This window comes from Canis lupus, chromosome 29 (genome assembly GCF_011100685.1).
Source record: "Canis lupus familiaris isolate Mischka breed German Shepherd chromosome 29, alternate assembly UU_Cfam_GSD_1.0, whole genome shotgun sequence".
NCBI lineage: Eukaryota > Metazoa > Chordata > Mammalia > Carnivora > Canidae > Canis > Canis lupus.
This window is the reverse complement of record NC_049250.1, coordinates 41,377,997-41,518,834: the sequence shown is the minus strand read 5'-3', so window position 1 is coordinate 41,518,834 and position 140,838 is coordinate 41,377,997. Positions and strand designations below refer to the sequence as shown.

Below are 140,838 nucleotides of genomic sequence, written 5' to 3'. Positions count from 1 at the left end.
GAAGGCTACCAAGGGAAGCCTTAAATCCTTACATAGTACATATGACGTAAATCCCCCGAAGCGTGGATCTTAGCCTTTTTGTTATATAAAAACAGGTTGTCCTGCTGAGGCCGTGGGCACATACACCTCACAGGTGCCTTCCTTCCTGCTCGCCACGCCCACCCACCCACAGTCACTGTTAACTGACTACTTTCTCCTTCTTGCTAATTCTCAATGTTCCCTTCCGACCTAGAGCAAGTGCACACCTCGCAAGAGGCGGACAGTCCCAGAATCTATTAACCAGGAGAGATGTAGCCCCTCATGTCAGAATCTGGAAACTTAGAGAGTGAATTTCGACACCACGAGACAGATCTCCTGTCTCTCCCTCACACCGAGGGTCTGTCCTGAGAAGCGTAGCCATGTCGGAGTATGCCAGGCGGGAAGGAAAAGATGTGGAGATAATCCAGGAGCTGAGCAGGGAGACCCTGGAGAAGAATGCAAGCTGGAGGAATGAGCACGTTACACTTTGCGGGCCCCATTCCTCAGCCAGGACTAGCTTTCTGGGCCCGTTTTCTCTTTTGCCATCCCTGAGCCGTAAGCAAAATTCATTCGCCCAACAAACCTATTTTGAGCATCTCTCCCGTGGCAGTCACTCAGCTCTGATCTATAATATGGGGATGAATGACTCAGACACAGTCTAGGGAGGGCAGACCTATGACAGCCACTGGTTCTCATAGGGTTCAAATGGCCGTCTATGCCGTTGGACTGGGGAAATGCTGATGCTGCGGGAGCACACAGTAGAGGAGCCTGGGATCCCTGGCGTCTAAGTGCTCTCGTTAAGGATTGTCTGTTCTCCAGCAAGCTCCCTTGGGATGGCCTGGACGCAGAGAGCAGACTCATGGACAGGGTTTGGGCAGGACGTTCGAAGCGGCAGCCATTCCCTGGGAATTGGGGCCATGAAGCACCTTATCCACACGGAGGATCTCCTTCCACTGCCAACCTTGGAGGAGTGGGTATGATCTTAAGAGCGGTTTTATTTTTATAAATAAAAAATTTACAGAAAAATAAATATAAAAATATATTTATAAAAATATTAAATAAATAATAATAAATAATAGTAAATAAAACATTTATATTTTTATAAATAATAAATTTATAAATAATAAATTTATAGGAAATTTATTTTTTATAGGATGTGATGGGAGCTGAATCCTTGGCAAAGAGCAATGTATGATCTGCCATTATTTCTATGCCTTTCTAGTTCCTCTCAAAGGTGATTCCTAGAAACCTCTACTCTGAAGGCCTCTTCTTTCAACCAAGCGTCCAGCACATCCTCACAACTCCCTAGGAACACTCAGAAGCCACTCCTCTCACTGTCGACAACACCACCAAAGCTCCTGAATGTGAGGCAGGAGGCTGCAAGGCTGGGTCTTCACGGTGAGGAGGTGGAGCAGATAGTACTCAGAGGCAGACAGGGTTGGGATTGAAAGGAACTCCCAGCTGGCTATTATAAATGGAGATACAACAGGTATGAACAAGCATCCTTGGCCAGAAGAGGGGAGGAAGGAGGGCTCCAGAACAGAATGCTGAGAGTGGATGCCCAGGCTGTGGAGTGACATAGAAGGGACTCAGAGAAGGCTTCAGGAGAAGATTCGAAAGGAAGGTAAGGAGTTCAGTCTTTGGCAGTTGGGTGTGTGGTGGGGGTTGGTGGTGGTGATGGATGGGATTGGGCAACTTGAACCCTGGGATGCCAGTTTGTGTTCTTGGAATGACTTCCTGGGGCCTTCACATCTAACAAATGTTAGCACTTATTGATTAAACAAATACTCCTCTGTCCCTGGATGAGCTGGGACTGGAGTGCCATGCCCCCCACCCTCATCACCAAGACAGCTCAATCCCTGCCCTCAAGGCTATCACCATCCAGACCAAGAAGTGCCCTGAGAGCCTGGAAGGATCACTCTGGTGCACAGACTTGGTTTCCAGGAGTCCTGAGTGGCCCTGAGTGGCCCTGAGTGACCAGGGCTCCTGCTTCCCATAAATCTGCGGTTAAGCACAGGCAAGCAAGGAGAGGGGACGGGTTTTCTAATATTGAGGTAAGTGGGAGCAAGGAGAAGAGAAGTCCCAGAGAGACAGATTTAATTACAAGGAATAACAGTAAAGCAATACCCTGGCTGAACCACATTTAGTTCAGTTCAATTCAGCAAGTACATACTGAACACCCCCCCCTCCCCGCCCCATGTTCCTCCGCTGAGCTGGTCCTCTTGAGAGAACCACCACGAGAAGAAATGAGCAGTTTGGGTGAACGGCAGACATGTGAAAGAGGAGGTCTCTCTTCAAGCTCTAAGCTCTGTCCTACAGATGCTGCCCTTGCAGTGGGGGCTCCCTGATAATCACATAATTCGCAGGAGGCAAGGGGGCATGGCCATGAAAGGACAAAAGGAAGACGTCAGCGTGGTGATGGAAATGTTCTGTAGCTTGACTGCCTCAACGTCCAGACCTTAGTCGTGATTTGTAGTAAAGCTCGGCAACATGTTACCATCGAGGGAAACTTGGTAAAGGGCGCACAGGGTCTCTCTGTATTGTCTCTGACAGTTGCAAATGAATCACCAATTATCTCAAAATTAAAGGTTTAGCTTTAAAAATTTAAGTAAAAACTACATTTCTCATGGTCTCACAGCTCTGTAGGTCAGAAGTCCAGGCTTGGCGCAACTGGGTCTTCTGCTCAGGGCTCACCCCAGGCTGACATTAAAGTGCCAGCCAGGGCTGTGGTCTCATCTGAAGCTTAGGGTCTTCTTTCAAGTTCAGTTCAGTGTTGGCTGAATTCAGTCCTTTGGCTGTAGGACTGCGCTCCCATTTCCTGGCTGGCTATCCACCAGGGACCATGCTTGCCTTTCTAGAGACTGCCTGCTGCTTCCTGCCATGTGCCCCCCCCCCCCCGCCCCATATTCCCACTCATGCTTTGAATCTCACTTTCTGGAAGACCACAGGCTTGTTTAGGGGATCATCTGATTAGGTCAGGCCCACCCAGATAATCTCTCTTTTGATTAACTCCATCCAAGTCAACCTCTTAGTAACCTAATCACGAGTGCGATATCCCATCACATCTACAGTTTCTGCCTACGCTGAAAGTAAAGGAGTTTCACAGGGCGTGTACACCAGAGGGCAGGGATCGTGCGGCTATCTTAGAATTCCACCCACCACAGACTATCAGCCTCAACATTCCCTGTGGGATAGACTGAGGCTTTTGTTAGGACTGCATAGCACTGCAGTCCTTCCCTCTGCCACTCCTGCTCCCTGTATTCCCCACGGACGATAATCTCGAGATTACCAATAAATTTTCTGAGCACGAAGATGGAGATCTGTGCAAGTTTCCCAAGGAACCTGGCCTAAAACATTAGTGCTACTGCACCACTGGCCTAGAGGCTGTAGAGAAGGGATTTGTAACATTTGGAAAAGCTCTGAGCCAGTTACACTTGTGATTCTACTTACAAGGCTGTTGACCGAGCTGCGGGCTCAGGAGCAGCACACACGTAATCCCCGACAGCCACATCGCTCAGTGGTCTTCCTCCCCTTTCCACTTGTTTGAAAGCTGGATCCTCCTTTGTCGTCATCGTTGCTCCGACATCATAGTTACTTCCACCGAGAGCTCGCTCTGTGTCAGAAACCATGCAAAACCTTCCACTGGCCACCTACTGAGCCATCACAGCAGAGGAGTTAAGGGTACCGGGGGTCAGACCACTCACTGGATGCCAGCCTCTCCATTTGATTGCAATATGGCTCCAGGGACTTAGCTTTCCTGGGCCTGTTTCCTCATAAAATAAGCCTCAGCTTCCTCTGTTTGATAGAATAACCCTTCCTGTAGAACTTTTAATGTACTCTTGGCACAGAGCAAGCATTCTGCAAGTTCCAGTGACTGCATAGCCTCAATTTAAGTCTTAGGACAACCCTGCAGGAGGGCTTAGAGCTGAATGAGTGAGGTTCAGAGAGGTTAAGCAGCTTCCTGGTATCCAACTAACAGCCAAAGAGCGCCGGAGGTAGGATTTTAACCACGTTTCTCCCGTCCACAAGTCTTAGCCCTTAGCTGTGATTCTGTCTTAGTTCACCACAGTGGGTATCAACAGGAGCAATGAAGCCAACACTGCCTTCAGCACAACGCAGAAAGGAAGAGAAAATGAAAAGACACACACGGAGTCTTAAAATCTCTGGGAAGAAGATGCAGGTGCGAATGGGTTGGCACAGGTTCATCTGGAGAGAACCAGGATTCCGAGCCTGAAATTGTGCGCTGGTTCTTGATTTCCTAAATGGGGGAGTGGAAATCAAACTTTTTCTTCTTAAGATAGTGACACTAGGCAATAGTCCCTCGGGGGGGGATGTTATCACAGGTCCGGGATCAGCTCCTGAGTTCCCTGTCTAAAGCCTGAAACATTCTGAATTTTGGATGAAGGCTTTGGAGCCTTTTAAAATCATCTCTGATTTTTTTTTTTTTTTTTTTTTTTTTTGCTACTTACCAGAGCAAAGAAGACAGACACACCAGATTTCATTCGCAGAATGACCTTCGTTGAAAGAAACTTTATCCAAGAGCTCTTCAGAGGATTCCTTGCTCCCCGCAGCAAGCCCCAGGCCATACTCACCTGTCCAGCTCCACCTGAAGGCAGGCCCAGGGATCCTTAGCAGCTGCTACCCAGTCTTTTTCCTAGAACTATGGCTTTCAACTTTATGTTGTAGAATTCTCTTGCATTGTTTTCCATGCCGAGCCCGGTGTGATTTTACGACATTGTGGTATTTTATAAGGTTAAGAGGGTTGAGGGTTGGCGGGAATGTTGGGGCTGTGGATATAGATGCAGAAGAGAAACAGATCCCTTGTCGGCCTCCAGTTCCTTTCCTGGAACCTCAGGGGACAGCAATCATTCACTGGGAATATTTTCCACATAATCCCCAAACATAAACTCCACGTATTTTGAATGCATGAATTCCACATCACCCTCTTTCCTTCACTATTTATTTAAGTGAGATGAAATGCCCAATGAGATATGGGTCTGGTCTTATTTAAAATGACAGATTCAGAGCTGCAAAAGGAAAAATATCTCCAAATACATGACCTGTGTCTCCAAATTTTCGTTAAGTCTATATTCTAACACTAAATCCCTATTTAGCCACTTCGATGTGGGGCTGGATACGTGAGCATCATTTTACCACCATTTGTTTAGCTGTACTTTGGCAAATGTCAAGCCCGAGTCTGTGTATTTGGTGGACAAAATGAAGTCAGCGGCCTCCCAGTGGGCTGTCTGTCTGGCTGACAGCCCCTCACTGACCTTTACTCCATGAGGAATTGCATGACCCATAGGGAAGCATCAAATGAATAAGGCCTCTGGTCACTTTCTTTTCCTCAAGATAAATATCAGCGATCAGTCAACACAGGAGACTTTTGCCGCTACTCCAGCTCCCTGAGAGCAAACCAGTGAACACGTGGAACATTTAAAGTGAAAACAAATTTAAAATGTTTCTATGTTTGGTCACTTCCAAATTATTCTCAGATTTGTGAGCTATCTAGGGCAGTGTCCCATTCAGCCCCTTCTCGATGGCTGTCCTCCTCTGGTCAACAAATAATCTTTGGTGATTCCTTTGCCAGTACATGGATGGAAAACAAGGAGGAAAGAAAACCAAACTGGTTTCCTCTTTTGAGTTAAATTCAATTTTACAAACAAACAAGCATCTACTAACCACCAGGTATTCTGCTGGCATTACAGAGAAAGGGACTGGGAATTCCCGTCAAGTGAAAGGGACAGACTGGCTGATTGACTTCCAATGACAAGAAGTTAGCACAAGATGCTATAAAGATGCAGAAGACAAGGGATAGTCACTCAACTTGGCCTTGATGGGGATAGTAGAGGATCCGGGAAGGCTTCCTAAAGGAGGTGACAGCTATTCCAAATCCTGAAGATGGAACAAGAGTCAATGAGGCAAATGTGTGAGAAAGGGGTAAAGACACTGCGCACAGAGAACAGCTTATGAAAAGTTTCCGAGGCGAGCATGTGGTATGAGTTACATATATCTGTACATTATTTTACCATTTATTTATTTATTGTATTTATAGACCAAAAGATGTATATGTTGGTTCTAACCTATATCCTAGGAGCATTGTCTTAATGTTCAAAGTGCCCTCATCAGCACTACACATTCCAGAATGTTTTGTAATCTTTTCTTTTTTTTAATTTTTATTTATTTATGATAGTCATCACAGAGAGAGAGAGAGAGAGAGAGGCAGAGACACAGGCAGAGGGAGGAGCAGGCTCCATGCACTGGGAGCCTGACGTGGGATTCGATCCCGGGTCTCCAGGATCGCGCCCTGGGCCAAAGACAGGCACTAAACCGCTGCGCCACCCAGGGATCCCTGTTTTGTAATCTTTGAGAGACTTTAATTGGAAAAATCTACACTCAAGGGTAGCTCCTACAAGAGCTTTGGTGACTCCCCCAGCCACCCCCAGTGTTACTGGGATATTACTAACTTATATGCAAATTTAAGATGTACAATATAATGATTTGATAAACATCTCCATGGTACTATGGTTACCACAATAAAGTCAGTTAACATCCCCTCACATAATTACCACTTTTTTGTGATGATAAAATTTTTTTTTTGTGATGATAAAATTTATGATCTACTCTATCAACAACTTCCAAGTATATAACACAGTATTGTTGATTACGGTCACCACGCTGTACATTAGATCCCCAGAACTCATTCATCTCATAACTGGGAGTTTGTACCCTTTGACCAACATCTCTCATTTCGCCCACCCCGCAGCCTCTGGCAACCATGATTCTAGTCTCTATTTCTCTGAGTTCTGCGAGTGACTTATTTCACTTAGCATAACGCCCCCATGGCCCATCTATTTGTCCCAAAGACAAAATTTCTTTCTTTTTTTTGTGGCTGAATAATAAATTCAACTGCACATATATACCATATTTTCCTTACCTATTCACAAATACTCATTTTCTCTGCCTGTTCAACTTAGGTTGTTTCCACGTCTTGGCTATTGTGAATAATGCTGCAATGAACATGGGATTACAAATATCTCTCCCAGATAGTGATTTCATTTCCTGCAGATATGCACCCAGAAGGGAGATTGCTGGATCATACTGTAGTTCTATTTTTATTTTTTTGAGGAAATTCCATGTTGTTTTCCATAGTGGCTATATAAATTTGCATTCCCACCAACAGCATATACGGGTTCCCTTTTCTCCACTTCCTCACCAACCCTTGTTATCTTTTGTGTTTTTGATGATAGCCATTCTAACAGGTGTGTGGTTTGATTTGCAAGTGTCTGATGATTAGTGACGTTGAGCATCTGTTTGTGGACCCCTTGGCCAGTTGTAGGTCTTCTTTGGAAAAATGTTTCAAGTCCTTTGCCAACTTTTAATTGAATTTTTTGTATTTTCTTGCTACTGAGTTGTATGACTTCCTTATATATTTTGGATACTAAGACCTTATCATAGAGATGATTTGCAAATATATTTTTCCCATTTGGTAGGTTGCCTTTTTATTGTGCTGTTGTTTCTTTGCTGTGCAAAAGCTTTTTAGTCTGGTATAGTCCCACATGTTTATTTTTGCTTTTATCATTTGTGCTTAGTGTTCCTAGCTGAAAAAATCTTTGCCAAGACCAGTGTCAAGGAGCTTTTCCCCTATGTTTTCTTCTAGCAGTTCTACATTTTTGTATCTTACATTTAAGCGTTTAATTCACTTTGAGTTAATTTTTGTGAGTGGTCTTAGATAGGGATCCAATTTTAGTCTTCGGCATGTGGTTATCTGGTTTTTCCAAAACCATTTATTGTAAAGACTATCCTTTCCGCATTGAGTCTCCTTAGCTTCCTTGTCAAGTATTAGTTGACTACACACGCATGGGTTTATTCCTGAGTAGAACCTTAGCAATCTTTATCTTCCATCAGCAGTGGAGGGTCTGCTCACTGCATAATGGGTTTAGAAATGACTTTTTGTTGGTGGAATAAATGCTGCAGGAGATATGTGGATGGCCAGAAATACAATACAAGATAGGTCCTCCATGCTTACATGAACACAGTGTAAGGACTTTTCAAGTTCAACGGCGTAAACCCTTCACAACGGCCTGTCAAGCCACTGGCTCCACCTTATCTGTGTGCTGCAATGAACAGATGAGGCTGTTGCCTGATTTTGACTAGAATTCCGCCACTAGCACATTATCTCATCGTGCAAAGCATATGTCAGAGAGCAGAGATTTCATCAAACTTAGAAAAAAAAAAGATTGTGCATTATCGTAATGCCTGCTTATTAATAAATGTCAGCACGTATAACAGGATCTGGATTTGGTCTAGCTCTTGCTTTCGGTGCAACCTGGCCATACGCCTTAGTCGGGCAGTCTTAGCGGAGAAGATCTACAATGCTCCTCATCATTAGCCACGGTAGGCTACAGATGCCCGGCACAGAACCTAATAATTATAAGCAGCCAAACTGGCTGGCGTCAGATTTCCACAGCAGGATCCTGCTGTTTGTTTTTAACAGTGCTAGCCATCCATCCCCACCACTCCAGGGAGCGAGTTGTCCGACGTGGCTCGATTCAGCTGAGCAGCAGGAAGGACAGATTTCCATGGAAAGGAGCCTCCGTTCTACCAGGAAGACAATGCCAGTTCTGACAAATCTGCAGGTGACGCAAGGACAAAATGAGGCCACCTGGCAACTGGGAGAGCTGAAAGCAGGATGGAAAGAGGTGTGAGGCACAGGTCAGGGTGAGTGACTCAGGACCAAGGCTGTGACCAGCAGGTGATTGCCAGAACACACCTTCGTCACTGGCGCCAAAACCCATTGTGTCAGCTTAAAGGAGCCCCACACAGCTGAACTTGCGTCAAGTACCACGGCCAAGCGTGTTACCTATTGCTTCTCCGCTTACCTCCTCTGAGTCGGCTGTGCCTCCTATGCTTTTTTGTTCAGCTAATGGTATCGCCATCTACTTGAGAACCATCCTGGGTACCTCCTGTATCGTCTCCCTAATTTTAATCAATTTGCCAAATCAGAGCACTTCTCCCAAGTTGACTCCATCCCCAACTGCCTTGGTTCCAGCCCTCATCATCTCTCTGTGGGGCCACTGATGCTGCTCACACAGCAAGCGGCTCCTTGTTTGTCGTCCTGCTTACAGTGTCCCCTCCCCACTCCTCCTTCTCTCCAGTGCACATTAAAGCCCTTGAGAAGCTCTGCATCGTCCTTAGTAGACCAAATTCCAGTGCAAGGTGTTTTAGTGTGGTTTTATCACAAGTGATAGAAACTGAAGTAGGATTATTTGGGGTGAAAAGGGGAAATTCACTTGCTTACATAGCTGAATTGTGGGAAATACAAGGGTGTACCCCAGAAATTTGAATCAGGAGCTCAAATGCCATTGGAATTTTTCCCTTTCTCTGTATATTATCAAGCATTATCTTTTTACCCTTCTCCACAAGCCAGACCACAGCCTATGGCCACTTAGAGTTCTTATCTATCTTGTTGCACTCCTGGAGTAGAAAAGGCTCCTCTTGTCTTCAATTCCAGTTGGAAAATTCCTAGGGAAGACCTCCCGTTGTTCTGGCTGGGATATTGGGCACATCCCTAATCTAATGAATATGGCTTGGATGGGGAAGGGAAGCTATGATTATTGTATATGCCCCTGATCAGAGGCCAAGAGCATGACGCATCATCCATATGGTTGAAAATAGGTGTCCTTAGATAATCTAGCTGGGTCCTGGCCAGACCATTCCCCTTCTGGCCTGCTAACCCCTAGCGGTATGGCAGAGGAGTTTAGCCTTTAGGCTCTGGAGCCAGAGAGACGTAGGTTCAAGTCCCAGCTCTCCTAATTACATTAGTTGTGTAGGGTTGGGCGATGGGCATAACCCCGGTGAGCCTCAGTTTCCTGATCTGTAAAACAGGGAGGGAAGTAAAATAATGCCTATGTAAAAATTTGAGACCGGTTTCAAGAGCACTTAGAAATGAGCCTGGATCATGGTGTGAGCTCAGTCAGCTCTTCCTGTTCCCAGTACCCCTGGCATGAGTGGGCAGCCTTCAGAAGGCAGCAGGGCCTCAGGCTACTGCCTGCTGCCAACAGAATGAGATCAGGGTTAATCAGAGGAACAGACTGACCTGATTCACAGCACTCCAGTGAAGTGACCCATCTGACACCCCGAAGAAGACAGCGCCAGGAAGATGAGTTCCTTGGCAAATGCTATTCTCCAAAAGCAACAAAGAAGGGTCCTTCCAAAGCACCTTGTCTCCTTGCCAGGAGAGGACAACATCTGGGAGGAGGCACTTCTCCAGCTCCACAGTTATGATCCTGCCAGCCTTTTGGGTCACAGCCTAGAATCATCTCTTTATTAACTAATAATTAGGAGGTCCCTGTAAAGGGAATCTGGGTATAATTACCTGACTCAGGAAGCTACCCAGTTGAAACTGGGAGGCTGTTTTACTCCTGTGGCAGCCCTCCTAGGCAATTTTTGTGGTTCTGGAAGCAGCAAGTGGAGCCTCACGTTTGTGAGGGGCTCAGACTCAAAGTTGCGTGTTTAAGTGTACACATCCCGCAGGAAGTCTCCAGCCTAGACTCCAATTCAAATGGCGAGTCCTCCCCTTTCCTACTCAGCAAGATTGGTCTTGGAACAGAGAACACAAGGAAGGGCCAAGGGACCAGCTGGGCGAACAGTCAGCTCATTAGTAGCCTCCACGGAGGTGTTGAAATGAAGCAAGTTAAAAGCATATTAGTTTAAATGAGAGTTTTCATCAATGACGGGGAGTGTCTAGATAGGAAGCAAATGCAATCATTTTGTGATAGAGCATAATTTAATAATTAATGAGAAAGTTGTCAGCATAATCTCCGTGAAGTCCCAGGAAACGAAGAAATCTTTCTTAAGGAGAACCCAAGAGAAAGTTATTGGAATGCAGAGCACTCACCAGTGAGGTCCTGGCAGCAAGTCCTTATTAGATGCATGAGTTGGGACAGGCTTTCTCTCCTATCTGTGTTTCATCTTGATTTGCCCAGACCCATTGCCTCTTTTAATGGAAATGCAGAGAAGATTGGAAGACGATGCTGGGGGTTGTGAAGCAAGCACGGGTTTTCTTTCTGCTTCTCAGAACGACCAGCCAGCGCCTCTGCTATGCTTCTCGGGAATGGCAGGGAAAGACAAGCCACACCGGCTCCCTGGTGGCTCAGCCATGTCCCTGCTGCCCTAAGACCCACCAGGTCCATGCAGACTCCCCAAGGGCCAGAAAGGGAATCCTAGGGAGAGATCTACAGGGGCACCTATTGCACAGTGGTTAAGGCAGGGTTCTGGAGCCAGAACACCCGGGTTCAGCTTTCTATTCACGGACACGATGGGGTGTGACCTCAGGCAAGCTACTCAAGCTTTCTGGGCTTCGGTTTCTTCATGTGTGACAGGGGCAATAATTGTGCCAATCTCATAGGGCTGTTATGAGGATTAAATGAGTCATTCCGTGTGAAGGATGCACAACAGTGGTTGGCACTTAAAGCCTACTCAGCATTGTTCTACTGTGATTATTTTATAATCTAGACCTTGGCTGTCCAGGACAGTAACCACTAACCACGTGTGGCTGTTGAACACCAGAAAGGTGTCCAGTCTGGGTTGACAGGTGCTATAGGTATAAAATACACAGATTTCAAAGACCTTAAGAAAAAGAATATATAATATCTCATCAATAGTCATTATATTGATTATAGGTTGTGGTGATAGTATTTTGGACATGTTAGATGAAATAAATATATAGTATTAACATTAAGTTCACATGCTCCTTTTGAAAAAACTTGGTTAAAAAATACATAACACAAATTTCTCATCTTAACCGTTTTTAAGTGGACAATTCAGTGGTGTTAAGTATATTCACTTTGTGTGATACAGATCTCAAGGACTTTGTCATCTTATCGATATGGAGCTTTATACCCATTAAGTAACTCTCCTCTTACCCCTCTCCCCGAACTCCTGGCAACCACTACTGTATTTTCTAAGAATTTGACTACTTTAGATGCCTCATATAAGTGGAATCATGCAGTATTTGTCTTCTTGTGACTGGCTTATTTCACTTAGCACGATATCCTCAAGTTTCATCCATGCTATAGCATGTGACAGGATTCCTTTCCTTTTAAAGGCTGCATTGTAATAGTCCATCCTCTTAATTTAAGGTGGCTACTAGAAAACCTAAAATTTTATTTGTGGTTTGCATTATATTTCTAGAGGATGGCGCTAGTCTAGAGCCAGTAGCCCTCCACTCCATTAGCCTCTACCCTCCCTTACAATGATCAACTTGTAACACCCCCTTCACTCTCCTGAGATGAAAGTTGGCCCAACCATAATGTGAAGGGTAAATGAAAGGAAAGGGATCCATAGGAAAAATGTATTTTAACTTTTGGTGAGATTATGAGTACTTGAAGACAAAATAATCGTGCTTGAAGGCATATGCAAAATCATCATTAGTGGGGTAGGTACTAATGCAGAGTAATAACGCAGATTCTAGGAATGATATTACCAGCAGAGATGTGATCTTCTGAAATTCGACAGCTCAGTCAAGTTCCAATAAATCCGAGTACAATTTTTTGTTTACATGGTTCCATTCTTACGGAACAGTATAAATTTAAGTGGAGCATAATATACATGTATATACGGAAACTTAGAGTCTACGCTGAGAGTCTTATAAAGCGTTTTCACCTAAATGAATGTCCAATGGGGTATTTAGAAATCATGAGGACCCCAGGGTGACTTTTCACTGTGCATTGTAGGACTTCTTCTGTCCCTGTGCACCCCATATGCCTACTGAAGACCAGTGGCACCCTCCAACCACTGGGACAACCAAAGCAACACCCACCCCCCATTTTTCAATGTTCTGCATCAGGGGTAGCAGCGTCCCCACTGAGAAGTCGAGGCATCGTGTCATGAGAAAACACAGTGTGGTGGTCCCAGAGGTTCAGGGTGCGGTGCGCTGCTCTGTTTCCTTGCCTGGCGTCCGTCTGTGGCCTTCGGGACATCTACCCAAGCCTAGTTCTCCAGTCCAGCCCTGATCACTCTCCAGCACAGACCAGAAACCTAGACCGCAGTTCTTCCAGAACCTCAAACACAACAGCTCAGCATGGTTCCCTTCAAACCCATGCCCTCCCAGGTTTTAGTGTCACCAATGCTTTTTTAGGACCAGAAACTGTTCTCCCTCCAAACCCATGCCCAACCGTCAAATGTGGCAGCCACTAAGTGTCCTGTTTCTAGCTCCCTGACCCCTTCCCTTTATCCTCAGGAGGTCTCCCGGTGGCTCCTCATTGCTCTTCCTGACTCTGATCTTCATCCAACCACCTCCTCCCCTGCTGCCCATCTATCCTAACCTTATATTGGGTTTGTGCGCAAGCTTCACTCCTTGTTAGCTGCCTACGGGCAAGCGTGTTAGCCTCCCCTACTAAATGAGATCACAGGGCCTGCCTTAGCGCTGAGATGGAGAATAAATAAGAGCACGTTTGTATGATACCAAGCACTAGCCTGGAACACACAAGAAAACAAACAATGCTGGTTCCCTGGACCTTATTTTCTCTTAATCTTATTCCTTTTCTCTATGAGCCACATATTGGCCCACAGCTCGTATCATCCCAGGCAGGCAGTTGTCCAAGAGCAGTCCATAAGGGTTGCTAAGGCAAAGGGATGGTACAGGCGCAGAGATCTGTGTTTACTAGAACGCAGGGAGCGTTCAACGCCTGCAAGATTCCCAAGGGCATGAACAGTCAGTCACGGCCCATGGTCCCCCACAGGTCAGGAGCCGACCGCGTGGCTTGGGTTTGCTGGGGGTGGGGGGTGCGGGGCAGAGTGGAACGGCAGGGGGCACAGACACAGTGATCCCGCCACCTCCGGGCCTGCGCGCCTTACACGGTCACTCCTGTTTCTCTTCCAAGAAACATTGAGCAGATATTTTTAACACATCAGTTGGAAGGAGTGTCCGACTGGGGCCGGCCCGGCAGCTGGCATCTCCATCGGGTATGGCCACATCCGCACTGGGAAGCCTCTGCTGCTCTGTCCTCGGCCCTCCTTCCCTTCTTGGCGGTCCTGGAGTGCCCCCAAGCGCATCCCTGCTAGACTTCCCACTCGGATTACTTGTCTCCCAAGGGTGAACCCCTCAGGGACAGAGGCTGTACCCCTGGCTGTACCCCCACTGGAGGAAGGGGTGAGGGAGCTCTGTGGGGCTCTGATGTTATTCCCGAGACTCCACACTCACGACCTAACCACATCCCGGAGCCACACCTCCCAACACCATTGCCTTGGGGATTAAGATTTCAACGTTTCAATTTAGTGAGGGCGGACCCGGCAAGAGTAGAGCTGATGTGATCGGCCCAATGGAGCGAACACGGAGTTTGAGGGAAAGTCAAGAAAATGACTTCTTGTCTGGAGGGTTCATGAGTTGAATCTCCGTAAGATACCCCAGAACAGCGCCTCCTCCTTCTTCCCCTCCCTCCATCCTGGGACACAGCTATCCTAAGAGACGCACGATAAAATGTGACATGAATGAAGCATAAAGATAAAGGTTAGCAAATTAAGAAAAAGTTTTGGGGTGGGAGAGGAGAGGGGCTAGGAGTCGACACTCTGCGGGGGCTTGGGATGGTCCCCATCCAGGACAGGGGAGGTGGCCAGCCCCAGGGCTCCACGGACCCCTTTCATCAAGGGAGCTTCGTTCTTTCCAACATACATCTTGGGAATCTCAGGAGGATGCATCTTGCCTTCGGTAGATTTTTGCCTCAAATAATCAGATAGAGGTAAAAATCAGCTGTGGTTTCTCCTGACTGAAAGCTGAAGACCGCCTAGGAAGGCGTCCAGGAGCCGGGCTCTCTCCATCGGCGGTGCCCACCAGCAACACCTGAGGAGCAAATCGTTTGGGCATGAAAGTCCGAGCACCCATTCGGAGGCCCCGCCTAAAAAATTTTTTAAAAAGAAAAAGAGCTCATTCCGAAAGTTTCTTCCCAATATAGAACCTCCCTGAAACAAAGCTCAACCTTTCTGGGGTTCAAGTTCATTTGTTCTTTGCATATAACAACTTTAGCAGCTTCTTTATTTCTAAGAACAAAGGCTTGTTAAAAAGAAAGAAAAGGCTCTCAAGTCTCCTTGGACATCAAATGGCTCCTCAGAGGAAACGCTTTGATGAGTTAAGTGTAAATGAGCAAGAAACACATGGATCACATTTCTCACATAACACACAGGGATTTAAGAATTAAGAGGGGAAGTCTTCTTGGAAAATATGGTCTGCATTTGGTTCTGCCTCCGTACAGAGCCGACCTGGCTGAGGAATATGGATTTCCTGGGGCCTGGCTCTGCACCTTGGGCCTCCGGCGTGTGCCACCAGCCTCCGGAGCGGCGGCCGGCCAGGGGCCCCGGGGTGGGGGCGGCCCCGCGTCCCTGCCACGGACCCTCTGCCCGCGGCCGCTCTCAGCGCCTCGTCCAGACGCATCTGCCTGCCGCCCAGAGCCACTCGCCAGAGGGACCCGAGGCCCGACTGCGGGCCTGGCTGCATCGCGAGGAGGCCCCGCCTGGCCTGGGCCGCGGGCTGGGCCAGTGGCGGCCTCGAGGGCCCGTGGGGCCTGCCCCCCAGCTGCACCCCGCCGAGCCTGCATCACTCCTGCTTGTGCCCACGCCCGGGGGCCACGCGGGATGGGGGGGGCTCGGCATGTGCTGCCTGCGCAGACCTCGGCTGGCACGGAGGGGCCGTGCTGCGCGACCAGTGGTCCAGACACAAAGGGCTCTCTGCAACGGGGGGCGGCGGGGGGACAGGCCGCATGGGGGGGACAGTGGGGGGACAGGCCTCACGGGGGACGATGAGGGGACAGGCTGCATGGGGGATGGCTGGGGGACAGGCCACATGGGGGGGACAGGCCACAGGGGACAGGCTGCACGGGGGACAACAAGGGGACAGGCCGCACGGGGGATGGCAGGGGGACAGGCCGCACGGGGGGGGACAGTGGGGGGACAGGCCGCACGGGGGGAGAGGTCACAGGGGGACAGGCCGCATGGGGGATGGTGGGGGGACAGGCCGTATGGGGGACGGCAGGGGGGACAGGCCACACCGGGGGGATACAGGCTTCACGGGGGAGATGGCGGGGGGGGATAGGCTGCACGGGGGGACGGCGGGGGACAGGCCACACGGGGGGACGACGGGGGGACAGGCCACATGGAGGGGGACAGGCTGCATGGGGGGATGGTGGGGGGACAGGCCGCACGGGGGACAGCAGGGGTACAGGCCGCACGGGGGGATACGGTGGGGGACAGGCCACACGGGGGGACGACGGGGGGACAGGCCGCATGGAGGGGGACAGGCTGCACGGGGGCGGATGGTGGGGGACAGGCCGCACGGGGGGAGACAATGGGGGGACAGGCTGCATGGGGGATGGCCGGGGGGAACAGGCCACCCCAGGGGGGTACAGGCTGCACAGGGGGGACGGCGGGGGACAGGCCACATGGGACAGTGGGGGACAGGCCACATGGGGGGACAGCGGGGGGATAGGCCGCAGGGGGGGACGGCAGGGGGACAGGCCGCAGGGGGGGACGGCGGGGGACAGGCCGCACCCCGGCCCCCGGGGTCTCTCTCTGTCTCTCAAGCGTTCCTGAGCCGCATCCACGGACCGCAGGAGTGACCCGCTGGCAGAGCGCCGCCGGGACTTTCATGCATTGGCCGGCACCCGCCACCGCCGTCCCAGGCAGTTTTAGGTTTTGGTCACTCAGAGAGAGCCCCACCCCTAGGTGTCACCACCCCCCCCCGCCCCGTCCTAGGCAGCCACCGGTCCTCGTGTCTGCACACTTCCCCGTCCTGCGCTGACACAAGGATGGAATCAAAGAGCTGTGGGGTTGGGGACTGACTGCTTCCAATTGGCAGTTTTCTCACGTTTATCCACGTTGCACCCCGTGGGGGCCCCTCCCTCCCCAGGCGCGCAGTAGCCCCTGGTGGGCACCGCCACTCGCCCGTCCGTTCATCTGTCGGCGACACTCGGGCGGCCTCCCTCCGGCCCGTGGACAACTAGGGGCGCCCGTGTGCCGGGGTGGCCGCCAGGCCCTCCTCTCCACGTCCCTGGTCTGGGCGCGGGCCACCAGCCGGGAGATTCGTCCCCACCCTCCCGCCTCCCTGTCCCCCTCTCGCACCCACCCTCCACCCCACTCCCAGGAGGATATTCTAGAAACGACAACCCGCTATTGCCGCCCCCCCATACAGGTCAGTGGTTTCCATCGCAGCAGAACCGAGTCAGTGCGCGGCCAGCGAGGCCCTGTGGGATCTGCGCCCGCCGCGACACTGTCCCTCGCTCACCTCCCCGCTCCCGCCTTTCCCTACTCGTCAAACCACATCTCTGCCACCTCCTGTCCCTCCAGCCCCGCCTCCAGCAGCCAGGGACAGCTGGGATGAGGTCAGGCCCCTCCCCGCCCCCCGCCTCCCCGGCCCGGCTTCCTCACGGCCTTTGCTTTGTTCTTCACACAATTTACAGAATTTGGAATTTCTTGTTTATGTGGTTGCTCGTTACTCCTCTTCCCAGTGTAAAGTCGGTTTTATTTACACCGATCCTCAAATCCTACAATAGCGGCGTCTGCGGGTGAGAGAACAACGGCGAGTTCTGAGAGATGCAGAGAGGAGCTTGGTTTTTAACTGCAGTTTCCGGTCCGGCCCCTCCTGAGGCCCCACCTTGGGACCATGAGCCACCCCGATGTCCGTGATAAGCACTTCTCTGCTCTTCAACTAGTACGAGCGGGCTCCGTTTCTCACAACTCAGCAACCCTTGCCTAATGACTTTTTTGCCAACTGCTCACAGGTATTCTTTCAAAATTGCCATTGGTGGGCATGACCTGCTTTTGGAGTCTGTCCCTACAAATTTATTTTCCTAAATCCCCTCCTACCGGGATCCCTGGGTGGCGCAGTGGTTTGGCGCCTGCCTTTGGCCCAGGGCGCGATCCCGGAGACCCGGGATCGAATCCCACGTCGGGCTCCCGGTGCATGGAGCCTGCTTCTCCCTCTGCCTGTGTCTCTGCCTCTCTCTCTTTCTCTCTCTGTGACTATCATAAATAAATAAAAATTAAAAAAAAAATCCCCTCCTACCTTCCCCAAACCTTGACTTCTGTGTTCCTTTAAAAGCATGTCAGCATTTGCGCAGTCACGCTCGTGGCAGCGTCATTTACAAGAGCCAAGAGGTGGAAGCACCCGAGTGACCACCACCGGGCGACTGGGCAAACAAGATGTGATCACCTGCTCTCTACCTACCTACCTGCCCTCTATCTCGGTCTTCAGTGGAGTATTATTCATCCCTAAGAAGGAAGTCCTGTCACATGCTACAGGACATTACGCTAATTAAAATAAGCCAGTCACGAAAAGACATATACTGTATGACCACTTACACGGAATAGCTAAAGTAGTTAAATTCATAGAAACAAAAAGTAGAGGGGTGGCTGCCAGGAGCTGGAGTGAGCAGTAAATGGGAGTTGTTTAGTGAGTCTTAGTTTTGCAAGATGAAAAAATTTTGGAGATCTGTCGTACAACAATGTGAATATACAACAATGTGAGTTACAAAACTGTACGCTTAAAAATGGTTACGATGTTAAGTTTTGTTTTTCTTTGTACTACAATTAAAAACATTTTTTAGGGGATCCCTGGATGGCGCAGCGGTTTGGCGCCTGCCTTTGGCCCGGGGCGCGATCCTGGAGACCCGGGATCGAGTCCCACATCGGGCTCCTGGTGTATGGAGCCTGCTTCTCCCTCTGCCTGTGTCTCTGCCTCTCTTTCTGTGTGTGTGACTATCATAAATAAATAAAAATAAAAAAAAAAAACATTTTTTAAAGTTTTTATTTTTTTGAGAGAGGGAGAGAGAGAGAGAGAGAGCACAAGCAAGGGGAGCAGCAGGCAGGGAGAGGGAGAAGCAGGTTCCGCACTGAGCAGGGAGCCAGACGTGACCCTGGGATCATGACCCGAGCCAAAGGCAGATGCTTAACCAACTAAGCCACCAGGCACCCCCCAAAATTTCCTTTAAAAACCATCTCTACATCATTCTCTTTCTTTTCCTTCCTCCTTCGGTCCCTCCCTCCCTTCCTGGGCAAATATCTCTAGGTCCAGGCCATGGTCTGTGCTGGGCTAGGCACTAACCAAGGTGCAGGCTCTGTCCGGAGATGCTCACAGTCCCCTCGGCACCTCCCGGTGAACACCCCCTCTTCTGAAGAGCACATCCACAAAAGGCAGGGCCACAGCCAGAGGCTAGCTTAGTCTCCAGCACGGACTGACTGCATGCCAGGCATTCCCCAGGAGACTGGCCTTGTCATAGATTTTCTGGCCAAGGCTAAATTGCCCCCACTTCAGTGTTTCCACTTTCGCTTATTTCCAGTTGATTCCTCTTTGTCCCAATTGTGAATGCCGCAGGAACTAGGGTAATAGACTTAAGTGGGCTTTGGGGCATGATAACCAAGAACACTCTGTAAGAGAAAATATTTGGTCCAGGAAAGATGGCACAGGAAGGACAAATTCATCCCTAAGACTCTTACTGTGTAGTCAGGAAACTCCTGTAGATTTAATTTCACTGACAGCAACTACAAAGATAATGATCTCTAACATTTATTGTAAACGCACTATTTTTCTAAGGACTTAAAATATCCTATTCATTTTATCTCATAAAATGTTAGCTCTGTCTCTATGTCACAGATGGGGAACGGAGGCCCAAAGAGCAACTTGCCCAAGGTCACATGGCCAACGTGTAGAGCCAGGATTTGAACAAATGAACATTTATCAAGTCCCCGTTGAAAACAAATCCCTGAAGTAGGCTGTCATGGAGCCCTAACATTGGAGAGAAAGCACCAATAACTAGGAAATGGCCAAAGAACAATTTAAAGAAAGTACATCTAAGTATCTCCTCAATATAAATGAGTGGGCGTTGAACATATAGGAGTTGACCACATGTGGAAAAGAATGATCAACAGCCTAGCTGACCGAATCTTTGAGTCCGAGCCCTCGAATCACAGAATCTCAGAATTGGAAGAGAGCTAGGGGCCATCTAATGCCACCTCCTACCCAAAGCAGAGATCTCTTCTACAGAATCTGGTAGTTCCACTGTCAACTTAAAGGCAACGAAGCCAGTTCCTTTGTTGTCCAAGGTTCGATTCCCCCAAAGTTTCTATTTTTCATCAGCCAAGTGTGCCTTCCTTAGGGGAATTCTCCTGTTGGTCCGAGGGGATCTACATTAACTAAATCCCCTTCCTGATTGCTAGGATTGCCCTTCTTTGCACAGAGAAAGGAAAGAGCAGCACACACTGACCTCTACTCTGCTCCAGGACATCACGGTAACCCCATTAAATAGGGATGATGATTTCTTATCTGTGGGCTTGGAAGGTAAGAGATGTTAAGAACTGGTCCAAGGACACACAAGCCTAGAAGCACCCGAGAGCAGAGGTCTGAGCCCATACTCACCTCTTCTCTACTACCTTGCCTCCCCAAGTCAGTTATCAACATGCTCCTTAGCTCTTCTACAGACCACCTAAATGTCCTTGCTTTCTTCAGACTTTCCTCCTTAGAGCACACGTTCTCCAGAACTTTCCTGATGGCGGTCATTCTCCAAATGTGCTCCCATTTGTCAATGTCCCTCTCAAAATGCAACATAAGACTGGAATGCCATTCCCAGAGTGGCCAGACCATCCTGCCTGCCTCGCTTGCACGGCAAGCCACCTTACCTGTCAGGGTGGCTGCACTGACTTCAGAAGCACGGTAGCCCCATCACACACCTGCCTGATGTAGCTACAACCCTGTGTCTTTCATATGAGCTGGTTCCACGTCAGAGTTCATGTATCCTTTACTTATACTATTGATTCTAACAAATTTTGATGGCTTCTGTTGGATTCCTCTCCTGGTTTGTTTTGAGATAGTATTTCAATACGTTACCTAGCGTATTAGCCGCCCCTCTCATTTTAGGTTATTGGAAATTTCTTAAAGTAGGCCTGGTCTTCAATGTCGTGATACAAGTCACTGTAAGAATGTTGAAAATGCCAAGACCAAGGGCAAAGCCTCAAGACATTCTTCTAGAGACCTCCCATAGAAGGGCTACCCTCCTTGACTAGACAGTTGTCTATCCAGTTGTGATTCCAATGAGCTATTTTTAACTCTTCACCTCCTTCACAGTCTATGTAATAAAAGACTTTGTAAAAAGCCTTGCTGAAATTTGCCCAAGCCGTCCTTCCTGCAAGTGTGTTCTGTGAAACATTTGCTCAGTGGAGTATTTTAAATAGGTTTCTTTGCTTCGGGACTTCTCAGAACCTTTAATGTGCTAATATGCACCATGACTAGGAAGAGGTATACTAGCATAGTGGGGTTCTCAAAGTTGAGGTGGGTTTTTTTTTTTAAAGATTCTATTTATTTATTCATGAAGGACACACGGAGAGAGAGAGAGAGAGAGAGAGAGAGAGAGATGCAGAGACAGGCAGAGGGAGAAGCAGGCTCCATGCAGAGAGCCCGACATGGGACTCGATCCCAGATCTCCAGGATCAGGCCCTGGACTGAAGGCAGCGCTAAACCGCTGAGCCACCCGAGCTGCCCGGGTTGTTTTTTTTTTTAATAATATAATTTTTTAGCTTAGATGGGATTTGTACTCAAAAGATTTGATCTCCCAGTCTGGTAATCCTGTGAAAAAGGACACATTAGCCTTGCATGGTTTGTTCCTAGTGAACCTCTGCTAATGCTCAGTGATTAATGCTTTATATAAGGATGGTTACAGACCACCTAATAACTTGTTCTGGAATTTTACTGTGGATTAATACCAAGCATGATGATCTGTAGTTTTCAAAATCTACCTCTTTCCTCCTCTCTCCTGATGACACTTTCCTGTTTCTTAGGGTTTAACCAACAACAGCTCTAGAATTCAGCACCATGTCGACCCTATGTTTACCTGGAGTTGACATCTTTCATACAGTTAGGTGCTATCTTGGGCTCCGATTCCCTTCTACCAAAGCATGTCCTGCCTTTTTCTGGGTTGTATAGCATATACTATTGATGGGAAACACATAAAGGAAATCTTTAAAATAACTCACTTGCGCTCAAGGCAGGGTCCTCACTGACTGAGTCGGACTTGCTTGTTCCTCCCACTGCTTCCCATGGATGTCATACCTCCTCTTTGCTAATTCATGTTCATTTCCTTCTAGAACCAGCTGGACAATGGTCTTGGAGTCCATAATCTGGCAGAGAAGACAGATGTCGCACAGGAACTGAGAGTTACAGCGGGCGGTGGATGGTGCTGTGGGGGTGGTAAGCTAGTCTGGGTGTTGATGAAGGTCTTCCTACCAAAACGGTGATCTCATTGAGAATGAAAGGATGTGGAGAGTTTACTAGGGAATAGTGAGGGCAGGATGTGATGGGAAAGGCCCTGGCAGATATTTAACCAATAAAAGCAGGCCCGGATGGCTGGAGTACAGGGATGGGGGCGGGAGACGGTATACAGGAGGCCCAGAACTTGACTCATGGGCCACAGTAAAGAGCAAAGAGAAATCACAGAAGGATCTGCAGAAGGGAAATACTACATAATAAAATGTAATCAGATTGAACGCTTCTTTTCAAATCGTGGACACCAATCTTTTGTTTTCCTTTCTTGTCCTGTGTGTGACTTGCAGAAACTCTCCCTACCTCCTTTCAACAACTTGTCCTTAGCACTTTCCAAATACCACGCAGGGTTTGGCCACTTCTGAAACTCTACTTTTACATGGGTTTTGTCCCTCTTTTATGAGCATCCTTAGCTATGTGCTTTCTGTTTTTGTGGATGCCTTTTAACATTCTGAACTTGTTAGTGATAGAGGCTTCTGAGCTTGGAACCGCTTCTGAAAGTGAGAAATATATGGTGCTGACTGGGGGGGGGGGGGAGAAATTTGGTTGAAAGGATGAATACCTTACATGCAGGAAGCCTTGGCAGCGGCACAAGCAACACACAGGTCGTTTACTACAGGAGCCTTAGGAGGACGCAGTGGACCAGGGCACGAGTGGGGATCCGGGATCAGGCAAAGCCCTCGCTCTGGTGCGGCTTGCTGGGTGACTCTGGCCAAGTATGTGACTACTCTGGGCCTCTGTGTCTTTTCTTCTTTCTTCTTCTTTTTCTTTCTTTCTTTCTTTCTTTCTTTCTTTCTTTCTTTCTTTCTTTCTTTCTTTCTTCTTTCTTTTTCTTTCTTTTCTTCTTTCCTTTCTTCCTTCCTTCCTTCCTTTCCTTCCTCTTTCTTCCTTTCTTCTTTCTTCCTTTCCTTTCCTTTCCTTCTTTTTTTCCCAATTTCTTTGTAATTGTAAAACATACATAAAACACTTTAACCATTTTAAGTGTGCAGTGGTTTTAAATATATTCATGATGCTGTCCCATCGTCATCCCCATCCATCTCCAGGACTCTTTTTACCTTGTAAAACTTAAACTCTGTGCCCATTCAATAACATCTCTCCATTTCCCCCTTCTCCGCGGCAGCAACCACCAGTATGCGTGTGTCTGTGCTTCCGACCAGTCTAAGTGCTTCCTATCCGTGGAATCTTGGAGTATTTGTCCTTCTCCGACTGGCTGATTTCACTCAGCATGACGTCCTCGAGGTTCTTCCATGTCGCAGCACACTGCAGAATTTTCTTCCTCTTGTACGGCTGAACCGTATTCCGCTGTGCACATGCACCACAGTTTCTTTATCCAGTCTTCTATCCGTAGACGCTTGGGTTGCTTCCATGTCTCAGCTACTGGGGATAGTGCTGCTGGGAACACGGGTGTACAAATATCTCTTCAAGACTCGGCTTTCGATTCTTTTGGATGTAGACCTGGAAGTGGGATTCCTGGATCATCTGGTAGCTCTATTTTTAATTTTTTGAAGAACCACCTACTGTTTTCCACAGAGGTGACCCCATTGCATGCTCCCATCAACGTCACACAAGGCTTCCAATTTCTCCACCTCCTGGCTGACACGTGCTATTGTTTGCTGTTCTGGATGGTGGCCACCCTGATGGGGGAGGGGCACCCTGGTTTCTTGACCGACCTGTGAACCACAGGGGTTTCACCACAGGCTGACTCTGAGCCCCTTCTCCAAAGGTCTCCTGGTTTCCTCGGTCCGCATGTGTGTGCGTCACAACATGAAGGTTCGGTCACACGGGCTCTTTGCCATCCACAACCTCCCTGAACAGCCTGGAGTCGGAGTTGGACTGCAGAAACAGCATCTGGGAGCAACTCTCTTTGGATTGGGAAGGAGGTGAAAATGTGCTATTCTGTGTCATTTCCTCAGCCATCCTTTACGCAGCCCAGTCTTCTGGCTTCAATCAGCAGGAGGGCTCGGTAGGCTGATTAGGGGATTGTAACCCTGCAGAATGGCAGGCCGGCGCTCCCTGCAGCCAAGGGAATGATTTATTTTTGGCTCTGTTAACCCCAGAGAGAAGTCCGATTCGCAGAGACACTTGCTCGGAAGAGCACATGGCTTTCGTGAGGAAACACGTAAGTGCTTGATCCAGGGGATAAAGCATTTTACTCAATGGTCTGTCATTGCCTGTTTGGAAAGCTTGTGGTAAGCAGATGCAGAGAGGAAGAACATTTGCGTTCAAAAGCAAAAATAATTCCCCAAACTAAACCAGTCACAGCAGGATGAAGTTAGCAGGATGAAAGAGAATTATTTCACTTTGGGGAGAACCACCAATGGAAGCGCCTTTCCTTTGGGGCTCTTTTCTCACCAAAGCAGTAACCAGACCTTCCAAGATATGGAAAGAACGTCTTCCCTGGGCTCCCGGCGGACACAGCGCCTGTCAGCCCAGCCCCTGTGGCTCTGGAACGAGCCCCCAAGAACACTGCTGTCACCATCTGAAAACCAGAGGGGCTGTAGGTCTCGTCAGGAAGGAAGCGGCTTACGGGGGAGCAGGAACTCCTCTGTAAACTGTCAGATCCAATGAAGCACATCCAAGCCAGCTCCTTATAGGGAGAGAAGCAGAACACTAGGAAATAAGGAAGCTGTGGCAGCAGGACGTTGCCTGCTGGTTTTGTGACGTGGCACCCACTTGCAGCACGTGCCGTCGGCAAGCTGTCCCGGGCAGGTGACAGAGAGCCTGGGGGGGTAAAGCTTCACTCTGCCCTTTTGGCGTCATGCTTATGGGAGTCTCCTGGATGGATTAGCTGGTCCCCGGCAGCGATGGATACTGAGGCCCCAAAGGGAGACCCGTCCTGAAGGCAGGAGGTGCCTGGCTGGTGATCTGAGCTTTACCCGGATTTTCTCATTTCCCCTGAGAAGGTTAAGTTACAAACCCCACTCCAAGTACAAGGCTGCCTGTATCAGTCAAGGTCCTGCGGAGAAACAGGCCAACGGAGCGCCTAGGTCTAGGTCTGCGCCTACGTCTGTAGCCGTATCTACCCAATATCCGGATCTGCACCTGCACCTGCACCTATAGATACCTGTATGCTTATAGCTCACTGTGCCTCTATACCTGAAACTGTACCTACCCCAGTACCTGTGCCTACACCTGTGTCTGTGTCTATATCTGTACCCGTATCTCTATCTATGAGACGTACCAGGAATTGCTAACGAGGGTCTGCAGGCAGACAGGTCCCAAGGCCCACTACTGAAGGCTGGAGAGCCAGAGCGCTAGTGAGTGGAGTGGCCCGGCCCAGGAAGAGGCTTGGGGTTAAGCGTGAGGGGGAGAGGCCGGCCTGGGTAGAGGCCTGAGGTGGGGCAAGTGGGAGACCCCGGCCCGGGAAGAGACCTGAGGTGGAGGGTGTGTGGGAGAGCCCAGCATGGATAGAGGCCTGAGGTGGAGAGTGTGTAGTAGAGTCCAGCCCGAATAGAGACCTGTGGTGTGGCGTGTGTGGGAGAGAACGGCCTGGATAGAGGCCTGAGTTAGAGGGTGTGTGGGGGATCCCGGCCTGAGTAGAGGAATGAGGTGGAGGGTGTGTGGGACAGCCCAGCCCGGGGTAGAGGCCTGAGGTGGGGCTTGTGTGGGAGAGCCTGGCTCGGGTAGAGGCCTGAGGTGGAGGGTGTGTGGGACAGGCCACTGGGTAGAGGCCTGAGGTGGAGGGTGTTTGGGAGAGCCCGGCCCGAGTAGAGGCCTAAGGTGAGGTGTGTGGGGGAGAGCCCGTCCTGGGTAGAGGCCTGAGGTGGTGGGTGTGTGGGAGAACTCGGCCCGGGTAGAGGCCTGAGGTGGAGGGTTTGGGAGAGACCATCCCAGGCAGAGCTCTGAGGTGCAGTGTGTGTGGGAAAACCCGGTCCGGGTAAAGCCTAAGGTGAAGGGTGTGAGGGAGAGCCCGGCCCGGGTAGAGGCTGAGGTGTAGGGTGTGTGGGAGAGCCCGGCCCAGGTAGAGGCCTGAAGAGGGGCATGTGTGGGAGAGCCTGGCACGGGTAGAGGCTTGAGGTGGAGGGTGTGTGGGAGAGCCCCACCCGGGTAGAGGCCTGAGGTGGGGCGTATGTGGGAGAGGACTGGGTTGAATCCTGTGTGGGCGATACTGGCCCAGTAGAGGTCTGAGGTGGAGGGTATGTGGGAAAGCCCAGCCCAGATAAAGGCCTAGGGTAGAGGGTGTGTGGGAGAGCCCAACACGGGTAGAGGTCTGAGGTGGGGCAGGTGAGGGACAGCCCGGCCCGTGTAGAGGCCTGAGGTGGATGGTGTGTTGGGGACCCTGGTCCGGGAGTGGCCTGAGGTGGAGGGAGTGTGGGAGTGCCCGGCCAGGGTAGAGGCCTGAGGTGGGGCGTGTGTGGGAGAGCCTGGCCCAAGTAGAGGCCTGAGGTGGAGGGTGTGTGGGAGAGCCTGGCCCGGGTAGAGGCATAAGGTGGAGGGTGTGTGGAGAGCCTGTCCCGGTAGAGGTCTGAGGTGGGGCATATGTGGGAGAGACTGGCCCGGTGGCGTGAGGTGGAGGGTTTGTGGGAGAGCCCGGCCCCAGTAGAGGCCACAGGTGGGGAGTGTGTGGGAGATTCCGACCCAGGTAGAGACCTCAGTTGGAGTGTGTGTGGGAGAGCCCAGCCCGTGTAGAGGCCTGAGGTGGTGGTTGTGTGGGAGAGTCCAGCCGGGGTAGAGGCCTGAGGTGGAGCATGTGTAGAAGAACCAGGCCCGGGTAGAGGCCTGGGGTGAAGCTTTGTAGGAGAGCCAGGCCCAGGTAGAGGCCTGAGGTGGAAGGTGTGTGGGAGACCTCGGCCCGGGAAGAGGGCTGAGGTGGGGTGTTTGTGGGACAGCCTGGCCCGGGGTAGAGCCCTGAGGTGGAGGGTGTATGGGAGAGCCCGGCCCAAGCAGAGGCCTGAGGTGGAGGGTGTGTGGGAGAGCCTGACCCGGGTAGAGGTTTGAGGTGGGGTGTGTGTGGGAGAGCCCGGCCCGGGGAGAGGCCTGAGGTGGCAGGTGTGTGGGGGACCCCGGGCCAGGTAGAGGCCTGAGGTGGAGGGTGTGTAGGAGAGCCTGGCCCAGGTAGAGGCCTTAGGTGGGGCGGGTGTGGGAGAGCCCGGTTTGGGTAGAGGCCTGGGTTTAATCATGTGTGGGCGAGACCGGCCCGGTAGAGGTCTGAGGTGGAGGGTATTTGGGAGAGCCCGGGCTGGATAGAGGCCTGAGGTGGAGGGTGGGTGGGAGTACCCAGCCCGGGTAGAGGCCTGAGGTGGAGGTTTTTTGGGAGAGCCTGGACCAAGTAGAGGCTTGAGGTGGTGGGTGTGTAGGAGAGCATGGCCCGGGTAGAGGCCTGAGGTGGAGAGTGTGAGGGAGAGCCTGGTCCGGGTAGAAGCCTAAGGTGGAGGGCGTGAGGGAAAGGCCAGCTCGGGGAGAGGCCTGAGGTGGAGGGTGTGTGGGAGAGCCCAACCCAGGTAGAGGCCTTAGGTGGGGCCAGTGAGGCAGAGCCCAGTTTGGGTAGAGACCTGGGTTTAATCGTGTGTGGGCGAGACCGGCCCAGTAGAGGCCTGTGGTGGGCATGTGTGGGAGAACCCGGCCTGGGAAGAGGCCTGAGGTGGAGGGTCTGTGGGAGAGCCTGGCCCGGGCAGAGCCCTAAGGTGGAGGGAGTGAGGGAGAGCCCAGCCTGAGGAGAGGCCTGAGGTGGAGGGAGTGTGGGAGAGCCCGGCACGGTTAGAGGGCTGAGGTGGGGCATGTGTGGGGGAGCCTGCCCTGGGTAGAGGCCTGAGGTGGAGCGTGTGGCTCGGTCAGGGTTGTCACAGGGTTGGCGTGAAAGCTCCAGGACTAGGAACCATAAGGTGGGAGAAGATGGCTCTGGGCTCTATCGGGGAGAGCGAAGTCGCCCTTCCTTCTCCTTTTCGTCCCTCAGGCCCCTACCCGGGCCGGGCTCTCCGTCCCTCACCGTCTGGGCTCCCCCACCGACATGGACGTGTCCTCTGGCCGGCGCTGTGGGCCTTGCCTGTTTCCGTGGAGGGTACTTGAGTTCCGTACACAGACCTGGTGTGTGGCCCGTGCGGAGCTCATCTGCGTGGCCAGCACGTCCACTGCAGCCCCAGCCCGGGTGCTGTCCCACTAGCCCCCCACTCGCGCCGAGCCTGGCCTGGTGTGAATCACAGGGGTCAACACCTCACGGGGGTGATGAACGGGCCCGTGGGGACCCACATGGGGTGTCTGCGCCGCCCCCTCCCGCGCTGCCCCTGACGTGGGCCTGCCCACCAGACGTGGAGACGCAGCCCCTGGGCGGCCACAGAGCTGGGGCACCTGGGCCGTGGGGGACGGCGGCTGGCTGTGCGCTCAGCCTCGCCATCCCTGTGGGCTGCGCCGACGCCGGCTTCGGGGGACGTGCTGACCAGCCTCACGGCCGTCCCCAGTGTCACAGGCCGCGTCCCGAGGTCACACGGCCTGGTTCCCTGTCGCCAGCATGGAGCAGGGCCGTGTCCACCCGGCCGGGGAACCTGAGCAGGGGCCGACCCACCTCCGGAAGGAACACTCGCACCCAGGGCGCTGCTGGGCGCTGTGCCTGCTTGTGGCCGCAGCGCAGAGGCCGTCCCCGTCGGGGCGCTCAGCCTGGCCAGCCGAGGAGCGGGCAGGGAACCCCTCCTGGGTGAAGGCTGGGGCGGCGTGGGCTCGCGGAGACACCAGGGCTCGTGGGTGGGGAGGCCTGGTCAGCAGGACGGCCGTGGCCGTGTGGCCGTCACCTACGATCCCGCCCCTCTGAGCAACGGCCGGCCGGTGGTCTCTCGTTCACATCTCAGCGGAGTTTCACTGCTATCTGCCCCCCGGCAATACGGTGGCGGCGGCAGGGGGCCCGGGCCCTCAGAAATTAAAGCCATATGTATACCATAGTTTTAAAAAAGCCATAAAAACAAACCCAAACAAAACCCAGGCCACTCCGTTATTGCTGACCGTAGGAATTCGGTATTTATAATTTACATTCTTTCCCATACTTCGCTGTTTTTCAGAAGTGAAGAGCAGAGGTTTCTGGCCTCCCCAGACCATAAATCAGATTCCTGAGGGCAGAGGGAAGCTGCTGCCGGCTGAGGCACGGCCTTCGGGCCGTTTGCAGGAGGCGTCCAAGCATCAGGAAAAGAACCCGATCGGACGTGGGCCCGCTTCACGGACCGACCCTGGACTCACCCGGGGCCGCAGAACAACGGGCTGATGAGGCCGCCGGCCCCGCCTCGGGCGTGCAGCCCGTCCGGGGCACGGGAGCCAGCTGTGCAGCCAGGCCTTGGACTTCGGGCCTCGCTGGCGGCGGGCACCTGACGGGGTCGGGCTGCCGCCCTCAGGGTGCCGTGGGCAGGCTTCTCGCTGTCCTAACCTCCGCCACCACCGCGGGCGGGAAGCAAGGCGGGGACTCTGGTCTGGCCACGGGCGCTGGAGCTGCGCGTCAGGGAGCCCGGAGGCGAAGACAGAGCCTGAGGCCCTGGGGTGAGTCGACTCACCCTCCCCAAGCTTGACCCCAGGGAGTGCGGGTAAAGCCACCAAACTCGCGAGACCCGGAGCACATGCATGACACACACACAGTGCTGGACCTGTGGGGCGGGTGGTGGTGGCGGCAGGGATGCCCCCTCCCCTGGAATGGAAGATGCCACCCGGGTGCTAGGCCCCTACGCGCGGACTGCTGTTAGGCGCAGTGGGGACACGGGGTCCCCAGGGCCACCCGGAGGTCTCCCAGGGTTCTCAGTGCTCTGGGAGCTGGTCTGTGGATGTTGGCGGTGGCGCATGGAGTCCGCGCCCCGCTCCTGGCCCGGGTTCCGTCCGCTCCAAAAGGGAGAGGACTCTAGACAGGGAGCTGGGGATCCTCCTTCCCGGGGCTGCGACCGTGAGACACGTGCTCGCTCCAGGACGCCTGCAGTCCCGTGGATGGCAGCAGCCGAAGCGGCCCGGGTGCGGCGCGGGGGCAGTCAGGGTTCGCAGCCCGACGCTCCCCTGGATGGCCAGAACCCTGCCTGAGGTCTGACCCCGGGATTAAGGCTCTTCCCTGTGTTTTCCAGGCGTGGAAAGGCAACCTTTTAGTCTCAGATGCTTCTACTTGTCTTTCAAAGGCAAACAGACCTTACTTCCTGTGGTTTGTAAAACTGCAAAGTCACTGTTCCTGAGCGTCCAGGTTCCTGAGTGTCCAGGACGGGACACAGCCTACGTAGGAGCAGGAGGGCCGGCAACTGCGCGCTGGGGAGACCGCAGGGGCCGGGGGCGGGACGCCGGGCAGACGCCAGACACCGTGGGGCACCATCGGTGCCCACCACTCGCAGGCCCTCTGCATGTGTCTTCAGAGCCTTCCAGTAACAAAGAAAAAATAATCAACCTCCCGGGGAGAGCGGCTGGAGCGAGCGCCCAGGACGGCTGTGGAGGCCGGTGGCGGGCTGCACCAGCCCTGCAGGCTAAACCCGTGGGCACGTGCTGTTCTCTCGCACGAAATTGCTGTCCTCGCTGCGTTTATGACAAGGGGACGGGTCTGCCAATACTCTTCACCTTGCTTCAGCGGGACGAGGATGCGGGGACTTGGGAGTCTGGTTTGCCAGCCCGGCGGCAGGAAGCCTGCCTTCCCCGTCCCTCCGGCCAGCCAGGCGGGCTCTACGCACACGCCAGTTCTCAGCCAGAGTCCCGGGACACATCACAGGAACCAAGCTTAGCTGTGGGAGGCCTTGGAGCTGCTTGGACCTGTTACAGACCCTTCACGGGGTGAGACTGTAACCACCAATATTTTCTTACAGAGCAAGCGGCTTCCAAATCTACCCGACAGAGCTGCAAGGAAGGGATGTCAGGACAAAGTCACTGATGGATTTCTGAAATGGACTAAAGGCAGCCTTCCGTAAACACAGGAGATGAGGGAGATTGTTACGAGTCAGCATTCTGACAAACCAAAAATATAAATAAATAAAAAAAATCACCTGCAACCATTTTCCTCCTTCGCAGGCAGACCTTAATAATTCCTCTGAATTCACAGAAGATAAGAAAGTGAAAAAAAACTGTATTTATTGCATCAAAAATAATATCAAAGTTCCACCTGACATTTTTGGTGACCTTCACCTGTGATAGTCCTAGCATCAGGTGTAGAATGAAACGCAACCTAGAGAAATATCGTAAAAAGTGAATCGTTATGGGCTAGCAAATGCGACCGTGCAGCCCACTGGTCTGAGCCATTACTCAAGCCGACCCTTGCGAGGAACCAAATCTCAAGGATGAGCCTTGCCAGCGCACATGCACGTACAACGGGAAGACATGCATTTACGGCGAAACGCTCAGCGACGGACCGAAGTCTCGCATCTTGATTTCGATCCTGTATGTGGGACGTATATTGAGGATTGCGATGGCCTGCCTAGGAGCCCTGGTGCCCCCGACAATTGGGACGCCGTAGATGAAGCCAACCTGGCGAGCATCGCGGCGGGCCCAGCGAATCCGCAGGACGTGCGGAGCACGTGAATCAAGCCCCCTGTGCGCAAGGTCTGGTTTTCCACAGTGAATGGGTGCTTCCATTCTACTGGGCATTTAGCCTCTCCCACCCCGTATGGCCCTGACCAAGTGCGCTCTTAGAAACACGTCAAACAATCCAGTGTCCACTTCCAGAGGGAGACCCCTGACAAAAAGACCTGTCACTTTGGGATGCAGCTTCGGAGGGGCCGACCAACAGGGCCGAGCCTGCCGAGTTTGGTGAAGAATTTTATTTTTCCTGGGTGAGAACTCACAAGCTCACCAAAGAAGAGGTGCTAGTGAAAATAAGGTTGGCTTTTATGGGATGTCTTTTATCATCAACATGCTTCACAGGTCAACGAAATGTCCTAGCATCGCGGCGGGAGCGGTTTGGCCACGGCTTCTGCAAGTGGTGAAAGCAGACGTGAGGCAAGCCGGGGAAGGCCATGGCAAGACCAAGAATGACATGAAGGGAAAAGTGCCCAACACTCGGTACCACGCTACTTACGGAGAAAGACCCATGAAACATTCCTCGTGCGTTATGTCCCAAACAGTGGTGTCTGCTAGCGGGGCAGTCTGCAAATGGCACATGTGAGATGATTGGCAATCAAATCATTTCTGGTATGAAATGAGGCCTCTGGTCTATTTCCATCAACGCGAGGTCCATTTCCATAGAAACGGGCGGAAAAGTAGGGCAAACCCAGCAGTATGGCTTCCAGGAGGAATGGCGGCCGAGGCTCAGCCAGTCACCGAAAGTGCTGGTTTTCTGACTACTGTGTCAAGAGCTTTTACTGGGAGGGGAAAAAAGAAAGTTCCGACTCAAAGAGCAGGCACAGACAGTGTCTGGGGACTTTGCTGGGATGTCACACAAAGGCATGGAGGAAAAACGGTCTCCTGTGCACGGTGCTTTTCGAATGCCCCCCAGGAAAGTCGGCCGCCTTGTGTGCAACGGGGCCTCCATCTATGCCAGCCTTGCAGCAAGGAACAAGCGGAGTCAGAGGCACGGTCAAGAGCTTGGAAACGCTCGATGGTGTGGGCCAGGCCCAGGAAGGAGCGTCGAGGTAGACCATGGACGTGATCCCGTGACACACTCAGGACTCAGTGCACAGAGAAGCAGAATGCAGCGGGGGACGAAACAAGTGCACCTGCTTGCAGAGGTTCTCGCTGTGCCCGGGCCTACAAACTGCCTCTCTGCTCCTCCGGCGGCAGCAATGCGCCCGGCTGCTGGAGCAGGTCTGCACGAGGCTCTGAACCCAGCGGTCAGAGCAGGCCCAGGGGTGCAGCGTGTGACCCCAGCTCTGCAGGATTCATTTAACCCCTTTACCCCGGAATTCCTATGCAGGAAAAGAAAAACATGACAGTCCTAGGTGAAAGGTGTTGTTTTGGGGGGAAAGACATGGAGAACTCTGCTCTGTGAAGGAACAAGAGGATCTCCTTCAGCCAGTTTCTGTCCGTCTGCTAATCAGCTGAGTACTGGCCGTTTGTAGGAGGGGAAAATCCCACTGGGTTCATGCAGCCACGTGAAAACACAAGGACGATCTTGTTCGCCTCCTACTGGTCACTCGGGGAGCTGAGGAAATAGGGCGCGCGTCCGTGAGCCCCCTGAAATACCTGCCTCCCTCCTTCTTGCCTCATAAAGCATGTAGGCATGCGGATTACCCTGAGGTCACCTGAACAGGACAGTGACTGCTGACAGGTGGTGGAAAGTACCAGTAAGATGCAAAGAAATGAGCATTCTGCAGAGACTCATCTTTGATGGACTTTAACGTGAGTTATTTTATTTAAAACAGGAATCCATCCGAGGTGGTGAACTACCAGGGCAAAGGTTCTAGAGCATGGCACACGTGAAAGGTAATACTCACCAGCACCTGACATGGGACTAAAGGACAATGTCAGCCACACACCAGGAAGGAAAACAGAATGTCAAAGGCACCTGGCTGGGAGAGGAGCCATGGCGGGCGCTGCCTCTGCAGCAGGTTCACTTCTGCGCGCTGTGGACACGTCGGGACAAACGACATTTGGAACGGACGAGAAAGGTTCTGATCTGAAGCCTGGGGTCCTGGGTGGGGGGCTGACTTGTCCTCACATGGGTTTCCACCCACCGCGTCCTAAGGAGGGGGGCATGTGCTGGAGGGAACACACTCTCCCCGTCTCATCTGCAGGCGAGGGGCGCGCCCTCCCCAGTGCAGCTTCAGCAGTGGCCTCTCACTTAAAACCAAAGAAGCACGACGATAACACGAGACAGAACAGCAGCCTGACCCGAAACCAATCCGCGGGATGGGAGAGGCAGGTCCCTAACAACAAAAACCCGTCACCAGCTTGAACATTGGAAGGAAGGTGTGCCGACGACCCGCAACCACAGGACACCCACGCACGCTGTGGGCCGGACAGCTGGGCGCCAGGGCCGTCCCTTCCCGCGGAGCTCTGCGCCCCTACCAGGGACCACATGCCAAGTGCCGAAGCTGGACGAGACCCCGCATTGGCAAAGGATCCCAGGCGAGGACCTGCCGGGCGTGACCAGGTCTGCGGGAAACAAGACTCACGCTGTCCAGTGATGACCCCAGGCCCCTGTGCTCGTCCGGATGGCACCACCTCTTTGCCCTCGGCACAGGGAGGGCCACACCACCTGTCCACCCTCCCAGTTCTAGGCACTCTCCGGGACGTCCACGTGAACCAGGCTCCTTCATTTCTTTCCAAGTCCGTTGGTGACTTTCGACTTGGAATGCCGATTCCTTCTTCTGGAAGAGTGGCTCTCGTGGTTGCCTGGGTGCTTGGGTGGGCTGTCTTCAGAACCTGGCGGAGGAAGGAAGGAGAACACGCCGTCAGGGCTGCAGGGCCTGTGGGCTGGGCCTCAGATGGCCTCTCTCCGCCCAGGCCGCCCGCCGCTGATCCTTGCACTCCATCTAGTGGCTCGTGGCGGCTGGTGGAGGCACCAGGGCCGGCTGCAAACCCCGCAGGCAAGCAGGGCAGGCAGCCGCTCACCCCGGGAAGGGCGAGGGGAGGGGCGTCCTGAAGAACTTGCATGCCCTAGGCCCTCACCGGTGGGGGTGGGAGGGTGGGGGTGGGAGGCCTTATGCTCCCTGTGCTGGGGCGGGGGTGGGGGGTGGGGGGAACACATCAAATCCTGGCATGAGGCAGAATGATGAAGCCGCCGGGCGTCTAGGGGCCTCTCCCAACCAAGGAGGCATCACCCGAGGTCCCGCCTTGACCCGCAAGCCCCAGGGTCTCTACCTCCCTACACTGGAAGGTTCTGGACTTCACAGGACTAAAGATCTCCTGCCCTCTATCGGGGCCCAGAGCACACTTTGAAAAGTGGGCCTCTTACTGCTCAGGGCAGCCCCGGAGCCTCCCACGGGGGATGCCACCCCCCAGGATGCTCAGTCCCCGGGGCATCGCCGGTCACACTGTGGTGGGCCGAGAGCTCGCAGGACAGGCCTCCCAGGACAGGGGGTGGGGGAGCGCGCGGGGGGCCGGGGACGCGAGTGGGTCTGCGGACAGGGTTCTCTGCACCGGGGCTCAGGCCTGGGCCCACCCCAGGGCCGCCGCTACGGGAACCCCAGAGAAGCACGAGCTCTGGTCTCGGGGGCAGGGCACCAGCTGCAGGGCTATTTCTGTAACTGCTACGCCTCCCTGTCACAGGGACGCGTGTGCGGCACTGCCTGCTCGTCGCCGCCTCTTGGGGAGCAGGGCTCGGCGGGCCAGGAGCCAGGGCCGCCCTGCATGGGACCCCCGCCCACCTGCACCGGCCTGCAAACAGGTGTCCACCCGCCCCTGGCCCAGGTCTCGCGGGGCGCCCCCCGCAGGAAGAAGCGTGAATCGCGCGGCCCAGGGAAGCCTGGACAGCCGCCCGCAGGCCTACCCCTCCGTGGCCTCACGGCCTCCTGCGCTGCCACTGTCCCCTCGGTCCAGCCCCCGGGTGGCTCTGAGAGCCTGCGGGGGGCGACTGCACAGGGGCACCTCCCTGGCATCGGGCCCGAGCCTGCCCGCCGATGCCGCCAGGCCCACAGCTCCCCAAGGCCCTGCAGAGGCCAGTGGAGACCCCGGCTACGGCCAGCAGCTCTCCTCCCCGCACGTCGCTCCTGGGCCTTGGCAGTCAGGACGGCCCTCAGGATGCTACAGGCTCCAGGCCCCCGACATCCTCCCGTCACAAGGCGCAGACCCACGGGGCGCCTCTCCTCAGGAAGCCAGGTCCCCGCGGGGTCCGGCCACGACTGTGCAGGCCCCGGGGGCGCGTAGTGAGGACGCGACGGGCAGTCTGGGGCCTCGGGCGAACGCTTGCCAACACCAGGGGATGAACCCGGATCCGGATCTCCGCGCTGGGCCTCGAGACGAGCAGGGCCCAGCAGGGGGCTCAACACGGGCTGAGAAGGACATACCTTTTGAACCTTTCGCATGAGACCAGGAGATTTCCGGGCCGTAGGTGCCATCGTCGCATTCTGAGTACGTCTAAGGGAGACAGAGGCACAGGTCAGGACAGGTGCCAGGCACTGGGTGGCCGCCCAGCAGGTGAGGCTGCATCACCCGCGTCCCCCACATGGGACCCAGCCTCCTTGCTACAAGCCCACGGGGTCTCCCGGGGACGGGACTCGTGTTCTAGACGGGGCCACCAGCCCCTCGGGCGTGGGGTGAGTCAGGACGAGGGCCGTGGTCACCTAGCCATGATGCTGTGCGGCAACCACGAAGGCAGGTGGCCAGCCCGTTCCCATCCACCCCTGCACGTCCCACGAGGGGCCCAGGTGGACTCAGGGGGCAGGGAGGCCCAGCCTCGTGAACCCGGCCCGGGGCTCTCCAGGCAGTTTCACTTGTAAACAGACACACAATTGGGTTTCGAACCCCTTCCAGAGGGTGGAGCTCGGGGCTCCGAGGGGGCAGCTGGGGGGCGAGTCTGGGGTGGCCACGGCGCTCCAGGGGCCCCGCCAAAGCTGCCAGCAGGACGCGGCCCCGTCCGCCCCCGCCCCTACCTTCTCCCGGTGGCCGTAGTGCTCTGCGTACCACACCATGCCGTACAGACACAGGAAGGTGGTGAAGGCCTGGAAGACACAAGCCCCCACGCTCCATCAGCGACAGGCACTGAATCCCCTTCCCCGGCTCCAGCAGGACGGCGCCCACGAGGGCTCGGCGCAGTGTAGCCCTGTGTCCCAGGCACCGTTACAGAGGACAGACATGGGCCTGGGGGTGTGAGCCGGGCGCCCCCCGCCCCCGCACTCTGCATGAGCGTCACCAGGAGGCCCGAAGCGCCACGTGGGACGCCGACAGTCGGCAGGCAAGGGCACTTTAGATGGAGTGTAAGGGGGACGTGTTCCCAGCATGGCCCTGCCGGTGCTCCCTGGGAGGACACCCCGGACGTTGGATGCTCCGAGTCTGGCTCTCATGGCCGCCCCGCTGCCCCCACCTCTGGGACGTCACGGGGACGTGACATCAGCTTCTGTGGGAAGAGGAGTCTTGGCTGAGAAAGAGGCTTCGTCCCTGGGGTCATAGGGGCCTGACGCCCAGTGTCAGCCCCACCCCGGCCCACTTCTGGCTGCCTGTTTCCCTTCTGTAAGTGGACGGGAGCCTACAGAGGACGGTGCTGTCAGCGGGCCCCTGCGCAGCACAGGAAGGCTGCGGTCCGCACGGCCAGGGTAACCCCACGTCCTCCTCCCCACGCCCTGGGTGACACGCTAAGCATGGAAGGGCACCTACAGGGATCCCATGCTTCAGGCACGCCAGGGCCCAAGCATCATGCAGCTTTCTGGTGGCCTTGCCGTAGCCCTAAGGGACGCAGCGGGAGTGGGGACGGGGGAGTCCCCGCCAGGCCCCGCAGCCCGGCCTGACCGTCCGACTGTGACCGAATCACCAAAGCAAAGCCGAGCCCAACGCCCGTCCTGTGTCCAGGATTCCTTGCCCCAGGGGCTCGCTGATGCCCAAGCGCTGGCACGTCCGGTGAGACCTTGTCACCTTGAACCACCGCCCGCGCAGCTGTGAGGTCGTCGTGGAAACTCTTCTTGAACGATTGTAATTCTTTCCAAGAGTCCTAACTTTACACCCAAAAGGGTGGCCTCAAGCATCCTCCCAGTCCTCACGTCACAGACAGGAACGAACATGCGGAGGGCATGGCCCCGGCGGCACCTGGCCAGCACGTGGCAACGGGGCCTGGACCCAGCTCTCCCGATGTTGTAAGGGTGGCTGTGGACGTGGAGAAGTACAGGTGCCTTGTCTCCAGGTCCACGTACTTCCACCCTTCCATCCACTCACCCACCCCTGGAGGAAGACGGGCCTCCCGGGAACAGCCCTGACTGCAGGGAGGAGCCACGGCTGCGGGAAGAGGGGCTGGCACAGGGCGCTCTGGCCCACGTCTCGGCCATCACCACCGTCCACTGATACGCCCTGCAGGTGCTCCGCACCACCTCCGTGCGCTCAGGGCAGGAGCCCGTGCTCGGCGGCCGTCTCCGACGTCAGTGAAGGGGGGCGCGGCACGTGGAGACAACACGAGATACAGCAGCCACCGGTTCACTTGATTCTAAAGCCGCACGCAAGCTGATGAGGGGCTGGGGACGAGCTCAGGCCCCCCCGCCCCCCGTCGAAGTCACACCGTGAATGGATGTGTTACGATTGTGACACGGAAACAACCTCTGGCCCTTCACACGCGTGTCCTAGGACTCACTCCGGTTCCCATCATGCACGCCCACCAGGGGCTGCTTCCACGGCGTGGGGCCCTGGGAGGGCGGGTGGGGGCGGCGGGGGCGCTCTGCGGGCAGCCGGGGCACAGTGGGCCCTGCAACCTGCAGCAGGCGCTGGCAGGCGGCAGCGACAGGTGCTCGTCACAGCATCACCACACACAGGCCTGCGTGGGGCCAAAGTCACCCCTTCCCTGGGAACTGAGGGCCCGGGTCGCGGGCATCCCAGGGGACAAAGGCTTGTAGGCCACAGGTTGGCAATCACACTGGGAAAATCTAGACGCGTATCCCTCTAAAACGTCAAGGCCTGGACTTAGCAGGGGTACAGACAGCGTTGAGGGAGAGGGAGGAGACGCGCAGGGAGACCGAGGCAGCGCAGCACAGGGCCGTGGGCAGCGGGGTGCACGACTGGAGGGCCTCCAGGTGAGCGACAGCCCATCAGACAGCGGCTGAGGGCCAACCGCGAGCAGCCCAGGCATCTGCGCCTCGGCACCAGTCTCGGGGTGGGGGGCGTCCGGCGACCGGGTCAGGGGTGGTCAGGGCCCTCAACTGCACCAGCAGGGAGGGGCCGGGCCATGCTGCCTTGCTGGATGATGCTCTCCTCCCTGACTGAGGTCGATCCCGAGGTCATGAGCACGGGCAGGGGGGCACCTCAGCATCCCGGCCAGCGGCCTCCCTTCAGCCCAGGCCCTCCGGCACCCACATGACGGCCCTCCCCAGAGCGTCCTGCTGCGCTCCAGGCCTGCGCTCTGGGGGCCGCGTCTCCGGCCCCGCCTCCTTGAGCACGCAGCTGCTCCGAGAGGTCCACGCTCCACCCTTCCCCACTGCTGATGCAGTGGCCCTCAACCCTCCCAGCTGCACAGCTGGCCGAGCGTTCCAGCGTCACTGGGCGGACTGGAGCTCCCAGAGGTACAGCACGTCCTCCCCTGGGAGCTCTAAGGGCCCTCAAGCCCTGACGCCCTAATCAGGAGCGGCTCCTTTCCCTCAATGGGCTTCCCTTCAGAGAAACCACCAACAGCCACCCAGGGGCACAAACTAGAAACCCTGCAGTCGCCTGCCTGCCCGCCATCACCGGGGTGGTGTCCTGCTGGGCCGACCCCACGCTGCCTCGGCAGCCCGAGAGAGCACCTCTCCCCTCCAGACTGCTCCACCCCGTGCAGCCCTGCCTGTGAACCGGGTCCCCAGGGCAGCCGTCCTCGGCTCTCCACCTGCAGACACACAAGGGTCCTTCCGACGCAGCCGCTCCCTGTCCCCCACCTTGGCAGCAGGCTGCCGTCCTCCTGAGACGCTGGGCATTGAAGCACCTGTCTCCACCGCCCAGGGGTCCCCTGGCCTCCGGCTCTTCTACTGACTCCTTTATTCTCCTGCATTTGCTGCCTGAGTCCCACACATCAGGGGCTGTGTTCGCCTCGGGGGGGACAAAAGGACAACAAACGTCCTCGTGAGCAAGAGGTACAACGTGGAGGAGACAGGTGTGCACACATCACCTGTTTCGCTGTGCTGAGGTTACCGGAACTCAGGAATGCATGCTAGGGGCGAGCAGCCCCCTGGGGACTTAACTAGCCTGCCTGGTGGGTCAGGGCCGGAATCCAGTTTGGTCTTGATGTTGAGTCACTCGGTGGAAAGAGCAGGGGAAGGCATTTGGATGTGGCAGGGAGAGCACCCTAGGTGACGACAGGGGACGTGTGGAGGGAGCGCTGGCTGAGTGACTGAGACGAGCACGGGGCAGGCAGAGAATGAAGTCCCGGAGGGTGGGCGCGGCGGGCGCTACAGACACTGACCGTCCTCACACACAAGCCAGAGGTCACAGGTGGGCCTGGTGGCAGGACCCGTCTTCCTTGTGGATCCTTTCTCCCGCAGGACGGAGCTTTGCTGGTGTGGTGCCCCCACTCCCCTGCAGCCCTCATTCCTGTCCCTAGAGAGGTGTTGTCTCCTCACCCCTGGTGAGCCCGACGTAAGAAGCTGGACGGTTCCTGTCCTTTGGGCGCCGAGGCCCGTGTCTGGGGGTGGAGGCAGGTCGCGTGCTGGGCCTCAGCCTTCAGGAGCCCTTGGTGCGCTCCTTCTAGAGCTGACGCCGCCAAGTGTGCATCCCCAGAAGAGAGGCGATGCTACCTCCGCATCCTCCTTTCACCTTCTGCTCGGACTCTTCTGCACCGAGAAGCGGGGCATTATTGGGCCCATCCAGGCCCAACGACAGGGAATGGTTCCGAGCAGGGACGGAGAGAGAGACCTGAGTCCTGGAGGACAGTCTGGCAGCCGTGTAGACAGTGGCCCGAGGAGCAGAGCACCCACCGCCGCCCTTAAAAATCCTACCCACAGGTCACGTCCAGGCAGACTTGGGCGGCTCCCAGTGCGTGGGGTGCCCTCTAGTGCCCCCGGCTCTGCGTGCGCCCCTCATGATGTCTACCACATGGGCGTGACCAGTGCAGGGGCGACCCCCACCTGCGCCTGGAGATCCCGGGCAGAGGGCACCTGCGCAGGCCCACAGAAGCTCCCGTGCCAGGCTATCTGGGCGCAGGCCCTCGCTCTCTGCTGTGTGGCCTTGGGCCGCGCAGTGAACCTTCTGTGCCTGCATCTCATCTACAGAAGAGGGCTGAGGAAGTCCCCCTCAAAGTAATCCTCAGACATTCATGAGGACCGCTGAGCCTAGCGCCTGGCCCCTGGTAAGCACCCCGAGCCCCGCCATCACCGTCACCTATCTGAGCACGTCCAGCGTCCGGGGCCGCTTTAATGAACACTCAGTGGGCGTTGTGTGAACAGACGACAGACCTACAGGGACCACGGCAGGTGGAGGAGAAGCCAGCGCTGGGCAAGAAGTGGCTCACGTGCTCCACGAGGTGACGACACAAGGCACCAGGGCAGGCCAGACATCACCCACGTAGGGGAGCGTGTGTAAGCGTCAAATAAGCACAACAGAGAAAGGTCTCTGAAACTTCAAGAGGCTGGAGGAGCTGCTGCAGGACCGGCGACCAGAGAGGGCTTCCTGGACGCGGCCTCGGGAAGACCCTTCTAGCCACTGATACTCCAGGCTGGGGCGTCTGCAGGCATGTGGAGAAGGGATGCTGCCTCCCACCTCAGCCTCTCTGCGTCCCCAGGGCCCAGGCACCAGGCGAGGGCAGCACCCACTCTGCCCGCCCTCTGCAGCCGGCCATGCTACAGTTCACATACCTGGTGCACGTGCAGAGACACGTGATAAGCACACGGTTAAAGTCTCCAGGAGCATCTGACGCGCTCCCCTAACCAATTCTTACCTCTGGTCCCCCTGGGATGGAAAAAATACACTTGAACATTAGTTCTGGAGAACGGGTACAAAGGAGATCATTATTCCCTTTCATTGTTCACCGTGAAACAGGACAGAACAGGCTCAAGGTGCTCTGGCACAGTTCAGATGTCTAACAAGTAACCCTAAAAATACATGCTGTGAAAGGCAATAAAAAAAAAAAAAAAAAAAAAAAACCTTAAAAATACAAAGATTAGTCTTGCTAAAAAAAAAAAAAAAAAAAAAAAAAAGATTTAGACCTGAATCTGATTAAGCCTCTAGATTCACCTCCCAATTTGCAGAAAAAAATAGAGGACAAAGACCTCTATTAAAGTAGGGTACTCTATAAAACCAGTAAAATCCAGACTGTGGGAAAACCTACAGGACAAAAAAGCTGGGTCCTTCAACAAATAAATCGTGAAGGACAGAGAGCTATAAACACAGGGAAAACTATACAGTAAGAGACTTAAAAGGCATGCCAACCAATCGCAACAGGTAGATATTGATTCAAATAAAGTGTTAAAAAATACTAGGTTTTAAAAAATATTAGAAGTCTGAACATCAATTAGATATTTGCTAGTATTACAAAATCATTTGTTTGCAGATGTGATAATTGGACGGTGGTTGTATTAAAAAAAAAGCATTCTTCTTTTCGAGACGCATGCAGGACTCTTAAAGGTAGATCCGTTTCAAAATAATTCAGCATGGGGATGGGAGGTAGAGAATATAAGGGAACTGGATGCCCGTGAGGTGGTCGCTGTGGACACTGGATAATGTGTGGGGACACGAGGGGTCGTCTACCCTACTTCCAAATTAGTTTGAAATGTTTTATGATTATAGGGCAGCCTCAGTGGCTCAGCGGCTTAGCTCCGCCTTTGGCCCAGGGCGTGATCCTGGAGACCCGGGATCGAGTCCTGCCTCGGGCTCCCAGCATGAAGCCTGCTTCTCCCTCTGCCTGGGTCTCTGCCTCTCTCTCTCTCTCTCTGTGTCTCTCATGAATAAATAAATCTTAAAAAAAAAAAAAAAAAAAGAAAAAAAGAAATGTTCTATGATTATAAAACAAACCTGAGTCAATTTTCTGGACCAAGTAAGTAAAAGTGGAGAATCTTAAGCTTAAATATAAAGTAAGACTTTTCTCCAAAATAATAAAACGAATTAAAAAGGAAAGACATAGAATAGTAGGTTAAGATCTTCATTTTTTTAAAGATTTAAATTCAATTGACATAGAGTGTATTATTAGTTCCCAAGGTAGAGGCCAGTGATTGATCAGTTGCGTACAACACCCAGTGCTCAGCCCATCACGTGCTCTCCTTGATGCCCGTCACCCAGGTACCCCACCTCCCACCCGCTCCTCCGCAGCGACCCTGTTTGTTTCCTAGAGCTCATCACCTCTTATGGTTTGTCTCTCTCTCTGATTTAATCTTTTCTTTTCCCCTCCCTTCCCCTTTCAGAGAAAGACAATTATCATACGATCTCATTCATAGGTGGAATTTAAGAAATGAGGTGGAGGACCACAAGGGAAGATCTTACTTCACTGAAGGAAGCGAGGAAGTCCGAGGACAGTGGAGCTAGAGGCCCCCAAGGGCTCTTCCCTTCAGAGGGGAAGCTCATCTCATCGGGCCTGGGCCCGTGAAGTCGGCCTGTGGGGCGGAAGCTGGTCTGATTACCTTCAAGAACATCTCACCTGACCTACAGACCACAGTCCGTCATTCCGTACACAAACCGTGTGCGCACCGCGGTCCATACGCTACAGGGCACAGTAACTGTCCTCATCCCTTCAGGGGCGTGAATTCCCAGAAGTGAAATAAGCGCACATATGGTGCACCTGCTGAGCGCATGTGCCCAGAACCCGCCACGGTGACCCAGTCTGGATGCTGGGTGGTCTCACGTGTTTAACCTCGACCTTCACAGACTACTGGCCAGTTTGGGGTTATTACAAGTACAAGGTCCTGTCTACAAATTTCTAAGAGAACTTGGTGCACAGCAGTTTTGTTGTTCTGTTTTTCTTAAGAGCGGCCGGGGTGGTGGGGGGAGTTCTGCTAACACTTTTGGGTAAAAAAGTGATGACTCACCACACAGAGAAGCCAAAGCACAACATAGAGAATTTGGGTCTTAGAGAAGAGATCTTGTCCGAATTTTATGCACACGATAGCCTCCAGGAAACCGATGACCCTAGTTAGACAGAACGAGAGATCAAATATTAATTCTCATCCAAGCACATACGTTACCAGGAATATGCAGGACTCCATCCTCCATCACTATACCCTGGTAACAGGTTCCCCACAAAATGTTCCACTTGTTCTGTTCCACTGCAGCTTCTTCAGAAATAACACCTATATTTAGGTGTTTATTTAGAGTTTAACACTAAGTTTATTTTGCTGTTATTTTTCCTAAGACTTGATTTTTTTTTTTAGAGCAGTTTCGAGTTCACGGCCAACTGTGGACAAGGATACAGAGATGTCCCGCAGAGCTCCCTGCTCGTTGCTGTCTCCCTAGAGCGCTCCATGTGTTACACCTGATGAAGCTACAGGACACACCATCAGGGCCCAGGGACCAGAGCTCACGTGACAATTCCTTTGGAGCTGTACACTCTGTGGGTCTGGACTAACGGACGGGGATGTGCATCTGCCCTTACGGGATCATGCAGAATGGTTCGCTACACTGCCCCGAGAAGCCCGTGTTCTGCCTATCAGTCTCTCCACAGCCTCCCAGAAATAATAAAGCATTGTTCACTTTTTCTTTCTCCCGGATCAAGACCTCAACTCATACATTTTAACCGCTGGAAGCCTCCAAGTCAGCTTGTTACCCTCGGGGTGAACTGTCATCACCTCTGCTGGAGCCCACTTACTCTGTCACTCAGTCTCGTTAGCTGTTGGCAAGCCTTCCTCGTCTCGGGCTGGCATCGGCCTCTCTCTGCCCGTGGACCCTAACCCCGTCCTCTAGTCCTACAGTTGAGTTGAAGCCTTTCTTTTTTTTTTTATTTTATTTTATTTTTTTTTTAATTTTTATTTATTTATGATAGTCACACAGAGAGAGAGAGAGAGAGAGAGAGAGGCAGAGACATAGGCAGAGGGAGAAGCAGGCTCCATGCACCAGGAGCCTGATGTGGGATTCGATCCCGGGTCTCCAGGATCACGCCCTGGGCCAAAGGCAGGCGCTAAACCTGCTGCACCACCCAGGGATCCCTGAGTTGAAGCCTTTCATACAAGTCTTTCAATAACCTGAAGGCAGCAGTCCCATTCCCTCCCAGACTTCTAAGCACTTCCACGTTCAATATCCCCTGTTCCCCGTTCTTGCTGACCATAGAAATAATCCTTTATTTTCTAAATATAAAAGAGTCAAAACAAATTTCATTTTACTCTTTTGTTAAAAATAAAGGAGTAAAGAAAAAAAAAACCCACTCTTGTTCTGCATCTTCATTTATGATCAGACCTTATAAAGACCAGACCTTTACGAAGGTTCAGAACTTGGTGGCAAGAACGGATGACCTGAGGACAGAGCCGGCCGTGCGATCCCAAGACTATGCCAGAATGCGGACTTCAGACAGCTCCACAGTGTTCCTTACTCAAGGTGGAGGGGCGTCAGTCAGGGGTTGGTGTAGCTGCACAGACACTCTCTCAAAAGGAGAGAAGGGACCCAGGAGGCGTCAGTCCCCATACTCCTGAGCAGACGCAAGGTCCCTGCCATCCACAGGGGTACAGAGGGTTCTAGGCTGTTAACAACTCAACACCTTGAACCTGAACCAAAGAGCAAAATTTCCTTAATGTATTGTTAGAGAGTTTGGGGCTCTTTCCCACCCAGTCCCAACCAGGTAAGGCTGAGGAGTGGCTGGCCTGAGTCTCTGAGGATCACCCCAGCGCTCTCCATCCCAGGAAAGCACACTAACCACCCCCGGGGCTCTCCATCCTAGAGAAGCACACTAACCACCCCTGGGGCTCTCCGTCCTAGAGAAGCGCACTAGGCCCAGGATCTCTCCCTGCACTTTGCCTTCCTTGATCACTCTGGACGTGGTGGGGATGTTCCGCAGCCCTGTGTTTTTTTCCATTCCATCCCTCTTTATCTTTCCATTTCTCCTAGCACCTTGGATTGTACTTTTGCTGTTTGAGGAGAAACCATTTCTTGGTGACAGTACCTCTGTCTCTGATTGGCCTTCCTTTTCCCCCAACGGGTCAACGGAGGTGGTTATGTGGAGAGTATGTCCACCTGCAGTGGAGTAAGACTCTAGCAAGGACTTCTGCACATGGAGAGCAGACTACGTGGACTCCCATTCACCAGGGAGGAGGACTCAACCGCTCTGTGGACATGGAGATGCAAAACCCATGGCTTTCACGCTCCTTGGGCAGGACAGGAAATAGAGTCCTCCTACCTCCTTTTCATGACTCAACAACTGTGCTCTCTCTCACCCGGCCTCTGCTCAATCTGTAGTTCTGTCTCCCGTTAGATCACTCAACAATGGAAAGCTAATCCATGTGATCACCCATTAAGCTACTCTGGGTATGCCAGTCAGCTTACATCACAGAATGTTTGAGAAATAAGGACAATGACCCTGTGTGTTCTAGGAGGTGAAAAGGCTTATCCCTTAGCTACTCTACTGTCCAACCATATCCCTCCCCTTAGACTGCACTTCATAAGGTAACCTGGGTAACCCCTCAGACTCTAAGAGCTGGACACGTGTACACACACATATACACACAGAAAAATGTTTAGAAGGAATAACAGAAATGTTAACAGCGATCATCTCTGACCAGGTGACTTCTCTGGATGTTCTTTAGTTTCTTCTTTTGCCACTTTTTAAATCTACACATATGTATTACTTTTTTTTTTTTTTTTTAAAGATTTTATTTATTCATGACAGACACAGAGAGAGAGAGAGAGAATGAGAGAGAGAGAGGCAGGCAGAGATACAGGCAGAGGGAGGAGCAGGCTCCACACAGGGAGCCTGACTTGGGACTCGATCCCAGGACCCCAGGATCACACCTCAGGGCGAAGGCGGCACTAAACCTCTGGGCCACCAGGACTGCCCTGTATTACCTTTTTAACCGGGAAAAATAAACTGTTTTAACTGTTTAAAAATCTGTTGATAGTAGTAACTTCTTCCCACCTATGGGTTTCATCAAATTTTCTTTATGCCATCACACTCCACCTAGAACCTAGATTAGGTCTTGAATCTAACTGCCTCAGGGACTGAAGGTCACACACAGATGTGTGGGACATCTCTGGACCCTTGCCTGCTAAACAGAATGGTAAACTGTTGGTGATCTTTAAGCCAAAGAATCACTTACCTGAGACACTGAAGATGGTCTCACATTGAACCCTGTGGGGTTAAACTATATAGCTTATGGTTTCTCTCAGATATTTATTTTTTATTATTTTTTTTCTTACAAGATTTTCTTTAAATTCAAGTTAATTACGATATAGTGTAGTAGTAGTTTCAGGCACAGAGTTTAGTATTCATCAGTTGCACAGAACACCCAGTGCTCATTAAAACATGTGCCCTCCTTAAAGCCCATCACCCACGTACTCCATCCTGCCCCCCAGCTCCCTTCCAGCGACCCTACGCTTGCTTCCTAGAGTTAAGAGTCTCTTACAGTCTTTCAAAGCATTTAAATAATAATATATTAAGATTGCATTGATATATATAACAAGACCATGAATTGTGACCATTTGTGTTAGTTCTCTTTGGAACAATAAAGTTATACCTTGGTAGGTAGCAAGCAACTGTTTTGAGGGCCCTTTTGGATGTGAAAGTAACAAGCAAGCATTGGTAAACCTATCATAAAATGATGTCACAAACTTGTCACTGAATTTAGAGGGAATTTGAATAATCCATTGTCTTGATTTCATAAAATAAGGTCTCCCAAGTTCTGTGCAGGAAAGATCTTTCGATTTCCTTTTTTGTTTTTTGTTTTTTTTAAAGCAGTTTATATAATATCATCTTTCTATAATTTGCCAATCAACTACAATATTCTAAACTTCAATCAGAAAGTGTTAAAAATGAAAAGACATATGAGAAAACAGCAGTGAGCCTTCACAGGCAAATTGTACCAAAAGGCTGACCCTTACTTTAGGGTCAAGAAATAACCAAGGAGATTTAAAGGCTTAAGTGGTTCTGAAGTGTCCACAGAAACAGATTACTCACCCGAACACCCAGCACTGTGTTCCTACGCGTTTGCACTGTGTGTCAGTGAGGTAAGCATAGTACTGCCTGAAAGAACAAAGGCGGAATTCACTGAGAGCTTCTGGAAGACCAAGGGGTCAGTATAGCATTAAATCACTTTGACAGAGTAAATACAAAAGATGTTCGGCCTGGATCTACATACTCTGGCTGCCTGGTCTACTGCTAGTCAAGGGGGTAGGAAGCCGGGGCCTCCTGCAGAAACATTCCTGCAAAGGTTAAGAGTTCGGGCTGGGTTTGGAAGGAGGAGAGCATGGTTTAAAGCACCGATTATTTGCAAAGGCGGTTTTGGTTTGGGGACAGAGTGGGTGCTTCAAGCCTCTGTGCATGGAAGTGACTCTGGAGGTCACGTACACTGTCATCAACGGTCCCCTCTGGCACTCTCCAGGACAAAGGTTGCTGATTGTAACCAGGCAGGACGGACACACATTCCTGGCTCTCGGGAACTGGAATGGGGCCCTGGCTACCGTCCACTGTTCACTGAATACCAATGACTTTGAATGTTACTGACAAGATAGGAAAAAAACAGGCGATGGTATGGGGTTGAAAGGCTTAGAGCAGCATCGTCCTCATAGGTATATAACACAAGCCACAGGTGCAATGTAAAATCTTCCAGTGGCCATGTTAAAGAAGTAAAAGAAGTCTACATAGGTGTGTATTTTACACGTGTAGCACATTTTAACGCAAACCAGTCACATCTCCAGTGCTCGACCACCACCAGGGGTGAGTGGCCGCTGTTTAGGACAGCGCAAGCTTAGACCCTCTTAACTACCCCCCCAAACTCAATATATCCCTTCAGAAGTAGCACCTGAAGCAGGAGTCATCATCTTTTTGGGGTCACAGACTCCTTTGAGGATTTAATGACACCTATGATAAATGCACACGAACACACACGCTATAAACTTTGCATTAAGCCTCAGGGGATTCGTGGATACCTGAAGGTCATCCACAAACTACCACCTCACCTGCAAAGGCCTGAGTGGAGAATTCTAGTCATGAAGATTTCAGGTCCATCTCTCACTTTATATTTTTATGACCTAATATGCTTTTACCAGCTTAGCTACTCTACTGTCCAACCATTCCCTCCCCTTAGACTGCACTTCATATTATCAGATGAGAAGAATGTTCAAACATCCTCTCCAAGCAAGAGAGGCGAATCAAAAAGGAAGAAAATGGAGATGTGGTCTGTATGGTTCAACCCGAAGCCTGTAAGCTTTCTCTCCTTTTAGGGCCTGGCACTTGCTAGCTGGAGTGGCTGTGCTAAAACCCACTAGAGCTCTTCCATCCTTCCAAGCAGCCTGTGAAAGCATCTTCTTACATAGGAAATGCCTCAGGTTGGTATAAAAGCATAGAAAAAAATGGCTGAGTTTTAAACAAGAAAGAATCACGTAAAAATCCATACATAGGATTTGGCAAAAATGTTAAGCTCTCAAAACTCAAAACGGGACAGTCTCCAGTTTTTGCTTTGAAATGTTTATTTAATGAAACTGGAATTTCACAATCAGATGTGATTTGCGATTCTGTTTTATGAGAGTTCTTTCCCTGCTGACTGATTTTGTTGATCATTTCTAATTTTATGAAGAAGCTGTGCTAATCTTTCTTGAAGATAACTGTGAGCCTCAAATTAAATTAAATTTGAAATAAGAGAAGAAGGTTCCAATCCACTAAGGAAAATGGCATATTTACAAGAAAACTACTTCAGCAGACCACTGGTCTGTGACGGGTTAGGACGCCACCTGCCTACCAACTGTTGGTTTCCTGTTTAGTTCATAATGAAAACCAGAGAGAGAATTTTGGGCCTTAACTCCCCAGGACTCAGTTGTATCTTACTTGGTTTGTTCAATCCAGGATCTGGGGAGGGGAGGGGTGGGGAATACATATATACAGGTATATCGGGAGATAGATAGATGCTTATTTACTTCTTGTAATAATTAATGAAAACCAGAAGAGGTGCTGGCTGGAGGGAGGAGGTTTGTTGGACCAAGAATACCCACTCTTCTTGGCAAGGGCTCTGCTTGTGTGGTTTGCATGCACATTAAAAATAGTGAATTAAGTCATCCTACAGCTTCTGAAACACTAACCCTTGTAACTGCTTAGTTTATATTTTCATCACCTGTGCAGATATTGCTGGTGTCATTACTGGTCAATGCTGGAGCTTCACGTTAACTGTAAAACCCAAATGCCACTAGCTCTAAACAGGAAAAATGCGACAGATGAAACAGTGTCTGATAGTCAGTGGGATTAGTCTACATGAGGGGCAGTCCCCGAAGAACGCCTCCAGTCTTGGGCCCTATCCCCAATAGGGGGAATAACAAACAGCACAGATAAGGACACTTTAAAAGGAAAGTAACCGGTTCTAAAGGAGCTAACAAAGTATCATTCTAAAAATACCATCATTTATGACTTCTGAGTCACCATTAAAACTCCTGCATTTTCAATCATCTCATTTCAGAAAAAAGTCAGCACCGCTGCTACCCCCATTTTTTTTAAAGGATGTTAAAGGGAGGTAAAAAGCAACAGCAGTAGAACATTATAAAAAGGTTTGAAGAAAATGGTGGGTGTGCTGTTCTCACTTCATGTCATTGGGGCCTGAAAGCAAAACATTGTCTTCATATTTCTGATGTCTAATTCTTTAACATTTTCATGTGAAATCTGCAACTCTACAGGACTTTCCTCACGCTGAACAGGAGAACACACAGCAGGTTCATGTGCTCAAATGACAGGCGTGTATAGAATTACCTCACTGTGGGAGCCGTGATGCCACCAATAAAGAGAATTCTACACCAACTTAATGGATGACTGGCTTGGAACACAAAGATATGTTTCAAGAAGAAGGTATTCAACTCAGTTAGCTGAAAAAGAAGGAAGCATTAGTCAACGTGATGCTGCACGCGGAGTCACAGTAGCATATTCCTTGTTACGGACGTCTAAACATGATGAGGACGTTCAAAGCGTTTTCAGAAAATGTATGGGGTCTCCCAAGTGGCTAGTGGAACAGGTGCTATGTAAACTAATGGCCAGTACAATACTGGCACCAACCAACTGGGGGTTACGGGGGAGGAGCTGGGGCGGGGGAAGGGGTCCAAGGTGGCATCAGCTCTTTGTCACGTTTCCCGCTGTGCGGCTGCCACTTGGGTCACGCGTGGGATCTGCAGGTGCAGTTGGGAAAGAGATGCGTGGACAACAGTAAAAGTCATGAAAACAAGTATTCGCCGTGGGACACCCAAGCAGCCTTACAGAAATCGGGCCGGATCTCTATGATGTACAGCTGCAGGAAGGTGAGAAGAAGCCTGAGGACGAGAAATGACTGTGAACTGCTCAAGCACCTGCCCCGGCCAAAGGTAAGCTCTGAGAGGTGGGTGTGAGGGTTGGCTCAAGGATTCCCCTGCAGCCTGTGGTACCTGCCCCCGACGTTAGCATCCCGGGACAGCTTATCGCAGGAGGCGGCCCCGGGGATGAGCTCCATGCTGGGCCGGCCTCCTGCACTGCCCCTCCAGGTCCAGCAAGGAGTGGAGATTGGGGAAGGGCACTGCTTTGAACCCACACGGACCAGCACGTTCACATCAGTGACAGAAGACATGCTTCTCTTCCCATAGCACGGATTTCGAGGATATAAAATGGTCCCCTAATTAACACAGGTGGAAAGCTGATCACCACTCAGCGCTCACCCTCACAGGAGTGGCGTGCTCTGTGATGCTGCTGTTCTGGGGGCACATCTTGCTCTCTCTCCGGGACAAATCCAAACTCCTCCTCAGTTCTTGTAGTCAAGGAAAGAGTACGCCTTCCTGGGTACTGCTCTGATAAGGTAAAACTTAATCCCCACCCATTTGAAGTCCCATTTTTATACAAACTGGCTTCCCCAAACCATGGTGACTGTTTAACTCTTCACCTACACTTCCGTCGCCTTAAATTCCATTTACGAAGATGAGCATTATCATTCCCCGCGTGTGCGCAAGGACGCTTGTCTTAAAGGTGATGCACGCTTATTTTTTCTTATGATGGGAGTATTTCCAGCCTGTGTTCAAAATATAATTTCTCTTGATTCCAAAAGACTCTTCAGGCAAAAGCTAGTCTCCCAAAGTTGTAAAATAATTAACGTAGGCACAGGAGGATTGACACTAAAGGCTATCTCTAGAAAACAGAGATGTTTGGTAATCCTCTTCCAAGACCCGTGGCTGTCTGAATCGCTTCAGTCGCGCAGTGGGCTGCTTGGAAGGAGACCTTCCGTCCACTGACGGCACCATCCCGGAGGACCCGGGTCCCCAGAGGGCTCCAGTCCCCCACTGATGGCAGACGGCTGCTTCACTAAGCTCTTCACCAATTACCCAGAGTGGTAACAGCTCGGGCACAATCTTACAAATCAAACGTTAAGTTTGGAACGTAAGAAAAAACCTTTGTGTTTTGTTCCTTTGGTCCTCAAAATGATCACTCTGAAAAGCTACCCAATGCCTGATGCTTTGGGTGACAGCTGCTGACCAAAAGCTTCTTTTGGGGAATTTTAAGCTGTTCCTAATTTGCAATTCAAAGAAAGAAACTGGAAAATATCTACACCAGGAAGCAAGACCGTAGGCGTGACAACAGTGTTCTGTTGAATTATTCTCTATGTCAGCTGTAGGATTTTATACCTTCCAAACCAGCCGCCAGCTGGTAGGCAGTGTCAACTAGCGTTAACTCTAAATTCCTCGAGGGTTTTTATTTTGCTTTGGTTTTGGTTTCTTCCCACCCCCCCCCCCCCCCCCGCCAAGTTCTGAGCATCTGAAAGAATACCTGCCAGATGATCATGAAAAGGTATATTCCAGCCACTCTCTGAAATGAAGATTTGGGGTCAAACCATCGCACGTAGGTCCAGCTGGCAGGAGTGAACTGGAGCACAGCTCTTTTGATCTTCCCGGTGGTGGTATGGATGTCTCTGTAAGAAGAGAACGGCTCCAGTGAAAATCCAGAGAGATAAGGAAGGGAAAAGAAGAAAAACAAAGTCGAGGGAAAAAAAAAAAAAAAACGGCTGACAATTTTATGACAAGCTCTCAGAACAAAAAGGTTCCTTCCTAGTTGAACCAGCTCTCCAACAACGATCTCTCTATTCCCATGAAGCGTGGAGAGGGGTCTACTGGATGGGAATCCCAGTGGCGACAGGCACAGGGCAGAGGTCAGGTCACCGCAGAGCCAGGAGAGGCCTGAACTTGCCAACCAGTGACAAAAGGGGCAGAGGCACTAACGAGGTCCGCCTGGAACCAGGCCAGGGAGCACCAGGACGCCAGCAAGGACACGATCCCACCCGCTGCATGTCGCCCAAGTCAGGGCACTTTTGTAAAATAGAGCAAGCACTTGTATTCTGAGGTCACCCACACCATTTCTTCATCCCATCTGTCCCTAACTGAACGGTTGCAGAGGACAGGCTGATTTTTAACCTTCCCTTAGTTTTAATCCTAGAGATCACTCAGTTAAAAATGTCACCCTCCCATGGCAGAAAGGAAGAAGATTCCCATGCATGACAAATGAGAACATTCAGCTCAGCTCAACTGGCCCATGACGGCTCCCCTCGTGAGCATCACAGCCACGAGTATGCGCTGGCCCCTCACGCTGGCCCCTATGTCAGACACTGCGAAGTGCGGAAGGCGTAAAAGCGAACAGGTCGGGCCTTTTATTCTTGGGGGAAGACGTGAAGGTCTGTTCCTTCATTCATTCACCCAAACCCAACAACAAGTGTGTATTGGTGAAGTCTCACAGCAAGAAGACGTGAGGCCCATGAGTAACGAAAAAATAGATCATCCAAAAATGAACAAAAATTATGAAGGACCTGTATTTAAAAAAAATACCCAACTATATGGAAAGAGGTAGAGAAACAGAGGCATAAAGAGAGTGACACAGAGTGACCACGTATTAGAGGGCTCAGTATACATCTCCCTCCACTTTTGACGGATGGGGTTCCGTCCTGATAAATCCGTCATAAATTGGAAATATCACAGGATGGAAATGCATTTAATACACCTAACCTACCAAACATCACAGATTAGTCCAGCCCACCTTGAACCTGCTCTGAACCCTTGCATTCGTCTATGGGGGTCGAGCAAAATCTTCTGACACAAAGCCCCTTTTATGATAAAGTGTCGAGTATCTCACGGCACTTACGGAGCACCGTACGAAGGTGAGGAGCAGTGGCTGTCTGGGCGCAGAACGGGTGTGGGGACCTATCGGAGGTCCACAGGCGTGATGGCCTGGCTGACCGGCACTGGGCCGCGCCTGCCCGGCACCGAGAGAGATGGTCCTACGTGCATCACTAGCCCGAACAAAGATCCACATTCCGGATGCAAAGTATTTCTACTGAATCTGTGTCACTTTCACACTAGGTGAAGTCAAAGAATCATTGAGTCAAACCACTGTACGTCAGGACCCTCTGTACAGGAAAGGGGTTAATTAGACTTTCCGTTCATTTATATATTTCTGCGGTTGGGCATGTGTTTTCGTAACCTGACAAAATGGTTCTCAAGTTAAATCGAAAGCATGAATGTATGACAATGGGAAACCGTTATGGCAGCACGTAAAGGGCCGGACAGCCTGACGTAAATTCAGACTCAGCTGCTTGCTAGCGGAGTGTTCTCGGGCAAAGTTCTAAACCTAATTCTCACAGTCACCATCTCTGGAAGGAAGAGAGAAATAGTGTCGGCCCCCGGGGTGGAGGGAGCGTCAGTCCCGGGGAGGACAGAGTGTCGGCCCCCAGGGTGGATGTCAGGCTCAAACGAGATACTGCTTATAAAGCTTGCTCTTTGCAGCAACATGAGGCACAGCTACAGGTTTTGTTCCATGACACGTGGTTTTAAATATATGAAAAAGCGTGCTTACAAGTCAATATCCAAAGAAAGGATTATTTAGAAAAGAATTGGGAAAACTATTTGCAAAGGAGTGAGGAAATCAATCGGAAAAACTGTGAGGAATCTCTCCCTCACACCATATATATACCAAATTAAGTTCGAGACACAGTAAATAAGTTACGCATAATGGAAAAACACCAAACCATCAAAGAACTGGAAGAAAATACAGGCTAATAGTTACCTAAACAGAAAGACTAAAAAGCTTTTAAAGTTTAAGAGGAGTACCTACCACAAAGAAAATCAAACCTGGGCGACACGATGAAAAATAAAGTCACATTTATGACAGAGTGTTAATATCATTCACCTATGAAAAGCACTAATAAAAAGAGGGAAAGCCTAATACACGTAGGCTAGAAATACAGCATCACACGACGTGTGATCACATTAAAGAAGGATTAAAAGTAAAATTCAAAGAAACAGTTAAATGGACACATTATACACATCAGTGAACGTGGGTGAGAATATAAATGGGTATAAACGAATAAATTCAAGAGTTTATTTACAGAAAAAAAAAAGTGAGAAATTTACACAAAGATATATGTTCAAGAATGTTTGCTCTTGGAGCACCCGGGTGGCTCAGAGGTTGAGCGTCTGCCTTGGGCCCAGGGCGTGACCCCAGGGTACCGGCATCGAGTCCCACATCGGGTCCCCGCAGGGAGCCTGCTTCTCCCTCTATGTCTCTGCCTCTCTCCGGGTCTCTCATGAATAAACACATAAAATCTTAAAAAAAAAAAAAAAAAAGAAAGAAAGAAAAAAAATGTTCACCCTAGCTTTTTTCACAAAACTGAAAACTTTAAAACAACTAAGTGACCACAAAAGGGAACTGGTTAAATGCCTCACAATCTCATCATACGTTGGGATATGAAGCAGCCCTTAAAATCACAATTTAGAAAACTATTGATGAGGTAGGAAACGTTCATATTTTGTTTGATAAATAAATGACAGTGTAAACACCACCACTCCTGCCGTTTCCCTTCCTCCTTACTAACAGCACGGTTCCTCTGACCGTCAACTTGAGAGCGAGTTCAGGGGAGCAGGGTAAGGGAGCGCGGAGGTGGGCGCTGTCCCCCGGGGTGGCACAGAGGGACGTGTGACTTGAATCCGAGTCAGAAACGACTACCTGACGGGGTAGGAAGGGAGTCGAGGCAGGAAGGCAGGAAGCTCTGACCCATGGCACATGGGGACATGGGTCAGAGCTGGGCAGAGAGGGGGCATGTGCACGAGCTCAGATGCTGGGTGCCCCAGAGGGCGTGGAGAAGGGGCCCCTGCCTGGCCCACTATGTGCACTCCATCCTACAGACCACGAGAAGCCATCGCACGGAGCGACACGACCAATGTGACATCCTCAAGGGGGTCCCTCCGGCGGCCGTGTGAGATGGCTTTGAGGGGATAAGCAGGGAACAGGGGACTAATCCACCCAGGGATGGCAGGGGGCTAATGCGGGCTGAGCAGAAGCATAAGAATATGGTGCACGTAAGGAAACCATGAATGGTTTAGCATTTTCTGGATAAACGCCCAAAATCAGGTTTCTCATCAATTACTGACGTGTGGTCTACTTCCTATCACCCAAGGCCGTGCCGCGGCCGCATGCGACTACCGCAGGGAGGTGTGCAGGCGGTGACCCCTCCAGGAGCAAGGCCACTCACTTGAAGCTGGCCCAGTGGTAGGTCCTCATCTCCAGAAACCGGCAGACGACCATGCCCAGCCAGATGCCGCCGCCGTTGCACAGCAGAATATCCAGGATGACCTGATCCCACCAGCACTCGGCGAAGTTGGGCAGCAGGTGCATGAAGAAGAGCTGAGGAGCACAAGAGATCATGGTTTTAGGTACAAGACTTTGCAGAAAGAGCGACTCCCCCATAACCAGACACTCTTCCGGGAGGAGCTGTTGACGTGTCAAGATCTCCTAACGTACGAACAGAGCGAGGTCTGTAATCAGGTTTGTTCTGTCGTGCTGGCGATGGTTTACAAATACTAGGACTCCAAGCCGTTCTTGCCTTGACGTGGGGAGACAGTAACCGCCCCGACGACTGCTGCTGACGACTGACCCAGGCTAGCGAGGAGACCAGGCTGTGGGGGGGAGGAGGAGGAGAAGAGCCCCCACGCCCACCACAGAGCACTGCCACAGCCCTCAAAGCCAGCAGCCTGGGCGCCGAGCTGCGCCACCCTAGGGACATTAGGTGCCACAGCAGGGATGCTGTGGAAGTAGCGACATTACGTTCTCATGACATGTTTCAGGAGACGGACAGGAAACCTCCGACAACCGATTCACCATCGTCATCACTCACTCAGGGCTCCTGGTGTGTGGGGAGGGAGCAGACGCCAGTCCAGGCTCAAGGACAGGGATCTCAAGGGGTCTCAAGGGGTCTCAAGGACAGGGGTCGCACGTTCACAAGAACCGCAGAGTACGGTAGGCCTGGCAGCCTTACCACGGCAATGCGAATGGTGGGGACAGAGAGCGGCCCTGACAGCCGCTGAGCAGAGAGACACGGTGGGCGGCCCATGAAGGGCAGTGAGGAGTGGACTGAGCACATTCCAGAAAGGGGAAGGGGGGGGTTAGGGGGTAAGTGTCCCACAGTCGCCGCCTCATCCAAGGCCAAGTGCGAGGGCACCAGCTGCATGCAGGGGCCGGGAAGGCCCACGTCAAGGGCTCAGAAATCACAAAGACGGCGCCAGGGCGGCCCCTGGAAGGAGGCAAGGCTGCACAAGGAGCCTGGGCGGCGACGGAACAGGGCCTGTGAGACCAAGCCGTTCACGCATGCATGTCCAGAACTTGGCCTGGTGCCCGGCACAGGGCATGGGGACCTGACAGCAGCAGCCGAGGATGTGAACTGGTTGAAAAGGGCCTCCGCAGGGGAATGGCAGGTGGAGGATGCACCTCGGCCTTGGGGCTTCCTGAGGGTCCCGGGTTCTGGGGGCGAGGCTGGCCGCGGGGAGTCCAGGTGGGGGGACACACCTGGGCCCGGCTGGGCCACCTGACGGAGCAGGGCGCTGGGCTCCTGGCTGTCGTGTGTCAGGCCCTGGGTAGGAGCTGGGAGGGCAGGCTGTGACTCGCCAGCTAGGTGGGTGCACCTGCCACCGCGGCGTCGGGACAGGTGGGCACAGCACGTAGCAGGGAGGGGACACTCCGGGTTCCCGCTCCGTGAGGAGCACTCAGGGGACGAGGGCCCGCTGCCCTACGTCCAGGGACAAATGGCTGCAGCCAGCTCAGGGGGCGGGAGGAGGGCGCCGCGGCCGGGCACCACAGGAGACGCACAGACAGCTGCACGGGCCGGCAGGCCCAGTGGGTGGGCAGGCGGGGCCCAGCGGCATTGGGCGCGCTGTCCACACGTTCTGATGTAAAGACTGATTTACGTACTCCCAGGAGACATGGAGGGAGGCGGGGACGCCGCAGAGGGAGAGGCAGGCTCCCTGCAGACCCGCCGACCACCACGGACTCCATCCCAGGACCCGGGGGCACGCCTGGCCCAAGGCGGCTACTCACCGCTGAGCCCCCGGGCCCTGGACTTGCTCTTCAGATGGAAGGTGCAGCCGTCAGCAGGTGCCATGAGGGCGCGGGAGGGCGAGCGAGGCGCCCGTCGAACAGGCTCACACGGGCAGCCAGGCCAAGCACCCCGTCCGTGCCCGGCAGCAGAGGCTTCCTCAGGCTCCCGGCAGGGGGAAGGGCACTGACGCGCGTCCCCTCAGAAGCCTCCTGCGGACCATCCGGTCTGCAGCCTCCCACGCTGGCTCCCCAGAAGTGTGCGGCTGAGGTGGGGCTGTCCCCCAGCTGTCACCCAGCCACCCCGCGGCTGAGGCGGGCCCGTCACCCAGCTGTCACCTGGCTGCCCTGTGGCTGAAATGGACCGTGACCCACCATCCTGCGGCTGAGGCGGGCCCTTCACCCAGCCACCCCCCGGCCACCCCACCAGCTAAGGCGGGGCTGTCACCCAGCCACCACCCAGCTGCCCCGCGGCTGAGGTGGGCCGTCATCTGACTGTCCCCCAGTGCAAACCCACGCAGGCAGAGCGGGGGGCGCCAGGCCAGGCCTCAGAGGCCTGTGGGAGGCCGCTGGCAGAGGCCTGTGTGGCCAGTGCTCCCAACCTCGGTCCCACACGGTCGCTCCACCCAGAGCCACGCCACCCTGCGCCAGCGAGTGAGCGGGCTGGCACGAGCAAGTCCCCGAACCTCACTTTCCTAACAGGTTGTCGAGTCCGTTGCCTCTCTGGGCACGGGCAGTGCTGGCACCAGGTCGGGAGGCCGCACCCCACACAGGTCCCTGGACGCTCCTGTGACCACTGCGCCACAGGGCCAGTCCCTCTCCAGCTGCAGACGAGCCAGGCCCGTCTGCTTCCAGCGGCTCTCAGCACCATGCGTTCCCCCCAGGGATGCTAACCTCACTATTTTTGCTACTTTTGCCCTTAAGACTTGACAGACAGGAGACCTGTCGGGGGGCAGGGAGCCGGAGCCACACCCCCGCGCAGGCCAGCCCACAGCGTCCCTTGGCGGGGTACTCAGTCGGCGGGGTACTCAGTCGGCAGGGTACTCAGTCGGTGGGGTACTCGGTCAGCAGGGTACTCGGTTGGTGGGGTATTCAGTCGGTGGGGTACTCGGTCGGCGGGATACTCGGTCAGCAGGGTACTCGGTCGGCGGGATACTCGGTCGGTGGGATACTCGGTCGGCGGGGTACTCGATCAGCAGCACAGCGCCGCAGGAGCAGCAGGCGCCAGTTGCCACCAGGCTGTCCTGCCCAGGCCAGCCAGCGCGGGCAGCCCGCTTACCTCGGTCAGCTCCCAGGTGATGCTGATTGTCCAGCACAGGCCGTAGCTGCGGATCAGCAGGGCCTTCATGGCCCAGCCCCAGAAATGTCCGAACGCAAATATGTCGAAATGGCTGATAATCCTCTCCCAGGTGATAACGTGGCAGTTGACAGCGTACTCCTATTCGGAGGGCAAAGGGAAATGATTGGTGCCTCCTCTCGACATGGACGCCCTTCCAGGACGCTGACCACACATGCAGAACTCACCTGACCTGGACAACTAACACCTGTGCCCCCTCCACCACCCCCCCGCCCCCCAGAAGTTTCAGTGACTCAACACCCTTCAGGAAGACGGACAAACACTACAGCTCATGAATCGGAACTGCTGTGCTCTTTGCTAGTAAGCCTCCGCAAGATTACCTTGCCGGTGATGAAAACATAAAGAGAATCCCTGTCGATAAACAGGAAGTTTGGGAAACTTAAAAACGCATCTAAATACTATGGCGTAAAGAGGGAATCAGAATAGAAATGTGAAATATAGTCAGCATTAAATGGCAATGAACATATCACGTCTCAGAACAATGAGATGAGCCCAAGTAGAACTCCGAGGAAAACCTAAAGCCTTGAATATTTATGCAAGAAGAAAAGCTGAAGCATCCAATTTCAGAAATTAGAAGGAAACCAAATAAACCTCCCATCCCCCAAAATGTTATCAGATGCTACGTGATTTAAATATTCAAAAATGACAGAACTTTTAAAATTTTTGGTTTTGTTTCTAATATCTTTGCTTTTAAATGACATATTTTAAAGAAATGTTAAGCCTACATCCTTATATGTCTGTATTTAGTAGGAAACCAACTATCACCTGAGAATAGAACATTTCTCAGGGACCTCTATATGTCTGACATTCTTTCTTCCCAAAATTAATGTGATAGGATGAAGCAAGATTTGGAAAACAGGCACCTGTCATCAGCCAGTGGAAAGAATTCCTGTGAAGTATTGGTATTTCCAAATTCTAGAAACGACACCTCCCAAGGGAGCGAAAGAACACTTTGGTACTCATCTCTCTCTTCCAAAACCCACCACAGCAGGTTCCTGAGGCCTTTCCTGGATCCATCCAGGTCATTCCAGTTTGCAAAGGTAAAAGGACATTTTAAAAAAACTTTTTTTTTTTTTTCCCAGAAACACTGTGATATTATGACATGTGAGTGGGAAATCTGGAGATAACAGGGAAAGATTCGATGGGGAGAAGTCAGGATGGGGGCTTAGCTGACTGCAGGAAGGTGAAGATCCTCATCCAGCTTCTGGAACGTCGCAGGAGTCACGGATGGCGGAGAGAAATACCCCGAGGCCCAAGCAGTGGGGTCAGGGTAGGGCAGGGCCGCGGGGGCCCGTGGTGGTTCCTGCACCACCGACCCTCGTATGTGTGCTGCCCCTGCTGCACGGGCTGACGAGAGAGGCTGCTCAGAAGGCTGCTCTTCAAGTCACTGTGAATTGAAGATGACTCTGGAGGCCTTTCTACCCTTCGTGGGACTGGTTCTGCAGTTGAACATGTGCAGAGGCACTTCGACAGTCGTAAGGGGCCAAATGTAACTACTGGCATCGTAATTATCCATGAAGACTTGCCGACGATCAATCCCATCAGGTAGGCCTCGAGGTCCTGGTCGTGGGAAGGACGTGGGAGCGGGTACAGGCACAACTCTGGGCAGCAGGAGGGAGAGGGCGTCCCAAAGCCAGGGACACTTGACCAAATACCAAGTCCTATTCACGCTGCAGATCAGTTTACTTCGTGATGTAACCAATTTTGCTCAAAAACTCAAGAAAATCATGGGGGATATGATCCTATCTGGAATAAGTCCTATTTCCTCCAATCTCCATTTCGTAAGGCCCCCGTGGGTGTGAACACGCTGCTGATGTGATAACGATACACCCAGGGCACCATCAGGTCCTGAGGTTAGAGGGCTCTTACCAGCTCTGTGATTTCAATGAGATATTCATCCATTCCCTTCTTGATATAATGGGGGACATTAAGGCCTAGCATGTGCACGTGAGGCACACAGAGAACAGATGCGGGGCCTGGCGGGACGGGCAGCCCACAGTCAGTGACGCCCCGGCCTCCATACCCGTCACTGCCTTTGCTGTCATCAGGAAAAGCTCCACGTCACCCCAGGCTACTCTGCTCCTCCAAGCAAGAAACCCCCAAACGGACTTTCCATCCTGAGACTTTAGGTCATTTTTGGCATCCTCTCCCTTCCTTTAGCATGTCCTCTGTGAAGTCAAAGATAAAATCTTGGAACACTGTCCAACCTCAAGTCCAGTGGAACGATCACTTCTTGGACCTTTCATCGAGTCCCTTGGTATCGTCTCTTAAGCAAGGCCTGCGTACGGCCCGATGCCTGTTCTCCTTTTCTAAGCATCACTAGGTTCTTCCCTCAGTCTGTACCAAGTGTTAGGTATTGTTAAGAAACATAAAAATAAAAAAGGAAAGAAATAGCATTCCTGTATAAAATAGTCTCTCCCTTAAAGGCTGAAGTACAGAGTAGCTGTACCCAAGAATGAAATTATTTTTATGGGTAAAAAATAATAATAATGAACAAAATGGCCTGGATCATTAAAACTGGCCCCTTCTGGCCTGGATCCTTCAAGTCGACACCCTCATCTCGAAGGATCACAGTGTCAGGGTTAGAGCAGAAAGCAGTGGTGTTGAGGGTCGCACCTGCTAGAACAGCCACCACCACCACCACTGAGGACCTGGAGTGTGCAAGGCCTCGACGTAGATAATGCTACTCTGTTTCGCTCACAATAAAACTCCCAAATAAGGACTATTCCCTCAGTTTCCAAGAAAGGAAGGGGCTGGCTAACAAGTACGCTGCCCAGAGTCTTACAGTGAGCAGGTGGCAGTGGCGGAAGTCTGACCATGACGGCCACACGCCTCCCAGCATCCCCTTTACTCCGAGAGAGGATGTCCTTCCCCTGGACCCTATCGCTCATGCAAACCACACCGCTCACCTCCCCAGAGACCTGGCTGTTACGTGGCCTGCACAGGAAACAGAAGCAAAAGGCGAGGACGTGAGGCCAACTGTGTCCTCCTCCCACGCGTCGACTGAGTCCCTAGGAGACTCCTGACCCCGACAGGTACATACCATGATATCTGCTTCCCTTGTGGCGTATCGAAGATTTGGATCTAGCCAGTACATGAGGGACTTAACCTGGTCGAAGTTGAGGAAGAGAAGAAATACCAGGAACAGGAAGTAGAGCACACTGAGTCCTGAGGGAAACAAGAACATTCTCACGTTTCGGGCAGCTCTGGGCCAGACGCGCGGCACGCCGCAGACCAAGTTCTCAGGGCCAGGCAGACACAGACATGGCAACACAGCGGGTCGGGGTCTTCGTGACAACCGGCACGCCCGCCGAGAAGCAAGGCAGGTAGGCCGAACTGGTTTACACCCAGAGGGCTGGCAACTCTCTGAGGAAGGGACACTCAGGTTGGGTCTCCAAGGACAGGTGGCGTGTAGGTAGGGAAATGGCCTCCGGGTAAGCCCAGGGCCATGGGGAGGTAAGGCTGGGGGTGGGGTAAGGTCAGGGGGAGGGTAAGGCTGGGGGGGGGGGGGAGGTAAGGCCACGGTGCGGGGGAGGGCCAGGGGGGTGGGTAAGGCCAAGGGGTGCCAGCACCAAAGGGAAGGGAGCCAGGCGGCACTGCCATGATGAGGCTCGGGGGCCGTGGCAGAGATTCCAGGTTCTACCATGAGTGAGGAAGGAGCCCAGGACAGGCTTGAATGGGAGAAGGAAGATGACCCGGGCAACACTGTACGAAGCAGACGCTGGCTGCTGTGTGGACAGTGGACGGAGGTGGGCAAGTCGGGTGTGGACAGCCCAGGCAGGGGCGCCCGGAGGTGGCCCAGGGCCACATACCTACACCCTACGCCCCACGTCCACCCTCATGGGCATCACGTCCCTGTCACCTCATAACTGGTGTCCTAATACTCACCGCATATCATTGAAAAATAAACTTAATAATCTGCTCTTTAAACAGCAAAAGCCTCTTAGAGGACGTGGAAACCCAACGCCAGTGGCTTATCAGGTCTTTTTCCCCAGAACCTGCTGGAATTAAAACCTGCGAGCAGGGCACCCAGACACCGAGATACGAATGACCTTGGATCACAGCATTCCGTGTGAACTTGGCTCAGCCTCTGCTCCCGCGAGCTGCTCCAGAGGAGACAACGTCTGCGGCTGGGACGAGCGCCCTGGACCGTGTGCGGCGCCAGGCCCTGCCACGGGGCCTCTGCCTGGCCTCGGGAGCTCAGGGCACGGCGGGGCTGGCCTGCCGTGCGCGGACCTCCTCGGCCTTCTTACCAGCTGCTTTACAGGTTTTCATCTCGCGTGCCTCCCACTACACCTTTTTACTGAAATCCTTTCAAAATAATTATTTTAAGACAGAAAAAAAAAACCATCTGTGTGGATGGAGCAGAGCTTCTCAAACTGGAATTCATGGTTGAGCTGCAAAGTTCATGGAGCCCCAGATGTAACATGCACGTGTGTGTGCATGTGTGTGCACGTGTGTGTATGTGTGCACGTGTATGGACGTATGCGTGTATGTATGTGCATGTGTGTATGCACGTATGTGTATGCATGTGTGTGCGTGCACGCATGTGGCATGTGTATGCTCGTGCGTGCACTTGTGTGTATGTGTGTGAGTGCACGTGTGTGCGTGTGTGCTGAGAAAGGGTGAGCTCTCATGAGATTATCAAAGGGCTCCATGACCCCAAAAAGACCTCAGGCAAGAAATAAGTAATCACCCACAATGGGTCATCTGCAATAGGACAAGCTCAGGTCTGGCCACGCGGCTGAGCACGCCTCATCTGTCCACACAGCACTACCGCGTCCGTGAGACCTACATATGATGCCGCCAGGACAATCTAGTTGAAAATGGCCGTGAATCGCATCCGTCCTCTGCAGGAAGTCGTCCTGGACTCCCCGCCACCCTTCCCATCTGACTCTTCCCCGCCACAAGCCCCTGGGGTCCCACCCAGGCCAACCCTGGCCCCCTCCTACTACTCCCCCAGGGCCTGCTCTACCCCGCCAGCCTGGCTTGCCACACACCGCACTCCTGCTGGCGGAGGCCACTCTGGCAGCCTTCCCCTTCCTAGCTTCCAGTGACCCCAGTCCTTGCCGGATCCCACTGTGCGTGCACGTTTCCAGCACGCATCCCTCCTTGCACCTGCAAGTCATAGCAGCCACTCGGTCACCGTCACCCCATATGGTTTTAATTAACCTCCTAACTCCTGGCAGCATATAATGTTTTTTGATTCCTGATTTAATAGTTTGTCTGGGACAGCTGTGCTGCCTCCCTCTCCGGCAGCCTCAGGGCCGCGGCAGCCCTGCCACGAGGAGGCGTTCAGTGAACACCTGCTGAAGGGTTGAGGCCACTCCATTCAGAGATTCACTGACCACCTCTGAAGGTTGAAAGAAAAAAGGTGATCGTGAGGGAAAATATCCATTTTTAGGGTCCTTTTCATGACATTACATGTTCTCACCCTAAAATAATTTATCTGATGTCTTACATAGGCAAGACAGAGCCAAGAGCTAACATCTGAAAGACGTGTTTGAGGTCCATTCAGGAGATCTGATGACTGACGGACTAGAAATCCAGTATTTCTAGAGATGCTGAGCACCAAGCCTTAATTCAAATCAGGGCTAAGGACTGCTTCCTTCCCAGGCGCTTCCAGCTCCGGAGACTGTGGGGTCTCCAGTCCCTTCTGGATGCCTACACAGGACCCGTGAGGGAGGAGCCACATGAACATGTAGGGAGAAAAACAAGCCACGTTCCCGAAGTCAGAGCCGTGCACGCTAAGAGACAACAGCGCAGGCGGGGGGCGAGCGGAGGTGCAGCGGCGGCCACATGTGGGAATCTAAGGTCACCACCAGTGTGTCTGTGTGGCCCTGAGGAATTTCCACAAAGATGGATATGAGGAACACCAAAGAGCTAAACGCTGTGAAGTTTTACTGCCGAGCAGCACGTCAAATTGCTACGATGACATACAGAAAACGGACTTAAGCAGGACACATTCCAAATGTACTGATGGGTAACTCACCGAAAACCATTCTCCATAAGGCCGGATGGGGTCGAGTAAATGGGCCTGCAGACAGAAAACGCAAGGTTAGAGGAAACTGCTTTCAAACACAAACTAAAACCAAAGTGCTGACCTCTATGGAGATTTAAAACAAAACTAAACAGGTCTCCGCTGTCAAAGACTTTTTTCTACATAAATATTTTGAGGTCAAAGTCTAGGTTGAAATGTTTAATTCTCACTGTAGCACCCGTCACCACAACTGTCGCCGGTACAAGTCTCCACAACGGCAGTTTGTTTTTAGAGCTTTGTCTCTGAACTCAGGCCCTAATTTCCCCTGGAGATGGGGTCAGGGCAGCAAGGTTCGCAGGCCACGGCCCGTAAGAGCGTGGACACACAGCGGCTTAGCAGGTGACATCCCCTGGGCCGCCCCCGTGGGCGTGCAACAGGACGGGCGGTGCCTGGACATCATGGGGGACAGGACTCGGGAACAAACCCGTGCAGCTGGAGCTTGAGCACCCGGCCCCAGAGGGGACTGCGGTGACACGACACCTGTGAGCAGGTGGGAGGCAGATGCGGCCTCAGCAGAGCGCACATGGGCTTTGCTGGACGGACTCCCTCTGCCCACAGGGCCGCGCAGCACTTCCCCTCCTGCTTTATCTCCTTAAAAACAAGTGGACGCCCGCCGGGCCTTGACGGACCCAGCGGACCTACCGTCATCAGCGGAAGGGGTACAGGTCACAAATACGGAGCCCTGCTCCGGTGGCGCGGGATCGTCTTGGGGCTGCGCGCCCCTGGGACAGCCTGCCCGCACGCCCCGAGGGTCTTCAGCAGGGGGGTGGCCTGGCCTCCCGCACCACTGGGCCGTGTCCTCCAGCCACCCTGCACCACACGGGGGCTCGGGCTGGTGAGACCAAGCCAGGTGTGCCATCCTCAGCCTCTCCCTCCGCCTGCACCAGCAGCCAACGTGCACAGTGGGGCCAAGGGAGCTTGCTGATGGGGACGGGGCACTCGGCGCTCGGTGTGCTCTCCTCCTTGGTCAGTTCTGGGTGACCAGCCAGTCCCCAGCTCAGCCTGGGACCCAGCCTTCCAGCCTTCCCAGGAGGCCTGCAGCCAACATCCAGTTAGTCTTTTTATTTTGCTTTTTAAGATTTTATTTATTTATCCATGAGACACACAGAGAGAGGCAGAGACTCAGGCAGAGGGAGAAACAGACTCCCTGCAAGGAGCCCGACACAGGACTCAATCCCAGGACCCCGGGGTCACGAGCTGGGCTGAGGGCAGCCGCTCCACCGCTGAGCCCCCGGGCACCACCCCGGAGGTCCTTTGACTCAGCAGTTTCCATTGCTGGCAACCTGGAATCCCATCCGAGGGAAGCATCACATCATAATTTTTATTCTGGAACTCCTCCTCAATCACCCACCTCATCTTAAAAAAGATGACGCTGAAACATTTTAACTGCTTTCTCTTGAGGGATCGGGTTCACGTTAGAAAAACCAGCTGCAAGCGTCCCTGCCACCAACGTGCAGCCTGTTCCTCAGCCTGGACCGGGGCAGTCCAGACAGTGGGTGAGGACCGGGGGCCTTGGCTTATGCAAGTCGGGAGGGCCTGAGCTTCGGGACGGCAGGTGGTGAGAGCTCGGCTCGACGGAGGTGGTGAGAGGCCCCCGGAGCTGCCGGCCTTCTGAGTGCTGCTGCCGAAGGCTCAGACACCGAGGAACATCACATCCTTTCTGGCAGCTGCGGTTCTCCCCAGAAGGCGCAGCCACGCACAGGAACCGGGCCCCCTTCCACGTGACAACTGGTCCCAGGGAAGCAGAGGGCAGATCCGGTCACCTCGTGGCGTCCTCTTCCAAGCGCTGTCCCCACGGCCAGGCGCTCACCGGGGGGCACTTCTGCAGCCGGGCGGCTGCTGACTTACGAGCTGCTTCACCCAAACCCCAGCCCCGGCCTCGGGGCGTCACGCGGGCCTGGCTTCCCTGCGACTTCTCGCGCGTCGACACTGCCTAGTGCAGGGCCACTTGGCTGGAAGCAGAGTCCTGCCCAGTCCACACTCCCCAGGCCCGAGGACAGGCACGGCGGAGAGTGACTCTGCAGCCATGGACGGCGCTGGGACTGGGCGGCCGCTGGGTGGGGAAGGCTTCACGCCGCGCCTCCTGGTTGTCAAGCCGGCGGGTGCCGCAAGGGTGCTGCGAGGGTGCCGCAAGGGTGCCACAGCCAGCCGCCCAAGGATGCCCAGGCTCAGTGCACGCCTCCCCACGGCCCGCAGGCCGCCGCCCAACCCGCAGCGCTTCCCCACGTCCTCATCAAGGCGGCCGGGCCTGGCGGCCTCTGGGCCAGCGGGTGGCGGGGAGACGTGCTGCCATGTGGAACCAGTGGCGACAAGCAGGGACAGGGCGGGGGCTGCTGTGGGGTCCTTACATCAGGGCCGCCAGGGCCTCGCCCAGGTGCTCCAAGAGCAGCCTTTTGAAAACACAACTCTGCCCTCTCTCTCTCTCTCTAAGATTTTATTTATTAGAGAGAGGGCGTGCACATGCACAAGCAGGGCGAGCGGCAGGGACGGAGGGGGAGGTGCAGGACCCCTACCCCGAGCAGGGACCCTGCGGACTCACGCTCCACCGCTGAGCCCCTGGGTGCCCCCAGCGCCGCCTCGTCACCCCGTGCAGCGCGTGCAGCACACATCTGAGGGTCGGTGGTGCAGGGACGTGGGGGTACGGGCCCGTGGCCCTTCCCTACCCTGACCCGGCTGCTGGGGCCTCGGGTATCTCTCTCCGCCGGCCCAGACTCCTGCGACGGGCACGTGTTGCTCCCGAAGCTGCATGAGGATCTTCACCTTCCTGCAGTCGGCTAAGCCCCGTCCTGACTTCTCCCCGTCGAGTCTTTCCCTTTCGTGTCCAGATTCCCCACTCACGCAGGGCAACGTCACATCACATTCCTGAAGGCACAGGGTCTTTACAAGTGGCCGTTCAGCTCACACGCCAGAACGTCCTGTGTACGGGAGGCCTCGGGCAGCTGCTGCGCTGGGTCTGGGCCGCGGTGGTGCACAGAGGGTGTCGCTGGGGGCCCTGCGCCGTGGGGTACGGCTCCGCTTCAGGCACCGGTGTGCCCGCCTGCTCCCCAGGAGAGGCCCCCATGTTCCAAGGAGCCCAAGGGAGTGGGCACCGCCGGCACTACAACCGGACCAACCAGCCAGCAGAGGCGGCGATGCTGCTGAATGCGGCGGTCAGTGCTTCCCCAAAGCGGAGGCCAGGGCGGTGGCATCGCCAGTTGTCAGCCCCGACTCGCTGCGCACCGGGTCGCCTGTGTGGCAGTGCCATCCCGGCGCCTGGCACGGACACCCGCAGCCCGCGGTCTCCCGTGGGCCAGTCCACGCTCGGCCCCAGGTTGTCCGCCCGGTGCCACGTCGGGCAGCAGGGCTGTCTCTGGGGACACGCTCGCACCGGCGCGGCCTGGCTCTTCCCAGTCCCTCCATCTAGAACAGGGGTCTCAACCACATACCGAGATGGAGTTTGATTTCAAGAGAAACGGAAATCAGACGACTTTGCTAGGAGAAGCGAGGCCTCAAAGGTGGCCTCAGCAATTAGAGAATGGGATCACACCCACGAGAGAAGGGTGAGGAAAATACTGAAAAGACAATCGCAGCACAGCTGCCTGGCCAGCAGCCTGCTGCTACTCCCAGGAGTAACCGGGGACTGGGTGCCTCCCTAGAGCTACAGGCCTGTGCCCTCTGCGTCTGCTCCTTCCCCGTTACCGCTGGTTCTCTGCTTGAATGAGGCGTGAGCGACAAAGATTATCATCTGAAAGTTTGAATTCCTCTAGGAAAAACTAAGAAGAGGTGAATAAGATTACCTTTGAGAGAATTTCAAAACTAAGGAAGAAATTTTTTTTTTTTAAGAAAAAGTGGTGGAGCAGGAAGCAGAACGGGGGTGGGGGGTGTGGGGGGGTGTGGGGGGGTACAGGATTTTTGTTTCAAATTCAGGGGCCGGTGAAGCTTCTGGGTCACCTTCAAACCTCAGGGAGACGCAATTAAGAGCATCTTAGCTCAGAGAAGTCACATGAGGCCAAAGGACAAACCAAAGGATAAACTCAGGAAAATCAAGAAACGCTAGCATTCCACTCTCCTCAAAATACTGTTTTTTTTTTAAGATTTTATCGATTCACGAGAGACACACAGAAAGGCAGAGACCCTGACAGAAGGCGTTCCTCTTGCAGAGGAGGATTGGAAAGGGGGGGATTCTGTGACTTGTCTTCCCAGCAGCCTCGGGACTCAATCCCCGTGGGCCAGGCCCTGGGGGTGCAGGGAAGGCTGGGGAGCCCCGAAGCCCCGAGCCACCTGCTGAAAGAAACCTCCCAGCCAAACAGGTTTCCCGATTGCCCTGCGGTGATGGAGCGACAGCTACAATCACGCGCTGAGGACATGGTGGCCACGGTTAGTCGTGCTCCGCTCCACGGCCAGTTGCTATCATAAGACGCAGGCAGCACTTCGATTTTTAAGGGAACTGAGAGGGAAGAAGAGGGAAGAGGGCAGGAAAGAGGAAGAGTGACGTAGACATGAGATCCGCCTTCCCCGGCCTCCCCTCGGGGTCTCCCGTTCACGGGCCCGAGGGAAGGGATTCTAGAACCTACCCCCCACCCGCCCTGAGTGTCCACTCCTGCCCCAGGTAACTCAGGGGTAAAATGTGGGCCAACGGAAGCAATCCTCGGTCTGTCTTGTCCCTGTGGTCCGTGACGACCCATCACGAGCCCACCCCTCCAGGGCCTGGTAAACTCCCAGCCTCGGGGGTGCAGGGAGCAGAGGCTCAGGGCCCAACTCTAGTCAAGGAGAAGTGACAACTGCCAGAGGGTCTCTAGAAAGGGCTTCTTCAGCCTTGCAAAGGCATGCGGGCGGCACCCTCTCCCTCAGGATGCTGCCCGTGACCGTGGGCCCGGCAGCACCCATGGGACCAACAGGACAGCAGGGCATGGCACAGGCAGGCTGACGGCCCAGCAGAGGAGCAGGGAGCCTGGTCTCCATGGCCACCAAGCGGCTGAATGAGCCAGCCCGGGCACCGTCAGCCTCAGAACCCCCTGAAACGCAGGAAAGCAGACGTTCCCTTTATTCTTCAGGCCGTTTTGAAGCAGGCGTTCTCTTCAGGGGCCAGAAGCATCCTGACGGTTACGAGAGCCTCACGAGCCAGTGCAGGGCTTCCTGGGTTACTTGGACGCCACAAGCATCCCAGGGCCCCGTCTCAAGGGAGCTGACTGATGCTCCTGCACAGCGCGGAGGAGCTCACGCATGCGGGACCATGGACGCCATCAGGTTGAGGCCTCCACTTGAAGGTGCAGGGCAGACCTTGCTGGGTCAAGGACGAACCTGTTCCTAGTCACCAGAACACAGCAGACCGGGCAACGCCGCTGCCCAGGCACGCCCCCAAAACTGCCTTTCGGGGAGGCAGCTGCTGTTGGGCTCCAGCTTTCCCATTAATTTTCATTGCTTAACTTGAGAACTCGTGCCAAGGGTGGGAGGACAGAAAATAAGGTGACAAGACCGGAGCAAGAAGAGGCTCATACGTTCTGCTCAGAGAAGCAGCCACCCAGCACCGGGGCCCTGAGGAAGGCCCGAGGGGACAGCCACCGAGCCCAGGAGCACCCCTCCCAGCCGCCTGGCCAGCTCCCCCGTCACCAACACTGGCACCTTCTAAAGCCTTCCAACTTTTAAATATTCAATGGGAACAATCTTTAATGTGGAAAACGTAATTTTACTAATCAAAGGTAACGTGTGGACAGGTGGACCTTTAGCACACACATCGTGTCCGCTGTGCACACACGGCCCCAGAGAATCCCTCTGAATATGTGCTGCCTATGTCCTATCTTTCTCTACCTAGAATCGTCCTTTCCTGGATCCACCTAAAAACCTTCCCCGTGGCACGTTCTGCCCAGAGGAGTGGTGTGCGTGCACACACACACACACACACACACACGCGGAGATGGTGGGGGGAGGATGTGGAGGGAACAGACGAGGTAAGAGAGAGAGGAGGCCGGCTCTAGGCGGTCTGCTAGCCCCTCTGGTCACAGAGGACACCTGGGCACAACCAGCAGCCAACTTCCGCAGGATCCAAAGCCACGGGGTACAGACCAACTAAGACCCTAGGGCCGTATTCCTGGAGAAAAAAGAAAAGCCAGACCCTGGTAGAGAGAACAGGAGTAAAGGGAGAGGGAAACATGGGAAGATGGAGATAAAAACACATCACCAGGGACCTAATAAGAGAAAGAACCAGAGTAAGACCAACTAAAAGGAAGATGCTGGAGCCAGGCCCTACCGCCACCACTAGGCTGACGTCAAGCGGCCGTCATCCCCCGGCCTCCCGGGGCCCTTGCTACCTACAGAAAAGCCCTCGCGATGAAGCCCCTGACCCAGCTCCTGCTAACACCTCATGGAAGGGATGGCTGTAAAATCATGGCTCTCGGGACATCAATCTTTGAGGATGCTCAGACTTCCAAAATGGCCCTGGACTCAGAAAAAGCAAGTCTAAAAAAGAAAAAGACAAAGGCAGGAAAGAAACCTTCAAGCCGCAAAGAAGTGACCTTCGAGAACTAAGCGACAATGAACACAGAGAAGCTGAAGGCTTGAAGAACAGACGTGGCACCTCTGGACTGACCAGTTCCCTCAGCACCTACCATGTGCCGACTGATGTTTAAAACAAAAGGTAGTAGGAGAGGGACAGACTAGGTAAGAAATAAGAAGAAAGCGCACAGAGCAATAATGGCCATGGTCCTGTCTGATGACCTCGGAGTAAGCAGCAGACTCACAGGAACGGCTAAGGGGCAGAGCGGAGGGGAGTTAAACTCAGCTGTCAAATGACACTGTTACCTGAGATGGTTCATCCTCCGCAGGATTCAGTCATGGCTCCACGGGCTGGATCATTACGCCACCAGCAAAACCACACAGTGTGACACACGACGAAGCAAAACTACAGAACATAATGGCATTGCCACCATCTTGGAAAGACACCTTGGCATGTGTGTGACACTGTGATTTATAATAAGAAATATGTATTTGGTCTTTGTGCCCTTTTCTGGCACAGAGCTCCTCGAGCCCTAGGAACTCCAAGTGATAAGGATGATGAATACTTTTTGCTATGTTAATGAGGCCTTAGGAAAGTGCCCAAGAACAGGGCCGATTGCCAGTGGAGCCAAACATGTGATTAGAGGGTGAGAACTCGCAGTCCTGTCCCCAAGACCTCCAGGGAAGGGTGAGAGGCTGGAGGCTGACTGCAATTCCCAGTGGCCACTGGTTCCCATGCCTCTGTAGGTGAGGCCTCCAAAAAAAACTCCAAAAAGGATGGGGTTCATGCAGCTTCTATGTTGGTGGACATTTATCTGATGCCAAAAGAGTGGCCCACCTGGAGAGGGTATGGAAGCTCCTAGTCCCCTCCCACGTACCGTATCCTACACATTTCTTCATCTGGCTGTTGGTGGATATTCTTTGTAATAAACAGGTACTGCAATCTAACGAGCAACCTCACTTCCTGCATCCTGTGAGCCACTCTAGCAAGTTAATCGGACCCAAGGTGGGGTCATGGGAACGTCTGACTTAGAACCATTTGGTCGGAAGCAAAGGTGAAACCCTGGACTTGCAGTTGGCATTGGAAGGGGAGGCAGTCCTATGGGGCTGAGCCCTTCCCCTGTGGGAGGGACTCTAACTCTGGGTAGATGATGTCAGAATCCAGTTCAACCTTAGGGTAACCAACTAGTGTCCAAAAATTGCTCCTTAGTGAAGGAACACCCCCTTCCCTGCTGCTTCCTCTCCTGAACACATAACATCGGAATTAGGATTAGAACTCTATTACCATGGTAGATTTCCAAACAGCAATGAGTAGCATTCACAATGGGCTTCTCATTTTTTTTGAAGATTTTATTTATTCACGAGAGACACAGAGAGAGGCAGAAACACAGGGAGAGGGAGAAGCAGGAGCCTGATGTGGGACTCGATCCCGGGATCCCAGGATCATCCCCTGAGCCAAAGGAAGATGCTCACCACAGAGCCACCAGGCGACCCCCCTCCCTTTTTAAAGACTTTTCCTCACTCCATAATCATGATGGGGATAATAAAATTCACAGTAATAATGTTTTTTTTCACCTGATGATGAAAATACATATCCCAAATGCATGATCAGCAAAGTTTACTATGATTAAAGATCACCTGGGACAACACATTATTTCAGTAATAATCATATTGCAGTGACCCTGTCCTTAGCAAGAAGTACGAAACAAATAATTGAGTATTTTATGACTCAGCTGATACAGCAAAAATAGCAACAAGAACAACAGCTGACACTCACAGAGCTTACAATTTGTCAGTCACTATTCAGAGACATTAACACGTATTAATTTAGTTAACTCTCTCAATTGCACCTACCTGCCAATCCCTTGTTTGCAAAAGTGAGAGACTCAAGCACCTGTGAAACAGCTGGGGCACTTCCCAGGGCGGGAAGATCACAAGCACGTGGCAGATCGGGCACCTGTGCCCTAACCACCACAGATTCGTTTCTCTTACTCTCACTTTCTGGTTTCATCTTCTAGATGGCATGCACCTCCCAGAACACCAAAAGGGCACAACGCACAGGGGAGATGTGATCCAGTGTGACACCACTTACCATTGGGAAAGGCCAACACGCTGATGATAAGGAAGAAGAACACAACAGAGAGGATGCCCCTCCAGATGTTGTCCTCTGGGACAGAGTCATCCCTGAAAACAGAAAAGAAAACACTGAGTACTCATTTTCGGACCTAAACAGTCAACTCCGAAGGCATAAGATTCCATTTTCTGAAAAGTAGTGACTGCTCATTTTTCTGAGCAAAGTCTCTATACACGCTACTTACTCTTCACTATCATTTCCTAAAATAACTCAGTCTCATAGTGGTCCAGTTCTTACAAGAAATGCAGCTGGCAACCTCACATGCCGACACACATTCCACTGAGACAAACATCAGAGAAGCACCGTCCTTTAAAAAAAAAAAAAAAAAAAAAAAAATGCCCAGAATGTCAAAAGGTAAGGTTTATTTTGGAGAAATGCCTTTTGATTTCAAGAAGCACTAACGATGACCTTTACGATATACACTGTGGCAAAGAAATCTTTGAGAACTCATAAAGAAAGCATAAGATTATAAGGAAGAAGAACATAAGGCAATGAGATTATATATCAATTCTCAAAAACGAGCAGTTGGCCATCTAAGGGATGAATGAAAGGATGAAACACTGGATAATAAGAAAGTACCAGAATACAGTATTAAAAGAAAAATCATGAAAATGGAATACAAGATTTACAGTCAGACAAGAAGCAAAAGAACCGTAAAGAAAGGGGATGAGTTTCCTCCCTCTGAGCCTGGCCACTTCTCATCTACTGCTGCATTTATCTCCTCCATAACCCAGGTAACTAAAGGATTCCATCCCTTGGTTGATACGCTGTCTGTCTTCAGTATAGAAAGGGAACTCCTGGGGCACCTGGGTGGCTCAGTCGGGTAAGTGTCCAACTCTTGATTTCAGCTCCAGTCATGATCTCAGGGTCCTGGGATCTAGCCCCACATCGGGTTCCATGTTGGGCATGGGGCTTGCTTAGGATTCTCTCTCTCTCTCTTTCTCTCTCCTTCTTTTGCGCTCCCCCCCCCCCCCCAACAAAACAGAAAGTAAACTCCTGAAGGCAGGGAATTATTCACTCATTGCATCCTCAAAGGCTGGCACATGATAAGCCCTCAATAGATTATCTGTGGACTGATTACTGGTTAGGAAGAAAATCTATCGTATAAAACCAAGTAAAATTTCCCAAATGGAACTTTTCTTAACGTTGATGGCAGGAAAAAATAATTGATGGCAGAAAATAATTAGGTTCTGACAGTTTATGTTAAAAAAAACAAGTAAAAGTAAAGTTTAGCCACATACTTTTGGGCCTCAAGAGGAGCAAACAAAAGAGGGGAAACAGAAATCTAAGACACTAAGATTTTCTGAATTGATATTAAGAAGCTTGAGAGAGGGGAAGTCCAGCATTTCAGTTTAAAAAGGTGCAGGATGAGTAGACAGGAAACAGAAGAACAGAACGGAAGGAGATGTTTAGACATAATGAGACTAGTAGCAATAAATCCAAAAGTGGTTTTTGAAAGTGGAGTTTATCTGTGAAAGGACTGTTAAGATTAAACATCGGTGAAGGAAAAGAAGGAGGTCAAAAAAAAAAAAAAAAAAAAAACCCTACAGGGAAATCAAGTCCATATATACCTATAAAACTCAAGTACCCAGAATACAGGAAGAAGTGTGGAGGGAAACTATGATCGATTCACCTAATTAAAGACTAGGTCCTGGGCTATTGGACTTAAAAAAGAGAAGTTAACTTAGATATCAACTTCTGTTCAGGCTGAGTTTTCGCACCAATTTACTTTCCAGATTTGTGAGAGGACTGCACATAAAGTTCTGTGGTAGGAGGTCACAGAGATCCCCTTTCTTAAATCATCTGGCCAAACAGCACTAACACTACTGCTGGACAAAATGCTTAACTGTTAACTTCACAGATCTGCTTATAAAACCAAACTGTGCAACCAGGCAGACTTCCTCCTGCAGCAAAGTGCGGTCTTATCTTAATGTACACCCCCAACAATTTAACATCTGCCCAGAAGGTATGAGCATGGCCCTAAAATGCTAGCCCTTCGTTACTGGGTACGTGCAATGGTCTTTGGCTTAGGCAGGGAAGCCCTAGGTCTGTCTAGCTTCCAGGACGAGCTTTTACTGAAGAATGACTCACACAGGGACTGGGGCGGGGGCACAGTGTCCTCATTCAGACCAACACCACACTACTGATATTGGTAACAACAATGATGTAATAATGGCTCCTGTTATCAAGTATTCACTGTGTGCCAGGCACTCAACAGGCAGTTTCTTTTTCTTTTTTTTTTTTTAATTTTTAAAAAGATTTTATTTGTTTGAGAAAGAGACAGAAGGGGTGGGGGCCCCACCCAGCAGGGAGCTCCATGCTGGACTTGATCCCAGGACCCCAAGACCATGACCCGAGCCAAAGGCAGACGCTCAACCGACTGAGCCACCCAGGTGCCCCTGAATAGGCAGTTTCTACACATTATCTCTAATTATCACAACCCATCTGTGAAATGGCTTACTATCAACCATATTTTACAAATGAGGTAACAGAGGCTCAGACAGGTTATGTAATTTTAATTTGCCCAAGCCTACATATTGAAGAAGTTGCAGAGTTCACATCGGAAACCAGGTCTGTTCGACTCTGAAGAGGATGATCTTTCCCCTACACCAAGCTGCTCCTAAAAAAATGATGTGGTCCTAAATCTATCTGACTCGTGTTAGATGCACAGGGAAGGTATACGAGAGTCCGAAAGACACACATTTGTAAGTCACAAATAGAATAAAAGCAAAGCTGAAATAAGTCACTGTTGTCCGGGAAAGAAGGTCGATTCCGTAACCCTGACATTATACCAAGACAGACTCTGAACCATTTAAAGAAAAATTAAACGAAACAAAGCAGAACAAAAAACCCCCAAAAAACAAAAAACATGTGTTAAAAAAACAAAAACAAAACACAACCACCTCAGAGTGGAGAAGGCCTTTCTACAATATGATACAACCCAGCAATCATAAAGGACAAAAACCGGTCAGTCCGCAAGACACAGAAATCCGTAATGGACAAGCGATAACCGTGGAACTTAGATCAAGGCGGAGTTAGCTGCCGTCCTAGTACGTGGGGCTCCCCGCAAAATCGATTAACATCAAGAACAACAAATAGACAAAGAAAAACAAATGCAGCGGCTCTCAGGCAAGTGAAAAGATGCTCGGTGTCGCTGGTGGAAAGAGACAGACAAATCAGAACACCCCCAGGGGACCACGCGGCATGTCCCCACCACAAAGGTAAAAGTTCAGTGACTGGGGTGGAGCAGGTATGAGGAAAAATCCAAACAGGTCGTCATCTACCCCGATGCCAGGGCAGCTTAAATTGAAACCACCTCCAGGGAGGGCAGTGTGGCAACATGTTAACTTCGTCAGGACACACACCCTGCGACTCAGCAATTCCCAAAGGAGGACTTAGCCCGCTGGCCGACCCTCGTTTACGTAACAAAATCACGTATGCACAGGATGCTCCGCTGTGGCCTTCTCTGTATTTAGCAGAAGAATGGAAACCAGCTAAATAGATGTCCACCAAAAGGAACTGATTAAATAATTTACAGAATGTATTTACTTGTAATGGAGTTGGAGGCAACCACAAGAAAGTCCTTCTACGGCGGCTGCTACAGAGCAAGAGACGTCGTGTGATGATAAGCAGAGAGCGGCGAGCACAGGACGTGTGGCACATGTGCACACCTGCCACCTGTGCACACCTGCCACCTGCGCGGTGGCTGCGCTCTGCCTGGAAACGCAGCCAGGAGGGCAAGGCCGCTTTCCTCCTCCCCCCATGCCCTCTGGTGTGGCTCGAATTTCAAGCAATGCGCGTCCATTATTCTTTCCAAAACAGTGAATTGATTAAGATGTTACCGAACGAAGGGCTACGCGAACCAGCAAACCGGTCTCTACTTCAGATTACTACGGTCAAGATGCTTGACAATGTATCACCGTTACCTTCGGAAGAACCTAAGGTCGGTAATCAACAAGGACATACAACCAAGAAAACCTGCGCTTCTGTAAATTTTGAGCGATTTTCAGGATCAAACGGATGGCTCAGTTTCAGGGAGAACAAAAAGGGTGACCAACCTGAGGAAAGTAGCAGTGGGGTCTGCAGGTCGGCAGCTTTATATCCGATTAGAAGGGAACCGGCACCTCCACGACGCAGCAGCCTGATCCGGTACCCGCAGGCGCAGGGCTGGGGGCGCCCGGGGCACTGCCCAAGGACGGGGTCCCAGCGCCCTGCCGCCTGCAGGGAAGGAGGCCGCCTTCTTACACGGCCTGCGGCAGCCGCCCACCATCCCCGCTGTGCCCACCGCCCCGCAGCCGCAGGCCCTACAGCTGGCACCGGGCCCGTCCCCGGGGGCGCCGAGGCGGAAGCCCTGGCTCGGTCTGGCCCAGCGGAGGAGGCAGGTACAGCGGGACACACGGGCCGGCGGGCTCACTGCCAAGGCAGGGCACCCGGAGCCCGCCGGGGGGGGGGGGGGGGGGGGGGGGTGCTGCGAGCACACGCCCAGGTCACTGCCCTGGGTGCTGCGGGGCCCAGCACAGCTCCTGCCACACGGCGGGCGCCCTCAGGCCCGGGGCCCAGGACTGGCTGAGGCGGTGGCACAGTGTGCCCGGTGAGGCTCCACGAGGCCCCGGTGAGGCTCCGGTGAGGCCCCAGTGAGGCTCCGTGAGACTCCGGTGAGGCCCCAGTGAGGCTCCGTGAGGCCCCGCTGAGGCTCCGGTCAGGCTCCAGTGAGGCTCGAGTGAGGCTCGAGTGAGGCCCCGGTGCGGCTCGGGTGAGGCCCTGGTGAGGATGCGGTGTGGCTCCAGTGAGGCCCCGGTGAGGCTCCGTGAGGATCCGGTGAGGCCCCGCAGAGGCTCTGTGAGGCTCCAGTGAGGCCTTGGTGAGGCCCCGGTGAGGCTCCGCGAGGATCCGGTGTGGCCCTGGTGAGGCTCCGCGAGGCTCTGCTGAGGACCCAGTGAGGCCAGGGTGAGGCCAGGGTGAGGCCCCGGTAAGGATCCTTGAGGCTCCGCTGAGGCCCTGGTGAGGCTCCGCGAGGATCCGGTGTGGCCCCCGTGAGGCCCCGCTGAGGCCTCGCTGAGACCCCGCTAATGCTCAGTGAGGCCCCAGTGAGGCTCCGTGAGGCTCCAGTGTAGCCCCGGTGAGGCCCCGGTGAGGATCCGGTGAGTCCCCGGTGAGGCTTCACGACGCTCGGCTGAGGTTCCGCTCCGCTCTGCTGAGGCTCTCGTGAGGCTCCATGAGGCCCCGTGAGGCTCCGGTCAGGCTCCGTGAGGCTCCAGTGAGGCTAGGTGAGGCCCCGCTGAGGCTCTGTGAGGCTCCGTGAGGCCCCGGTGAGGCCCCAGTGAGGCCCCAGTGAGGCTCCGTGAGGCTCCCTGAGGCCCGGTGAGGCTCCGGTGAGGCTCCGGTGAGGCTCTGGTGAGGCCCTGGTGAGGCTCCGTGAGGATCCGGTGAGGCCCCGGTGAGGCTCTGCGAGGCCCCGCTGAGACACACTGAGGCTCCGCTGAGGCTCTGTGAGGCTCCGGTGAGGTCCCGGTGAGGCCCCGGTGAGGCTCCTTGAGGTTCCAGTGAGACCCCGGTGAGGCCCCAGTGAGGCTCCTTGAGGCTCCGCTGAGGCCCCGGTGAGGCTCCGCGAGGATCCGCTGAGGCCCCGCTGAAGCCCCGCTGACGCTCTGTGAGGCTCCAATGAGGCCTCGGTGAGGCTCCGTTGAGGCCCCGCTGAGGCCCCAGTGGGGCTCGAGTGAGGCTTGAGTGAGGCCCCGGTGAAGCTCCCTGAGGCTTCGTGATGCTCCGCTGAGGCTCTAGTGAGGCTCCGCGAGGCCCCGCTAAGGCTCCGTGAGGCCCCGTTGAGGCTCCGCGAGGCCCCGCTAAGGACTCCGTGAAGCTCCAGTGAGGCCCCGCTGAGGCTCTGTGAGGCTCCCGTGAGGCCCCGGTGAGGCTCCATGAAGCTCGGCGATGCTCCGCTGAGGCTGCGGTGAGGCCCCGTGAGGGGGGGGCAGGCCTGCGCCCGGAGCCCACCATGGCGGCTCCCCCCGCCCGCGGCCCGTCGGATATTCAGGCGCCGAGTCAGACGCCGCTGCCACAGGTAGGGGCCCACCACGCGACAATAGAGAACGTCCCGCCCACCCACGCGAGAACAGAGAACGTCCCCAAGGCAGGGAAGCTGCGCGCCCGGAAAACGCCTGGTCGGGCGGGCGTCGGTGGGACCGAAGCAAACTCTGGGCTCACGGGCCTGTGGTAACAAAGGGCCCAGGTGAGCTTCCCAGCTTCCGAGGCAGATCTCACATGTCTTCAAAAGATTCATTCCTGAGAGACCGCGAGAGAGAGGGAGGCAGACCCCGGCAGAGGGAGAAGCAGGCTCCCGCGGGAGCGCGACCCCGGGTCACGGCCTGGGCTGGCCTGGGCTGGGCTGGGCTGGGCTGGAGGCGGGGCCAGCACGGAGCCGGGCCCCCCGCAGTGAATGCCAAGGGAATCGAAACACAAGCCATGATCTAGCCAGTGAGGGCTTTAGAGAAATACGCTTTTCTTCAGCTGATGCCTCGTCGTGATCCTCCACAAGGACCGTACCTGCTGGGAAACGGCGGAAGCGCCCCTCAGGGGCCGCGCCCGAGCTAACAGGCGCCTCCTCACCTGGGATTCCCGTTTCCACACGGAGAGGGTCCTAGCAGGGCCCGGCCTCTGCCCAAGACCGCCCCGGGGTGCGGCGGTCTCGGGGGGCTCCTCCTGAGGGGGGGCAGGGCAGCCCGGGGCGGGGCAAGGGCCGGCGGAGCAGGCCTGGCGTCGCCGCAGGCCCGTGAGCCCAGAGTTTGCTTCGGTCCCACCGACGCCCGTTCTGAGCCAAGGGCAGATGCTCCACCCCTGAGCCACCCAGGCGCCCCCGACCCCAGCTTTATTTTTATTAATGGTGGAAGAGATAGGAGATTTAAACACCATGATTTAACAGTGACTTAGCCTAGTTGCTATCTAACAAAAGAACTACTTGACAAATCCAAACCTGTTTCAGACTTCTGCACGTGGTATCTAATCCCTCACGATCCTAAATTCTTGCTGTGTCTCCTCCGCAGCATGTGACAGGACCCAGCTACGGTTTCTCCTCGACCAGTAATACGGCACCCCAAAAGTATTGTCTCCTTTCCCCTCACATCGCTCGACTTTGGAAAACAAACTTTTTTTCACTTTTACTGAAGGAACTGCACTGAACGGTCATCCAACTAAAATCCTGTTATAAAATAATTATAAGGCACCAAGGACAATCATTTCAAAAGAGCATCATAATGAATCATTTTCATATAAGAAGTGGTTACCTTCCATCTTTATGGAAAAAGCGATCACTGATGTTCCGCTTTATAAAGGGGCACAACTCATTACAAAAAATAAGTACCACGCATGTTAGTGGTGCTTATGATTTTATAGAAGGTAAAACTTGTTATTAATGAGTTCTTCAAGATATGGTTTCTCTTTATGAAATTATTGGAAGAAATAAAATGATTATCATTTTTATAAAAGGCCACAGTCTGAGGTTCAGGTTATTCCTCTTGTATGACTATTGACAAACTGTTGAAATTCATAACCTCTGCTGCAATTTATCAACTGCTTTGGCCAAACAGGGAAATGACGGAACAATGTGACTTTCTGTATCAGAAAAGAGGAAGAGAGATCTATTCTTAGAGGGCCTAGAATAATATTAAAGATAAAAGACTGAAACGAACCGCCCATTCTTGCTTCTCATTATTTAGAATAAAATATCACAATTACTTGTCTTACTTCCAAAGAAATCCCCACACTGATTCCACCATTGTCGACCCACACAGGAGAGGAAGTTAAACTGAAATACTCAACAGATATGTTTGTTATGCAAGCAGAGCAATGTCAACTATCTCAATGCCTTCATCCTTTTTCTCAATAATAGAGCATTCTTCATCCTTGCTCAATGACAGATGTAATTTAGTAGAAGGCATTAGCGTACAATGAAACGACATAATAGTTACGGCTAATGTTTACTGAGCACTTACTCTGGAAAGCACTGAGCTAAACACAGATTACCTAACAAAAAATGTACTGAACCTTCATAAAAGATAATCCCATGGAGTATTATTAGGTGTCTTCATTGTACGTACATATGGAAACTGAGGCCTAGCAAAATTAAGTGGCCACGCTGCTACTGAGTGGTAAAATCAGATGACATGACCAATGAAGTATTTGAGAATAACCAAAAGTAGGGACATGAATGAGTTTTCTGCAGGGCTAGAAATACGTTCTCGGTTGGATACCATGGAAAGGTCTAGTCATATCCACTAGAGTTAGCAGAAGACTTTACAATAATAGTTGCTGTATCCCTCAATCATTAAGATTGTTACTTATGCTTTACAGCTTTAGGTAGATTTATGCAAATAGATCAACACAAAATAAGAACCAAGAGTCAAAAGGATTGTGGAAATAAGAAAGGAGTGAGCTGTAGGAGGATATTTAAGTTCTATGAAAATCTGAAAGACTGCGGCGATTCCCAACAGAGACACCACTGGCATTGCATGTGTGCATGTGCGTGTATAGATCTTGCACATACATGTGCACACACAAACATCTGTCTAGGGGACAGTTCATTCTTTCTCAAACAGTGCTGTCCTATGTGTCATAACACACCTAGCACCTTAATCCCCACCTACTAATAACCAGAAGTTCCAATGCCTGTGGCCACTCGATACACTTCTGCACATTTTCTGCTGACCTGGAATGAGAACCATTGATTGTTGGATAAAAATACTGAGAGAAGTGACTGACGTTAATTGTGCGTTGTGAATGAGGTACTCCGCTATGTGCATTCACGCATTCGTTTATTACTCATAAACCCGTATGAGGTAAGCACGTGCTTTATCCCCATTTTACAAGTGTGGATCCTGAGGCTCAGAGAAAGGTTAAGGAGCGCGACCGTGGTGGACAACAGACACCTGAAGCCAGCAGCCTGGTTCCAAAGCTACACCTATCTGGGTTGATCTTTTAAACCGTTAAGAGTGTGGAAGGCAAACCTTTCGTTTCTTTAAAGAGGCTCTTTTGGAAAACACATATCGTTGTAAGGAGGACCCGGGTGTGCATGTCATCATGCTCCTGGGATGGAATGGCTCCCCGGGCTGGGGGTGAGGGGCCACGTGTTCAGTGAGTACAGTCCTATGATGTCGGTATCAAGAGGTGGCCTGTGCAAGTGTACATCAGGGGGGCTTGGAGCATGTGGCTAAACGTGTCGGGGTGTGTGTGTGTTTCCGGGGAGGAGAGAGTGTGCTGTACTGAGACTTACGTGTCTTATTTATCACTTGCAGAGCATTTACTACGCGCCAGGCGCTGCTGCAATGGCCTGATGATACATCATCTCAGCACGAACGACAGGTAGTGCGGGCCGGTGTCTGTGTAGCCACGAGCCCAAGAGGCGACAGGTGCCTGGGCTGGAAGGGGAAAGGTCAGCTTGGACGCACGTCTCCCTCATTTGCGTTGCGGTGCCGTCTGGGGCTGGGGGCAGGGCTGCGCTAGGCGGCGGGTGTGCCGGGCACAGCGGAGGTGCAGCCTGGGGAAGGCGGTGTCGTGCAACTCGCGGGTGCAGTCTGTGCACGGCCGCTGGCGCGGGGCACGCGGGGGGACCCACGGCGCGGGGTCCCGGGGCGCCTGGGCCTGGGGGAGGCGCGTGGAAGCGCCGTGGGCCGCGGGGCTTTGAGCGCGCGGCGGGACGTGCTCACAGTGGTTGGTGCACGGGAGGTGGCGAGGGGTCCCGGGGTCCCGGGGTCCCGGGGTCCCGGGGCTGGGGGCGCCCCGTGGTGACCCGCCCTCGCCCCCGCCCCGCCCCCGCCCGCGGCGCGCCCCGCTCACCGCGTGAAGGCGAAGTACATGAGGCTGACGATGGTGAAGCTGAGCAGGGTGATGGTGTGCGGCCGGTAGAAGAAGTCGATGGTGATGTCCTCCACCTGCTGCTCGTTGATCATCCGGAAATGCATCTTGTAGTTCACGTCGTCTTTGCTCAGGGTCCGGCTCCCCACGCACGACGCCATGGCGCGCCTCCCCGTCCTGCGGCGGCGTTGGCGGCGTTGGCGGCGGCCCCGGGCCCTGGAGGCCGCGACCCCGGGGCGGGCGGGGCGGACGGCGGGCGGGCGGCGGGGCCGGGACTGGCGCCGAGCGGGGGCCGGCGGCCGGGAGGGACGCGCGCGGGAGGGCGGGGTCGGGGCGCCGCCAACGCGGCCTCGGGCGGGGGGCGCCGCCGGCAGGGCCCCCGCTGCCGCCCCGCCAGCCGCATCGCCCGCGCCCCGCCGTGGCCGCCCCAACGCAGGCGCCGGGCGCCGGGGGGCAGCGAGCGGGGCGGGGGCAGCGGCGGGCGCGGGCCGCCTCCTCCCGCCGCGCGCCGCCCGCCCCCCCCCGCGCGGCCTCGCGGATGGTCTCGCCCACTCCGGCCGCAGCGCGCGGGGGCGGGGCCTCGGAGGGGCGGGGCCTCGGGGGCGGGGCCTCGGGGGGCGGGGCCGGGCACGCTAGCGCGACCCGGAGCGGGGCCGCCACAGGTAGGTAGAGCGCGGTGGGGGCGGGGGCCGCCCGGGGGCTCGGGCCCGTCCCGGTTTCTTTCCTCCGACCGGCGAGGCGGGGCTTGCAGCGGCGCGGCGGAGGGAGGCGGGGGCGGGCTTCCTGCGGAAGTTCCCGCGGCGGGCGGCGGGCGGGGCCTGCGGGGGCCTGCGGGGGCCTGCGGGGGCCTGCGGGGTCCCGGGCCGGCGAGGCGACCACCGTCCTGCCCGCTCCCGCTGCACCGCGTCAGCCGCCGCCCGGCCCCGCCCGGCCCCGCCCCGCCCGCCTCCCCTCGCCCGCGTGGCCGCGGCCTAGACCGGCGATCTGGTGTCCTTCCTGGCCGCGGGGCCATTTGCAGCCAGCGCACGCTGCCGCCGGCGAGTCTCGGGGCCCGGGGCGGGGGTCGCGGGGGGCCGGGGCGACCCAGGCCGCGGGGTGACGTAGGCAGGGGGCTGTGACGTAGACGCGGTGACCCAGACCCCCCAGACCCGGGGGGGGGCAGCGCACAGTCCATCCACCCGGGGGCACACCCAGCAACGAAGCGATGATGCGACGGGATCCGGGCAGGAGAAGCACGTGAAGCACTTTTTTAAAGAAATGGTTTATTTATTGATTCCTGAGACGCAGAAAGGGAGAGAGGCCGAGACCCAGGCCGAGGGGGAAGCGGGCTCCTGCGGGGAGCCGGACGGGGACTCGGTCCCGGGACCCGGGGTCACGGCCTGGGCCGACGGCGACACTAACCGCTGAGCCACCGGGCTGCCCCCGCGAAGGCCTTTCGCTGAACGCGGGCGGGATGCGGGCGGGATGCGGGGCCCCTTGCGGGCGGACGGGAGGCGTACTAAGCGGAGCCGGCCAGGCTTCGCCGCCCGTGGAGGATTCCCGAAGTCTGCTCTGAGACCTGCGGAGTCCAGTGTTTTACAGGCACAGGGACAAGGACTCGTGGCTGCGCCCAGGGCCTAGGTGGCCGCGCCCCACCACGGCCGTTGTCCGCCGCCCCCGGGGGTCGCCCAGGCCGCGCTCTGAGGCCCCCGCGCTTCCACTTTCCTCCCTTCGACTTTGCAGAGACGGGATGTCGCGGGCTTGCGGGAAAGGCCCACGCCTGGCTGCCATCTCCTGCCAGGATTCAGCGAGAAGCACCTACCCCACGAGGCTGTTGTGCAGACTTCCTTCCTTTCTAAAATCACTCCAGAGTGACAGTGAGACTTTGACTTTCAGGAATCTTTCTGGAGACTTCCCTAAATTCCGAATCTCCAGGAAGACAGACCTTCGGTTATCTGCTCTAATTCTGAGCGTAAAACAAGCTGAATTCCAATAAGCAGAAAAACAGATCAAAACGTTGTATGCTACAATTAATTGAGCAGCAAATACTTCCTTCGTATTTGGATGTATAGTCAACGACGATAAAAGTGGCCAACATGTGTTGAGCATTTTCCATAGGCCGGACTCCATGCTATGTTTTATGTGGATTATCTTATTTATTGTAACATAAAATTGTAACATCAAATCTACTCTCCTAATTAAGCTAAATATAAAATCTCTTCATAATCCTGGAGCTTAACGTCATAACAGCCTTTCCTTATAAGAATCTTTTTAAAAAACTGCATTTTTGGCCAGACATTTATGTATTCATTGCTCGTTGCTTATGTATTTCTGTCATTTCATTTTGCTTGCTAGTTTTGACCTTTTGTTTTTGAAGGCTTTTCTTTTTCTTTTTTTTCTACAGCCAAAAACAGAATTTGACAAAATTGGTTTTGTTAATTCCCTTTTGAGGAACAGCTTTATCCAAAATAATCAACAGTTCAGCCCAGAGGATTAACCAAGAAACAGTCTTCTAGATAACAGTGATAATACCCAGGACACTGATTATTTAGGACAAAGTAGAATTATTTATTTCATGAGTAATGTATAAACAAAATGCATTTGGATAATTCAGTGTCTTCATCAACAATCTGTTTCTTAAATGCTGTTCAAACCAAAAATTTTTTTTTAAGATTTTATTTACTCATGAGAGACAGAGAGAGGCAGAGAGAGAAGCAGGCTTCATGCAGGGAGCCCGAATGTGCGACTCGATCGCAGGACCCCCGGGTCACCCCCGGGGCCCAAGGCAGGCGCTGAACCACTGAGCCACCCAGACACCCCCCCTTCAAACCAAATTTTAAGAACACTTAATTGCATCCCCTTACTTCCTTTAAATATTAAATTTAACAGGGATTATTGGGTTCAGCTATAGTTTAAACATTTACAAGTTTTAGTGATTCTGCTTTAAATTATAAAGAAATCTTTATCTTTCTAGTTCAGAAGTTCCTGTCTTTTGGTTTGTAACTGGGACTGCCTTGTTTTTGGTTTTTTTCCTGTGCTTAAAAAGCATTCGATTATTCTAATCCTCTAAATTTACTAAACATCTTTTAATTGGAAAAAAAAGATTTTCCAGTTTATCATTTTGTTGTTTGAATACTGTTCTAAACATTTAAGTAAGTTTCTCTTCGTTGATGGTTATGTATTTCCTTTATAGGCTACTTTAAGAAAAATGGCTTTGTCAGCCCGACAGATACCCAGATGGTTCAATTCAGTTAAATTGAGTAGCTTCGTTACAGCTATGCAACTGGGAAAACGTTTTCCGAGAGCAGGAAAAACATTGTTGCATGGCGTTTCTGCTCAGCCACAGATGTCCTCTGGCAATTGCTTTCTCCAGTGGGGATTTAAGGCTTACAGGACTTCCTCCTTACGGAATAGTTCCCAGTCGGCCAACCCAAGTAGGCAGGAGATTGGTTCTGCCCAAAGTACTCTGCTTCCTTCTGTGAATGAACAGACACCGAAGACACAAAAGATACCCAGCCTTGATTCTGAGCTGCCTCTAGAAGGTAATTCTGAACTTCCAGAAAAGTCCCCTTTGGAACAAGTTAACTCTTAATAGTGTGTTAGCCCATTTCAAGGCATACTTTGTACCAGGCTAGTAAGAGAACAATGCCAGTTCTATCCACTTATTTGAGAAAAAAAAAGTTTATAGATTAATGTCTATAATATTTTGTTACAGATGTATGTGTAAGAGTTGCTTTCTTAATACTTTATTACTTAGATTCTCTATAAAAAAAATTTTCAGGTGGTAATTTAGGTTTTTTTAGGGTCTAATTTATCCTAATACTGTATTCCTGATGAGGATATAATTGTATCCAAGTAAAAGTCGTCATTTTTGAGCATACAGTCCTATGAATTTTGCCAAACCTGTCTGGTAGTGTGACAGCCTCCACAACCAGCAAACCAAAAAGAACACAAATAGAACATCCCAAAAAGCTTGAGAGTAACTTGGAGGAGAGGGCATTGCACTGAAAGACGTTTCAGGGTGTAATGACTTTAACGCATACAAACCTGGCTGGTAGAATATGTTGTCTTTTGGGCCAGTTTAACAAGCTACAGTAGAATCTGTCTCAAAACGTACTTGAAGGTGAGTTGATCTTTAGCATTCTTACCTGATGGTGGAGAGGGATTTTGTGTAGGACCTGCTCCTGACGAGGGGAAACCTACCACCGGATTTCTAACCTTGGAGCAACAGTGGTTGATTTCTCTAGAGTCGTAACCTTACCTCTCAGAAGGCAGATGTTAAACTTGTCAGACATGTAATTCTAAAGTGACCCCAAGATTTAAGGAGAGGCGAGCTCGGGAAGAGGCGTCGCGGTAGGGCGGGCTGGGAGCTGACGGCCTCTGTCTTTCCACCCGGTGCCTGCCCAGCTCTGGACGACCTGCCCTCCCTGGCTCCCCTGCAGCCCGTCTCCGAGGAGGAGGCCATTCAGATCATCGCAGACCCTCCGTTGCCCCCAGACACGTTCACCCTCCGAGACTACGTGGATCATTCCGAGACTCTGCAGAAATTAGTGCATTTAGGTGAGTCTGAACCACCTATGGGTGCTCGAGTGTATTCTTCTTTGTTTTTTTGCCTCACTTTGTTCAAATCAGCATTTGTAGTTTTTATCAAGATGAACAGAAGTCACATAGTGGGAAGAGGCCTCTCGTGAAAAACCATACTCTCCTTCCTCCTTCCTGACCTCCACGCCGTTCCCGCGGGCAGCTCTCAACTTTTACGCTCCTCGGGTCTGTAGTTAACCCTGTTTATGTAACTGTTCGTAGTGCCCTTGCTTCGTTCATGGGTTTTAGACCTTAGCTGACCTCTCGTAGGTAGACATGTACTTTTCCCCTCTTCAACTTGCCCACTATAGTTATGGTAACAATTTCTAGATGGATCATCAGCCAGCCTTATATTATGACTATAAATATTGTTTGCTGCTGTTCTCTGGCATTGTTTTCCTTCCCTGTACAACGTTTCATTTTTCCATAGTCGCTAATAATTCTTGTTTTTCCTTTGATTCATTTTCTTTATTTCTAGGGCCAAATTTTCCCACACTTCCAATAGCCTGCCTGTCAGGACAGATTTTCCTGCAGTAAGCCCTACCAGATGAGGAACTCCTTCCTCCCCACCCCATCCGCCCCCCACCATTCCTCCTGGAGCCCACTGACCCCCTAACATGGATGGGCTCTTCTGTCCAGGCCCGCTCCGTGACTGCTTGAGCCTGTGGGCTGGGGGGGACGCGTGGGTCCGGGTGGCTGAAGGCAGCCAAGCCATCTCACCATCTCACTGCAGACCTGTACTCAGTCCTCTCCTGTTCCGTCCAGCACCTCACTGCAGCCTCTGGCACGCTTCCAACTTCTCTGACCTCCTTTCTCCCTGGGGACTGAAGGGACGGGGTAGGTAAGGGATTCTCTCTCAAATTCATCTGCTCCTCTCAGTCTCCAGGCACTGCTTCACTGTAGGCTCTCATTTTTCACTGGACGGTTAGGAGCTTCCAAACCTGACAGTCGTCTTGCCAGCAACATTGTCCAGATGATCTCTGGAATATTAGTTCTCTTTCTAAAATGCCGGGCTGACCCTGTCAGTGACCTCCTGGAAATCCTTCAGAGCCTTCCCGGGATGTCACAGCTCTATCTAGTCTGGCCCCTGCTTCCCTTTTCAACCTCACTGCTTGCCCCTTCCCTCCTTTTTCCAGCTCTGACAACTGGAAGACTTAGTTCCAGCAACTTCTGAGATGTCCTCGGTGACCCTCCTCTGGGCCTCACATCACCCCGGGCTCAGTTCCGTTCTAGCCCTAATAACAGTACTACGGTTGTTTACTGACCTGCTCCTGCGCGAGTTGCCCGGATGTGCAGGGAATGGCCTTTGTCTTCAGAGGCATCTAAATATACTAAGGAATAACTGGGCTGCAAGGACGAAAGGTCCAGTGGGAAGTGCCACATAAGACAAAGTGTTCTGTGGTTTCAAAGTGGAGAGAAAGATGACATCTGCTGCAAAGGGAGAGGCAGTCCCCTTCCTTCTGCAGCAGCTTCCCCCAGCCTTAGGATAGGTGCTGTGGCCAGTACAAGATAAATAGAAGACGTGGCCCCTGCCTTGAAATAATTTCCAGCATACTTGAGGGTTTGGGAATATGTTTCAGCCACTCCTTCATCTGTATGTTGACACGTCACCGACACATCTGGGAAGTCACTTAAGTGACAGTACGTTGGAGGAGCCCTGGTTGTGTTGGCAGGGAGTAGTTGTGAGGACCCCAGTGTCCTGCTGCCTGTCTGCTTCTCAGATGTCTTTTCTGCCTTTGTCTGCCTCCCCTGTATCCCAGGAGGCCAGCCTCTATGCACCAGAGCTCCCTTGCCAGCTGGCTTCTGGGCAGCTTCGGCCAGGGGGAGGCCCTTGCAGGACGGGAGCGAGGGCAGGTGGGAGTATTTATTCCCCTGTTCCCTCCCTGCTTTGGGTCCTGTCACTGCCTGGCTCCATGCTCCATGACAACGGCTCCCACTGAGCAGCCCTTTCCTAATGGCTTGCAGGCCCCCTGGGCTCGGGTAATACTTTGTGCTCCCTGCCTCTGGAGCACCAGGGGTGCCCTTGTTCGTTCCCACGACTCTCACTGACTGTGTCGAGTCCCTTCGTTAGAGTTCTCTTTGTTCGCACAGTCCGGGGCGGAATCTGTCGCCCGCCAGACCTTGATCGATACACGAAATAAGTGTGACCACAAGCGAACACCGTGGTAATAATTGTAGTTAAGCGATAAAAGCAACTTAGACTGCGGTCACCCAGAAGTTAGAGGCGTGTATTACTCGTTGTTTAATATCCCCAGAGCCTGACAGAAGTGCCTGGTCCATAGTAGGAATTCCGTGACTATTTTTTCAAGTTAATGAAATCTTGAGGAAGCCCATGTGATTTGTGCTGACAGCAGTGTGCTCTCCTGATGAGATTCTGTTCTCCTATTGCTGTTAAAAAGCAGCTTTTCAGGATTTCTGTTTGAGCACAGTCAGGGTGTGACGGCTCATGCTGAGCAAGGCACTTCAGCACATGTCAGCTGTAATAGTAAGTTAAGTTTGAAGTCTGAACCCTTTATGTTATTTTTAAAGCACCCCTTCCCACATTTATCACAGATTCTTGGAACTAGTTTCTGTCTTTATTTATCTATCCATCCAATAATTTGACTTGTTATTAATATTATTTTTAAACTATAACAGAATTCCATCTCCTTGTGAATAATGCAAGTGTTAAAAGAGAAAGAACTCTCACCTTCTTTTCATACCCGTTTCCACTTTCCAAAGGTAACCCTGTCACCAGTCTGTTGAATAGCTTTCCCCACCTTTTTCTGTGCAAATATATTTATTATAGAAAGCCGTACCTGGGTTTTATATTTTTATGTACTAAAGCTTAATATTTTTAACACTGTTTTCTTCCAGTAGTTTTAGAGTTAGTACATAGTTAGATTCTTAATCTTTCTGAAAATTTTCTATCAGATACGGAAGGATTTTATTCTTTGGTTTAAGTATAATTGACATTATATAGTTTCAGATACACAACATAATGATTCAGTAGTTCTGTGCATTACATCATGCTCACCATGGTAAGTGTAGTAATGGAAACATTTATTTTTCAAATGTATAGGTAGTGGTCCCATTATGTCGTGATGAATCGTACATCTTTTCACCATTAATTAGAAGTGCCATTATTATCATATGCTAATTTTTTTATTTTATTTACTTGATCCTGGATCTGTTTCGAGTCTCCATTCTGTATGTGTGTTTGTGTAATCTGTTTTTCTGTTCACGATCATCTTATATCAATGCCTGTTTAATATCAAGAAATTTGGGTTTAGAATTATGTTTGGATCTAATAATATATGAAATTATAATTTATTTTTCTGGTTGTGTATACCGTTAAAGAAAGGATGTTTTTATTTCATTGCTCTTATATTTAAGACTTTAAAGTTGCATCCGGAAATCAGTTTGAGAGTTATTTTGCACCTGAAGAAATATTTTTAAGACTATAAAATTTAAGTCAAACCTTAAGGTTTTACATTATCTTCAAATGTTTACTCTAAAGGTAAGGAATAGCCCTTTCCTGTTCATGGTTTTTCTTTTAATCAGATAAAAGAGGAAAAAAAATGAGAGAATAAAATGCGCAGTTTTAATGAGAATTTTTAATTACAGGTTACTTTGTTTCCATGCCTAATTAACATTGCCATCTAATTATATCCACAACCAGAGAATACTTTTACAACTTGCTTTCTCCCGTGCCTTGTCTCACGTTCTTAGACTGCCTGAGATTATAAGGATATCTGAAGGTTAAAGACTGTAAACTTTCTTCTCTGTTGTCTATTTGAGGGCTGTATATGCTCACCTGTTCTCACACAGGATTTCTTGAGCTCCTTCAAGGTACGTGTCTCCATGCTGAAGACCCGGAGATTATAGTGAGAAGACATAGAGTTATTTTTATTCCCCCACCTGGAGGGGATCAGAAGCATATTTTGAAAATAATCCTTATAACTAAGGAAATGACAGACATCAAAGAAAGTAACTATTCAAAGGGTTTGTTACACGGCAGAATTACGAGTTAAGCAATTACTGTGGAGATCACTAGGGGCTCATAAGCATCCTTCAAACAATATTCAAGAAACCATGGATTAAGATGATGATCCTAGCTAGGGCAGTATGACTCAGTGAATTTGTTCTGGGTAGGAATTTAGCCCCAAGTGCACTGTTTTCCTTTATATGTGACTTTGAAATAAGTACTACGTCTTCATTTTCATTTAATTTTGTTTCTGCAACCAGTTTAGTTTAAATATATTTAGAAATTTCTAACGGCCTATCTCAGTTCTCTTTTGGACAGATTGTTGATCTTCATCTGTAATTCCTTGTGTTTTTATGTATGATGTTTAATGACCTAGCCAAATAGTCATCTTCAAACAGTATGTGTAATTTATTATAGGAGTGGATCTCTCAAAGATAGAAAAACATCCAGAAGCAGCCAACCTCCTTCTGAGACTGGATTTTGAAAAAGACATTAAGCAAATACTCATGTTTCTTAAAGATTTGGGTATAGAAGATAACCAGCTGGGACCATACCTGACTAAAAACTACGCTATTTTCTCTGAAGACCTTGAAAATCTTAAGACCAGGTGGGGCTTTTACAATGATTTTTGCATAACCCAAGAAGTGGTTATGAAGGAAATGTGTCTGTAAGTTATTTTTAAGACTCAGCTGCCTAATGATCAGCTGATAATGAACATGAATGTTAATTTTTTTGTTACGGACTTTCTTTGATCAAGGTTAAGTATCTAAAATAGTTCTTTTGTTCAACTTCTCATTTTTATGTGTTCAATTTATTGCTGAGTCAATACTTAACTGTTTCTATTCAGAAACCAGAATAAAAAAAAAATCTTTAAGCCATTAACAAATGGCTAAATGGCTGAGAGTGCACTTAGAGTTATGAAAGTCTGAACTTTTGTGGATTGTTTTAATTTTCTGGGCAACCTTTGACATCCTCTTGGCACATTGTTGTATAATTTGCTTACTCACTTCCGTAAGTTGGCTATTTTGGTGGTTTCTTTTTTTCCTCTTTACAAAGCACTTCCATAAACCTCTTTATATTCATTCAGCATTTAAAGAATTGATTAGATCTGTGAGAATCGATACAGGGAGATGAGATAGCATTGATCTGTGAGATAGCAGTCCTGCTAGGCTTTGGGACCGTCCCTAAGTTCACCTTTTGAAGTGATCATCCTTCCTACTTCTCACCTAAGTCAGTTCTTCCCTGTATTCCCAGATTTACTGAGTAGGATCACTGCTCATCTTGTTGCCCAAGTCAGAAATATTGCTATTAACTTTGGCTTCTCTTCTTTATCTTACTTTTTAAAAAATATTTTAGTTATTTGAGAGAGAGATAGCATGCACAAGCAGGGGGAAGGGCAAAGGGAGCAGGAAGCCTAACGGGGGTCTTGATCCCAGGACCTTGAGATCATGACCTGAGTGGAAGGCAGACCCTTAAGCAACTGAGCCACACAGGCACCTCGGCTCCTCTTCGCTTACTCTCCACGTTAATATATCACCTACCAATTCTGTTTTTATCTCTTAAATCAGTTAACTCATTTCTCTTAATCTTCACTGTGAAGATCACCTCGGGTTCCCATTTCACATGAAGATTGCTGTAAGTCTCCTTACTGGCTGCCTCTGGTCTTCACCCCCAGGTTATCCTCCCACTGATGGTGAGCCTCACTGCATTTCAGAGAACTGTGCAGTTCCTTGAACCATCAGAGTCCAATGCCTTGTCTCTAAGTTAGGAAAAGGTTCCCTAACATTGAACAAGTTGAGCTCCTATATACACAAGGCACTAAGTTAGACTTGAGCCACAAAAGATATACACGCGTCTCTCTTCATGGGACTTACATTCTGGTATAATATAGACAAACTGTTACAGGGGAGAGGAGGAGTGATTCTAGGAGACTCGGTCTGACATAACCAGCTCTGCTGCTGCTGACTGCCTGGAACATAATTGCTATATGTTTCTAGAAATGCAATTGCTAGGTGAAAAGGTATGTACATTTTGTCCTTGGTAGGGTGGTTTTCCACTTTAGACTCCCACTGTCATACGGAAGTGCCAGTTTCCCTCTTACCCTCACTAATACAGGGTCATCAAACTTCACGGTTTCAGTTCATTTTATAGATTAAAACCATGCCTCGCTGTTGTTTCAGAAATGTGTGGAGGATCTTTTCCTATGTTGAATTTCTATTTACATCGCCTCTTCTATAAATCACATATATCCTCTGCCATTTTAAAATGAAGTATTTTTCTTTTGTAAGCATTCTTCTATATTTTAACAAAATTAGTTATTTCTCTGTGACATGTTTTAATACTTGCCACTTTGATTTTGTCAATAGTTAGGGGGATTCCCTTGCATTTTAAATTTTTATATAGTTAAATTTATCAGTTTTTTTCTCTCGTGTCGTCTGAGTCCCTTAAAGGAATAGGAGTCACTTATAAAACATTAGCTCTGATGGTATACAGTATAGAAGTATCATAGGCATTTTGTTTTTTTCTGGTGAGAATTAAGCAAGATAACGTTCTGGTATGCTGTAAACATTTAATATGTTTATGCCTTTTACTATATTTATAAACAGCTTTTAAGAATCAGTAATGTTATTTCATAGTCAAACCTTCTTTATTTTACTACCTTATTTTGGTTCCCAGAAACTTAGGAAATTTCTTAGCTGTTAACAAAATGCAATGGAAATCACAGGAAATTTTTTTTTTGTACTTTTTTATTGGATTTCGATTTGCCAACATATAGTATAACACCCAGTGCTCATCCCATCCACTGCCCCCCTCAGTGCCTGTCACCCAGTCACCCCATTCCCCCCACCTCCCTTTCCACTCCCCCGTTGTTCATTTCCCAGAGTTAAGAGTCTCTCACATTCCATCACCCTCTCTGATACTTCCCACTCATTTTCTCTCCTTTCCCTTTTAATTCCTTTCACTATTTCTTATATTCCCCGTATGAGTGAAACCGTATGATGATTGTCCTTCTCCGACTGACTCACTTCACTCAGCATCATACGCTCCAGGTCCATCCACGTCGAAGCAAATGGTGGGTATTTGTCGTTTCTAACGGCTGAGGAATATCCCATTGTCTACATAAACCACATCTTCTTTATCCATCATCTGTCGATGGACACCGAGGCTCCTTCCACAGTTTGGCTATTGTGGACACTGCTGCTAGAAACATCGGGGTGCAGGTGTCCCGGCGTTTCACTGCATCTGTATCTTTGGGGTAAATCCCCAGCAGTGCAATGGCTGGGTCATAGGGCAGCTCTGTTTTTAACTCTTTGAGGAACCTCCACACAGTTTTCCAGAGTGGCTGCACCAGGTCACGTTCCCACCAACAGTGCAAGAGGGTTCCCCTTTCTCCACATCCTCTCCAACAGTTGTGGTTTCCTGTCTTGTTGATTTTCCCCATTCTCACTGGTGTGAGGTGGGATCTCACAGTAAAAATTACTTTTGAAAATACATCCTCAGTAAATTTGCTAAACTAAAAAATTTCCTCTTTCAATTTCCACCATGCTTGAGGGTCTTTGGAATCTCTTAATTTAATTTATGGATTTTCTGTTCTTAGCAAAAAAAATTCTTAAATAGAAGCTATTTAATTTTTTTTTTACCAAGTAATAAGTCAGATTAACTAAAAAGAGAATCTATGAGATTAGAAAATTATTTGGTTTCCAAGTATAAATGGGAAACCATTCTAGAATTGGATGGGTGCTTGTTTTGCTTTAACCATATTTGAGCCATTATCATGGAATGTTTTTTATCTCTTGTTTGTTACTGTGGAAAGTAGCATGACATTAGTAAATGTTAATTATAGGTACTGTGTATTTTTTTTTTTTCTCTAGAGTGGCTTATCTACAATCAAAAAATTTCAGTAAGGCACAGATTGCACAGATGGTCAGAAATGCGCCGTTTTTGCTGAGTTTTTCAGTGGAAAGATTGGATAACAGATTGGGATTTTTTCAGAAAGAACTTGAACTCAGCGTGAAGAAGGTAAAGAAAAGAGAATTTGTCTATTTCCATGTGAGCTACATTTAGTAACTTAAATCTCACGTTTCTCACAGATGCCTGGCACATATAAATGCCAGGTATTTTTGTACAAGAATGAATTACTCTACTGGTTAAATATATAGCTGTATCATTTTATAATATTCCATCAACTTGGTGCCTTAAATTTTATTTCCAGTATTTGTTTTTTTTCTCAAACAGTATTAAGTTTATGTATTTTCCGGGTTCCTAGCATTTTTTCTGATTGGCTCATATTTTAAATTTTCGTTTTGTGTCCCTAGCAATGCCTTGTTTTCCCGAACTAGTTGGATGTGCATGTATAGTAATAACGGATTGTTTTATAACTGTAGACTAGAGATCTGGTGGTTCGTCTCCCAAGGCTACTAACTGGAAGCCTGGAGCCCGTGAAAGAAAACATGAAGGTAGGTCGACTTTAAGCTTTTCAGAAATCAGCTTCTTTCTCTACGTGCTTAAGAGGAGGATGGAATTCGCTCTGTCATCTTAAAACTAGATTGTGAAAGAAGTCATTCCTTAAAAAAAAAAAAAAAAAAGTCATTTCTAAAAAGATGGACAAAGAAATGATACAATAAATACCTAGCAGGCAGTTTTAGTTAATAATACATTCACATTTCCCAGGTGTCACAGGCGTGAATCACCTTGCAGACGCTGATACCAGTAATCCCAGAGCAGTGCATTAGGGGGCCGGGTGATACCGGGAAACCGTGCCTGTTGCCCAGTCTGAGACCCCAGGTTTATGTCACCTCGGCGGGAGAGGAGTCTTGGAGGCTGGATCCAAAAGACATTGGTGAAGAGACCAGTGGCAGCATGTTGCTCTCCTCAGACTGCCCACTGGCAGCTCTGACTCTGTCACAGGATATACCAGACGCTCCAAGACAACAAGGCCGCGGAGTAGTTAGTATACAAAGCTGTAGGAGTATTTAAAATTTAAAAACCTACAGTGTTCCATGTCCAATTGTTGAAATATTATTGAGCAGCTGCCCATGTGCTGTGCTGGGGTGACAGTCCCTGCTCTCATGGGGCTTAGGACCCAGTAGGGGCAGCGCATGCAGAGTAGTAAGAGCAGCGGGTTGCTCGGGGAGCGGAGGACCTAACACACGTTCGGGTAGTTAGTTTTATCATCTGTGACATTTTGGCATGTAGTTTCTCCAGATAACATGTAAATGAGTGTGATTGGGAGTGGAGACTCAAAAAAACACTTTGAAATCTTAACAGCTGGTCTGTGGTGGAGGGCCTGTTACAGCCAGCCTGACCAGGCTTTCCACATCCACCATCCTTGTGTCTCATCCTGACGACCGCTCCTGTTGGTGATCTTGGTGATAATCCCCAGGCTGTGAGCAGTTCCTCTCAGGAGAGGGGCTTGAAATTCAGGTTACCCCAGGAGCAGGAAGCCACGGACCCTGGCACAGCTGTCCCCAGATTCTGGTGTCCTCGTTTCAAATTTTAAAGAAATCAGTGTGTCCTCTGGCATATTACCAAGATGACTGTTTCCATTCCTGATGCAAGCAACTCTACTTTCTTTTAGGTTTATCGTCTTGAACTAGGTTTTAAACATAATGAAATTCAACATATGATCACCAGAGTCCCCAAGATGTTAACTGCAAATAAAAGGAAACTTACTGAGACTTTCGACTACGTGCACAATGTGATGAACATTCCCCACCACCTCATTGTCAGGTTCCCCCAGGTAAGGAGCACACAGCCCTCTCAGAGCTGTCATCGCCCTTCACCCAGAACTGTTCTCTGGGTGTTCTGCAAAAATTATTTGCTGTTTGGGAAGGAATTAGACCAATACTGGTTCTGAGATTGACACTGGTAGTAAGGTCATATTTCTATTGCCCATCTTGTAAATCAACAACATACCTAGCACATGGAGTTGAGGGAACACTTGTGAAAAGTATACAACTTCTAGGCACACATGTCCATCTCCGGAGGAGACATAGGGACGAATCTGTTTCCCTAGAGTTGTTACCTACTGCTCATCCTGCCTTTTGGAATCTTTTTTTTTTTTTTTTTTTTTTGCCTCTTGGAATCTAACACATTCCCAAGTGTGTTTTTTCCCATTTAAATTGGGAATAAGATCACTTCCCTGAAGGGTCCTTTCAGTTCTACGTGTACTTTTTATTCAGTCTATCTTAATCCGTCAGTTAGGGGCACCTGGGTGGCTCAGTTGGTTAAAGTGTCCCACTTTTAGTTTCAGCTCAGGCCATCATCTCATGAATTCTGGATCGAGCCCCACGTTGGGCTCTGCGGTCAGTGGAGAGCCTACTTGGGATTCTCTCCTTCTCCCTGCCCCCCGTCGAGGGTGTGTGCGCGCATATGCGTGCGCGATCTCTTTCTCTCCCTCTCCCCCCCCCTCAAATAAATAAATAAACCTTTGTAAATAAATAAATAGATCCATTAGTTAATAAGCCATATTTTAATCATCTCCTACCGAAGTATAAAACAGTTGTAGTTTACCGTTGTGCCAAAGCCATTTTTATATTTTCCAAGCTAGTCAGACGTCCCTGTTCTTTAGCAAGTGACATTGTCTGCTTGTTCACAAGAATGTTAACTCTCCGAGGGCAGAGATCCTGTCTGATTTATACACTGCCGGATTTCCAGCGTCTGGAACTACACCAGGACTTTTAGTAGGCACTGGATAAATATTTGCTGAACCAATGAATGACTGAATTAAATCAAAGTCATCCTTTCCTTTTTGCCATGTGACTAGACCCTCTGTATTCACTGGATAAATGAAGGTTGAAATTCATTAAAGTGACCTCCCTACTCTGTTTGCTACACGTGTTCTTGATATAAAAATAGGCGGAGGAAATAGGACTTTCATAGAACTCAAAACTAGATTGCATTTGGTATAATTCCTTCACAAACAGCAATGTTTATTTACCTATCATACTTCGCTACGAATGAGCCCTTAATAGAGAATTTTTGTTTCATTAACTGTATATGTATTCATTATTAAAAATGCAGTGCTACAAACTTGGCTTATTGGAACAATCATAAAGTAAGTGGTCTTCAAGTAAAACGCAAAAACGATTAGTTTTCCCCTGGGCTGTTAGGTAATTAATAATAATTAATAACCGGATTTGGGGATACAAAAATCAATCAGACATGATCTGTATTCTTGTAGAATCTGTAATCTCGTGTGGAAGACAAGTTCCTAACATGTAATTGACTTACACAGTGTTAGAGTCTTAACCAGGTACCTTATATAGAACTGTTAATTTAGAAGAGGTAGGAAAATCATAGAAATAATGAGAGCTACTGAGTGCTCACTGTGTGCCAGCTGTCTTCACTGCTTTACTTGTATTCATTCATTTAATCCTCACAGCCACCATCTGAGATAGGTGCTGTTGTTAGCCCTATTTCACAGGTGACAATGTAAGCATGAAAGGACCGTCCAAAGGTTACCCGGGTAACGGGGCCGAGCCAAGATTAGAACTCTGGCAGTTAGGTATAAAAACATGCTCTTAACTAGGGTGCGCTACCATCTAAGACCTGGCGTTTGAGTTGTCAGTAGAACGAGTTGGGGGGGGAGGGGACCTTAGGGGGCTCGGCAGTTTAGGGGAGCCTTCAGCTTGGGACATGATCCTGGAGACCCGGGATCGAGTCCTGCGTTGGGCTCCCTGCCTGGAGCCTGCTTCTCCCTCTGCCTGTGTCTCTGCCTCTCTCTCTCTCATGAATAAGTAAATAAAATCTTTAAAAAAAAAAAAAGAACGAGTGGGGGTCGCAGAGGTGGACAGAAACTATGAACTTGACCGGATGCATCAAAATAATTTGTTTAAAAAACACAGACTTTTGGGCACCTCAAACCCTTGCTTCTGGGAAGTCCAGTTACAGAACTGGGACTTCCTTATTGAGATTCTCAGACTTGTAGGGGTCTGGGGTCTGGCTAACATTAAAAAAAAAAAAAAAAAGGAAGATACACATTAACTGACAGGACTGTGAGGGAACCTGGTGGACTTGAAATCTTTGGCTGGTGCTTTAGAAACTTCGTGGTATGAAGCCAATTTTCTCTTGTAAAAAACAAGTTCTCGTTGGCCTGTTTCTGGCTCCTTTCTAAAGTTGCTGCCGCTCATGCTACTCCTTGAGTTTTAACCCCAAGACCGGCAGGACTGCTTTCCCCAGTTGCTCCCCAGAGGCTGGGTTCCTTCATTCCAACACTAAGCAGAGAGCGGGAGCAGCAGGAATTTCATAAAAGTAAGGAAGCTCCACAGATCGTGAAGCTTTTTGGTGCCAATAGACCTTGATCTCCAACTTGGGTTCTCAAACTTGGCAGTCATCAGAATCACCTGGGGGAACCGGTGGGCCCCACAAAGAGTTGCTGTTAAGTATTTTGGGGGCAGGGCCGGAGGATTTGCGGTTTTAACATCTCCTCCATCTGGATTACCCAATGTTCTTTGCCTACAGTATAGCCCTTAATTACTCTATAATTGTCCTGTTTGTTTTGAATCCCTTTTGAATCATCATTTTTTTAGCAGAAGCTATATGGTTTAAGGCCTGTGGCATTTATCGTAGTTACCGAGCATGTGTCACCACTTTATCATTGTTAGCCTAATCAAAATTTTCAGCCAAATAAATAGTTTAATAGGTCATCTTTCAGTGCACAATGTCGTTTTTAAAAACTTTTTTTTTCTTTTTTAGGTGTTTAATACAAGGTTGTTTAAAGTCAAAGAAAGACATTTGTTTCTTACCTATTTAGGAAGAGCACAGTATGATCCAACAAAACCTAACTACATCTCTCTGGACAAATTTGTGTCTGTACCTGATGAAATATTCTGTGAGGAGATTGCCAAAGCCTCAGTACAGGACTTTGAGAAATTCTTAAAAACTCTTTAGTTTTTGATGAATGTTAAGATGTAATAATGTAAAATGAATGTATATATGAGTGAATAATACATATTTTTAAATAAATGCCTCAGGCCTCCATTAATGCTGGAAACAATTTCTTGACGCCATGAATGTGGGGACGCCTGTGGCAGATCCTTCTCACAAGTTCGAGTGACTTAATTTTTCTTCGACTCTCATTTCCTTCCTTCTTGGGGAGGACAGAACTTAAAGCACAGCAAGCCGAGGGAAGGAGACACTTCCCCATAGGCTGGCACACCGTCCCGGTGAGGACGAGGACAGAGGCTTCCCTTTGACATTGGCAGGCCTTCCAACGTGGTTTCATCACAAGACCTCTGTATTTTCTGTGACGTGTTACGAGCTTCTGGAACATGCTAGATCACATCCACCTAATAGCTACTATTCACGTAGATAATGCGATAAAACACATTCCAGTTTGGACGATCTGCGCTGTCACCTTCCCTGAGCATAGATACCCACATTTGCCCACAATCGGCTACTGAGAACCAGGGAAGGAGAAAGGGTGGGGGCGGGGGGAGTAATGTGACGGTAAGTAAAGGGCAAGGAGACCTGGTAAAAGGCCACAGCAAACCTCTGACTTCCTGCCAGTAGGCAAAGATCTGCAGCATGAAAGGACAGTCTTTTCCCCATCTATCATTTAGACACGTGATCCCGGGCCAGTAATTTAACGCCTGGGTCAGATTGTTCCTTGTGAAGCCAGGCCTGTGGCTTCAGCCGTCTGCCTGGGGATCACAAGCTTGGGCGGACAGTTAACACTGGTGGCTTCCAGTGAACCCCCCTGGTATGTGTGCTCCTCGTCTCCTTCCACACGGACTCTGGGCCAATGAGACATCATCAGGCAGAGGCTGGAGAAGGACTTGCACGCTGGGACTTGTCCTCTTGAAACATTTGTCCTGGGAACCCGGAGCCAGCACGTAAGGAGGCTGCATGACTGTTGGGAGAAACGAGGTGGAGAGGAGGCGCCCGGCCAAACCTCAGCTGCTCCTGCCCATGCCGAGGCAGCACCAGACGTGTGGGGGAGGACGCCACCTTAGACGTTTCAGCCTCAGCAGGTACAATGTGCAGCAGCACAATCCAGCTGAATTCAGAATTGGGCTAAGAAAGGGTTTTGAGGGCAGCCCAAGCGGCTCAGCGGTTTAGCGCCACCTTCAGCCCGGGGTGTGATCCTGCAGACCCAGGATCGAGTCCCGCGTCGGGCTCCCTGCGTGGAGCCTGCTTCTCCCTCTGCCTGGGTCTCTGCTTCTCTGTGTGTGTGTGTCTCTCATGAATAAATAAATAAAATCTTTAAAAAAAAAAAGGGGGGGGTTTTGAAACACTAACTTTGGGGGTACTCTTGTGCACCAGGGTCCTGTGGTGTGTTCTATATCCAGAAGCCTCATGAGAAACTAAATTTGTCCTGGATCAGGGCCAAGTATATTGGCCTCCCTGTTAGGTTTTATTCATGTGCCCAACAGACATCGGAGTTCCTAAAGGGCAGTGTTGAGTGTGGCATAGATACGTGCCTTCGTGGAGTTCTCTAATGGGTGGGATCAATACACAGGAAACAAGGTTCAGCTAAAAGACAAAGCCTGGAACCATCTCAACTGGTCTTTCTATGGCTCAGAACCTCATTTTGCCTTTACCAACGAACGACTTGTATCAGAATAGGCTATAATGAGCAATCCTAAAGCCTGACGTGGTTTTTTGGTCTTCTTTTTTTTTTTTTATGGTTTTATTTATTTATTAGAGCACGAAGGTAAAGGAGGAGCAGAGGGACAGGGAGAAGCAGACCCCCCGACAGGCAGGCAGCCCAATGCAGGGCTTGATCCCAGGACTCAGTCCCAGGACCCTGGGATCATGACCTGAGCTGAAGGCAAAAGCTTCACCAACTGAGCCACCTAGGCGCCCCGTATCTTAAATGTTTTTAAACCACAGAAGTTTTTATCTCATACGTGTCCAATGTGGGACCAAAAAAAGCTCTGCTTCATATCACCTTTAGTGACAGAGGTTAATGGAGCCTCCACTGCGTCGTAAGTGTAGCCAATCTATGAAAGGGAAAAGGAATGTGAATTGATTTTAACTACCCATATTTTTCTCAGCCAAAGGTTTAGCGCCTGCCTTCATCCCAGGGCCTGATCCTAGGTCCCGGGATCAAGTCCCCATCGGGCTCCTTGTAGGGAGCCTGCTTCTCCTCTGCCTGTGTCTCTGCCTCTCTCTCTCTCTCTGTGTCCCATGGATAAATAAATAAAAATATATTTTAAAAAGTTTATCTCTCCTTAAAATTGCACACATGAAAAAAAATTAAAAAATTTTAAAAAAAGGTGACCTGCACTGGGGGGGGGGGGGGCACTTGGCGGGATGCGCGCTGGGTGTTATGCTGTATGTTGGCAAACTGAACTCCAATAAAAAAATAGTAAAAAAATAAAAAATAATAAAAAAATTTAAAGAAATTTTAAAAAATAATATAAAAATAAAAATAAACACAATCGCACGCAAATTCTGTTACCCGTCTTAGATCTAGTGTTTTGGCGGCCTCCGCGAAGGCGCGGGGGCGGCGGAGGTCAGCGGGGGTCAGCGCTCCCGGTCACGGGGTCACGGGGTCCCCCGCGGCCCTTCCGCGCCTCCGTTTCCTCCGCACCACGGGGACCGCGGAGGCACTGACCTTACGGAGAGCCAGGTGCGAGCGTCCAGGTGAGAAGGCGCAGGTGCCCCGAACCCCGCGGGCCAGCCCTGCGGCAGCGCCTCCGCCCCAGGCTGACGCTCTTCCCGGAAGCTCAGCCGACGCGCTTCCCGGAACTGGGCGCCCGGCACGCCCCGCCCCCCCCCCCCCGGCGTCGCGCACGTCACCCGCAGGTGCCCAGGTCGGCTGCAGACGCTGCGCCTGCGCGGGCGTCCTTCGTCGCCCGGCAACGCGACGCAGGGCGCCTGCGCACCGGGCCCCGCGCGTCCTCCAGGACTTACCCAGCAGGCCCCGCGGCAGCCTCGGTCAAGATGGCGGGCCGGTCAGGTGAGTCCCCGGCGGCCTCCCGGACGGGCGCGGCCGCGCTCAGCGTCGTAGCGGGTCGCTCTGCGTCCTCCCCGAGCGGCCGGGCGTGCGGCAGCCTCCGGGTCGCCCCCGCCCCCGCCCCCGCCCCCGCCGCTCCGCCCCGGGCCCGGCTCGCGGGAGGGGGAGGGGCTCCGGTGCCGGCCGCCCGCGCTCAAGGGCAGAGGCCGTTAGTCCCGGACGCGGAACCGAAAGGAACGGGGCGCCCCGGAGCAGCGCCCGGCCTCGTGCCCGCGGGGGACGCGCTGTCCGTTGCCCCGCGGCCGGGGGTCCGCGCGCTTCTCCCGCCGCCGCGCCTCGGGCGAGCCCCCGTGGGGCACGGCCGGGGCGGGCGGAGCCGCAGGTCGCCGTGGCCGCTCTGGGCGAGGGCGCGGCCGCGCCGCCGGGGGCTGGGCTGGGGTGCTGCGGGCGCGCAGGCTCGGGCCCCGGGTCCCCGCGGTCCCCAGACGGCTGCTGCGCGCCGCACCCGCACCCCGACCCACCCGCCACCCCCGATCGCGGCCACCCACCCCCCGCCCCCTCCGCACCCCCGCCACACTCCGCCACCCCCGACCACACCCCCCCCCCCGATCTTCGGCCCCCAACCCGATAGCGGCGCCCCACACCCTATCCGCCCCGCACACCCCGATCGCAGCACCCGCACCCCCCGATCACACCCCGCACACCCCGATCAGCACCGCACATACCCGCACCCCGATCACACCTCCGCACACCCCGATCACGGCCCCGCACCCCCGATCACGGCCCTCGCACACCCGGATAGCGGCACCCGCACCCCCGATCGCGCCCCCGCACACCCCGACAGCGGCCTCCACACCCCTAATTGCAACCCCCGCACACCCCCATCGCGGCCCCCGCACACCCGCACCCGATCGCGGCCCCCGCCCCTCGCAGGCTTAGACCCGAGCGGCTTTTAAATGATAGCGGCTCCGTTCTCTCCGCGCCCCTCGCCCCCGGCAGCGGTGAAGCTCCTAGTCGCCCATCGCATGAAAATCCCGCTGGTAGTCTCCGTGGGGTCGAGCCTTGGGAGGTGACGTTTAAGAACTGTGTGGATTTGACAGATCCTGGGAGGCGCTGTGCTGCGCCTGTGGGACGCGGCCTCCGGGCTGGCCTCCGGGGCTCCCGGCTCGCTGGGACAAGTTCCTAAGGCTGCTCCTCTGCTAGGACGGGCTGCAAGTACCCGCGAGGGCGGAAAGCAGGTCGGGTGGTGCCTGCTGCTGAGTATGTCCTCCACCACTGCGTTTGTGCAGTGCCTCTTTGCTACTTGTTTTTATTGCCTTTTTTTTAAAAAAAAAAAAAAAAGATTGCATTTATTTATTCATGAGAGACACAGAGAAAGGCAGAGGGAGGCTCTCCCTGTGGGGAGCCCGACCTGGGACTCCATCCCTGGGACCCCAGGTCAAGGCCTGAGCCAAAGGCAGATGCCCAACCGATGAGCCACCCAGGCGTCCGGATACTTGTTTTTCCCAGAAGCGATCTTTTCCATGGTGCTTGATCTTCAAGATCTACCAAAGCTGTGTAATGCATGCTCTACTAAAGAGTAGGGAGGAGGAGTCAGGAGAAAAGAAGAGCTTGCTTGCATCCCTCAATGAAAGGCTGGGGAAATTTTAGAAGGTACTCCCCTCCTTAAGCTTTTGTACCTCCCCTCCTTACTACATGCTTCCTTGCGGAGCTCAGGCACCAACGCCTTGCCCCAGGCTCAGTCCTGCTGCCCAGAGAGCATGCACGTTCCCTGTGTCTTCTCTGTTTCATTTTTTTTTTTTTTATGATAGTCACACAGAGAGAGAGAGGCAGAGGCACAGGCAGAGGGAGAAGCAGGCTCCATGCACCGGAAGCCCGATGTGGGATTTGATCCCGGGATCCCCAGGATCACGCCCTGGGCCAAAGGCAGGCGCTAAACCGCTGTGCCACCCAGGGATCCCCTCTTCTCTGTTTCAAATACCCATTTCCGGGTTGGAAGGCTAGCTACTTGGGAGGAGGAAAATGGGCTGCTTCTATTAATCCATGTTAATTTTAAATGACTGGCTAATGGTATCAAAATCCTCCCAGAAATACGTGTATTCTTAAAGACGGTAGCCAGGTGAAGCAAAGGTAACATAGAAAACAGATTCTGGAGGATGCGGGTCTGTGGGACCTGCCAGCCTACCCTGAAGCCTCCCCTTCTTTTCATAGAACTCCCAACTCCCTTGAAAAGAAAGGTTCACGCTTCCTGGATTCTATATCCGAGACTACAGAAGACGGAGGACTTCTTGGTTCCTTTCCCACAGCCTCCCCTTCCATTCTGACGGTACAGGGTTCACTAAAAACGAGGGTCTTGGCTTGCACAGGCTGGCGTGCCACTAACTACTCTTGTACATCATATGCTCAACTTTACTTTTTTTTTTTCCATGGACTTGCTCCCCAGTTTTTTTTTAATCTGTGATCACTTTTGCTGATAGATAAATAAGAAATTTTTTTCCACAGTACACAGTATGTACACTTTCAAAAAGAAATTCCTTCCTATGTTTGCAATTCTCTAACAAGGTAGCTCCGATCGCACTGGTTCTTGGCCCATCCAAGCGTTCACATAGTATAATAAGTGAATCGTAGCAACTAACACTGTGACAATATCAGTTGCAGCATCAAGCCGGTGGCTGGAGGGCATTCGGAAGTGGTATTACAATGCTGCAGGGTTCAATAAACTGGGTGAGTATCCGGTTTTCCCTTGGTTTTCTTTTTTTGCTTTTCTGAGAGTAGTGCTTTTTTGCAAGACTTATCATGATTCCCAAAAACAGTTTATTTAACTAATGGTGCCTGTGTACATTAGAAAACTTTAAGATTAGGTCACATTTTATTGTTCACTTATTTCCTTTTTACTATTTTGAAAAGAGTAATAGAATCACCTCATATATTTGAGGGGGAAATAAGTTCTTGAAATATGGGAGCAGTATGTTTTCCTTATTATATGTTCCCTCTCCCAACTCCTCCATTTAGCATTTGAAAATTAAGTTATATGGACTCTGAAAGTAAGAAATGTTTCGAATGTTAGGATTGTCAAATGTTAAAATCATCAGATACCTGAACTTTCTTGGTTTGTCTTTTCTTAATTGAAGCCTGACCAAAGCATCATTAATGTTACTGGTTGCTTAGTACACTGTCATCTAAAATTCTGTAGTACCTTGATTTCAAAGTATAAGCAAATAGAGATGTGGCTTACTGGTGTGTATTTAAAAATAAAGTACATAGAATATTTAAAAAATTGTTTTAGATAAAATGTGAATTTCTGTGACAGTGGATTTTGCAAGATTCCTATATTGTTTCTACAGTACCAATTAAGACATAGCGCATTATGAAGGAAGGAAAAATAAGACAAAATCAGAGAGGGAAACAAACCATAAAAGACTTCATACTGTGTGTGAAGCAAACCATAAAAGACTCAGCTCTAGGAAACAGGGTCGCTGGAGGGGAGGGAGGTGGGAGGATGGGGTCACTGGGTGATGGGCACTAAGGAGGGCACGTGATGGGTTGAGCACCGGGTGTTATACGCACCTCAGGAGTCACTTAACTCTACCTCCAAAATTAATAATATACAGTATGTTAATCTGTTTCAAATAAATTTTAAAAAAGAAAAAAGTAACCCATATTGTGTATGAAATGCATACATATTTCACTCAAGTCTTATGTCCTAAACATATTTTACTCATTTTTTAAAAAATGTTTGATTTTTGAGAATTGTCTTCCATCTGTCTTATTTTCTGTCATAGGGTTAATGCGAGACGATACAATATACGAAAATGAGGATGTGAAGGAGGCCATAAGAAGGCTTCCTGAGAACCTTTACAATGACAGGATGTTCCGCATTAAGAGGGCGCTGGACCTGACCATGAGGCATCAGATCTTGCCTAAGGAGCAGTGGACGAAATACGAGGAGGTAACTCAGAGTTTGTGTATCTGACAATGTTGGCTGCTGAGCACTGAGCGTTAGAAACAGAAACACTTTGATCTGTACAGTGCCTTAGGCTTCTTAAAGTTGTGTCCCATAAATACCCTCCTGGCAGCCCGGTGAGGTTAACAGAGCAAATGTGAACTCCCTTTATAGAGAAACACTTTGTGACTTAGAGGTGACGTGACCGTTCCAAAATCACTGAGCAGGTCTCTAGTGTAGAGACCCAGATCCTCCATACTCTATACTCTCTTCCTGCTCTGATGAAAACGTGGTGGGATCCACATGATGAGCCCGTGGGGTGGCCTCTGGCTCCCAGGAAGGGCCTGATGTAAACCCTCACCGCTTGAACTGCACACACTTCTGCTCTCATGTCTTCTCTGACCCACTTGTCCCTCTCAACCTATCAAAGCAACTAATTACAGTATCTTTGTGGGTTTTTACACTTTTACATACATTACAGACAATTCTTAGTCTGCTTAAAAATATATTTCCTTAGGTTAGAAATAAAAATTAATTTTGATAAATTTCTTTTGTGGAAGACCTTTTGAGTGGGATATATCAGCGTGTGGTGGTGGCATGTATTTTTATTTTATTCATTCTTTAGGATAAATTCTACCTTGAACCTTATCTGAAAGAAGTTATTCGAGAAAGAAAAGAGAGAGAAGAATGGGCAAAGAAATAATCATGGTGTTGAAATCTGTGGTTGCAGCTGCCCTCAAATACTTCGAAGAAGTTGGGTAAACGTGAAATGTACAATTTTGGAACTATTTGAGCTGCTAATGTATTACTTTAAATAAATGTCTACTGTAGTTATTATTGGAGTGTTTGAATTCTAAATCTTATTCTGGATAAGCACTAAATTTACATATTAAAATTATTTCTAGACTCCTAAAATATTTTTTAGTGTTTTACTGCTTGCTGGAGCTCAGGGAGGTCACTTTAATCAACTTGCCTCACTGGTTGGGTAACGTCTTAATTTATTGAAGGATGCGAGATTCTTGCAAGAATAGTTGCCTTTGTATTTCCTTTGTAAATTAGCAGGATACGTAGAAGCCACCTAACTCGGCAGGGCTGGAGGAGAGCAAGGAGCAAGTGCCGTTGACTTTACTGTGTGTGAAGCAAACCGCACTCTAGCAGGTTGGCTCAGACTGCACAAGTTACCCAATGAAACGAGAGAGGGCTCACCCCCTAGTTTGCCAGGATTGGGAAACAGCCTTCCCCAACCACTGCTCTCTGGATAGTACTGATTTTACATCCTGTCCTTTTTAAAAGATTATGTATGTGGTCCTAGTGTGGGTCTGTGTAGGTTACATAAGTGTGTTCTTGTGTTGATGGGTGTATTAGAAAACAAAAACTAGACATTAAATTGACAAAAATACAAAGTAAAAGTGTTAAGGTTATAATTTTAAATATACTAAATTAGAACCATTCAGTAACGTCATTCCCACCCCTAACTTCTAAAATGCTTCAGCAGGGGCACCTGGGTGGCCAGCAGTTGAGCATCTGCCTTCCTCTCAGGGTGCGATCCCGGGGTTTGGGTTGCCTACTTCCCCCTCTTCCTGTGTCTCTGCCTCTCTCAGTGTCTCGTGAACAAATAAATAAAATATTAAAAAATAAAATTAAAATTAAAAATGCTTCAGCATTAGGAGCTGTGTAGGACCTGCAACCTGTGCAGGGTTCCATGAGCCTCTGCTGTGTGCGGAGAGAGCATCCGATTGGGATCCTCCCTCAGAATGGAACAACAGTGAAAAGCAAGTTTGGTGTTACGTTTAAAATATATATACACACCTATGTTTACAAATGTGTTATGATGTTTGAGAGTCATTGGAGTTTTACAATATGAATAAAACTGTCTTAAATCTTTTGTTAAAATATCAGAAAACCTCATTAAGCTCTCAGAGCCTTCTCTTTCAGAATATTTTCTGAAATACCTAATCATTGGCAATTTTCTTCGCTCTGGTCCAAGTTACCTGGCTCCTCATTTGGTAATGGTTTTGGTCCTGGTAAAAGCAGTTCTCCTGTAACATAACATTCGTGGTTTGACTTTGCAATCCACTTGACAGTATCACAGACGCTAGTGTCCGGGAATGGTTTAGTGCGGGACTATAGGTAGGATTAGTTGATTATTAAGATTTTTGTGTCCACATGCTTCCTTACCGGGCCTAATGAGGCCCCTCAGATAATTTCTCAGACGACCAGGGACCGCCCAGTGTTGCAGCGATTCAGTTTCTTTCCTCACACTTTTCCAAATAAATCTGAAGCTCACACATTGCTGATAGGTGTTAGAAGCATAAGAGTCATTTGGATCTCGTTTTGGCAACATGTGTCAAGAACTGCAAAATCTAAGTAATTGCAGTAGCAGCCACCATTATGTCGAGCGCTTGCGATCACTGCACGTGAGGCACTGTGCAAGTACTTCATGGTCACTGATCCCACAGTGATGCGGCCACATAGGATTATCACTCCTTGGTGAATGAGGAAACCAAGGCTTGCTTACGTTACAGCTGGCCCAAGGTCACGCGTCCACAACAGTAACGTGTGGCTCCAAAACCGTGATGCTGTGCTGCTTTATGAAAAAAGATGCTTCTTGCCGCATCGCTTCTCAGTGAAAACCCAAGCACTGTAAGTTTTCAGTAATAGGACATGCTTAGGAAAGCTGTGCTGAGTGGGAAAAGTTTATTTATGGGGATAGTTTTAAAACTTGGAAACTTGTGATATTATATAAGGAAAGACAGCGGTGGTTATATTTTTAGTGAATAAGGGTGGTTTTGTAGTTTTCCTTTTCTCTGATAGCCTTTCCTTTTCTCTTGTTATAATTGAGTAGCAAACACCTTTACAATAGAAAAGGCAATAGCAGGTATTGGTGTTCTTGGCACAAAAGCTGTAGGTCAGAGGATCTCTTGCGTTGCTTGAGCCCCTGGCCCCAGGCACTCTTACTGGTGAAACGGTAGCTAGCAATAAGCCTGAATAATTCTGGAACATGTTCAGGCTGAATAAGGAAGACTGGATGAGGAACCGCAGGCCGGCGGTGCCCTGGTATTTCTCTTGTTGCCAGTGAACTTGCACGGCGAGGATTAGAAACCACCCAGGGGCAGATCAAGACTCCCTGGAGGTTCTTAAGAAAAAGACCAGGTCACCCTGGGAGGAGGTTTCAACAAAGTCCTGCTTGGCAGAAGAAGGTTGAGAAAATGGACTGTCCAGGACTCTCTTTTTTTGTTTGTTTGTTTTGTTTCTTTTAAAAATATTTTATTTATTCATGAGACACACAGGCAGAGGGAGAAGCAGGCTCCCTGCAGGGAGCCTGACGTGGGACTCGATCCTGGGACCCCGGGGTCACGCCCTGGGCCGAAGGCAGCACTAAACCCCTGAGCCACCCCGGCACCCCTACCTTATTCTTTTAAATGGAGAGGATATGCAAGTTCTTTGAAAACCATAGAACACTCTATTACTGTTTTTACTGTTGGTGATAATTACTAGTATTGTTCTGTTTGTCATGAAGAATAAGAAAGTAGAAACAATATTTGGAAAGAATAGTTGAAGGGGTGAGAGTCTGCTTAATTGGCCAACGAAATCCTTTCATTTGGAAGAGAAGGTCTTTTTGTTACCGGAAGCTGTACTGTTTGAGAAATCCTCTTGGGAGCATCTGCCATACGGAGGCTCATCGTCCTGCGGACACAGGAGAGGGATTCAGACAGGAGTCTCCTTACTGTGCAGCTGCAGGACTATGATTTCGCCTCTCTCTGCCTCAGTTTCCTCAGCCCTAAAGTGGGGCTCATGACGGGACCTACTTTACAGGGATATCGTGAAAATTACCCGACTTGGCTGGACGCTGGGCTGGCGGTGAGCTCTAGGAGGCTCAGTTTCCGGGCTCCTCTGCGAATCCAGGGACAGTAAACATCCCGGAGGTGCTGCGGACCATCCAGCCCGGCGGTGGGGCGGCCGAGGCCCGGGTGCTGAGCCCCTTCCCCTTCCCCTTACCCCCACGGGGCCCTGTCCTTTCCCGGCCGAGGTGCGAGACAGGAGGAATGGGACGCGTGACAGCTTGATCCGGGGAGCCCCGCTTCGGCCCTCCCATCTCCCGCGTCCCCGTTGCCCTCCGGACTGGCAATGCTTTTCTAAACCGACGGTGTCTCCCATCCTGCCAGTTCACTTTGTGCAGTGGGAAATGCCCGCTATCCGTAACCGCCCCCGGGTGGCCGTGGGCTTGGGCTTTGACGACACGGTCCCCAGACCTCGAACTAGGCTGGGTTTGCTGACCCCCAGGCGGTCTGCTTTGTGTTCCTGCTCTGCGGGGCCACCAGCAGCTGGCGTGGCTCCCGGTGCTAGCCCGGCCCCACCAACTGGCCCCACCGGCTCCTGGTGGTGGGAAGGCGAGCAAGTGGCCGCGGGGCCCAGGCCCCAAGCACCGACCCCCAGCCGCCGGCAGGGTCTGCCCCTAGCCCCGACGGAGCTCCCGAGCCCCCAACACGCAGGTGATGTCCTGTGACTGGTGCCCACGTGTTAGTGAAGGAATCCTCCCTGGCAGCACCACTGCCGGTTTTAAGACTCTAGAATCGTAATAAGATCCCAAGGGCAGATCTTGATAAGGACTTCATGTTTGCCTTCAGGACTCCCTTTTAAGGCATTAATTCTGCGCTAATCCCGACTTGCGAAAGGCTCACTCATAAGAACAAAAACTGAGCCAAAGCCCCAAAGTTCCTATAGCCATAATAATCCGCTCACATCCCCAAACATGGTGGGGTTCTGTTAACATGGACATCCTGTGTGCCGCGTGGCCTTGAAAATAGCCCAAGTACTTGGAATTTAAAAGTGCGGTGCGGTGAGCATCAACACTGTGCTAAGCAAACCCGCGACCTCCTGGCCTGGCCGGGGAAGGGAATTGAGGTTCCCCTGCGCAGGTGATGGGAATATTAGGAACGAGGGCATCACAGGGTATCACGGATGAATGGAGCTGAAGGGCGAAGGACTCCCAGAGCTCCAGGAAACACAAGGAAAGGGGCCCTTCCTAGCAGACGGTACTAAGCTCCGCCACTAGGTGACGACGCACTCCAGCTTTACAGCCTCCAGGTCACCGCGGCCAGTGGAAGATTTATCCGTTCTGTGCCCCACCAGCTCCCTCCCCTTCATTTTTCAGGATGACAACACCTTAGAGGTTTATGGCCATCAGGAGAATTTACAACTAAGCCATGTACTGATGTAATGAAATCTAATATATGCTGTGCAATGAATTATGAGATGTTATTTAGTTTCAGGATTTTATTACTTCAATCAGTTATGACCATATTTCCTTTTATATGATTGCTCACTCTTTAAACATACCAGATGACTGTATAAGGAACACCTAATAAAGTCTATAGATGTTAAAATATCAATGTTTTAATTTATTTGCCATAATTTGTTTAAATTCTGGTTATACCGGTGTTCATATTAAAAGTCATAACATGTTAGAATCCGAGATCTCAGATGGGACGGTGCCCCTGAATTATATTTTGCTAGGAAATGTCACTGTACGTGTTAGCTAATTGAGCAGGGAAGAAGAACGGGATCGTTAACAAGGCCGTTCATTTTCAGCGTAGATTCCAGAAAGTCTGTTAATATTTGAGGGGTTTCTGTATTATGACAAACTATTTAAATTGTTATTCTGGATTCTCGGACTGTATCTCTCCTACAGTCAAAAGTATGTATTATTTGTTTTACTTTGTATTCTAATACATTTGCCTACTTTTGCATAAATGCCAAAAATGTAATTTCAAAATAAATCCCTGTGAAACTTCTGGTAACATTATTCGGCTGAGTCATTGCTCTGTTAGGATTCTGACGATTTTCAAGAAAATTTTATACCATATATGAAAACTATATCTATAAGCCAAAACCCTCGAAAAAGACGATTATTTGGTTTACGAAAAAGTCAGTTTATGATTCCTTTCTTACGCACGCATGTAAAACGTGCTTGCCGCCAGCCTGAGAGCTCGCGCCTGATGGCAGCCACCGAGGCACGTCCTGAGCCTGTAGGGATTGGGGTTTTGCAGCTGTAAAATGAAGGGGTCTAACTGCAAAGTCCTTAAGACTCATTTCAGCACCGAAACCGCCTGGGTCTGTGATTATCACTCATGCGCTTGATTGTCGGGACAAACTCCCGTCGATGGAGCATCAGCTTCTTGCACGTGTGGTTCCCTCATGTCTCTGAATCCTCCCTTCCCCCCGCTGACGCACATATTATCACATCTACTGTGGGGAAGAGGAAATTGGGCTGGAAGAGGTCGTTTTTACGACTGCTTATTATGTAGCCAAAATAAAAACATTTTTGCTGTGTGCTTTTTATGTGTTTTATACCAGGTGGGAGCTAGGGGCGGACCAGGGTCCCAACATGGCACTACTGACATTGTAGGCTGGGCAATTCTTTGCTGTGGGGGCTTTTCTGTACATTGTAGGACGTTTAGTAGCATCCCTCGTGGCTCCCAAAACCATCTCCAGACCGTGCCAACTGACCCTGGCTGAAAACCGTCAGCACGGAGCCAAAGTGGTGGAGACAGATAGGTAAGCAGATACACAAGTATGCAGGTGTGCAAGTCATCCGTAGAAGCATATGGACCAGGAATTATGGAAGCATGGGGGAAGGGAGACTTTTCACTCAACCTGGAGGGTAATCAGGGAAGGCCCTCTGGCGGCATAGCTGATGCCCAAGGGCCAACCAAGCCGAGAAGGTGGTGAACAGCTTTCTAATCGGAGGAACATAAAAAAATTAAAAATAAGAAATAAAAATAAAAAATACTGTATGTTGGCAAATCGAACTCCAATAATACATATTATATATATATATATATATATAAAATACACAAAAATGTGCATTTCTTGTATTTCGTAGTTACACGCTTTCCCACATGCTGTTATCAAGTTGTTTTTCCTCCCTAATCAATCTTATTCACATCTTTTGCCTATGCCTCTATTTTTTTTATTTTTACAGATTTTTCCTTCTTTGGATTTTTTTCTCAGTGTCCCTCACCCCAGTTTGGGCCAGTTCTTACGTACTACTTGTGTGAGACCTTTATGTATGTAGACAGTACTCCTTTTGCTGGAATCTGCTGAGATGCTATTTTCTTATTTCATTGTTTGGATTTTGTTTAGGTTATTTTTGATGCCTTTTCAACCCTGTTCATGGTGGTTTTGGCCAAATGGGAGTTTCCAATTCTTTTTTTTTTAGATTTATTTATTTATTTATTCATGAGAGACACACACACACACAGAGAGAGAGAGAGAGAGAGAGAGAGAGAGGCAGAGACACAGGGAGGGAGAAGCAGGCTCCATGCAGGGAGCCCAACGTGGGGCTTGATCCCGGGACTCCAGGATCAGGCCCTGGGCTGAAGGGGATGCTAAACCGCTGAGCTACAGGGGCCGCCCGAGTTTCCAGTCCTTATGTAGCACACTCTATCAGTCTTTTCCTCTGTGGTTTCACCTTAGAAGTCACACTTCGAGGAGTCCTCCGTCCTCTACAAGGTCGTACAAATACCCAGGGATGTTTTCATCCCGTACTTTTTGCTGTAAGATGTAAAACCGTGAACCTTCGCTCTCCAAGGAGCTTAGGTATGTGGTATAAGCGAGGTGTGTTGTTGAGAGATACTAGGGAGTCCAGTTGGCGAGACTGGGTGAGGGAGGCAGGGGGACCCCCAAGGGGAATGCTTACGGGGGAACCTGAGCAGCCCCTTTGGGAGCCCGTCATGCTGTGGGGTGTCTCGCTGTGCTCGAGACTCCAGATCCACTCCCAGTGCTTCTCCACCTGCTTTGTGCCCAAGAGGCTGACCCGCGTTGACCGTATGAAGCTCCTCCATTGACCTTTTGCCCTCTGGCTGCTGGTTGTAGGTTGGCCAGTGCAATGTCGGCCCAGGGAGAGGCAGGCGGGAAGGGGCCGTGTGCTGCCCCCCACCTGGTGCCTGCAGCCATCTCCCCCACCCACTCCGGGGCTTCCCTCCAACCCCACTGCCTTCTGTTAGCAGTCCCTTTGCCAAGCTCCCTGAAGAGCGGTTGGGATTTTCCAGGGGACCCCCAAGCACTGCTGCTTGGAAGTGATCTGGAGAACTCGACAAGCCTGTGTCTCCCAGGCTGCCCAACCACATATGCTCTCGTGGTGGGAACCCCTCCCGAGGCCCTGTCCCAGCACCCCCACCTCGTGGCCTCCATGCCCCGTGGATCTGCTTCTAGTCAGGGGCCAACTCTTCCACACAGCTTAATGCAGGGAAAGGCCCGTGCTAAGAAGCTGTCGCAGGGTGGGAAACAGAAGGTTGGCCCGTTCTGACATGCTGCTGCACTGGCTTCCCGGGCAAAGCCGTCCTCCCGGCTTGCAGCCCTCTTCCCCGAACACGCGGCTCAGGTCCACCCCTGCTCCCATCTCTGGGCCGCCACTCACCACTGCGCCATTCTCCGCATTTGCTCGAGGTCTAACCTTGCTTTCAGATGACAATGAAACTCGGGCCCTCCCGGGCCCCAGGGCACCTGATGCAGCCGGCTGTCTTCTTGAATTTCTGAAGCGCTTGCTGTTCGACCAACCACCTGTTGTTTACAATTAGCTGGGACAACCCACCTAGTATTCCTGCCACGCCGCCCACAGTCTTGTCCTTGTTCCTGCAGAACACTCTTCAAGGAGGGTCTGGGCCTTGTCGCCGTGGAGGCTCAGAGACGTCAGCTGACTGACACAGGACGGCAGCAAATAAGCCAACCGAGATTTCAATTCCGTCGGCCTCAAAACGGCATGCGGCCTTCTCCTTGTCTGCCCTCCTGCGTTTACCATCGGAGTGTCTACACGTTCGTGCTCCTTCTTCGCAGGCAGCCTCCCTTTGGAAAGTCTCTCTTGCTCCAATGAAATCTTCAGTTTGAAAGCTGGGGAATCACCATCTCCCCGAGGAGGTGACATTGGGACTGTGTCGTGTGTCATGCACTTTGGGGACACACCCAAAACCACCCTGATTCTCAAGTTGAGATGCGCAGAGAATCACCAGGGGATGTGAAAACCCCAGTAAGCGACCCAAAGCAGCACAAGCTGGTGCCCAGGAGCCACCCGGAGAGGCTGGACGGCCTGCAGTAGGATGCAGCCTGTAAGGCAGACAGTTGTGACACGAAACCACGGCTGAGAAGCAGCGGCCTCAGGGAAGGACATTCGCGGCAGAGAAAATAGCAGGTGCAGAGGACCCGTGGTGGTGGCTCACTGGGGGCCACTGGGGATGCGCAGGTGAGGAAGGCCATCGTGCTGACTGAATAGAGGAGGGGAGCACGCAAACCCCAAGTAGGAGGAGGAGACACGGCCACCCGGCAAGGATGTGTTAGACCTGGGGAAGGTGTTGGGGTTCTAGGTCACTGCGACGGGCAGCCCGGGGATGCTAAGCGGAGCAGGGGAGTGTGATTTGGCCGCGGGCGATGTGTGCACAGGTCCCTCATTCCCCAGAGGCAGCAGAGCTCTGCGGCCCTCGCGGCCCAACGGCGGTGCTGGTGCCGACAGCTGCGGCCAGCGTCCCACAGCCCTGGCTCTCTCGCACTTTTGTAGGATAGACTCCAAGGGCTTAACAAATTTAGACCTTGGACCTGGTGGGCAGGGCGGGGAGAAAATCCCTGAAAACCCGCCGCCATGCAGGGGAGAGTGATCTTTTCAGCCCGGGAGGCTCAGGTGCACGTCCCACAAGGATGGACACAGCCAGCTTCAGCCGAGCGCCCGCACCTGGGGTGCCCCCAGGAACACCGACGTGTGAGCAACAGGACACGCCCCGCATTGCTGGGACAGACGGTCCACCTCCCCTTAGGTCTTCATGACGCCGTGAATTGGTTGCATTTGCTCTGCTTTCCACTCTCCCCAAGCGATGTAGGTGACACGTTGCGTGTTTCATATTTTACGTCCACATAAAAGTCAGCTCTTTAAAATCCCGTCGTAAATTAGGGCAGGCTTTTCCTTGAAGGTCGAGCGGTGAACTGTTTGTTGTTTTAATAATTCCCATGGTCTAAAGAAAAGGTGCCTCATGTGAACATTTCCACATCTACTCAGAATGTTTTTTTATTTCTTAAGTCATTTCCACCTTTTGTGTATGTGTTTGTGTGCAAATAGGTTTTTTTAAAAAGATTTTATGTATTCATGAGACACAGAACGAGAGAGAGAGAGAGAGGCAGAGGGAGAAGCAGGCTCCCTGCAGGGAGCCCGATGTGGGACTGGATCCCAGGACCCCGGGGTCAAGCCCTGAGTGGAAGGCAGATGCCCAACCGCTGAGCCCCCCAGGTACTCCCTGCAAATAGGTTTTAATGTGTTCATTTAACTAATATCTAGTTCCACACTGTGCAAGGTGTGCTGAGTTCCAAAGACAAGCTACGCTCAATTGTCACCAGCTCCTTGTCACCGTTGAGCCTGGAGACAGCCCGGAACATGCAGTCAGGACTTGGAGGCAGCCGGTGTCTGTGGGGAGGGCCCATGGAGGGTAGGGACCAGCCAGTCCCGGGGTAGGGGGTGGAGGGAGCGACATTCGGTACCTAATCGGCACCAGAATAGACCGTGGCTGCAGTCGGCAGACGTCCGAGTCGGGAGGACACCACGGTGTCGCTGGAAGCTGCTTCACTGTCACCCATCACCTGGACGTCATGTGAATCCAGGAGCGTTTATCACCCCCGGAGGTCGAGAGCCCTAGGAATTGTCAGGGAGCGGCAGTCAGGTGTCATCAGAGCTGCTCTGTGCTGGAGGCTCCAGGAGGTCCCCTCCGTTGTCCTCCAGCTGCCGCCCGGCCCGGCGTGTGGCCACGCTTCCGCCCTTTGATGGCTCACTGCGGACCCGGCCCCTGCCTCCCTGTCCGCCCCTGCCCAGGACGCTGGCCCCACTGGATGATGGGGATTGGCCCCCATCTCCGGACTCCTGCCTAAGTGCCTTCTGCCGTGGGAGGGGCCGTGGCCGCAGGTGCCAAGGACTTTGCCAAGGACGTCTGTGGGGGCAGATGCTGCCACTCAGCCTCCACGGAAGGCCAGAGGGAGGCCTCCAGGCGGGGACGCACCTGCTGGCCCTGCTTCTCAGCTCCGCCCGCACCTGCACTGTGCCCACGACCCTGATCCGCAGCCGCCCCGTGTGGGAGCCCGGGGAACCCGGCTCGGGCACCCTGGGCTCACCGTTGTGAGAGGCCGGCCTGCTCCCGAGGCTCCGGCACCAAGAGGCAGCCTGCCTTCCCCGGGACTCACAGTGGAGGCTGCCCTCCCGCCACCGCCAGGAGCCCATCTACACCCCAGGAGGAACCAGCCACCAGGGCGTCGTCCTGGACGGAGCTGCTTGGGCTGGTGGCCTGGAGACGGCTGCTAGAGCAGCTCAGTGACCTGTCCCACTTCAGGTAAGGACACCTGGGCCCTGACCAGGCTATCATTTTCCCAAAGAAAGGGGATTAATGCAAATACTAATAAAAGGTACCTGGAAAGGAATCAGAGACACACAGTATGTTCTAAAAGCATAGACAAACCCTTAGCGTTCCTTGCTTTAGTATTTTCTTTTACTTTTTTTATTTTTATTTATTTATGATAGTCACAGAGAGAGAGAGAGAGGTAGAGACATAGGCAGAGGGAGAAGCAGGCTCCATGCACCGGGAGCCCGACGTGGGATTCGATCCTGGGTCTCCAGGATTGCGCCCTGGGCCGAAGGCAGGCGCTAAACTGCCACCCAGGGATCCCTAGTATTTTTATTTTTAAAAAGATTTTTATTTATTTGACACCGAGAGAGGGAAGGAAAAGAGCACAAGCAGGGGGAGCAGCAGAGGGAGAGGGAGAAGCAGCTCCCCACTGAGCAAGGAGCCGGATGGGGGACACGACCCCAGGGCCCCGGGACCACGAACTGAGCCCAGGGCAGACGCTCAACCCTGGAGCCCCCCGGAGCCCCCAGTCTCTGGTGGGTGTGCGGATTGGCAAGAGGTTTCTCAAAAGCGACAGATGCCAAAAGCCCGCCAAAGGACATACCATTTGATCCAGTAGCTCTGCAGCTCAGGATGGGAACAAGGAATCATGTGCAGGTTTGGGTACGTGGATGCGGTTTATTGCACACACACATGGGTGATTTTTTTTAAATTTATTTATTCATTCATGAGAGACACAGGGAGAGAGAGAGGCAGAGACACAGGCAGAGGGAGAAGCAGGCTCCATGCAGGAGCCCCACGTGGGACCCGGGTCCCCAGGATCAGGCCCCGGTCCGAAGGCAGCACTAAACCGCTGAGCCACCCAGGCTGCCCTACACGGGTGATTTTACGGTCAACTGCAGGGCTGGGCACGGCAATAGAGTCTCCCATCAAAGGCGGCGCGCTCAGAGTACTCGAGGACGGGAGATTAAAGACACGTCTTGTCAAAACAAAACATACGATCCTAATATTATAAGAGGGGGGAAAGGCAACAGTAATTTTCTGTAAGTTTCCAGAGGTTGAGGCCTCGGGCCCCTTGAGATCCATCCAGGGCTTCTAGAGGTAGACTCTCTGGACTAAAAAACGGTCAGAGATGATTTCGGCCTTTTCAGGTGTACTTTTTCAGATTTTCAGCGAATTGTGCTTATAATATGAGCATTTAAAAAAATTAATGGCATTGAAAAATTAAGCTGTGGTATCAGGAGAAAATATAAAAGGAAAAATATGTACGCAGCACACATTTTCTTAGGGGCAGGTGTTAGAACCTCCCGGGGAGCCTTTTCTACAATGCTTCCCACCTGGAGATCCCGACTTGGGATGCAGAAAATTAAAACAAACAAACAAACAAACAAAAAAAAAAAACCACTGGAATCATGTGGGTGCTCCCGGCTGAGAATCCCCAATTCCAAACGTGTATGCATTTCTCCTGTGGAAAAGCAAGTTCCAACCTCCCTGGGCACGGATGCCTTGTCCCTCTCTCTCCATTTCTCCCTAAGATACGTGCTGATGTTTCAGGCTTCTCCTCCTCCCTTCTTACCTCTTTCTCTTCTTCATAGATGCATCTTACCCGGAAGCACCAGGTAACCTCTTCCCTGGAAATGCCCCACCTGTCATGTGTCTCATGACCCCGACATCACCTAGAAGGTGTCGTGGGTTGAACGTGTGGCAGAGCCTCCAGGACCACAGGCCGCCACTGCCTTGCCACCATTTGAATCATGTTAGATACCAGCCACCAGCCCATCCTTGCAGTCTGGCTGCAGTTTGTGGGCAGCAGAGAGACTCAGTCCTGGGGATCCCTGGGTGGCTCAGCGGTTTAGCACCTGCCTTCAGCCCAGGGCCGGACCCTGGAGACCTGGGATCAAGTCCCACGTCGGGCTCCCTGCAGGGAGCCTGCTTCTCCCTCTGCCTGTGTCTCTGTCCCTCTCTCTCTCTCTCTGCCTGTCAGGAATAAATAAATAAATAAAATCTAAAAAAAAAAAAAAAAAAAGGCAATAAAGACTCAGTCCTAAGTTGCCCTCCAGAGTGAGGGTCAAATCCTAACGTCCTTAGTTAGAAAACTGCGAGACTCACTTACTTAACTTGGTGACAAAAACTTTGTATAAATAAGCAACACAGTCAGATGCTTTCGCCCCTCCTGGGGATGAGCTGCCTCCTGGAAACAGAATGAGCAAGCAAAGAACATGCTGATCCATTTGCTGGAATCTGTCCCTGGGGCTAGAGAGGGTGCCTCGCGTCCTTACCTTACTCAAATATTTACAGCACAAACGGGCGAGCCAGAAGAAGGAACACACATTTCTGGGCAGTGGCTCAGTTTCCTTCTTTTTTACTCCCCAAAGTGCTGTTCTTTCCAATCCTTATTGAAATGTTGGTATAAGATGTAGTAGGTTAGCTTGAGCGCTGAGCGCTGAGAACATCGCTTAGCTCGCTGCCCCACGCGGTACCGTCTTTTAGCTGTTGAGACTGTTATCTGGAGGTCGTGGGGGAAAGTAGGAAAACCGACTTGCTGATGAACAACTGTTTCAAATTATGAGTTTGACGTGAGAAAGCAAAATATCAACATCTTCACACTGCAAGTTGGAACTTGGTGTCGGGGCTTGACCGAATTTACGACCTCGGACCCGTAACTCCGTCGTTCCCGGGAGAGAGGGCTCTGTGGACTCTGGAGCGGAGGTTTAAGGTGGGGGTGCGAGTGCAGGGACCCAGGACGGCAGCCGTGCAAGGGTCTGAAGGGAACCTGTCCCTGGACAAGCAAGCCTGGGCCTTTGCACAGGGCTTGTGCCCGGGTTCAACAGCGGTGGAGGCGTCCCTCCCAGACTCTGGGAGATCTTTGGATTGATCCCGACCCACGATTTCCTTTCCTCTCCAACCTTCACCTCCTTTGAATTTTGAAACTGTTGGGCGTCGTGCAAAGTGAGCCCATCTCCTCAGTGAGTCAACAGAGGCCGCTCAGTCTGTGGGGATCTAGAGAAACCGGGGCCTTACCTTCGGGAAGCAGCTGAGCTGCAGGTGACAGCCGACAGGTGCAGGTGATGAGCAAGGCAGGCGAGCTGTCTGCCCTCGTGACCCCGTGACACTAAATAAGCCCTTTGGGAACCGAAGGGCAATTACCCCTCTGAGCTTGGGGGGCCCTAGGGGCTCAAGGAGTGAGCGTGTGCCTTCGGCCCAGGCGGTGACCCCAGGGTCCCAGGATCGAGTCCCACATCGGGCTCCCTGCATGGAGCCTGCTTCTCCCTCCTGCCTGGGTCTCTGCCTCTCTCTCTGTGTCTCTCATGAATAAATAAATAAAATCTCTAGAAAAACACCCCAACAACCAACCAACCAGGCCCCGGCTTGGTCCAGGCGCACAGGCTTCTGCGGGCCTCTGTGGTTTTCCACGGCGCCGTGAGCCTTAGAGAAGGCGCTGGCCAGGGACGAAGGCGGGCGGGCGCCCTCCCAGCTCCCCGCGACGCCCTGGGGCGATGGCCTCTGCAGTCGGGCATCCCGAAGGTGCTGGGGACGCAGGCTGCGGCGGCGGCGGATCCCGGGCCTGGTGCGAAGACGCGGGCCGCTCGTCTCCTCCGCCCTCCGCCCTCCGCCGGTGCGCACGAGCACACGAGGACGTGGCCACGCGGCCGCTGCACATCCTCGGCTTGGCCGCCGCCCCGAAGGGCCCGCAGGTGCGCCCGGCTCGGCCGCTGGCTCAGCGCCCCCACCCCGAGGCTCAGCCCCGCAGCCCCGCCTGCCCGAGAGCGCGTCCCTGCGGTGCTCCGGCCCCGAGCCGCCGGGGAGGGGGGTTCCCTCCGCGGGCTCCCTCCGCGGGCTCCCTCCGCGGCCCTTTAGCTCCGCAAACGGCGGCGGGGAGATGCGTCCTGGATGCTGGGCGGCCGCCACCTGCGTCCACTTGGGGGCGGGGCCCCGCGGGAGGGGCGGGGCCACGTGGTAGGAGGCGGGGCCACATGGGAGGGGCCACACGGGAGAGGCGGGCCACACGGGGGCGGGGCCACGTGGGAGGGGCCACATGGGAGAGGCCACATGGGAGAGGCGGGGCCACGTGGGAGGGGGCGGGGCCGCCACACGGAGGGGCGGGGCCACACGGGGGCGGGGCCACGTGGGAGGGGCCACATGGGAGAGGCTGGGCCACGTGGGAGAGGCGGGGCCACGTGGGAGGGGCGGGGCCACATGGGAGGGGCCACACGGGGGCGGGGCCACGTGGGAGGGGCCACATGGGAGAGGCGGGGCCACACGCGGGCGGGGCCACGTGGGAGGGGCCACATGGGAGAGGCGGGGCCACGTGGGAGGGGCGGGGCCACGTGGGAGGGGGCGGGGCCATGTGGGAGGGCCACATGGGAGAGGCGGGGCCACGCGGGAGGGGGCGGGGCCACGCGGGAGGGGCCACATGGGAGGGGGCGGGGCCACGTGGGAGGGCCACATGGGAGACGCGGGGCCACGCGGGAGGGGGCGGGGCCACGCGGGAGGGGGCGGGGCCACATGGGAGAGGCGGAGCCACGTAGGAGGGGCGGGGCCACAAGGGCGGGGCCACACGGGAGAGGCGGGCCCACGTGGGAGGGGCTCAAGCCAGGGCTCTGCGTCACACTGCATGACCCCGGGGCAGCTGCTAGGCCTCTGGGCCTCTGCTCACGTGAGATCGCTGGGTGACGTAGGTCAGCGGCTGGCGCCCCGTGAGCGCTTCCTACGCGTTCCGCCAAGGATTTCAGGGCGGGGAACGCGTCTAAACAGCGGCATCGGGCGCCCCGGGGGCCCAGCTGTGTGGCGCCGCCTTCGGCCCAGGGCGTGACCCCGGGGTCCCGGGATCGAGCCCCTCGTCTGTCGGGCTCCCTGCGTGGAGCCTGCGTCTCCCGCCGCCTGGGTCTCTGCCTCTCTCTCTCTCTCTGTGTCTCATGAATAAGTAAATAAAATCTTTAAACAAATAACAAATAAAGGCAGAGGGCGAAGGTCACGGCGGGCGAGGCTCCGCTGTCTGCGGCGACCGCCTAGGGCAAGGGGCCCCTGCGCGGCGACTGGCGAGATGCTAAGGCGGTGCAGGCCCGGGGCTCCTGGTGAACCCGCTTCCGCCCCAGGAACTGCGATGGGCTCCCCTGGCCGGGGGGACGGAGTCGGGCGGGGGCGGCGCCCTGGGAGGAGCGAGAGGGCCGGGCCTGAGGCAGGTGCTGCGCAGGCGGAGACCCAGAGCGCCCAGGTGGGGGCGGAGGCCGCGAAGACCTACTGCGCGTGCGCGGCGCGTCGGCCTCGCCCCGGAGGCCTTGCTCGGGGACCTCGCGGCCCGTGACGGAGCAGCACGTGGCGATGCCCGCGGGGATGGGGGGCGCCGAGCCCACAGACCACCCGACCCCGCGCTCCCCGGGGCCCATCCGCAGAGCCGAGAATCGAACCCGGGAGCAGAGCCGCCGGAGACGGTGCGCCGCGCGGATCCCGGGGGCCTGCGTTCCCCTCGGGGCACCCGGGGCCGCCGTGGCCTCGCCCAGGTGCCAGCCGGGCCCGAGCAGCGGCGAGGACCAGACGTGGGGAGAAGCCCGGGCTCCCGGGGCGGCCACAGCCCCACCTGCAGGTGCCGGGAAGCCCTGGAGCCCCAGCGAGGCTGCGCATTGGATGCTCTCCCTTTAGGAGAAAACACAGCCTTTGGTTAAATGCAGGGGACCCACCGCGTCCCCCTGGCGTCGGGTGTGCAGCGCTGCTGGTGCCCTGGACCGTTTCTCCCACGACCACCTCGCTCCAGGGGCAGAAGCCGGGGCTCCTTTCTCCCACGACCTTCCCCTGCTGCCCCCCCCCCCCCCCCCGCGGGCCTACGGCTGCACCTGCCGCAGACCTGAGGACACCGTGGGATCAGCTCTCCCCCTGGGCTGATGGGGTGACACCTGCCCAGAGTGGGCGCGCGGGGCCAAGGGGAACCCGGAGCCGGGGCCCTGGGGTGGGGATCAGGCCTGGTGCTTCACGCGGCCTTGACACCTAGCAGAGGGAGGGCCACGGCCACGCACGTCTCTCCGCTCCTGCAGATGAGGGCCCCTGGGCAAGCGCCCTTGTCGCAAGAGGCTCACACAGGTCCCTCGTAGCCGACTTCTGTTCCCGGCCAGGCCAGCCCTCGGAATCCTTCAGACAGACCGGTCACAGGCGCCAAAGACCCAGGCCCCTCCCCTCCTGGTCCGGGGGAGCCCGGGCCCCACCCCTCCCAGTACCCGAAAGTCAAGGCCCCTCTCCCTCCCGGTACAGGGGAGCCCAGTACCCGAGAGTCAAGGCCCCTCTCCCTCCCGGAACAGGGGAGCCCAGGCCCCTCCCCCTCCCAGTACCTGAGAGCCAAGGCCCCTCCCCCTCCTGTTCCAGGGGAGCCCGGGCCCCACCCCTCCTGGTCCGGGGGAGCCAGGCCCCTCCCCCTCCCAGTACCTGAGAGTCAAGGCCCCTCCCCCTCCTGGTCCAGGGGAGCCCAGGCCCCTCCCCCTCCTGGTCCAGGGGAGCCCGGGCCCCACCCCTCCTGGTCCAGGGGAGCCAGGCCCCTCCCCCTCCCAGTACCTGAGAGTCAAGGCCCCTCCCCCTCCCGGTCCAGGGGAGCCCAGGCCACCGCCCCTGGTACTACAAAGCCTGCCTCCCACTGTCCCCGTCCTCCACTCGGCTCCTCACTGCAGCCCCGTGGGACAGCCCGTGCTCTTCCTGGGGCTCCAGCTGGGCCATGTGGAGGTGCTGCCGAGGTCACCGCCCAGGTCCCAGTCCCACACGCTGGGCCGTCCCCTCACCCCAGGACTGGAATGCGACCTTCACCCACAGGGTGAGCGCAGTAGGCCTCTCCGAGGGGCCCAGGTGCTGGACGCCCCATCCCCCATCCCGGCCATGCAGAGTGCCCACGCGAAGTTTGCCGCCCGTCCCCACCCCTTGGCCCCAGCGCTTCCACTGTCGGGCATTCTCGGAACACTCCTGATGCTCCCTTAGAACCCACTGGGGCGTCGAGGCGGGGGGCAGCTGTCTAGGGCGTGTGCTGTCTCCTTCCGAGGGTGCCCTGCAGTCTAGGTCTGGCAGGGTCGCCCGGGTCTACACCGACCTGTTCTAAGCCACATCACAGACAATATGAACAGCCTTCCTGTTGAAAAGAACACGTTTGAACGTTCCTTTGATGTTGAAATCAGTTGGCTTGAACGTTTTTTCATTTTTGCACGTAGGGCGGCTACCTCATATTCCTTTCCTACGTCTCTGGGGTCTCCGGGCTTACCTCTCTCCTCTGCTCTCTGCATTTAGTGTCTTGTGGGTGTCCTCCCCTCCTCACCCCTTAGCCTCTTCAGAACTCTACCTAGTCCCCTTACTCCCCAAACCAGCACCGACTGGGGGTAGCAGACGTTACTGGAGCTTCAGGGCTCGGAGAATCCATTCACCTAGACTGGATACCAGCGGGGTTGCCGGGTTTAGCAGCAGAAGACGCTCGATTAAGTTTGAATTTCAGATAATCGATGAGGACTGTTTCCGTGGAAGCAGGGCCCAAGTAGTGCCCGGTAACCCGTGTTTTCCCCGGCCACCCCACATACCAGCCTCAGGTACCAAGGCCCTACACAGACACCCCGGTTCTTACACCGACTGCAAAACCACCCACCGGCTTCCTTCCCCCCTTTGTCGAGGCAAGAGCATCAGAGTTGTCGGAGGAGGCCCGGGTGTGGGGGGACATCCGGAGGGTGGACGGTGACGGCGGGGCAGGGGGGGTAGCCACGGGCCTTGGCCTTGGGAGTTTTGGAAAAGTGATGCGAGCGGACGTGGGGAGGAGAGGATGGTCTCAAGCGAGGGAGCGAGAGCAGGAGCGGCCCTGTGGGATCGGGGTGAAAGGAGAGGGAGCCAACCCAAACCCCCGGGGGGAAGCCTGTGGGGTTTGTTTTAATTGGACAGATTTCTGTTTATCATTGAGTTTGTGGGGCCGAAGAGAAGGAGCCGCTGAAGACGGGAAGGTGAGCTAGGGACCAGCGATTTAACGGGGTCCTTCCCCCCTCCGTGTGCTGTCCGATGAGATAGCGTCCTGGGCTGACTGTGCCCCGCGCGCGCGTGGACCTCCTCTCCCGGGAGCTCCGGCCACCGGCCTTCAGAGAGACCATGAGGGCAGGTGAGTCACGGGGGAGGCTCCCAGGTGTAGGGCCGGCATCTTTGCAGGACGGGGGTGGTCAGCGCGCCCAGCGGAAGGCCCCGTGGAGCCGGCACACAGGCCTCCGGGTGAGCAGAGGCCCCGGAGGCCGGCACGCGGGCCTCTGGCTTGACTTGCAGGCGTCGGGACTACAGCAAAACAGACGTCTGTCGTTCCAGGCCCCCTCCCCCCGCCAAGCCGTCAGTAGGGCTTTGTCACCACAGCACCAGCTGACCAGTACGACAGGGACCTGTGACCACGGTGGACACGGGCGTGGGGCAGGCAGTGGGGCTGCGCTTATTTCTGGCCGTGTGGCCTTGGGCGATTTAGCCAACCTGGCAGCCTCAGTTTCCCCCCCTGCAAAACGGGAATAACGGTCTGCACCTGGATCGTCGCAGGCGTTAAAGTGAGGCAGCGACCACAGGACCCTCGCACAGGGCCTGCAGGGAGTCAAGTGCTCCACGCCCTTGTTTCTTCAACAAATACTGAAAGACGATGGGCCCGGCGTCGTTCCAGGTGCTGGGGACATTTCAGGGAGTCAGACAAACAGCCCTGCCCTCCGGCAGTTGCCTTCTGCACTTATGGGAAAGCTGCTGTGCGTTCGGCGAAGCGGTAGGATGTCTGACGTAAGCGCTAAGGAGGAGAGTATCGCAGGGAAGGGGTACCTGAGACGCAGGGCGAGCTGAGGTGGTGAACACGGCCACGGGGAGCCTCACTGAGGAGGTGGATGGGAGTCAGGCCAGACCTGAAGGAGGAGCAGCAGAGGGAGCAGCAGCCGCAAAGGCCCTGGGGCAGGACTGAGCGTGGTGTACACGAGGCATAGCAGGGAAGCCAGGGAGGTGAGAGCAAGGGTCAGAGGAGCAGGAGGTGAGGCCGAACAGGTGGCCGGGGCAGGTGGGTCGGCCCGTGATTGAAGGGCAGCCCCTAAAATGCATGTGTCCACCTTCAGCCCTGGAACGTGCGAAGCTTCCCTTAGACCACGCAGTGGTCGGTATAATGTCCTGCGGCAGAAACACGCATGGTGGTGTGGGGGTGTGGGGAGTCCCTACTCCCCACTACCTCCCATCACCCGGGGAGTCTCTAAACGCAGCCACATGTACTGTCGGAAGACAGGCCCACGGAGAAGGTGGGAAGGCAGGGCAGAGAGATGCTCCCAAGCCGCAGCCAGCAGTGCTGGAGGCTGGGAGAGGCCGGGGGAGGCCGGGCTCAGGGGGCTCAGGCCGCAGGGGGGCGGGGAGCACGGCCGTGGGGACGGCAGGTGCCGCCTGGCTCCGGGTGGCCTTGGCTGCCGCCGCCCCGGCCGTGTCCACACAGGCCTCCGGCCCCCGCGTGCCCTGGACTGACTCCGCGGAGCAGAGCCACCCGGGGAATGGCGTCATCTGGCGCCTGCACCAGCTCCAGGCTGACGAAAACGCAAAATATTTAAAAATCAGTAATTTTATACAACGAGCCCAGGCTTCAGTTCTCTGGCAAGACCCGCCGGTCTCCAAACAGCCCTCCCTGAACGCGGCGAACGGGAGCCGCGCCTGGTGCCCTGCGGGGCCGCGGGCTGTACCTGCAAATCCTCCTTGTCGCTGTTTTCCTCTAAGTGAAAAGTTCACGAATGTCACACGACCTCGTCTTCCCGACAGAGACGCGGCTGGTCCGAAAGCTGGGGGTGACCTTGGCCGCGGCTTCCTAATTGCTGCGCTTCGCCCGGCCCTTCACATCCACCACGGGATTGGGTGCCTGCCACGGTGTTTAGTATCCCTTCTCCCTCCGCTGGGGGGGACCCTGGGGGTATCACCGACCTAGGGGAAAGTGTACGTACGGATCACGGAAAGTGATTACTTAGAAGAAAGCTTTCTGTTCTAAATTCCCTACCTAGATGCGTGTCCTTGATCGTGGGACGTGGCCTGAACCAAATGTCCGCTTGTTTACGGGGCGGGGCGGTGGGGTCTCCGCAGAGGCAGCCGGTGGGACGCCGAGCCTCGAATCCCAATCTGCCCTACACCAGCGGCGCCTCGGGACAAGCCCCCCGGGCCCGTGACGCCGAGTCTCATCCGTCTCACGTGGGGGCCGTGGCAGCCACGCCGGGAGTCGCGAGGACGGCGCGTGGCCCCGGGCCGCGGGGAGGGCCTGCGGTTCTCTTCCTGCGCGCACCTCCCACTTGCATCATAGAGCAAGTAACGAGCTCCTGTTCTGTCCTATTTCCACGGCTCCCAGACGCTGGACTTGAAGAATGATGCATACTGGCTCCCGAGGGCCTCCCAGTCGCTCGGGGCGTCATCCACTCAGCAGCCAGCCGAGGGCTTGCCACGTGTCCAGTGACAGTCATCATGCACGTGAGAGGTCGATGGCGTCGGCCAGGCAGGCTCCAGGGCCCTGGAGAACGCGGGCTGGACCGCCAGTGTGTTTGGAGGCACCTGTCCGCGGAGGTGACCCCGGAGAAGCAGCCCGAAGGGTGTGAGGGATCGGGCCAGTTCCCAGAAACTACAAGGCTCCTGGAGGGAACGTGCTTGGAGGAGAAACGGGTAAGAGGCCGCTGTGGACAGAGCAGGAGAAAGGGGGGCAGTGGAAGAGGTGAGGCTGGAGAGATAGCGGGCCGGGCAGCGAGGGGACAGGTGTGCCCCGGTAGCTCCAGGGCTGGGCCGGGGCAAGTGTCATCACTACGCTGCGGGGTGCAGAGGCCCGGCGAGCGGGCAGGGGTCGGCGTGAGGATGGGCTCCCCGGAGCCAGGAACCCAGCCCGGCGCCCCCACACTGGCTCAGCTTCCGCAGGGTGCCGGGGCGGCTGTTGGGCCTGGAGGGGATGAGCATCTGCTGAGATCATGAAACAAAACACGGGGCGTGACGGGGACAGATGGCAGCTAGGCTTGCAGCTGCGGCGAGTCCCCCGGGGTGCACCTGACGCCGATGCTCAGATGAACTCCGCGTACCCAGGAGCGGCGCGCACAGGGGCGTGGAGCCCCGCGTGGGACAGCCCAGCTGCGTGCCGGCTGCAGGGCCCCGGCTCAGTACGTGGAAGGCCCACGGGGCCCGGGCAGGTCTCGGAACGGCGGCCGGGCTCTCCCAGGAAGTGGTGGTGAAGGTGGGGAGCTCACGGGGCGGGGGTGGGGTGGAGACGGTGGGACCTGCTGAGATTAACCCAAAGATGCGCCTCGTCTCCTCCGCCTGAAGAAGGCCCTTCTGGCACGTCCAGGGTCCGTGGGCCGGGCCTGGCGACGGGACTGCGGCTGCTGGCGTCCCTGGGGCCCTGGCCGGCCCCTCTGGACCGCGCCTCGGCCTCCGCCTGGGGCTGGGCAGCAGGCCTCCGTCCACACCGACAGCTACAAGGAGGGGCCCGTCCCCGGGGATGCCCGCGTGTCCTCTTGCGCTGAACCACCTGCTAAGGTGGGACATGGAGAGGAGCAAGGGCCTCTGGGAAAGTCAGGGGACGCAGCGGGCGCTGACGGCTCCGGGCGAATCAGGTCTCTCCGGGCCCAGTTTCCGGCTCCTCCCTGAGACAGGTGACCTTGGGCCAGTCACTCCACCTCTTTAGCTTGCTCGTCTGTCAACTGGGCTAATGGTTGTCCCGATCCACCGCGGCTGTGAGAGCGGAGTGAGTTACCGCGCGGTTAGGCCGATGCCTGGCACCTGTTAGGTTCCCAACAGGCGTTAACTGTCTTGCCACACGTCTCCTTAGAGGAGAGACACCGGCCGGTTGGGGTGCGCCCACGGGGTGGTAAGGCAAGTGGGTCTTCAGCATGAGCGGCCCCGAGGACTCACCGGAGGGGGGTCAAAGCTATAAAAAAATAATAAGGCAGCAAAGATGGGTTCCTGTTTCAAGACATTTGGCTGCAAAGGGAAGGAAAACTGATAACTTGAGGGGAATCTGTAGGATAGATGATAGGGAAGGGCGCAAGCTCAGCTGAGGCTGGTGCAGCTGGTGATGCGCCCACCCACCGTGGGTGTCGCTCCCTCCCACCGAGGTGCTTCGGTCCTTCACTCCAGCCACGGGGTTGGTAGAGAAAAGCACAAAGTCGTGGCCACGCCAGGTGGTCCGGGCAGAGGGAACCAGGCCAGAGCCCTCGCTCAGATCCCGTCGAGCACTGAGAAGCACCCGCGCCAGCACCACTGCCACGGAGACTGCTTCAGCGCAGCCCGCGAGCATTTCATGTTTCACTCCTCTAAAAAAATTTTTTTAATTATTTTTAAAAATCTTATTTAAATTCAACCTGCTGGCATATAGTACAACGCCCAGTGCTCATCACATCCCTTGCCCTCCTCCTCCGTAAAAACAGGGGAGTTTTTACTCCTTGATTAGTGCATTCCCACCACTAGGGCCAAAAAAAAAAAAAAAACCTAACCAACCAAGCAACCCTCAGCCTCCGCATGCTTCAGCACGCCTGGCACATACTACACACCGAAGAATGACTGCTCGGCTGCATCCATCCATCTGTGCCCTCCTCTAATCAAACAGTAAATCATTATCGTTGGGTGAGGCTCAAAGTCATGCTGCCACGACTGATGGTGAGATGGTTTGGCCTTTGCACAGTTGGCTCGGTTTTATGGCCGTAAACTCGAAATACTTGCACAAAACTACTAAAGCTGCTCCAGGCCACATCCATCTTCCAGCCCCCCGCTTGCCAGAGACGTGACGCGGGTGGAACAGTCATCGAAGTGCAGCCCTTTTCCCGCTGGCGGAGAAACCGTAGGACAGCCCTGCAACCCTTTGCAGCTACGAAACCGGAGGTGTTAGGACTCGTCGGCTGTGTCTTAGGGCTGGGACAACGGCGGCATGGCCCAGCATGCCGGCCTTGGGGACACGTGCCGAGAGTCACCGACAGGCCGTCGGTTCCAGCACGGGGCTCCCTGGCGGGAGGGGTGGCAAGAGGAAGATGATGGCGCAGTAAAGCTCTTTTTAGGGGAAAGTGAAAATGTGTCCAAAGTACATAGACGAGGAGCAGCATTCGAGTCAGCAGCCAGAAGGGATCCGAGGAGCTACGACTCTTTAAATAAAATTGCCATTTAATATTCACAATGCGCCAGATTTTATCCCGGGACAGCTCTGCAGGAATTCTTTGGAAAGGTTCCTACCTCTAGAATTACTTGGTGAGCGTGAACTGGGGCCCTGTGAAAACGATACCTGGTGATGATTTTATGCAACCGCCTTTTATCCGCCTGATAGACGCGGAACGACTGCGAGTCCCACGTTGGCACAGCCCCGGGATGAACATTCAGCAAACCCCCGCGTACCGCGGGCTCGACGTTTCTTTCAGTGATAGCTTTGGTGGGAAGAAACTTCATCGGGTTGTGTATTTGTGCAAGGGGCTCAGCATAAACATTCATCTCGACGGAATATGTGCACTATGCACAGTTGGCGCAGCCGTACGAGCTTGGGAGAGGCCAGCACGTACCGTCCGAATCGCTTACGTAGTGAAAAGAGGAGCCCCAGCAACCGACCTAGAGAATCCGATTGCCCCCGCTGGGGCCTGTCCCCTGGCTGCGGCAGCGGGGACCAAGTCCACTGTGCCCTCGCCTGCTTTTCCCCCTCTGCGCCTCCCATTGCAATTATATCCTTCATCTCCAATATTTGCGACGGAGTCTTTCCTGAGGCTGTCCCCGGCTTGGGGAACTGCTACCATCTTCCCTTGCCTTCCGCTGCCCCAACCTCGCCATCTGTGGGAAGCCCCTCTCCCCCTCTCCCCCTGCCCTTCCCCAAGCTCCCGTGGAAATGGCAACATAAAGATGAAGGACACGGTTTCCGTCCTTGAGAAACCCACAGCCTAGTGGGAGGCGGGCATGTGGTGACCCCGGAGACACGCGGAAGCGGCAGCTAGAGGCCCGTGTGTCAGCCTGGGGGCAAATCCCAGAAGGCCTCCCCCCAAATCAAGGTGGCATCTAAGTGGAGTCATAAGATACAACTAGCAGTTGGGGCGGGTAGGCGGGGAAAGAGTGGGGAGGAGGGATCCGGGGCAGTCGTAAGCAGAGGTAAAGAGGCAGGAGATGGGGTGGTGGTGTTGTGGGGCTGGGCGCAGAGGGCACAGGTCCTTGGGGGCATCTAGGATGGCAAAGTGGGTGGCCGCCAGCTGGGCAGATGGGGCTGGAGAGGTGACAAGGGCCCCAATGGGAGTCTGCTTCCTTGCAGTCATGGCTACACAGTGATCCGCTGTTGGGGGGCCGGAGGCCAAAGCACCCCGACGGTAGGACTCCCACCGTCAGCACCGTGCGGGGGGCTCCTGAAGGCCGTTGGGGCAAGGGCTGTCTCCGCGTGGGTGGTTTAGGCTGACCCTCCGTTTGCCTCTGGACTCACTCAGGGTCTCTTACTCTCCTGCTGACCTCTGATACGCCAGGGCTTGAGCCAGACCCCCGGGAAAAGGCTGTAAGACGCCAGCCCGCGTAGGGTGTCCTCTTCTACCAGTACGGCCTGCGCCCGTCCCTGCCCTCGTGCAGGGTTCTGGCTGCCAAGATAGCGGAGGAGCCCCCGTGGAGGTCCTGCCATCAAGGCTTGCATTAAGCCAGGCTGGGGTGCGGGCGGGGGCGGGGGGGGGGGGGGGTGAGGCCAGTAATTTGCATCGCAAAGGCGGCGGCCTGGCGTGGGGAGCCAGACCTGGCTTTACAAGAGCTGGGCACAGCTCCTGTCACTCCTCTCGGAGCCCGTGGTCCCGTCTGTGAGATGGGGGCAGCGACCTCTGTCTAACGGGAGTGGTTCCAGGGTCACGCAAGAGCGTGTGGGTGGGTGCCTGGGGCTCGCAGGTATGACACACCTAATTCCTAACAAACGTTCCTCAGACGTGCAGGTGTGGTGGCGGCGGAGGCCTGGAGGGTTGGGAGGTGAGACCCAGCTGCGCCCCAGGAGCTCCCGCCAGCTGCCAGCTGACCTCTGAGGACTGCGGGGACGTGGCTTCGCGTCTTTCTCGCCCAGGGAGGGACGGTGGTCCTCTTGCCTTCCTCCCCGCTCCACAGTCTCAGACCTCGTGGAACTTAGTGCACGTGTGCGCACCCGGCACGGCATGAAGCCACGGCCTGCAAGGAACTCCCCAGCCGACCGAAGCCCCCGGCCCGGTTCGCCCTGGGCTCCTCAGGGAGGGCGACGCCACACGGGAGCCCCGGGGTCCCCTCCGGCTCCCCGGTGTTGCTGTCGCATGGTGGGGGGGACTAGGAATCCCACTGGCCAAGGGCCCTCTGATGGTCATGACGGGCCAAGTGGGGATCCCTGAGGCCGCGGTCTCTTCCTTGTGTCCCGCTGGTCCCCGTGTCCTAATGGTTTCCGAGTTACCTGGGCCGACCCGTGGGGACACGCAGGCAGCCGGAGGACGTCAGTGATGATACACCTGCTGCGGCCCTTGGTGCCACGTGGCTGTCCTGCAGAGGAACGGGGTGGGGGGCAGCGATGGGGCACATCCGCCACGCATCAGGCACGTGGGGGGCCTCGCTCTGAGAACGGGGTTTCTTCATTTTAGTAGGACGGGGCAGCCATGTCCCCGGGCGGCTCGCGTGATCCCGAGGGCAGCCCCACCCCAGGACCCGGGAAGCTCCAGTCACTGTCGGGGTGGGATGGAGTCTCCAGACTGCAGGATCCATCCAATGACGCCATTCGGGTATTTTTTCATTTGTTCCTTCCTTCCTCCCTCCCAAATAACGAAAGTCTTAGGGCGGTAGTGAGGTCGTGGGGAGGGCGTTCTTGGTCTTTTTGCATGATCTTTCTTGTTATTTCTTTCTCTCCCACCTCCTCCCCTACCCACACCTACTCCTCCTTCCTCTTCCTTCCTTCCTTCCTTTTCTTGGCCTTCCCCTTCATGTCCTTATATTTCTTTTGTGAAAAGGATTTGATTGAGCTGAGTTTTAACTCACCATAAATCATGTCCTGGAGTCAAGAAAGTCCAGCAAAACGCATGATCTGACTGAAAATCTTGGTCCTTTCTCTGCAAAAAGATGATGTTTAGGGGGACCCCTGGGCAGCTCAGGGGTTTAGCGCCTGCCTTCAGCCCAGGGCGTGACCCCGGGGTCCTGGGATCGGGTCCCACGTCGGGCTCCCTGCATGGAGCCTGCTTCTCCCTCTGCTTGGGTCTCTGCCTCTCTCTCTGGGTCTCTCATGAATAAATAAAAAAAATCTTAAAAAAAAAAAAAAGATAGTGTTTAGGAGTCTGGGACATGGATCAAAGTTTAAACGTAGAATTGACCAAGCGCAGCGGGGCCGACCTGCCGGTGTGGAGCATGGCCTGTAGCCTCCGTGGCTGGAGCGTGTGAACGAGGAGCAGAGTCTCGGGCAGCGTTAGAGAAACCGGGCCAGTCTACCGCCACAAAGAAACCAGCTGAAGTCCATGCAGCCTTCCCTCTTCTTAACCCCCCAACCTTATCTCATCTCTCGAGCCAGCTCCCAGGGTCTTTCACTAGAGTTCAGTGGAAATAAAACAGAAACTTGATTTTTGAACGAGGAAATAGGAGGGCCTCCTAGGAACTCTGATCGTGGCTTTATGGTGACAAGGAATGGAAACTCTCTGTGCAGCTCCAGAAATGAGGATTCCTGTCACGAAGGAGCCTGAACATCACCGGAACCACACACACACACGCACACACACACACACTAAGGCACACACGGGCTGGCTCCGAGCAGCTCTGAGGGAGCTTCACTTCTTCACTCCTGTCACCACGCTTGGAGGCTTCGGCATCATCCACACACAAGATTCCCCCAACGCCCTGACCCCCATCCCTTGACTTCATCACTTCCTCTGATTTTCCTGCAGCCCAGTTAGCCACCGACGCCCGCGGCCTTGCCCTAAATTGTACCATCATCAATAATTTCACCACTGACATCAAGTTCACGGAAACTACACAAAATGCTGCAAAACCGTGGCGAACAGGTGTGTTCGGAGGTCTGTGTCCCCGCTGACCGCGCAGTCTCAGAGTCCCATGTTGGGTGGTGGCTGACAGCAGCTGCTCCGTGAATGCTGTTTGTGTTTGCTCCTCAGAGCCTCTATCTTTGAGAATTAAGTAAAATGTCAACTAATAAATAACTGGGTGAATAAAAGCATGTTTACGTCAAACTCTACAAAAGTGATTCCACAAAGAATTATGTCAGTGCTGGAGAGAAAAAAATGCCCGCAACGTCAGATGAATATATCTAGCAACGATTATCTTCTCAGATTGAATTAAAATGAAAACTTAAAAAAATAAAATAAAATAAAATGAAAACTTAGGGTCCCCAAAAATAATTTTTGAGAAGTTAATTTGACTTCCTGGGCTGCCTGAGTGGCTCAGTTGGTTCAGCTCTGACTCTGGGTTTTGGCTTAGGTCACAACCTCGGGGTTGGGGGACGGAGCCCCGCATCAGCCTCCAGGCTCCGCTCATGGAGTCTGCTTAAGATTCTTTCTCCCTCTGTTCCTCCTCCTGCTCTCGCTTTTCCTGTCTCTAAAGTAAATAAATACATAAAATATTTTTTTAAAAAGAAATTAATTTCCCGGGCAGCCCCCGTGGCGCAGCGGTTTAGCACCGCCTGCAGCCTGAGGTGTGATCCTGGCGTCCCAGGATCGAGTCCCACGTCGGGCTCCCTGCATGGAGCCTGCTTCTCCCTCTGCCTGTGTCTCTGCCTCTCTCTCTCTCTCTGGGTCTCTATGAATAAATAAATAAAATCTCTAAAAAAATGTTTTAAAAAAAGAAATTAATTTCCCCATTGTTTCTTTTGCTGAAAAATAATTTTCTTGACTCTTGAAAAATTGAGTAATCAAAAAAATTTTTGATGACATTGCTATTATTATCATACATTTATATAAGTCACTGACTCACGTATGTGATTTTATGCATCACAATTTGCTTAAGTAAATGGCGCTGAAAGTTATCGAGCAGGTGTAGGTATGTCAAACATTCATAACTTTTTGATTTTTAATTCAGCTTTAAAATTCAGCATTTAGTTACCTTCAGCTTGAGCTTTTTAAACATACGTAGAGTCCGCGCCATGCATGCGATGCAGGCCTGTACCGTGTGTAACGCATTCGTGCAGCAGACGGGCGGCGGGCAGAGGGCAGAGGGTCTGAAGCAGCGCGTCCCGGCGGCGCGCATTCACGGCCGGCCATCGGTCCCGGCAGCAGTCCCTCGTGCTTCTGTGCCGTGGAACCCCCTCAGACGCGGCAGTCGGCGGAGCAGGGTGGTACCCAGGGTATCGGGGCGGCGTCGATGCGGTGGTGAGAAGCCGCAGCAGAGCCTGGGATCACATCCAGGTGCACGGCTGTCGCCAGCTGGCCCTCCACTTCCCCTGCAGCGCCCGCCTCCGTGTCTCTGGTGTTCTCCGACACGCCGGGCACACGTTCGTGCAAGGCTGCTGTGCCCGAGCGGCCTCCCTCCCTCACTGGGTGCAGGGCTCAGCTCAGAAGGTGAGCCCTGAGGATGCACCTGCTGAGGCCCCTGCCTTCTGGGCCGCCCTGCTCCCCGTTGGTCGGATCGCGTGACACCCGTCTCCTCCTGCCGGCCCAGGTGAGTGGGGTTTGCTGTGAATTCCCGTCCGTGGGCTGTGGGCTTCACGGGGCAGCGCCTTCCGTTGGCTGCTGAATCTCCAAACCAGGCGACGCGTAAATGAACCAAGCGCAGAGCCCGAGGTTGAGTCCCGGCCTCGGGGGAGCACAGCCTGAACGTGACTTTTCCATGGCGCCAGGGGGCCTTTCCAGAGCCCCAGTAGCAGACCTCTCCGCCCTTGTGCTTTCCTACCCGCCCCCCCTCACATTCTGGTCCGGCCGATGTGCTCCAGGACCCTGGGGGTTGGATCTGCAGAGGGACCCCTCCTGCCTCTCCTCTCTCTCTCTCTGCTCAGAACAAGTGTCATGCAATTTCCCGGGCACACGGCCTTTGAAAGCTCTCTTCGCCCGCCCGGATCTCTCGGTCGCACCCCTGGGCTGACTGTGGGCCTCTGGCCCGATCCCGCCAGCCGGTCCCGCTGCCAGCTGTGTTACCGTGGGCTCCCCGGGGCTCATCCCAGCGTGCTGACCCTCTCCTCCAGGAAGGTCCTGCGGGACGTTTCTCCTGGAATATAGTGTTCTAATCAACGTCAGACGTTGCCTAGATGTCCTCGAAGCTTCCCAGGAACCATGTGAACGTGCGTTCCCACGAGCTTCCGGCCCCGGACACCAGAGCGCTCTGAGATGAAACTGCCTGATGAGTTTGGACATTGCTATGTGCGTATTTCTGGGGCGACCTAAAAGCACGACGTAATTTCTATTATGAGACCGGGCCTGTGCTTGTCTATCATCTGAAATGGCAGAAGAGGAAACACATATTGATTTTGCAGACGTATACTTTTTCAGGGTCTCCAAAGAAATGGAGGAAATCAGAGACTCCGTTTGCTATTGCCATATGGACCAGAGTGCGAGAAAAATTTACCAGCCTGCAAACCTGCAGTTTCTGGTCTTAAATCTTGCCTACGGATTGTGTTTTTCTTCTTACGGATGGAAATCCCCGAACGTTCAAATAAAGGACTCACTTGCTTGTCCCTTGAATTGCAGTTCAACACAGAGACCCCTTTCACCGGACTAGATTGTTGAAATCCCTCCAGCCGAGAGCATTTTTCCCCCCGCCGAGGTCATCCACGTTTCTTTCTGGAAAGTGAGGAAGTCAGGAGGAGAGATACCAACCTGATTTAACTTTGTGGCGATGACAAGGGCAACACAACCTCCGAGGGTGATCTTTGAGGTTGGGCAGGCGTGGAAGGGAGTCTTGTATTCTCTCCTTCATCGGTTCTACGATCAGGGCAAGTTATTGAGAGAGGTGGTACTGAAGAGTGGGTAAGAGCACAGGCCTCTAGGTCTGACAGCTTGAATTTAAATCGTGTTTCTGCTACTCATTCTATGATCTTGGACAATTGCCTTTACCTCCCTGAACCTCAGTTTCTTCTTCTGTAAACCAACGCCTTCCTTTACCGGGTGGTTGCATGGTTCAGGGAAATAAAGTACGTAAAGCTCTTAGCACAGTTTCTGGCGCACAGGAAAGGTGCGATAAATATAAGCAGTTGCACCGTCATCGTCATCACCTGTGACACTAGCAATTGTGGTATTAGTTAGGGATTGCACAGCTAGTTAGTTCTGGAATCTTAAAAGTCCCTAGTTGCCCTATTCCCAGCCAAGTGATTTTTCTATTATGTCAAAATACGTAGCTTTGGGAAAAGATTGGGCAAGAAGTTCAACAACGAGGGTGGAGACGACGACGATGATGATGTTAGCAGTGACGGTGATCACTTGAACCATAGCTTTCTTTAGAGCAGCACTTTCGTTCTAGGTCACATATTGGAATCATCTGGGAAGCTTAGAAAGTACCTGGATTTCACTCCCAAAGATTCGGATTAAATGGTTTGGAGGGAAGCCTGGGGGATGGGATTTTTTTTTTTTTTTAAGATTTTACTTATTTATTCATGAGAGACGCAGAGAGAGAGGCAGAGACACAGGCAGAGGGAGAAGCAGGCTCCATGCAGGGAGCCCGATGGGGGACTCGATCCCGGGACCCCGGGGTCATGCCTTGGGCCAAAGGTGGACACTCAACCCCTGAGCCACCGAGGCGCCCTGAGTGATGGGATGTTATTAACTCTCCCTGGTGATCCTAATGTACGTCCAGGGTTAAGAACCACCAGGGTCGGGGCATCCCTCCTGGCTTGCTCTTCAGGGGCCATGCAAGCCAGGGTCAGACTCTGATGCCCCCACGGAGGAAGGCCAGCAGAGGGGTCTCATCCCCGGCCCCCGCTTACCTGCCGTTACACCTCTTAGCGGATGTGAGCTCAGTTCTCCGTGCTGGGCATCTGGAAAGAAAACAAGCACCTGGCTACGTTTTCACTTGGGAGCCACCAAGCCCGTGTTAGTGTCTGTGGGTGCCTAACCCTGCACCCAAGTGTCAGAGGCTAACCCATAAGCACAACGTGTGCCTACGTGTGGGCCGCACAGGCTTAGAAGCATGTTACCCTGGAACAGCCACGAGAGTCTGAAGACGTG

The 140,838-nt window shown here is 52.7% G+C and overlaps 3 protein-coding genes and 1 long non-coding RNA gene across 24 annotated transcripts in view; 3 read left to right on the top strand and 1 right to left on the bottom strand.

Annotated features, from left to right (window-relative positions):
- LOC119866752 overlaps positions 1-4,696 on the top strand; it is a 13,234-nt gene extending 8,538 nt beyond the window's left edge. For 7 of the 11 annotated variants that reach the window (XR_005381278.1, XR_005381272.1, XR_005381273.1 and 4 more), the window contains 4 exons: positions 838-992; positions 1,241-1,642; positions 4,078-4,198; positions 4,491-4,696. This is a non-coding gene — a long non-coding RNA (uncharacterized LOC119866752). The remainder of the gene's footprint in view (positions 1-837; positions 993-1,240; positions 1,643-4,077; positions 4,199-4,490) is intronic. The other 4 variants (XR_005381276.1, XR_005381275.1, XR_005381277.1 and 1 more) reach the window with 4 other exon arrangements.
- Positions 4,697-33,507: 28,811 nt separating this feature from the next.
- On the bottom strand, positions 33,508-104,544 carry PTDSS1 (phosphatidylserine synthase 1). 5 transcript variants are annotated; one of them, XM_038579817.1, is made up of 14 exons: positions 84,027-84,166; positions 83,464-83,608; positions 74,157-74,248; positions 65,546-65,590; positions 62,597-62,721; positions 59,476-59,634; positions 56,362-56,513; positions 52,614-52,755; positions 50,586-50,698; positions 47,811-47,876; positions 43,744-43,843; positions 36,718-36,786; positions 36,133-36,202; positions 33,508-34,549 (listed from the first exon to the last, which is right to left on the bottom strand). In XM_038579817.1, exons 4-14 carry the CDS (start codon positions 65,553-65,555, stop codon positions 34,440-34,442), a joined length of 1,116 nt encoding a protein of 371 aa, XP_038435745.1. In that variant the 5' UTR covers positions 65,556-65,590; positions 74,157-74,248; positions 83,464-83,608; positions 84,027-84,166; the 3' UTR covers positions 33,508-34,439. The 5 variants fall into 5 exon arrangements, 4 of the variants coding, with proteins under 4 accessions (XP_038435745.1, XP_038435747.1, XP_038435744.1 ...); XM_038579819.1 differs by lacking the exons at positions 83,464-83,608; positions 84,027-84,166 and adding an exon at positions 104,434-104,544; XM_038579816.1 differs by lacking the exon at positions 83,464-83,608 and having other exon boundaries at positions 84,027-84,275.
- On the top strand, positions 80,336-101,566 carry MTERF3 (mitochondrial transcription termination factor 3). 6 transcript variants are annotated; one of them, XM_038579823.1, is made up of 9 exons: positions 80,336-80,427; positions 83,486-83,622; positions 87,217-87,565; positions 88,431-88,583; positions 92,989-93,178; positions 96,444-96,591; positions 96,957-97,028; positions 98,150-98,311; positions 101,269-101,566. In XM_038579823.1, exons 3-9 carry the CDS (start codon positions 87,232-87,234, stop codon positions 101,461-101,463), a joined length of 1,254 nt encoding a protein of 417 aa, XP_038435751.1. In that variant the 5' UTR covers positions 80,336-80,427; positions 83,486-83,622; positions 87,217-87,231; the 3' UTR covers positions 101,464-101,566. The 6 variants fall into 6 exon arrangements, with proteins under 6 accessions (XP_038435751.1, XP_038435752.1, XP_038435750.1 ...); XM_038579824.1 differs by having other exon boundaries at positions 80,348-80,427; positions 83,486-83,552; XM_038579822.1 differs by lacking the exons at positions 80,336-80,427; positions 83,486-83,622 and adding an exon at positions 84,648-84,706.
- LOC119866751 (cytochrome b-c1 complex subunit 7) lies at positions 104,392-109,261 on the top strand. Of its 2 annotated transcripts, none has more exons than XM_038579826.1 (4): positions 104,392-104,479; positions 107,129-107,200; positions 108,259-108,425; positions 109,045-109,261. In XM_038579826.1, the coding sequence occupies exons 1-4, from the start codon at positions 104,464-104,466 to the stop codon at positions 109,120-109,122; spliced, it is 333 nt and encodes a 110-aa protein (XP_038435754.1). In that variant the 5' UTR covers positions 104,392-104,463; the 3' UTR covers positions 109,123-109,261. The 2 variants fall into 2 exon arrangements, with proteins under 2 accessions (XP_038435754.1, XP_038435755.1); XM_038579827.1 differs by lacking the exon at positions 104,392-104,479 and adding an exon at positions 106,731-106,802.
- The last annotated feature ends 31,577 nt before the right edge of the window (positions 109,262-140,838 follow it).

Coding starts and splice junctions, on each gene's coding strand:
- LOC119866751 (XM_038579826.1), top strand. Junction 107,201..108,258: donor TGCAGGGTTCAATAAACTGG/GTGAGTATCCGG, acceptor TTTCTGTCATAG/GGTTAATGCGAGACGATACA. Junction 108,426..109,044: donor AGTGGACGAAATACGAGGAG/GTAACTCAGAGT, acceptor TTCATTCTTTAG/GATAAATTCTACCTTGAACC.
- MTERF3 (XM_038579823.1), top strand. CDS start 87,232: ATGGCTTTGTCAGCCCGACAGATACCCAGATGGTTCAATTCAGTTAAA. Junction 88,584..92,988: donor GCAGAAATTAGTGCATTTAG/GTGAGTCTGAAC, acceptor AATTTATTATAG/GAGTGGATCTCTCAAAGATA. Junction 96,592..96,956: donor TTGAACTCAGCGTGAAGAAG/GTAAAGAAAAGA, acceptor TTATAACTGTAG/ACTAGAGATCTGGTGGTTCG.
- PTDSS1 (XM_038579816.1), bottom strand. CDS start 84,205: ATGGCGTCGTGCGTGGGGAGCCGGACCCTGAGCAAAGACGACGTGAAC. Junction 59,635..62,596: donor CAAGGGAAGCAGATATCATG/GTATGTACCTGT, acceptor CCCTCCGAATAG/GAGTACGCTGTCAACTGCCA. Junction 34,550..36,132: donor TCATGCGAAAGGTTCAAAAG/GTATGTCCTTCT, acceptor TTCCTCCGCCAG/GTTCTGAAGACAGCCCACCC.